Below are 144,179 nucleotides of genomic sequence, written 5' to 3'. Positions count from 1 at the left end.
TCACCAAAATTGATGACTTGCATTTTATAAATGCAAAGCAAATAGGATTATTCTAAAATAGTTTAAAGGCTGGATAGTATTCTATAGTTGCTTATGATTATTTTCTTTTCCCTTTTGTTTATTCTACTTTTGTGCTGTAGACTGAACTGAGTCCCCACCCTCCACCCCAACACACACACACACAGATTCGTATGCTGAAACCCTAACACTCGGTATAATGGTATTGGGAATGGAGTCTTTGGGAATTAGGTTTAGACAGAGTCATAAGGGTGGGGCTCTCACGATGAGATTAGTGCCCCCCTAAGAAGAAGACACATGCATTCTCTCTCTTTCTCTCCCTCTGCCAGCCCCGCATGTGGGGATAAGTTTCAAGGCAGCCATCTACAAACCGGGAAGGGTCCTCACCAGAACTTGACATGCTGGCACTCTAATCTTGTATTTTTGGCCTCCAAAACTGTGATAAAATACATTTCTGTTGTTTAAGTCATCCAGCCTATAGTATTTTGTATGACAGCCTGAACTAAGACATTACATATTTCTATATTGTACTGTTTCAAAACATTCCCCTGTGAGTCTCAGCTCTTTTGTTTCCTGGTTTTAGAACCATGAATAAGTCATTTTAACTTTTTTCAGATTCAATGTTTTTATCTGTTTAAAACTGAGAATGCTTGTTCTGTCTTTCCCATAGACTATTTAGAAGGAAATGAAGTATAAGAAAACCCTTATGAAAATTGAAAAGAATGTCTTCTAAAGCTATTTTCAACTCAGAATCAGTACAAATAGGAATAATGTTAAAATAATTTGACTTTCAAAGTTTCATTACATTTGCAGCATTTATTCTGATGTTAAATTATGTACTTATATATTTTGCAATTGATTTTTTTTTAATTTTTTTTTAGTGCAATTGATATTTTATATGTAATCCAAATAACCTTAGAGCACATCCATTGCAGAGGCTGAGAAGGGTCATTTTCACAGTTTGCCTCGAAGTTGTTGGGTCATTTTTTCTATCTGACACAAAGCAGAACTACAGCTCTTCCTCCTGTGTCTTCCTAGGAGAGCTAAAAGGAGGTATCAACTCTTCCTGCCTCTGCAGTACTATTCATACTGCCATTCTAAACCACTGGCAACATACGGTTGCTGATGACATATCAAGGTCACCATCATGTGCTGAACTGCATCCCTCTCAATTCGTAAGTTGAGGTCCTAACCATGGGTACCTCAGAATGTTGACTGTTTTGAAGACAGGGCCTTTAAAGAGGTAATTAAGCTAAAATGAGGTCATACGAGTGAACCATGACTGGTGTCCTTATAAAAAAGCAGAGATTAGGATACAGACAGTGAATGCATAAAGAGGAAAGACCTCATAAAGACACAAGGAGAAGACAATCATCTGTAAGCCAGGAGACAAGTCAGCTCACACCTTGACCTCGGATGCCCAACCTCCAGAATCATGAGAAATACCGTTCAGTTATTTGTGTCAACCAATCTGTGGGGTTTGTTATGGCAGCCTTGTGGACTAACATAGATACCCTCAGTATGGTCTTAACCCAAGCTTGGTCTCAGGGGTCCCCTCTGCATTTTTCCTCCTCCTTTCTGCTGATCTAAACCCCCACCTTCTGGAACTTCCCTGGCAGTCCAGCAGTTAAGACTCCACACTTCCACTGCAGGGAAGCATGGGTTCAATCCCTAGTAGGGGAACTATGATCTCACATGCCAAAAAACAACAAAACAAAAAAGACCCACCTTCTGCAACATAGAAGGTGATCTCTCTCCAACCATCCCTTCCTAATTTCCAGCTCTTGCACGGTGCCTCTAAGAACACACTTCCCTCTTTGTGTCACCTAGCACATTCCATAGGATACTTAGAGGCCTTCAATAGGAAATCACAGGGGATTGGAGTCAGAGAAACCACAAGAGCAGCTTCACAATTTACCCTGAATTACAGCTGCTTCTTAACCCTCAGAACTTAGAAAGCTTGAGCAGGCTCCTTAGACCCAGGTGTAAAATTTTTCTTTCAGAGTTTCTTTTGCCCTCCCCTGCGATCTGTTTTCTGTTCTCTTAGCCTCTTTCATTGAACATGTCTGTGGATTGCTGGATCTCTTTCTTGACCAGGATCCAAGTGTGTTCATATAAAGCTCCTGAACCCCTATGAAAATCAGGAATGAGACTGGTTGTCTATTTCAAGGTCTTCAAACATCCTCATATTCAAGATTTCTTGTCCAGAAAATCCTGAAAACCTCTGGGATACAATCCTCATAAGGCTCAATGAGAGACTCAGCTTCGTCTCAGCTGATAAATCCTATCACATAAATATTCCATACTAGTGTTTTATTATTTGTCATAAGAATTATATGTATATATGAAAGAAGACAGAAAAATATATCTAGAAAATTACTAGTAAAGCTTGAAATTTCATAGAATTATATTTTATATCTTTTGTGTTTGTATGCATGAAAGTTTGGTTATAGGAAAGATTACCAAAAAAGTGTATTGAAACTTAATGTTACTTGAAGAGAACTAACATTGTGAAAATAAAAAACTTACCTCACAAGTTCTAATTTACAGTTACCTTGCAAACCTTTTAAAATGTATCTAACATCTCCCAGTAAAAATCTCACAGGGAACAAACATACTGTTCAAGGAAACTATATTTTTAAAATAATTCAAAACACTCTTTGTAATGCAAGAGATCATTCCATACTTTCATGGAATCTGAGCACCCACAGGATTCATTTTAAGGGAATAGAAGACTTAAGACTCAACTTTATAGAGAGGCACCCAGAGCAGTGATGGTTCTACACCTCCCATAATGGAAGCCAGTCTTCTGGGGATGTAGGATCCATAGTCACCTGTTAATCAGAAGGGAATCTTGTATGCAGAGGTTAACTTCTTTACCCCAGGCTTTATCAAGTAACGCTACATCAGCATAAAATTCCCTTTTTAATTTCTTCTTTGGCAGCATCACTCCAATGCAGCCCACTCAGGATGGCAGGGGGCTGAGAGACCAGTGGAAGGAAAGAAAATCGAGGCCCCTGGGTCCTTTTTATTCACAAACACAAATTTTCCTCAAAAACAATGATACAGAAGAAAAAGCACCAGTCTGCGCAAGAATGGGAGTTGGAATGGGGGGAGGAAAAGAGGGGCAAAAGAAGAAGAGAGGAGACACCTTAAGAATGTTTGACCCAATGCCTCAGGGAAATTTTAATGCAGTCAGTGCAATACATCCCACAGCTACCACAGGTTATATATATATATAACATGTGCCTTGAGGAATGTTATCAGACCATGCAAATGTCCAAAGTAACCTCTTTCTCGAGCCTTTCCCTTTCAGCTTAACATGGCCCATTTCCAGAAATTAAAGTCATGTACAAAAGTTCACATATTTCCAATAATAAGTTATACACTTCCAGCTTTTTACCCCTGACATGTCAATTAATAATGCCTTTAGAAGATCAGCTAATTGCCATTAGTTGCCAGTGAGAGCACCTACTCTTAGCTGAACTACAAAATAAATCTATAATTATGTTCTAACCAAAACACAGAACTCCAGCGAAAGGGACTTGTTACACAAAAGTCTTGGGTTGTCAAAAGATTACCACTGGTCTGTATGGGTTATAAGTGACAGGTCCCAGAAAGGACCTAAAACAAAGACCAAGGACCAATAAACTGAACAGAAGAAGGGGGAAGGGATAGAGAACCAGGGTGTGTGCACACAAGCATGTCCAAGGCTGACAGAAATGGAGAGACAGAGGGAGAAGATCCATGTTTGCTGCAACAAAGGCAGCAAAAGACAAATGTCTGTTTTACAGAGGGGTAGCCCTGATTCTTAATTTCAGAAATAATTTATTCTGTGCATCTGTCATGAATATTCTGGAGAAAAGCCCTAGGCCATAATTTTTACAGAGTTAAATTCCAGTGGTTGGAGATCTTTGTGAAAACTAAGAGAGCATCACGTTAATTAATGAAAGGAGAGAGGAAATTTAACATAATTTTTTTTTAAAAAAGATGGTTCTTTTTGTTAATTTCTCTGTATTGGAAAATGCAGCATGAATTTGTCCTTGGCGTTAGAATACATTACAGCTCCTCTCTTCCTCAGAGAACTGTATTCCTGTCCACTGTGCTAAGCGAGGGTAAGCTGGGAGCTGCTTATCAGATGACACAGTATTACGAGCTGCATGCTGCTCTCATCTGATTGCTTTTCAATCAGAATCTCACATCTTTGCCAGATATAAATTATCTTACATAAAAGAGCTTTTGAATACAAAGTGAATGAGTTGTTTTTTTTCTGGAGGTCTTAATGCAATCCTTATTTGCTTATGAAACCCAACTTGCTCACTGTAGTCTTCATGGATGCCATGTTTCTGTAATACAAATGACACAAGTGCAAAATATATGACCTTCCCACTAAACTGCAAAATAATCCAATGTACTTTCACTGTAAATTAGAAAAATAAGCAATAGTATACTTTTTTGCATATTCTAAATCATAGTGTAATTACAAATATAGTTTCTATCCCCAAAGAGTGATGAAGAAAATATAATGTTGACATGTGTATGAGTACATGGAGGGAGAATTGTGCTGAGGAGAGAAAAAGAGAGAAAATGGCTAATGGACAACAGAAAATAAAACTTTGCTTCTCTAATCTCTAAGCTGTGGTTGGGAAATATATCTAAGAGTTTTAAAGTTGACTCAATAGTCAACTAGCCTCAGTTCAAAATCATCTCTAGGCCTCTGGAAAAAATAACTTCACATCTTTGAGATACAAGATTCTCAGCTATAAAAAATAATAATACAGTTGAGTTTTGTCATATCTAGGAATTTTATTATTATTTTCAGATAAACTGAATACATTGTGTACAAGGCACAATTGTGGTCTCTACTTGTTTGACATATTTTTAAATACTGGCAAAAATGTAAATTACCATGAAAAGGACAAATTCAATAAAACTAGATGCCTCAAATCATTTTTTAAAAGTTTCTTATTAAACAAATATTCATGGAGTACCTACCATAAGCCAAGCACAGTACAGGTCACTAAATTGTAAATAAATGGAAAAATGGATGGTCGAATGAACAGCAAGAGGGAAAGAAGTGAGGCAGTCAGCTAGTTGCTTGGCTGAATGCTCCAGCCTATAACAAATCACAGAATGCAGAGTGTGTGCACTGCCCCCGTTAGAACAGAACTTTCTCAAACAAGTATTGTTACTGTTGTTTAGTCGCAAAGTCTGTTCCACTCTTTGAGACCCCATGGACTGTAGCCCTACCCCATGGACTGAAGCCCTCCAGGCTTCCCTGTCCAGGGATTCTCCAGGCAAGAGTACTGGAGTGGGTAACCATTTCCTTCTCCAGGGGATCTTCCCGACCCGGGGATTCTCATGATCCAGGGATCAAACCCACGTCTCCTGCACTGGCAGGTGGATTCTCCACTGCTGAGCTAGCAGTTCAGTTCAGTTCAGCCACTCAGTCACGTCTGACTCTTTGCGACCCCTTGTTCTGCTGCATGCCAGGCTTTCCTGTCAACCACCAAAGCCTGAAGTTGCTCAAAATCATGTTCATTGAGTCAGTGACGCCATCCAACCATCTCATCCTCTGTCTCTCCCTTGTCCTCCTGCCTTCAGTCTCCTTCTGAGCTATCAGGGAAGCCCCAAATAAGTATAGTGCTGATCAAATATGCTGCTATGTGATTTTAGTTGATATGCAAAGGAATCATTTAACAATTATAATATATAACAGCTATTAAAATAAAAGTATTTTCTATTATTGACTATATTACTATGGAATTTATAATCAATTATATATACCATCGATTAAGATAAAATGAGATAAAATAAGTGAGATGAATTAAAGCCAATTTGAAAAATTACCACATAATAATATAACTGTTAGGTGGGTATAGAAAGCAAAAGTCATGAACATGGCATTAAAATGACTGATAATGAAAAGAAATAAGATTAAACCTCTGATATTTTGCTGTCATTCTCTTGAATTCATAGTCCATCTTATGATTCTATGATTTTTTTTAAATTCTCAGGCTACAGAAGAGCAGCTCATCTCCAAACCAAGGGGTTAAAAATTATATATACATAAACATATACCTCATAGGCCAGTGTTCTTTCAACAAATGAACTCTCAAAGAGTTATCTAAGTGTGAACAGTAGAGAACCCTAAGAACTTCATGGGAGCAAAATGGTGCTAGAAAAAGGAAAATGATTTAAAAAAAAAAAAAAAAAAAACCCAGAGCATTTATTGAACATCTACTCTGTGTCATGCTTTGTACTTAATATTATTTCTAATCTTGATAGCAACCCTGAGAGCTAGGGTTTGTTGGTTTTTTGTTTGTTTGCTTTCCAACTTTACCTAGAAGAAAATTAAGCGTGCTAGATTTTAATATGTTTTCTTAAGATAGTAGTGAAGACACAGGCATAAATGAATTGACCTCTTATCATATTGTTAATAAAATAACTTAGTTTCTATTACTGGTGTAGTTTTCTACTTTAAGTCAATTGTTTACAAAGGACATTTCTCTCACAACAAAATTGTGTAAAGCAATTATCCTTCAACTAATAAATAAATAAATTTTTAAAATGAAGAATATTAAAAGAAAATAACATTCTCTCTAAAATGTATGCCTCTCTATGAAATAAAGCAAATTTATCAGAGGATACAGAAATATGAGGGCTATTGACACTTACAAATGTGAATGAAAGACTGTATGTTCTATTAAATAGAATATTCTCTACAGAGGTATCTGAGAGGAAAACAGGAGCCTGGAGCAGTGAGGCACTAATTTTAAGAAACTGGGAAAAGTTCAAATTCCTGCTTCAACCCTCAGGATCTCATCCATGAAGGACAATAATTCACTAGGGTACCTCACGTTCAGAAATGACTACTGAGAACTCTGTTTTGGATTTCAGGCTGCTTATCTATTTTACTTATCCTTCTAAAATTACTTGCAGTACATGTTCCTAACCTAATGAAAATGATTCTTTAAGCTATAATACAAATAGAATTATTTATAACCTGGCCTATAATAATAGGTGATCTTAACCTTAGTAATAGTGAGTAGGAGAGAAAACAGGAAAGTGTAAGTGCTTGTATTTTTCTTAAAATTAATTTTAGACTTTGTTAGAAGATCATCAGCTTACGCACTGATTTTATGTGTATGAAAAAATTTTAGGATAACTTCCATAAGAAAACAAATGTAGCAAGTAACTTTCAAATAGCTAGAGGAAACTTTTCTAAAAGGTGTAATTAAAACACAATTAATCCACAAAAGGCAGAGAAATAAAAAGGAAAAAAGAAAATAAAACACAGAAAACGACATTAATAAGTCCTAGAGGAAAGCACTCAATTCCTTAGAAAAGAGAGAGAGAGACCATTTTGGGAGGCCCGCATGGACAGGAACTGACTCTCCAGCAGTCTTTGGTCAACATCAACTGGCGGACATGTGGGTGAAAAAGCCTGCACATGTTTCCAGCATCTAGCCTTTGAGTCTTCCAGACACCATGAGCAGTCACAAGCATGTCCACTGCGCCCTATCCAAATTCTTGATCCAGAGAATCCATTTGTATAATAAATCGTGTTTTTAAGGCCACTAAATTTGATGGGAGTGGATGTATTATGTAGTTATAGTAATATATACAGACACACATAAAAATAAAGTACTAATAATAAAGTAATTGGGTTTAAATATAAATTATTAATGAACTCTTCTAAAGCATATATGGGAGTGATTTTTTTCTGTTTGTGCAACTTTCTAGAAATTTGAATTTATATCAGAATTTAAAGTTATTGACAGAGAAAAAGCAACAAAGAGAAATAAAAGAGACACAGGGAGAAGAAATAGAGGCATAAATAATAGAAAGAAAAGATGTAGCTCAGGTTAGGAATTTTTTTTTTTAATGCAGAAGATACTGATGCAAGAAGGACAATGTAAGCAAGATAAATAGAAAGAAATACACTTGACATATTAGAGGAAAACAGCAGAATACTAATGACAAAAGTCTTAAAAGCAGCCAGAAAGAAAAGCAATTATAGAGAAAGGAATGACAATTAAACTGGCAGAAGGTTACTAAACAATAGCAATCGAAGTCAGAGATAATGAAATAATATCTTCAAAGTGTTGGAGGAAAAAAAATAGCCATGAAACACTTACCTAGACATTTGTACCCGGTTTAAGAATGAGAGAGAAATTGGCATACCTTTACTAAAGAGAATGTTTAAAATTGCCCTTCCAGAAGAAAAATGTTCCCTGAAGAAGGTACGAAAGAAATGGTGAGCCGAGAAAGCGCTGACTGCGTGGAGACTGCGGTGAGCATGGTGAGGAACCACACAGGGTCTCTTTCAGAAAAGGGCTGGCTGCTCCGTTAGCTGGAGAGCTGTCCGCAGATATCCTTCATCTACTGGCCCCTCCAGGGAGGGCCCCAGTTTAAGAGAAGCACCTAGTGAAAGCGAAAGGCGCTCAGTTATGTCCGACTCTTTGCTACACCATGGACCATACAGTCCATGGAATTCTCTGGGCCAGAACACTGGAGTGGGTAACCTATCCCTTCTCCAGGAGATCTTCCCAACCCAGGGATCAAACCAGGGTCTCCTGCATAGCAGGCAGATTCTTTACCAAGTGAGGTATGAGGGAAGCCCAGAAGCACCTTACTCAAGGTCAAAGAGCAGCCCACATCTGATGGTAAGCCAAGGCAGGGATACAGAGGCTTAGCTATCTTGGACAAACCTGGGACAATCCTGGCAGGCCACTGAGCTCCCAGTCCCTCCAGGCCTTCCTGCTTCCTTCCCCTCCCTCTCCTGCAGGGATGAGCTCAAGGGTGCTGGCTGGTGAGCGCTCTTCACTCTAAGGGACGAAGGAGGGAGGGAAGGATGAAAGAAAGGGAGGGAGAGAGGAAGAGAGGGAAAGAAAGGACAGGACAGAGAAAGGGAGGGAGTGAGGAGAGAGGAAGGAAGGAGATAGAAACCATAAATTACTTAGAAATGAAGGAAAATAAGAGCACTGCATGTTGAAGTCTGTGAGATCTAAGGAAATGTAATAATACGAGGAGATAATTAATTATAGTTATTGAAATTCAAGAAAATTAAAACTGTGGATTAAGATTAAAATTCCAATCGCTAATTGGAAGTGGTTAGATAGGAGATGGCGAGAGTAAACATTGATGTTTTAGGAATCAGTGAACTAAAATGGGCCAGAATGAAAAAATTTAATTCAGATGACCATTATGTATACTACTGTCGGTAAGAATCCCTTAGAAGAAATGGACTAGCTTGCATAGTCAATAAAAGGGTCTGAAATGCAGTATTTGGGTACAGCTTAAAAGCAACAGAATGATCTCCATTTATGTCCAAAGCAAAACCATTCAATATCACAATAATCCAAGTCTATGCCCCAACCACTAATGCCAAAGAAACTGATTGAATGGTTCTATGAAGACTTACAAGACCTTCTAGAACTAACACACAACAAATTTTTTTTTCATTATAGGGTACTGAAATGGAAAAGTAGGAAGTCAAGAGATACCTGGAGTAACAAGCAAGTTTGGCCTTGGAGTACAAAATGAAGCAGGGAAAAAGTTAACAGAGTTTTGCCAAGATAACGCACTGGTCATAGCAAACACCCTCCTCCAACAACACTAGAGATGATTCTACACATGGACATCACCAGATGGTCAATATTGAAATCAGATTGATTATATTCTTTGCAGCTGAAGATGAAGGAACTCTATACAGTCAGCAAAAACAAGACTGGGAGCTGATTGTGGCTCAAATATCTAACTCCTTGTTGCAAAATTCAGATTTAAATTGAAGAATGTAGGGGAAACCAATAGGCCATTCAGGTATGACCTAAATCAAATCCCTTACTATTATACAGTGGTAGTGACAAATAGATTCAAAGATCTGATAGAATGCCTGATGAACTATGGACAGAGGTTCATGACATTGTATAGGAGGTGGAGCTCAAAACCGTGTTCAAGAAAAAGAAATGTAGTGTATTACGTTGATCGATTTGCGGATATTAAAGAATCCTTGCATTCCTGGGATAAAGCCCACTTGGTCATGGTGTATGATCTTTTTAATATGTTGTTGGATTCTGTTTGCTAGAATTTTGTTAAGGATTTTTGCATCTATGTTCATTAGTGATATTGGCCTGTAGTTTTCTTTTTTTGTGGCATCTTTGTCTGGTTTTGGAATTAGGGTGATGGTGGCCTCATAGAATGAGTTTGGAAGTTTACCTTCATCTGCAATTTTCTGGAAGAGTTTGAGTAAGATAGGTGTTAGCTCTTCTCTAAATTTTTGGTAGAATTCAGCTGTGAAGCCATCTGGTCCTGGGCTTTTGTTTGCTGGAAGATTTTTGATTACAGTTTCGATTTCCTTGCTTGTGATGGTTCTGTTAAGATCTTCTATTTCTTCCTGGTTCAGTTTTGGAAAGTTATACTTTTCTAAGAATTTGTCCATTTCATCCAAGTTGTCCATTTTATTGGCATAGAGCTGCTGGTAGTAGTCTCTTATGATCCTTTGGATTTCAGTGTTGTCTGTTGTGATCTCACCCTTTTCATTTCTTATTTTGTTAATTTGGTTCTTCTCTCTTTGTTTCTTAATGAGTCTTGCTAATGGTTTGTCAATTTTCTTTATTTTTTCAAAAAACCAGCTTTTAGCTTTGTTGATTTTTGCTATGGTCTCTTTAGTTTCTTTTGCATTTCTTTCTGCCCGAATTTTTAAGATTTCTTTCCTTCTGCTTACCCTGGGGTTCTTCATTTCTTCCTTCTCTAATTGCTTTAGGTGTAGAGTTAGGTTATTTATTTGGCTTTTTTCTTGTTTCTTGATGTAAGCCTGTAATGCTATGAACCTTCCCCTTAGCACTGCTTTTACAGTGTCCCATAGGTTTTGGGTTGTTGTGCTTTCATTTTCATTCATTTCTATACATATTTTGATTTCTTTTTTGATTTCTTCTATGATTTGTAGGTTATTCAGAAGCGTGTTATTTAGCCTCCATATGTTTGAATTTTTAACAATTTTTTTCCTGTAATTGAGATCTAATCTTACTGCACTGTGGTCAGAAAAGATGACTGGAATGATTTCAATTTTTTTGAATTTTCCAAGACCAGATTTATGGCCCAGGATGTGATCTATTCTGGAGAAGGTTCCGTGTGCGCTTGAGAAAAAGGTGAAGTTGATTGTTTTGGGGTGAAATGTCCTATAGATATCAACTAGGTCTAGCTGGTCCATTGTATCATTTAAGGTTTGTGTTTCCTTATTGATTTTCTGTTTAGTTGATCTATCCATAGTTGTGAGTGGGGTATTAAAGTCTCCCACTATTATTGTGTTACTATTAATTTCCTCTTTCATACTTGTTAGCGTTTGCCGTACATATTGCGGTGCTCCTATGTTGGGTGCATATATATTTATAATTGTTATATCTTCTTCTTGGATTGATCCTTTGATCATTATGTAGTGTCCTTCTTTGTCTCTTTTCACATCCTTTATTTGAAAGTCTATTTTATCTGATATGAGTATTGCGACTCCTGCTTTCTTTTGGTCTCCGTTTGCGTGAAATATTTTTTTCCAGCCCTTCACTTTTAGTCTGTATGTGTCTCTGGTTTTGAGGTGGGTCTCTTGTAGACAGCATATATAGGGGTCTTGTTTTTGTATCCATTCAGCCAATCTTTGTCTTTTGGTTGGGGATTCAACCCATTTACATTTAAGGTAATTATTGATAGGTGTGGACCCGTTGCCATTTACTTTGTTGTTTTGGGTTCACGTTTATTCAACCTTTCTGCATTTCCTGTCTAGAGAAGATCCTTTAGCATTTGTTGAAGAGCTGGTTTGGTGGTGCTGAATTCTCTCAGCTTTTGCTTGTCTGTAAAGCTTTTGAATTCTCCTTCATATCTGAATGAGATCCTTGCTGGGTACAGTAATCTAGGTTGTAGGTTATTCTCTTTCATTACTTTTAGTATGTCCTGCCATTCCCTTCTGGCCTGGAGGGTTTCTATTGATAGATCAGCTGTTATCCTTATGGGAATCCCTTTGTGTGTTATTTGTTGCTTCTCCCTTGCTGCTTTTAGTATTTGTTCTTTGTGTTTGATCTTTGTTAATTTGATTAATATGTGTCTTGGGGTGTTTCGCCTTGGGTTTATCCTGTTTGGGACTCTCTGGGTTTCTTGGACTTGGGTGGCTATTTCCTTCCCCATTTTAGGGAAGTTTTCAGCTATTATCTCCTCGAGTATTTTCTCATGGCCTTTCTTTTTGTCTTCTTCTTCTGGGACTCCTATGATTCGAATATTGGGGCATTTCACATTGTCCCAGAGGTCCCTGAGGTTGTCCTCATTTAAGATAAAAACCATATGATTATCTCAATAGATGCAGAGAAAGCCTTTGACAAAATTCAACACTCATTTATGATTAAAACTCTTCATAAAGCAGGAATAGAAGGAACATACCTCAACATAATAAAAGCTATATATGACAAACCCACAGCAAGCATCACCCTCAATGGTGAAAAATTGAAAGCATTTCCTCTGAAATCAGGAACAAGACAAGGATGCCCACTCTCACCACTACTATTCAACATAGTGTTGGAAGTTTTGGCCACAGCAATCAGAGCAGAAAAAGACGTGAAAGGAATCCAGATAGGAAAAGAAGAAGTGAAACTCTCGCTGTTTGCAGATGACATGATCCTCTACATAGAAAATCCTAAAGACTCTTCCAGAAAATTACTAGAGCTAATCAATGAATATAGTAAAGTTGCAGGATATAAAATTAACACACAGAAATCCCTTGCATTCCTATATACTAACAATGAAAAAACAGAAAGAGAAATTATGGAAACAATACCATTCACCATTGCAACAAAAAGAATAAAATACTTAGGAGTATATCTACCTAAAGAAACAAAAGACCTATACACAGAAAACTATAAAACATTGATGAAAGAAATCAAAGAGGACACAAACAGATGGAGAAACATACCGTGTTCATGGATTGGAAGAATCAATATTGTCAAAATGGCTATTCTACCCAAAGCAATCTATAGATTCAATGCAATCCCTATCAAGCTACCAACGGTATTTTTCACAGAACTAGAACAAATAATTTCACAATTTGTATGGAAATACAAAAAACCTCGAATAGCCAAAGTAATCTTGAGAAAGAAGAATGGAACTGGAGGAATCAACCTGCCTGACTTCAGACTCTACTACAAAGCCACAGTCATCAAGACAGTATGGTACTGGCACAAAGACAGAAATATAGATCAATGGAACAGAATAGAAAGCCCAGAGATAAATCCACGAACCTATGGACACCTTATCTTTGACAAAGGAGGCAAGGATATACAATGGAAAAAAGACAATCTCTTTAACAAGTGGTGCTGGGGAAACTGGTCAACCACTTGTAAAAGAATGAAACTAGAACACTTTCTAACACCATACACAAAAATAAACTCAAAATGGATTAAAGATCTAAATGTAAGACCAGAAACTATAAAACTCCTAGAGGAGAACATAGGCAAAACACTCTCTGACATAAATCACAGCAAGATCTTCTATGACCCACCTCCCAGAATATTGGAAATAAAAGCAAAAATAAACAAATGGGACCTAATGAAACTTAAAAGCTTTTGCACAACAAAGGAAACTATAAGTAAGGTGAAAAGACAGCCCTCAGATTGGGAGAAAATAATAGCAAATGAGGAAACAGACAAAGGATTAATCTAAAAAATATACAGGTAGCTCCTGCAGCTCAATTCCAGAAAAATAAACGACCCAATCAAAAAATGGGCCAAAGAACTAAACAGACATTTCTCCAAAGAAGACATACAGATGGCTAACAAACACATGAAAAGATGCTCCATATCACTCATTATCAGAGAAATGCAAATCAAAACCACAATGAGGTACCATTACACGCCAGTCAGAATGGCTGCTATCCAAAAGTCTACAAACAATAAATGCTGGAGAGGGTGTGGAGAAAAGGGAACCCTCTTACACTGTTGGTGGGAATGCAAACTAGTACAGCCACTATGGAAAACAGTGTGGAGATTTCTTAAAAAACTGGAAATAGAACTACCATATGACCCAGCAATACCACTTCTGGGCATACACACTGAGGAATCCAGATCTGAAAGAGACACGTGCACCCCAATGTTCATCGCAGCACTGTTTATAATAGCCAGGACATGGAAGCAACCTAGATGCCCATCAGCAGATGAATGGATAAGGAAGCTGTGGTACATATACACCATGGCATATTACTCAGCCGTTAAAAAGAATTCATTTGAATCAGTTCTAATGAGATGGATGAAACTGGAGTCCATTATACAGAGTGAGGTAAGCCAGAAAGATAAAGAACATTACAGTATACTAACACATATATATGGAATTTAGAAAGATGGTAACGATGGCCCTATATGCAGGGCAGAAGAAGAGACGCAGAAGTACAGAACAGACTTTTGAACTCTGTGGGAGAAGGGGAGGGTGGGATGTTTCGAAAGAACAGCATGTATATTATCTGTGGTGAAACAGACCACCAGCCCAGGTGGGAGGCATGAGTCAAGTGCTCGGGCCTGTTGGGCTGGGAAGATCCAGAGGAATCGGGTGGAGAGGGAGGTGGGATGGGAGACCGGGATAGGGAATTCGTGTAACTCTATGGCTGATTCACATCAATGTATGACAAAACCCACTGAAAAATAAAAAAATAAAAAAATTTAAAAAAAAAGAAATGTAAAAAGGCAAAATGGTTATAAGAGGCCTTACAAATAGCTGAGAAAAGAAGAGCAGTGAAAGGCAAGGAGAAAAGGAAAGATATACCGATATGAATGCAGAGTTCCTGAGAAGAGCAAGGAAAAATAAGAAAGCCTTCCTAAACAACAATGCAAAGAAATAGAGGAAAACAATAGAATGGGAAAGACTAGAGATCTCTTCAAGAAAATTAGAGATACCAAGGGACCACTTCATGCAAAGATGAACTCAATCAGGACAGAAATGGTATGGACCTAACAGAATCAGAAGATACTAAGAGGTGCAAGAATACATAGGACTGTACAAAAAAGGTCTTCATGATCCAGATAATCACGATGGTGTGATCACTCACCTAGAGCCAGACATCCTGGAGTGGGAAGTCAAGTGGGCTTTAGGAGGCATCACTATGAACAAAGCTAGTGGAGGTGAGGGAATTCCAGCTGAGCTATTTCAAATCCTAAAGGATGATGCTGTGAAAGTGCTGCATTCAATATGCCAGCAAATTTGGAAAACTCAGCAGTGCCCACAGGACTGGAAAAGGTCAGTTTTCATTCCAATCCCAAAGAAAGACAATGCCAAAGAATGCTCAAACTACCACACAATTGCACTCATTTCACATGCTAGAAAGATCATGCTCAAAATTCTCCAAGCTAGGCTTCAACAGTATGTGAACAGAGAACTCCCAGATCTTCAAGCTGGATTTCCAAAAGGTAGAGGAACCAGAGATCAAATTGCCAACATATGCTGGATTATAGAAAAAGCAAGAGAATTCCAGAAAAACATCTACTTCTGTTTCATTGACTATAGTAAAGTCTTTGACTGTGTGGATCACAACATACTGTGGAAAATTCTTCAAGAGATGGGAATACCAGACCATGTTACTTGCCTCCTGAGAAACCTGTATGCAGGTCAAGAAACAACAGTTAGAACCAGACATGGAACAATGAACTGGTTCCAAATTGGGTAAGGAGTATGCCAAGACTGTATATTGTCACTCTACTTATTTCACTTATATGCAGAGTACATCATGCAAAATATAAGAATGAATGAAGCACAAGCTGGAATCAAGATTGCCGGGAGAAATATCAATAACCTAAGATATGCAGATGACACCACCCTATGGCAGAAAGCAAAGAGGAAGAAAAGAGCTTCTTTTTTTTTTTTCATTTATTTTTATTAGTTGGAGGCTAATTAGTTTACAATATTGTAGTGGTTTTTGTCATACATTGACATGAATCAGTCATGGATTTACATGTATTCCCCATCCCGAAAAGAGCTTCTTGATGAAAGTGAAAGAGGAGAGTGAAAAAGCTGGCTTAAAACACAACATTAAAAAAAACTAAGATTATGGCATCCGATTCCATCACTTTGTGGCAAATAGATGGGGAAACAATGAAAACAGTGATAGACATTTTTTTCTGTTGGGCTCCGAAATCACTGCGGATGGTGACTGCAGCCATGAAATTAAAAAACACTTGTTCCTTGGAAGAAAAGCTAAGACCAAACTAGACAGCATATTAAAAAGCAGAGACATTACTTTGCTGACAAAGGTCCATCTAGTCAAAGCTATATAGTCTTTCCAGTAGTCACGTATGGATGTGAGAGTTTAAAGAAAGCTGAGCACCAAAGAATTGACGCTTTTGAACTGTGGTGTTGGAGAAGACCCTTGAGAGTCCCTGGGACAACAAGGAGATCCAACCAGTCCATCCTAAAGGAAATCAGTCCTGCATATTCATTGGAAGGACTGATGCTGAAGCTGAAATTCCAACACTTTGGCCACCTGATGTGAAGAACTGACTCATTGGAAAAGACCAAGATGCTGGGAAAGATTGAAGGCAGGAGGAGAAGGGGACAACAGAGGACGAGGTGGTTGGATGGCATCACTGATTCAATGGACATGAGTTTGAACAACTCTGGGAGATTGTGAAGGACAGGGAAGCCTGGCATGCTGCAGTCCATGGGGTTGCAAAGGATCAGTAACAACTGAGAGTAACAACAAAGGAACCATTACTATGATGCTAAGATTGAGCAAGATAGAAAAAGAGAAACTACTTTAATTGACCTCACTGCAAATGTGATAACTTATTAGCAAATTAAATCCAAAAGTATACATTAAAAAAATTTATCTTGCTCATTTTGGTTTTATCCCTTAACGCTAGGGTGATTCAACTTAATAAGTATATTATTTTCATCCTTCATGTTATCATATTATAGGATCCAAACTGTAACCATGAATCTTGCAATCGGCTCAAGGAAAGACCTAAACAAAAGGTCTCAGGAAAACTCTTGCTGTTGCTTAGTCTCTAATTCATGACCACCTGTTTTGAGACCCCATGGACTTAGCCCGCCAGGCTCCTCTGTCCATGGAATTTTCCCAGCAAGAATACTGGAGTGGCTTGCCATTTCCTTTCCCAGGAGATCTTTCTGACCCTGGGATCGAATCTGAGTCTCATGCATTGGCAGGCGGCTTCATTACCACTGGGCAACCAGGGAAGCCTGTAACAACTCTTGGTAAAATATAAACTGAAAGTCCTTAACAAGGTGAAATACATATGGATATACTATATATAACATATATGTATATACATGGAAATGTAATGATAATCCTTAGAAGCATTCTTATCAAAGTCAAGAATAATGCATGAGTGTCATCTAGCAATCATGCTTTACAGACTGTAGTGAAAGTTGTCAGTACAATAGTTTTTTTTTAAAAGACATTGTGAAAAAGAGACAAGCATCATTGTTTATGAAAGAAATAATTGATTCTCAGATCAACTGAGAAATAATTAGCACTAATAAGAGGTCTGTAGGGGGCCAATATAAGATCAAAATACAAACACTAATTGATCTCTGAACACAAAAGTGATCAGTTACAAAATAACATAGAAAAGTAGATTCCACTAATAATAAGACAAAGACAAAAATAAGATACGTAAAAAGATTCTAAGAAGAAACACAAAGACATATTACATCACCTTTATATTTACTTCTCTACTATATCTAAAATTTAATTTTTAGTGTGATATGAGGTTAACACCTAACATTTCTTTATAATTGGATATTCAGTTACATCAGAAACATAAACGGATTGATATATGCAAATTTTTTAATGGAACAACTCATAATGTCTTAAATATGTAATGTCTCCCCAAATTGATATAACAATTGACACAATAGCAGTAAAGTTTCAATAGGGTATTTTATAAAACCAAATAGTCTAAATGCAAGATTCATGTTGAAAGGAAAAAGTAATAAGCTTTTGAAAATATAATAAACTTTTGAAAAAAGAACAGAAAATACAGATGTGGCAGATATAAAAATTTATTTTAAAACTACAATAATTTAGATCTTGAGATAATGGTACCATATTAAAGTCAGTGTGGGAAAGGTAAGCTATTTAGCAAATATTTGGCCCATTAGCCTTTCATTAGAGGTGAGAGGAAGCAAATGAAACCATAAAATATAAAACCACTGGATAATAATTCTACAGCAATGGAATGGGGAGGACTTCTTTGAGGAAGACAGCTTTAATAAAAAGAAAGATTAACATTTTAAAATATTAAAATGTGTAACTTCTGTCTAATAAGGACCACAAAAAATTTTTTAAGTAGACAAAGAAAATATTTACTATATATAAAACACAAAAAAATGAAATCTAAGTATAAAAATAATTCCTACAAATCAAAACTAAAAGACAAAAGAACTCAATATACAAAAGGACAAAGCTATAGGAATAAGCAATTTGTAGAGGAAAAAACGTAAAAGATAAATAGATGTTAAGTTTCTGAACCTCTCCAGTAATCAGGAAAATATAAATTAAACTACAAGGAAATAAAATTTTTCATCCAACAAATTGGCATAAAATAGAATATTAATATGATTTGACTCTGCAGAGAGTATTGGGAATGGACATGCTTTGTCAAAATACAAACATGTAACAGCTTTCAGGAGGTGATGTAAATTGCATCTATCAATGCTATAAATGTGCAAACCTTTTCATACAGTAATCCAAAATTTTAGGCACCTATCCTAGACAAAATTGTCATGAATGTGCTCTAAGAGTTATGTAGAAATAAATCATTCTTGTATCTGTTGTAACAGTGAAAAAGAAGTATACTAAAGGAACACCAATAATGCAAGAATCATAGTATTAAATAATATCACGAATGGCTTTGCAACAACTAAAAAGATGTCAGGAAAATCTATACACACTTGTCTGGAAAGATTTCCAATATACTTTTAAGTGAAGAAAAAGCAGTCAACAGAACACTTACAAATGGATCCTACTCATGGTCTCCAAAAACAACCTATTGGTCCATATGCATACAAATAACTGTAAATGGATAGAAAACAGAATAAAAATGTATATATTATAGTAGCATTTCTTTCAGGTAAATGGTGTGCAAAGACCAAAATAAAAACACAAAGAACTTTTCACTAAAGACAGACTAAAATCTTTCCAAAATGCAACATTTGTGTTGCTCCTTTTAATACTAGATGAAAGAAACAGTAATACTGCCTGTTTTTTTCTGTTAACACTTGTTAATGTGTAAAGAAAAGTATTATATAGAATCTATACTATTTTGTGTTGTCTCTAAATAGGATCTGCTGTTTACAGAGAGTTCAGAGAATTTACAAGATTTTCTTCCTAAAATTACTGTTGTACCACATTACAGCACAAGGGGGCAGTATTTCTTTTAAAAAAAAATCCCTTTGTCAAATGCATAATTCACCGAGGTGATGCAATGGAATATCTTATAATAATATGTCAAGATTAAAACAATTTAGCATCCATGTCAATTGTAACTCATAGCCATTGGAGAAAACATCTAGTATTACATTTCTGGAAATACTTGAATAATTCCTAAATCAAAAAGCTCGTGGGTTAACAGATGTAGAGAGGAAGTGTCTGCCAACCAGAGGAGAAAGAACAGATACTGCGTTCCAATCCCAGCCACTCAGCTGCCTTCATACTAGAAGCAGATCGGGGATCACACTGCTGTTCTGGCAGCAGCAGCAATTAGTAGGTGCAAGAGAAACAAAGTCAAGTGTTACTTTTCCCCTCCAACAGGTCCATTTGGGAAATATCAAATAAATGAAATGGCTGTTTCCCTGGAAACAGACAGCAAGAATCGTCCCAAAGAATTCTCTACTCTGTGCTTAAAGGATTGACTTATATGAACTTCAGCTTAATATATACAAGCTACCAGAGATATACAGTCCAGTGCTTCTTTTTACTGTGGGTCTAATGGCTTTTTACTCACGGGTCAAGTCAAAGGTCAACAGGAATAACCTCCCTAACGGACTGAAAAAGTAAAACATAACACTACAACATGGGCTCAAACTGCTAATAGCTGCAATAATTCTAAATACAGGTCAGGTGGCAGAGGAGACCAGCCTCCTCAAGGCCAGAGGTGTTAATAATATCTGTGGAGTATTCACAAGCCAGGCTATCTTAAACTTCATTTAATTTATTTAGTCTTCTAATCAACACTGTTTGAGATAGGTACTGGTACAGAGGTTAAGTAAATAGCAAGGGCTGGGCTGAAGCCAAGATTAAACCCAGAAGGACTAACTCCAGAGCCTGTGCACTTAATCAACGCATGATACACTGCTTTTCACAAGGCTGAGTTCTGCACTAGCATTCAGGCAGCCTGGACTTCAATCTTCCACTGACACTACACCTGTGATGCTGGGAAAACTGCATCATTTCCGGACCTCACTTCATCCCTGTCCACCAACCACCCACTACCATCACCTCCATAAATAAAGGAACTGGACTAGGTAAAGTACAAGGTTTTTCTTCAACTCATAATTCATGATGATATTATGAAAGCAGCTATTAAGTTGATGCAAAATGTGAGATCTTGTATTTTTAGAAACCTGTATGCAGGTCAAGAAGCAACAGAACTGGACATGTAACAATGAACTGGTTCAAAATTGGAAAAAGGGTACATCAAGGCTGTATATTGTCACCCTGCTTATTTAACTTACATGCAGAGTGTTGTGTGTATGTGTGTGCTCAGTCGTGTCTGACTCTGCAACCCCAAGGACTGTAGGCCACCGGGCTCCTCTGTCCATGGAATTTTCCAGGCAAGAATACTGGACTGGGTTGCCATTTCCTACTCCAGGGGATCTACCCCAGCCAGGAAACAAACCCAGGTTTCTTGCATCTCTTGCATTGCCCTGCCTTCTATGATCTTTGATAGCAGCAAAGACAATTTGTTTTCCTAATTTTTCAGTCAAAAGCATACAGTAAGTCAGTCACCAGTTTACTTGTATAGAAAAACTTATGGCTATCTCTTATCTACTCTTTTTCTATAAACAAGTTTTGACACAAAAGGCTATATATGAACAGTGTAGAATATATGAACATTGTACATCTATAATTAAATGACAATTGAGGGGTACTCACACCAAGAATATAAAAAGAACACTGAATATGGAAGTTCTGGACCATAAATATGAATTTCACCCACTATACTTCAAAACACCGACTATACCTGGCTGTAATCCTTCCATTGGGAATTAAACAATGTGACAGCTTTGAGAAGCTAAGCATAACATGAAAGAAACCATATGAGCTTTAAAGATCCTCTGATTGCAATTGCTAAACTTTTCATTAATATTCTCAGAAATTTAATGCAAGACATCAAGGTCCTATTAGCTAATCTTACAATCATTTTAGAGATCTTCAGATATTCTGATAGAATATCAATTCAGCATTCAATTATACTGTTTAACATTCATCATAAATATTAAAATCATTTCTTAAAAGCATAATTTCAAACTGGCCATTCTTTTTCTTCACTTTAATAATTATTTTTTTCTCTTTTTTTCCATTTATTTTTATTAGTTGGAGGCTAAATACTTTACAATATTGTAGTGATTTTTGCCATACATTGACATGAATCAGCCATGGATTTACATGTGTTCCCCATCCCGATCCCCCCTCCCGCCTCCCTCTCCACCTGATTCCTCTGGGTCTTCCCAGTGCACCAGCCTGGGCTGGTGATCTGTTTCACCCTAGATAATATACATGTTTTGATGCTGTTCTCTCGAAACATCCCACCCTCACCTTCTCCCACAGAGTCCAAAAGTCTGTTCTGTACATCTGTGTCTCTTTTTCTGTTTTGCATATAGGATTATCATTACCATCTTTCTAAATTCCATATATATGTGTTAGTATACTGTATTGGTCTTTATCTTTCTGGCTTACTTCACTCTGTACAATGAGCTCCAGTTTCATTCATCTCATTAGAACTGATTCAAATGAATTCTTTTTAATGGCTGAGTAATATTCCATGGTGTATATGTACCATAGCTTCCTTATCCATTCATCTGCTGATGGGTATCTAGGTTGCTTCCATGTCCTGGCTATTATAAACAGTGCTGCGATGAACATTGGGGTGCACGTGTCTCTTTCAGATCTGGTTTCCTCAGTGTGTATGCCTAGAAGTGGGATTGCTGGGTCATATGGCAGTTCTATTTCCAGTTTTTTAAGAAATCTCCACACTGTTCTCCATAGCGGCTGTACCAGATTGCCTTCCAACCAACAGTGTAAGAGGGTTCCCTTTTCTCCACACCCTCTCCAGCGTTTATTGCTCGTAGACTTTTGGATAGCAGCCATCCTGACTGGCGTGTAATGGTACCTCATTGTGGTTTTGATTTGCATTTCTCTGATAATGAGTGATGTTGAGCATCTTTTCATGTGTTTGTTAGCCATCTGTATGTCTTCTTTGGAGAAATGTCTGTTTAGTTCTTTGGCCCATTTTTTGATTGGGTCATTTATTTTTCCAGAATTGAGCTTCAGGAGTTGCTTGTATATTTTTGAGATTAATCCTTTGTCTGTTGCTTCGTTTGCAATTATTTTCTCCCAATCTGAGGGCTGTCTTTTCACCTTGCTTATAGTCTCCTTTGTTGTGCAAAAGCTTTTAAGTTTAATTAGGTCCCATTTGTTTACTTTTGCTTTTATTTCCAATATTCTGGGAGGTGGGTCATAGAGGATTCTGCTGTGATTTATGTCAGAGAGTGTTTTGCCTATGTTCTCCTCTAGGAGTTTTATAGTTTCTGGTCTCACATTTAGATCTTTAATCCATTTTAAGTTTATTTTTGTGTATGGTGTTAGAAAGTGTTCTAGTTTCATTCCTTTACAAGTGGTTGACCCAAACTGGCCATTCTTATAAACTGAAAGAAATACTTCTTTTAAAGCATTTTGGCTGTGAGTATTTTAAATACTTTGAAATTTTCAGACATGAAGTCAATTTATTTCTGCTGTATTCTCAGGCTGAGTTGCCAGAGACTTATTGGGGGAAAAAAGATATTATTTTTAAATATAAAAAATGTAGAGCTCAACTAAATATCAAAACAGCTAAATTTTCAGATTTGAAAAAAAAAATGCCAGAAGCTAAAAAATTCAGAAAGTAGTTTTCTAATCAAACTTAAAATGTATTGTACTTAGTACTCTATTTATTAAATAGCAATATCATCCTTGGAGATTTTATAATTCTTGATTCATGAATTAATTCTGGCCTTTTCTCCCATAAGTTAAGTGATATGGAGACAACTATAAATTTGAGAATAAGCTTCATTAAAGCTGACTGTGTGGATCACAACAAACTGTGGGAAATTCTCAAAGAGATGGGAATACCAGACCACCTTACCTGCCTCCTGAGAAACCTGTATGCAGGTCAAGAAGTAACAGAACTGAACATGGAACAACAAGCTGGTTCAAAATTGGAAAAAGAGAACGTCAAGGCTGTATATTGTCACCCTGATTATTTAACTTACATGCAGTGTTGTGTGTGTGTGTGTGTGTGTGTGTGCTCAGTCGTGTCCGACTCTTTGCACCCCCATGGACTGTAGCCCACCAGACTCCTCTGTCCATGGAATCTTCCAAGCAATAATACTGGAGTGGGTTGCCATTTCCTATTCCAGGGGATCTACCCCACCCAGGAATCAAATCCATGTCTCTTGCATCTCCTGGATTGACTGACAGATTCTTTACCACTGTGCCACTTGGGAAGACCTATATGCAGAGTACATCATGAAAAATGCTGAACTGGATGAATCACAAGCTGGAATCAAGATTGCTGGGAGAAATATCGACAACCTCAGATATGCAGATGATACCAACCCAATGGTTGAAAGTGAAGAGAAACTAAAGAAGCTCTCGATGACAGTGAAAAAGGAAAGTGAAAGAGCTGGCTTAAAATTCAACATTCAAAAAACTAAGATCATGGCAAATAGATGGGGAAAAGTGGAAGCAGTGACAGATTTTATTTTCTTGGGCTCCAAAATCACTGTGGACAGACTGCAGCCATGAAATTATAAAATGCTTGCTCCTTGGAAGAAAAGCTATGACCAACCTATACAGCATATTAAAAAGCAGAGACATCACTCTGCCAGCAAAGATCTATCTAGTCAAAGTGAGGTTTTTCAATAGTCATGTACAGATGTGAGAGTTGGACCATAAAGACTAAGCTTCAAGGCATTGATACTTTAAAATTGTGGTGCTGGAGAAGACTCTTTTAGAGTCCCTTGGACTGCAAGGAGATCAAGCCAGTCAATGCTGAAAGAAATCAACTCTGAATATTTATTGGAGGGACTGATGCTGAAGCTGAAACTGAAACTCCAATACTTTGGTCACCTGATGTGAAGAGCCACTCACTGGAAAAGACTCCACTGCTGGGAAAGATTGAGGGCAGGAGGAGAAGCAGATGGCCAGAGAATGAGCTATTTGGATGGCATCATTGACTCAATGGACATGACTTTGAGCAGGCTCCGGGAGATGGTGAATGACAGGGAAGCCTGGTGTGCTGCAGTCCATAGGATCGCAAAGAGTTAGACACGACTTAGTCAGTGACTGAACAACAAAAGCTGAAGAACACTTCTTTTCTTAATAATTCATTTCTTGTAATCTAGTACCTACACAAATCAGGAACTCAGTTCCTAATAATTTGAAGGGCTAAAATTATTCTTTCAGAGGCTATGCATTGCTGATAGAAATTCACCATTCACATTAGTTATTATAATTAAAAAATACTTTTTTATAATCAGATAGATGAGAAATGATACCTCACTATCATATTACTTTTACTTCTTGCCTACCATCAACATTTTGCTCATAACATTTGTCATATATAGTTTGCCCATCTTGCTGTTTTCTTTTAATTATTTTTAGAATTTTGCCATAATACTTTACAGTTGTATTAATTAAATCTACTTGATATTTTACACACACACAAAAAAAGTTTTGCCATTCAGCCTATTTTGTATTTTCCTACCTGGAAGTAAGGAAGTTAGCATGGTATCTATAACATAAAAACTGATCATTATATCACATATATCATTACCATTATAATCTTGTGGTAATCCTACAAATGTTAAGGATAGTGAACATAATTCTAATTATCTTAAAGAATTACATATATATCAGTGTATTTTTCAGAGTAATAGAGAACCAAATTTTCATAGAATTCTTCCTTGAAATTCACTCAAATCTAATAATTCTCAAAAGGCACATTAGATGAAACCAAAAAACTTCTTCCAGAGTCATAAACAGACTAAACTAGAAAACAGGAAACCAGACAGTAATAACATAATGAGCAAACCAGCTCTACCTATGCCAAAGTTAATTTTAAAAGTTGTTTGGATTGATTATTAGCTTGATTTAAGCTACATTTAAACAAACAAACAAAAATAACCCACCCAAAACTATCCAGTCAAGAGTACTCAACTCAAATTGCTTTTGAAGTTTATTACCTTATTCTCAATCTGTAGATTATTATTATATTTTTTCTTAAGTTGCCATGTTTGAAAGGAGAAAAGGAAACTACCATTTATTATGTTATAGTAAAATGCCTTTAGAAATGGTAAATTATCTAATTTAACCCTCATAACTTCTCTGGAAGGAATACATTATTTTCCAGAGAATTCAGCTGAGGGCCTTCAGACTTGAAAATAATGATACTATGCTATTTATCAATGTACACAAAACGACTGATTTGGGAGCAACAATCTTTCCATAGCATGCTTCTAGTCTCTTTATGTGGAAAAATACTTGAACTCAGTGATTAATTTGAAGTTTAGAAGACACAGGGTTGGCAGGCAAGAGCTGACCATTCAACAAACGTTTAGTGAGGGCCTTCGGAGGCCATGACTGGGAACTGAGAGCCCCTGCCTTTAAAGGGGGGGGGGGGGCATTTATAGAGTTAACTTAAGAGTCAAACACTTACTTGGGTTTCCATAAAAATCTGGTCCCATTCTCTTTCTAACCCAAACTTTTCCCAAATGCCTTGTAAATATAGGTAACTTGGACAAATCCCTGCCATGCTTCTGGTCTCTGATGACCGTAACTAGATGTCTTACATTCCCACATGAAGCAGCTTCTCTTTGAGTGTGGTGCTATTCTTTAATAGCACATTTTAGACCTCTTCCCCAATTACAGGATGGCAGGATCCAGTTATAAGAAACCTAGACTTTCCAGACTAACTGCAAGAAGGCTTGTGCTGCTGCTGCTACTACACACAATGTGGAGATCACACGTAATTTTGACTCTATGGTACCATTTGAAGGTACCAGAATAGGTTTCTCTCCAGCTCCATAAAGAGCTCCTTTATTGCTTTTAACAGTGCTTGCAGCTGCCGTCACAATCATTCTTTCACCAGATACAGAGCAGATACCCCAAGATGTGTGCCTACTTGTTTCTCCTATGAGATGTGCTGCACTTAGTCACTCAGTCGTGTCCGACTCTTTGTGACCCCATGGACTGTAGCCGGCCAGGCTCCTCTGTCCATGGGGATTCTTCACGCAAGAATACCAGAGTGGGTTGCCATGCCCTCCACCAGGGGACCTTCCTGACCCGGGGATCGAATCCAGGTCTCCTGCATTGCAGGAGGATTGTTTACCATCCAAGCCACCAGCCCTCAACTGTCAATCAGGATCTCTCTCCAGCACCTTTAGGTGTTTCCCCAAAGCAGCGTTACAGCCCACGAACCGAAGGAGACTGGCAGGCACTCCCCTCTTCAAAGACTGTCTCTGGCCACCACCTACTTACTGGTCCTGGCTGAAAAAAAGTTCTCCTAAAATCCAAATATCTAAATTCAAAAGGGAATTGCAGTGGTAGATTCCAGTCAATTCTGTTGCCAATTAAGAGTAAGAGGTCTTTGATGTGAAGACTGGTCCTGGGGCAACTTTGGGTGGGTGGGGGCAAAGGTCAACCTTAGAACAAATTCCATGAGCACACTGGGACCTATTACAAGAAGCAGCGACCCCACTTGTGGAAGGCAAAAAAAATCTCATTTGCCATAAAAAGTAGGTAATGCATTGTAAACAGTTACCACCTACCCCATTTCCACCCTACTTTACAGGCAAGAAAAACTTTAAGCCATCAATAAAAAATGTTAAAAATGTAAAATTTCTTCTTTGGGACTAAAATTTTGATTAGAAAGCCATGAAATTTTTGCAGAACCAATTGTAATTCCCACTAATAGAAATCTCCACATAAGGCTAAGCAACGTGTCCGACTCTTTACGACCCCATGGACTGTAACCCACCAGGTTCCGCTGTCCATGGGATTCTCCAGGCAAGAATACTGGAGTGGGTTGCCATTTCCTTCTCCAGGGGATCTTCCCGACCCAGGGATTGAACCCAGGTCTCCCGAATTGCAGGCAGGCGCTTTAACCTCTGAGCCACGAGGTAAACCCAAACAACAAAATAGCATATGAAAATCTTCAGTAAATGAAAATCCAAGTATTGCCACTTTGATCATCTCTCTTAATCTTTCCTCCATACTGTTTGCTCAAGCAGCATTGTTCTGCTTTTTGTTCTTTGAAAATAATAGAAACCTTCATGCCAGGGGCCTTTGCACTGAGTGTTCCTCTTAAGCCAACTCTCTCCAGCTATTCACATGGCCCACTGCCTCACCTCCTTTCTGCCTTTGCTTAAATATATCACCTTCTTGAAGAAGAAGCTATTTAAAATCGTAATCTATTTGCCAATTGCTTCCCCACCTGGCACCTACAATCCCCCTTGCGCTGCTCTATTTCTTGATGGTATTTATCATGTTACATTAAACTATGAGATTTGTTTACTCTTGTGCAAGAAATTGTTCACATAGAAGGTTTGATGTTGGTCTTTAAAGGGGCCTGCTTAGGGGAGTGGTCCTTGGCTGGGCCTGAGATGTTTAGAATCTTCCCTATTTTACTTACTAATAAGATTGGTTGCCAAGGCTACAGGCAAACCTCAGAGATATTGCCAATTCATTTCCAGACCACAACAACAAGGTATTGCCAAAACAGTGAGTTACAAGAACATTTTGGTTTCTCAGTGAATATAAAAGTTGTGTTTACACTATACTGTGGTCAAATTATGTGTGTAACAGCATTGTCTAAAGAAAAGTACATACTTTAAAAATTTCTTATTGCTAAAAATGCTAACCATTCCCTAAGCCTTCAAGCAAGTTATAATCTTTTTGTGATAAAAGCATCAAAGATTATTGACCACAGGTCACCATAAAAAATATAATAATGAAAAAGTTTGAAATATTGGATAATTGCTAAAATGTGACCCAGAGACATGAACCAAGCAAATCACTATTGGAAAAATGAGGCTAATAGTCTCATTCCACACAAGGTTGCCACAGGTCTTCAATCTGTAAAACACGATATCTGCAAAGAGCAATAAAGTGAAGTGCAATTAAACAAGGTCTGCTGGTATTTGTGAAAAACAGTGTGATTTACAATGAACACGTTCTTTCCTTCTGGGAGTATGGAATTTGGTAAAATGATGCTGGTTTCAAAGGCACAGATTGCCTATATGACTGGCCCCTAGTTATAACGCTGGATGAAGTCTCAAGTGGACTTCCCTGGGCAGAATCAATGGCATTGCACACATGTTGCTTCATTTGATCACTGGAAGAAGCAGCACGTTCTCTGCAATGTGCCAATCCCTGGGATGAGAGAACCTCAAAGGCTGTACTTGGAGCCCTCCAGACTCTGCCTGAGGAGTCTTTTTCCTGCAGATCCTGACATGTGGCCAGACCTGTGAGTACAAACTCCTTTGAGTCTATTGAGTATGCCCAGCAAGTCACCAAACGTGAATGATCATGTGACCTTCAACATATTATGTTTGTTGTTGATCATATTTCCTCCCCCTAGAATGTAAGCTCCCCAAGGGCAGGGATTTAGAAATCCCTTTAGCTCACTGATATATCATTTATCTATATAAAACCTCTTTAGCTCACTAGCATATGCCCACTGCCCAGAACAATGCCTGTTGCATAGTGGGCATTCAGTTAATACTTGTTGAATGAATGAGGGATGAAGCAAATGTCCTAAGAGATAGATTTTTTTAAAATAACTAAAATATCAACCTATATTGTCAAAGATCTTTAAGAGATCATTGTATTTATAAAGAGAGAAAACTGCCTGCTAGCAGGAAATACTGCCTTCATGTGAAAGGAAGGAGATGAATTACAAACATTAAGTTGATAACAAATAGCAGACTGCATACTGTCGATATATCACAAATGTGAATGAGAACAGCTCAAAAAATTCTCCTCAAATTCAGCAGAAAAGGATAAAGAGGTAAACATAGTAAGTGAAAATGAATTGAAATGTCAACAGTCAAAATTATAAACATGCAAGAAGGAAAAATCAAGTTACCTACATTGCATATTGGAGGCTTTCTGTAATTGTTGAATGAATTGAATGAATAGAAATCATATTGGTATCAATATATCCTCTTCAAGTTTTCAGTGAGAGATACAGAGGTGCAACAAGTTCCAGTTTGTCCTCCTTCTCTTTTGCTCCATGTCTAGCACTTTTTCCTGACTGCTAACCATGCTAACCAACATTGGCTCCAGCCCATTACCAGACACCCAGATTCTCCCCTCCCTGGGTGTACATGTTGCCCCTTCCATCAAAAGGTAGAATTTGTTTCTCCTCCCTTGACACTAGCCTAGACTTGTGAATTGACTAACAGAATGCAGCGGAGGTGGCTTCCACCTTTGCAATCTTAGAAGCATGTGTCCATGCTGGAAAGAAGTCCAGGCTCTCTACCTGGAGAGAAAGGCAATGTGGAGAAGACCTGAGGCATCCAGACAACAGTGAGCACTAAGCTTTCAAACATATGAGAGACCCTCTCAGACTTTCTAGCCCAGTTGCCACAGAACTCCTGGTTGCATAGGATGACATAAGCAACCTCAACCAATATTACACGGATCAGAAAAACAGTCCAACTCAACCTAATTGACCTACCGAATTGTGAGAAGTAATTAACTGTTTCTGTTTCAAACACCAGGTTTTATGGAGGCTTGTTGCACAGCAGTGGAATTCCCAGGTGGCTCAGTGGTGAAGAATCCACCAGCCAAGGCAGGAGATGCAGGAGATGTGTGTTTGATCCCTGGGTCAGGAAGATCCTCTGGAGGAGGATATGGCAACCCACTCCAGTATTCTTGCTGGAACAATCCCAGGGATAGGGGAGCCTGGCGGGCTACAGTCCAAGGGGCCCCAAAGAGTCAGACACAGCTGAGTGACTGGGCGCAGATGTTGCACAACAATGCGTAACTGAGACAGAGGGGTGACTTACACTGTAAAGATGATAGTGTTATTCTTTTTTCCTCATCCCCTTTGGGCCTGAACACAAGCATATTAAGGTCATCTCTGTGAATATTCAGGGATAATAGACAATAACTTTTCAAAAACTAAAATGAGGGGATACTTGTCCTACCAAACACTAAAGCATCTCTGGACTTTAATAATCAGAAAAAGAATAGCAGTTATTTATTGAATGCTTACAGTATCTTGCTGCTGCTAAGTCACTTCAGTCGTGTCCAACTCTGTGCAACCCCATCCCTGGGATTCTCCAGGCAAGAACACTGAAGTGGGTTGCCATTTCCTTCTCCAATGCATAAAACAGTATCTTAGGCATCATTTAAAGTATTGCCATGACAAATAAATAATGGTATTATTCTTCACACTTCCAGATGAAAATCTGAAAGTAACTTTCTAAGCTTTTACAGTAATAATTATAGGACATCAATGCTAAATCAGAAAACAGGAAAGATAGCCAACAAAGCTATACATGTATCAGGATAGAGCAGGTCAGACGGTCTGAGGTTATTAAGATTAATTACATATGTAAAAACATTGGACCTACCCATGCATTGTACTCAATAAAAAATCATTGGAATTGAAAAGCCTTCAGCCTTCTGAAAAGTTTCCTAAGGGATCTGAGACAACCATGACTCTCACCTAAGGGAAAGAATGGTCATGAGAAAAGAATGAAAACTCCATGATTTCAATCACTCTGTCATCTTGCTCCGTACAACTGGGTGTAGCAGGGACAGAATTATCAGGAGAGGGTCAAGCAAGATCTCTGCTTGGCACAGAAACTTTGGGGAGGAAAACTCACCCCTTAGGGAAAAGAGCAGATCTCCTTCATTTACAAATTAAAGCTGAAAAAATAAAATAAACCTTTGCAATCAGAGAGCAATACCTTCATTTCACAGGAGAAAATGATGCCCAATGGCTAATGTGGTTTGCTCAGGGTCATGTTTGGCGCCAGAGTTGTTTCCTACTCTCCTCCAGAGTAATTCTTTCCCTATATCCTTTCCACTCCAAACCCACTTGAGAAGCACCCTCTCCAGCCCCAGCCCCTTCACTTTCATGAACTGATAGCAACTTAAAGAAGCAATAGCACCAAGGCAGTGTCTGTATTGTTCACCTCTGTCTCAGCACCCAGCACTAGCCCTCTCCACAGAGCGCACCCCAGGAGCATTGATCTAGGGAAGAATGGGAAACGATGTCAGTCAACAGTTATCTCCACCTCTCCTCAGCAAAGGCAAGCTACAGCATTTATAAAAGTAATTTTGTTGAATATATCAATCATCCATTAACACAAGAATTAATTAATTTCTACCTATGATTTCTTCCTGTAAGCTCTAAGACAAAATATTATCCTTTGAAACCAAAGATTTGTTTTTCTAGCATAATTATGTTTTGCTTTCACAATGAATATAGTCACTAAATAGGAAGAGCTGATTCTTTTCGTTTCTCACCAAGAGGGCAAGATGTTTCCTTATAATTGATGTTCTGAAGTGGGCAGACTGCACTTTGCCTGAAGTGCCATTTCATCTGCAGTAATGAGACTCTCGGTCCATGAAGCCACATAAAAACCTTATGTTTCTTTATTTAAAGACAAGTGCTCACCAAAGGCTATGCCAGGATAATACTGAAATTCAAAGGAGATCAGGATGTATGACTAATGAAAGGATTTTAAGGATCATGAGTTTTTACAACACCTTAACAAAGAAAACTCTCCCTTGAAGCCTTCAGACAGGTTGAAATACATACCATGTCATAATATTTTCTCCTCCAAATAATCCTTAAACTAAAGAATTAATTGAAATAAATAAATAAATATGTAAAAAAAATTGATTGTATGCTGCTCATGTTTTCAGGAATTGTCGTATCATCAGCATTCCAGTGTCCTTCCAGTAGGGAGTCATGGACATTCCCTCACCCATTCTTGGCAGAGATCATCCACCAATATTTCTCCTCATTGCCTCTTGCAAAAATTGACCGGGAAGATTCTTTGTTATTCAGGAATTTCTCATCAACTGATGTCCTTTAGATTTCTACAGCATCCCTGGTCATTTGTTGTTGTTTTGTCACTAAATCATGCCCAACTCTATTGTGACCCCATGGTCTTTAGACCAACAGGTTCCTCTGTCCATGGAATTTTTCAGGCAAGAATACTGGGGTGGGTTGCTATTTCCTTTTTCAAGGGATCTGCCCAACCCAGGGATTGAACCTGCATCTCCTGCATTGCAGGCCGATTCTTTACCACTGAGCCACTAGGGAAGCCAATAGAGACAATAAAAACACCCTCATTTTTCTCGGTTTAGACAGTCCACCAGACTACTCTTGGGTTCCCCCCGCCAGCACACCATGGTCTGGGAGCTCTCTCAATATAGTCAGCTGGGGCCATGGCAGGGCTCATCTCATTTATTCCCTGTGTCTCGAGGATTAGTGTCCTTCATTGTCTGATATTTTGAAAACTACTGTTTCATGTATTTTGTCCAGTTTTTTGTTTGTTTCAGGCAAAGCAAAAGTCAATATTCAAGTTTTTTTTTAAGTTTAGTGTGCAGGTGAGTATGATTCTGATCTTTTTAAAATCAAGATCCAGACTTTGATGGAGATAATAAAGAAAAGTGACCTGAGGGACTATCTGAGGGGAAGAGGGCATTAGGGGTGGAAACCAAGAACAGAAAGGCATCAGACACCAAACCTACTCTACCTTCCAATGTGTCCTAGGGATGACCTGAGAAAAGAGTTCCAGAAACTCTAGATTCCAGTGCTATGTCTAGGCTTATATTTATGATTCAGCATTTACAACAGTAAAGAGGCAATTCTTTACTCTTTAAGGTGACCTAGCCTGTGATACACAAATAAGAAGCTTACATAAAGTCATCTTCCTTACAACCTGTGTTTTATAAACTGTCCTTAAGTCTAAACTTGCTGATGGGCAGCTCATTGCAAAGCATTAGGACTCCAACATGGAGATAAGGGCATCAGCTCCCACAATAGACAGAATCTATAGGAACCCCTGTGTTTTATATCCCAATTCCCCACCACTCCTCCCATCATCCTCCTCAGCCTCATTCAAGTCACAGAGCACCTAATAATTATCTGACTGACCAGAATCAATCCCTTAAAGATGTCTGTCATTCTAACCTACATAATCTTTTACATCTATTGAAGAATGAAGCAGTTATGTGGATGAGTTTGGGAAAACTTAATGATTTTCAAAGAGATTTTTCCAGTGTAGAGAGAAGAGGAGACACTTACTGAAGTTTTTAATTATTATCCCAATAATAAGAAACAGTATAATTTGCATGTCCAGTGATGTTTTCCTTATAAAGGTACCAGGACTTTGGCCTGAACATATGGTAGGTTAGATGGAAAACCTTTGGTAAAATAAGTCACTAATTCATTCCAATGAGATGTGAATCTTCTCTAGTGCCTGCTCATGGTTAAAATTGTTGTTGTTCAGTCACCAAGTCATGTCTGACTTTTTGCAACCCCATGAACTGCAGCACACCAGGCTTCCCTGTCTCTCACTAACTCACTGAGTTTGCTCAAACTCATGTCCACTGAGTCGGTGATGTCATCCAACCATCTCATCGTCTGTCGCTCCCTTCTTCTCTTGCCCTCAATCTTTCCCAGCATCAGAGTCTTTTCCAATGAGTCAGCTCTTCACATCAGGTGGTCAAAGTATTGGAGCTTCAGCATCAGTTCCTTTGAGTGAATATTCAGGGTTGATTTCCTTTAGGGTTGACTGGTTTGATCTCCTTGCTATCTAAGGGACTCTCAAGAGTCTTCTCCATCACCACAATTTGAAAGCATTAATTCTTTGGTGCTCAGCCTCAATAAACCAATCCTATCTCTTTATTTGAATAAGAATTAGAATTCTGTCCTCTGTATGTTAATCCATGCAAATCTCACAGACGTTATTTGAATGAACGGAAACTGGCAGCATGGCTCCATTTAAACAGCATGTTGCTTGGATTTTTACGCATGACAGAGCAGGGCTGAAATGTGGCAGGTGTGAATAGGCCAGACGACACGCTGAGTCAGACTGTGCTCAGGGCGGGGAGTCTGATGATGCAAACTATTTGGAGGGAGGAAGAAACACCAAATAATAAATACGTTCTCCTTAAAGCAGAACCTCAATTACTGATTTAGAAGGGAAAAATTAAAATAATGCTTACGAACTGGGTTGACAGAGAAAGTCCACTAGGAAACAGCATAATATAATGAGATCTAATCTGCCCTCCACTGAAGGAGACGAGCAGTGCCTGAGATATCATTTCTATATGAAGAGGCTTTTGTGTGGTCTTCTGTACAAAGGGTAATTGCTACTGCCATAACTTCCACATACTTCTGTCCAAATTCATGTCCAGAAATAAAATGTACAGGCACAGTAACTCTTCACAATTTTAGCCATACCTAACTACAGCCCCTTCATACACAAGCTTGTGTTCAGAAGTTTCTAAGACAGTTATAGCCAGGGTATTAACTACAAAAAAGAATCTCCTTGATGGTTGTAACTTTAATCTGATGCTAAAGGTATTGTGTTTGGCAAGCATGAACTCTTAGCTCCGGTAGGCCCTCCGAGTAGCATACACTCTCCAAATCCCTACTGGGATAGCTAGCCCAGACTAGAAGGTGTTGTTGTTCAGTTGCTGAGTCTTTGCAGCCCATTAAACTGCAGCACACCAAGCTTCCCTGTCCTTCATTATCTCCTGGAGTTTGCTCAAACTCATGTCCACTGAGTTAATGATGCCATCCAACCATCTCATCCTCTGTCGCCCCCTTCTCCTCCTGACCTCAATCTTTCGCAGCATCCAGATCTTTTCCAATGAGTCAGCTCTTCGCATCGGGTGGACAAAGTATTGGAGCTTCAACTTCGAAGCATCAATCCTTACAATGAATATTCAGGGTAGATTTGCTTTAGAATTGACTAGTTTGATCTCCTTGTTATCCACGGGACTCTCAAGAGTCTTTTCCAGATGTGCCTCAATTTCTTGTTCAGTACTCTAGTCTGAAATTATGGCTGTTTTGTTTAATGAGGATTGTGATCCTTGTTAATTATTTGAAACTGCTCATTTATGGAGAGACAGAGCCCTCTCTCCTGTAGTCTCAGTCGTAGTCTGGAATCTGATTTGGAGTAATGTGATGATCTGGAGAATTTGTTACCCCTAGCTTTGCATGTCAGTCTTGCCTAAATTACCTTACTTCTACCTACCATCTTCCAGACTGGGCCACCATCAGGCCAAAGTTGGTTCTGGGCATTACTGCTAATTAGCCAACTTGAAGGAAAACCTTAAGAGACAAGGCTCTTATCTCTATGTCCACAGAACTCTAGGTAACACATGGATGAGGTTCTGACAGTCTATGAACCCTCAACACTAGTTTTATGTATAGATAGTTTTGGATATATGCAAATGAATTTTCTTCAAAGTTTCAAAGGATGCATTGCTCAGAAGTTTAATATCCACCATCCAGAAGAGAAGCCCATTCTTCCTGTTCTGGTCCCTCATAGTTTTAGTTTCTTTCTGCTCCCTACTGATGAGTGTCACTGAAATCCTGAAAAGTACAATGAATGAGCCAGACAGAATTATAACTACTTCAGAGCAGTTTTATAAGTCAACTACAGCATTACAAAATGTCCTCTTTACTCCAATTTCTTCTTCACATATCCCACTTGTGGTTAAGAAAAAGCAGCAACTTATATTACTTAATGATATAACATTCTAAGGCAACTTCTTAAAGGATATTTAACTGATTTTCATCCAATTAAAACATTTGTTCAAATTGCACAGGATGCCAGTGGAGGGTATCAATTTCCAAGAATATTCTCTGCCACAAGTTTAATGTTTTTTTTTCCTTTGCTTGACTCTTCCTGCTGTTTTGATTAAGCTATCATGGTCTAAAGGGGTAAAATTCAAACATAGTCACAGTTGACATTGAAGAACTTAAACACATACTAATTAGCTTCTTTATTTGAATGTCCTCTCATACTGACTTTATGATCTTCTGAAATTAAAACTCTCTTATCAAATCACAATTCCTGGTTTGTCTCATTTTTTTACTGATTCCTTTGTTTTCTTCCACTATTTTTTTATTGCAGTAAAATACAATAATGTAAAATTTACTATATTGACCATTTTTCAGTTCTTACTGGTGGCTTCTTACAATCCTTACTATGGATTTCCAGGTGGTGCAGTGGTAAAGAATCCATTATAGGACATCACTCACAGGTATTAAAAATTACACTATTTTTCCATTAGATTTCATTTTCACCTCAAATGATAAATCTGTTGATATGTTTTTATCAGACATTTTTCTTCACATTGCATCCAGCTCTTCCCCACTCCTCCCTGGAGATGAAATTAACACAGCTCCCTGCTTGGTTGATTCTGCAGGGAAATTACCAAGAAAGAAGAAAAAGTCTTCTCCTTAAACTTTTCTAAGTTCTTTTTTTTTCTTTCAGTTTTTGATTCTTTATAGCCAGAGTCAAACTACCCACAGAATCTACCAGTAAAAACCAGCAGTAAAAAGAAAATGGATTTCGTTGCCAGTTACAAGAATGAGGTCAAGGTTTGAAACTCCTTACAATAATACTTTTCTATTTCATTATATCAAAAGTGATTGGCTATGCATTAAGATAAGCCATGTGTATCTGATTCCTAAATAATAAATATTATCTTTTCATTTAAATTAAGTTTAAAACAACTTTCAACAAATGAATTTCTTCTCAACTGAGCTATTTTTGCTGGAGAGAAAAGTTACAAAAGACAGGGGTACATGGGTACATGTATCAGAATTTTGCTCTATTTTGTTGTTATTGATTTGTCAAGAGAACAAAGAATATATAAACATACATTTATATTCCTGTAGGGAACTGTTCAGTATTTCAGCATGAACACTGTCAGTAGAGAGCAGAATGGAGGCTTATGTGTCAAAGAAGGTAAACAGTGGTGGGGAAGGCAAGTCTATGGGGCTAGCTTTAAAAGTGAAGTTTAAAAAATTGAAAACAAAACCATTACAGAGCTTCAGAGCAACCCAAGATGTGGCCATAAAAGGCCACAAGAAGGCCATACGTCCTGGGAAGAAGTAAGAACACAACTTTGCATACTCCATTTCCAGCTATGGAATTGTAATCAGAATCATAAATGACTTCAAGATTGAGTAGCCATATAAATAACTGAAACTGTGTGCATTTAGTAACAAGGAGTGGTGGCAACAGTGACAAACTAAAGATTCCACATCCAAAAGCCTCCAAATGTAAAGAAAGAAGGTGAAACACTCAGACACTAAGTCATAAAGATAAAGACAAATAGCATATGATGTCACTCAGATGCAGAGTCTAAAACATGACACAAAAGAACCTATCTACCAAACAGAAACAGACTCACAGGCATAGAGAACAGATTTGTGGTTGCCAAGCTGGGGGTTGGGGGAAGGAATGGATTGAGAGTTTGGGATTACCAGTTGCAAAACATTATATATAGAATGGATGAACAAGGTCCTACTATACTGCACAGGGAACTATATTCAACATCCTGTTATAAACCATAGTAAAAAAGAATATGAAAAAAAAATGTGTGTCTGTGTGTGCATAGCTGTATCACATTGCTGTACAGCAGAAATTAATACAAATTGTAAAGCAACTACACTTCAATAAAATAAATTTTAAAAAGAAAAAATAAAGGTGATATAAGTGATAGAGGCAGATTTACGTAGTAAAATTTGCCTTGTATTCAAAAGAACTCTGAAGCATTTCATAAGAGCATATGGGGCACAGTCTTTTGGTAGGAAGCTGAACAGAAAAGGGGGTATGTTTGGGGAAATGGTGGGAAACATTCAAACAATCTGAGATAAGCCCTGCGGCTGAGAGATGACAAGGGTAGGAAGGAGAAGAGCAGCTGCCTCTGGAGCTATAGCCTCACTCTCTCCACCTCTCTTCAATCTTTACCCTCCTGTCCCCATAGAATCTGTGTTAAAAGATGGTGAAAGAATGAGCTGGATGAGAAGGTTGTGAGGAAGGAAGAGTATAGGAAGCACGCTGGTGAGAAGACCCCAGGCTGGAAGAGACAAAAGGGAGGGTGCAGCCCGAGGCCGGGGAGCTCTGTCTGCAGGATCACCCTGATGGAAGAGACGTCCATTATCTGTCTGCGCCAAGTGTCAGCCAAGCAACGCCAAGGTCTGTCACCTGGATTCACGGAGGTTACTCTGTAAATATCACAGCAGTGATGGGAACTAAGCACTTCCAAAGAAATATCCATAGTTAGCCACTATTTTAATGATGGTTTCAACCTACTTCCTGCCTTTGTAGCATAATTTCAGTGTCATGTAATACTAGACTCAAACTGAGAAAATATTTTAAATACTCACTTGGTTTCAAATACAAGGTTGTGTGTGTCTGTATGTGTGAGATTCCTGGTTAGTTTATGTTACTGAAATCAAGAAGAGAACTTTTCTGTATTCTTTAAAAAACAACAACAAAAAAAAAACCCAACAACAATGATTAACTAAAAGGCAAACTCTGTGAACCAATAAACAAATGAATCCAGGAAAAAAAAGACGAGAAAGGGAAGGTTGGTCTCTAGCATTCATTTTTGTAAAACAACAAAATCATATTAACTGGAACCTGTGACCTTCACTATTTCAACATAGAAAAAAGAAGTCAGCATCACTAATTGACAATTCTGCTTGAAAGTCTCGCTTACGATGTTTAACTTGGTTGGTACAAATGTTTTTTGCCAATTAAAGTTGTGCAATATTCTCAGAGAATAAAATATTCTCAGTTACTACATCTTCTTGGAAAAAAATAGTTGGGTTTTTTATGTTCTTAATTTAAGAATGTTTTAAGAAGGCCTCGCCACTAAATATTCATTTTTTAAATATCATAATTATTTTCTAAATTACTATTTGGGGATGTTGAGAATGAAGACCCAGAAATTTCTCCATTATCAAAGCATGAAACATATTAAATAGTTAGTAATATTTTGCTACATAATACTCTCATAAGCCTGAGAATTTCTGAGTCACTAAATCTATTCCTGTTAATCTACTACAAGTTGGTCTTTTGATCTGCTGCAAGTCCAAGTCAGTAGAAACAATCAAGAAATATCAATCTGATTTAAATTAAATAAAATTGCATCAAGTAGCTATGTAAATAAAAGAAACAAAAAGAAATGTGAAGAAGTGCACATAAGAAGAAGTGCAAATGGACAATAAACATTTGGAAAAAAGACAGCTTATCTCATAGCGCTTAAGAGCATGGGATTCTAGACTAAGGTTACCTACATTTAAGTCTAGACTGTTATTCCTGGCTGTGACCTTGGGCAAGTCACTGATCTATGCCTTAGTTTCATCTGTAAATATAATCAGATAACATACCTTACAGAGATACTGTCAGGAGCGCAGGAGAGAATTCTCTTAAGGGATTTAGCAAATAATTACCATGGTATATATACTTCATAAGTATTGGATATTATTACTATTATCAAGAAATAAACTCACACTGTTAGTAATCAGGAAGCCACGAATTGAAATAAGATTTTATTTTGCCATATTAGAGTGGCAAAATTTTGGAAAGGAATTGATGGTACACAGTGTTGGCATGAGAGTAAAGAAAGTGGTACACACATACCCGATTAGTGGGAATCCTTATTGGTCCTGCTTCTCTGGAAAGCAACTGCAAGTGAAGGCAGAAGTGGGCTGTAGGGGAAAAGAGAGGCAAAATACACAGGTGCAATGTACCAAAACCACTTCACTGGGGACTTTTTAAATCATCACCTTCATTTGTTACACTCTACTCTTTGCAAGGCATTCACTGAAAGTTGTTCATTTAGGCATTAGACTTGACAAACCAAGATAAGATAAAAATAAACTGAATACAAAATTTCACTGCATATTTGTGGGAGTGCTCTTTTCTAATCCAATGATAGCACCTTTCTTTTAGTAAATCCCTATAGATCTTTAAGTTGAACCAATATTTAATAAAAACAACCATATGGCACCTATTGAATACTGTAAATAGTCTTTGATATATAATATTTAATCTACACTTTTTTTTCTTTCTCTTTTCTTTTTTTGTTGAGAAATGTTCCCAAGACTTCATATATTTAACCTGAATCAAGCTAACTTCATAAATTATGGTGGGGAAATTCTCTTAGTCATAACCTTTTGAAAAAATAAATAAGGCATAAAATAATAAACTGCTAAGTAGCAGCCATGGCATAGTGGAAAACGAACTAATCCAGTCAGGAAGCCTGAGCTGTGCCATTTTGAGACCTCAAGCAAGTCTCTTAATCTTGCCAAGACTGCAATTTTCTCATCTATAAAGCATAAGACTACTATGACTTGCTGAAATCATAATTCAGGGAAAATATATCACCCCAAAATTGCTGTTTCAACTTCTGAAACAGTCTTCTCCTCCCAGTTTCTGTGGTAATAGAGATATGGCCTTGCTGATGCTTGTCTTGATGTCTTAGTCTAAGATGGGAAAGACTATCTATGTATCAGAGCCAAAATCAAATCCTCCATAATTCAACCTTGCCATCACTGTGGGGAAGGGCTGGGAGGGGAAAGAGGGTTGAGAGAGGGGAAAAGGTACGATTTTTAAAGGGCACCTAAGTTCTATCCCCTCCATTTGACCTTTACAAGGAGGAGAAACAAAGGATTATAAACCAAGCCAGATGAATCAGGTCTCTCTTTACTGCCCCTGGAGGAACAAAATCAAGCATGACAATGGGAAGTCTGAGGGTGGGAGATGGAGGAAAGCTCAGACTCAGTCCTTCATCTTAATGTAGCACAAAAATAACCCTCTGATCTTGGGTACGGGGAAATAGGAATGAAGCACAATCACGTGCAGTGGTTGAAAATTTGCCAAGACTTGTTCTTGATGTTCTAAGCATGATCCCAAGTGACTCAAAGGGCATGTGAGAAATTTAGGTGGAAGATTTGGCTCTAATTTGCTTTAAAAAAAAAAGAAAAGATTCAAGCTCTAAAGTCATTTTTCTTCCCTCCTTGCTTCTTGCTTCCGAAACACATACACCTATAATACTACATTTCCACATATATTTCCTGTGATAATCTTTAACTCCTTCAGTCTTAATGTAACTTCTGACTTTGGGGGCAATGCTCAGGAACCTGGTCTTTCACTCTTTGGGACCTTCCGATATATGACAACCTGATCCAGTTAGAGTTTGGGGCTCCAGGAACAGAGCTCTAAGGATTATGTTTACCTCCATGATCTATATCACTTCTTTGATGCACTTAGGGCCCCCAAATGATACTGCCTCCTAGAATTATTGTTTCAGTTGGGGCACTGAAATTGTTTTATAAAGATCCTACATTTCTAAAGGCTTATTTCTCAAACCAAGATGTCCTATGAGCAACTTAAAGTGAGGGTTCCTTAGAATATCTCATTCCCAAGCACTTATTCTGAATAACTCTGGGGACCGGTATGGGAGGTACAGGGAGTGCTCATTTGGATCATTAAAAGTGATAAATGCCCACCATTTCTTGCTGTAATGGATTGATGCAATCTGAGAAAGTGTCCCAAAATAATAAATGGTGTTATTTAAAAATTAATTAGCTAATACATAACATTCTGACTTTTATATGTTTTAAGATTCAGAAATTGGTGATGCCCAGTTTGATGTCAACAGGGCAGAGTTAGCTGTAGACAAATTTATGAAAGAGTGAAAGTTTTCTTTGGCACCCTCCAAATATCATTTCTCACTCTGCACTCTGTCTCTTACAAAGGCCCCTCAGCACTCAAATTCCCTCAGTGGCTCCTGGTGGACTGGGTCCTCCCATGCAGCGTCCTTCTCTGACCGGCCCACCCCAAGCAGGGCCTCGTTCATGAGATCCTTACTTTGCACTAGCCTCTAATCAAAACTTAGCTTGCCATATATTCTACTCTTAGTGCATTCTTTTAGCTTTAAAAACTGTTTATTACTAAGAAGTTAAAGTCCATTAGTTATTATTTGTCATTAGATCTGGTTACATTATTATTAATATATTAAAAGTAAATTCATAAAATCCACATTATTTTTTCACAAAATGCTTTGCAAGAATGTGGAGTAGAAAATGGCAACCCATTCCAGGATTCTTGCCTGGAAAATTCCAAGGACAAAGGAGCCTGGCGGGCTACGGTCCATGGGGTCACAAAGAGTCAAACGCGACTGAGCGACTAAGCACACGCCTTTGCAAGAATTAGTGACAAAGCAGTCTGCAGCAGTATCCCTACTTCACTTGCCTCAAAGCTTCTGTCATGTGTCAAGGCATGATGCCATGATAAGAGTAAACAGTAAGGCCACCACAAAATGATCCTCTGAATTCACCTGTTTTTTGTCAGTATAAACAGATAGAACATTTTATGGATGAAATTAAAGGATCATAGAAAAATAATATTACATCCTGCATTGTTTTCTTCTCTTTTGGAAAATTTTTGGTGATCCAGCCTTTTATTTCAGGGTACCCCTATCATTAGCTAAGGGGACCAGGGTTCTACCCCAAAGACAGAGAAGACTAATCAGGATGCCAAGACTCAGTTCTTGTGGTAATTTTAAAGGATTCTCATAAAAGAGATATCTATATCTCTCATCCTGTGAGAAAAGTGGGAGAAGATTTCAGATGGAAGCCCTGGCTAGGAATAAAGGTTGCATTCAACCATAACTGTCTTCATTATTGTATCTCTTGAGAATCTAATTACAGCAATAGGGACTAGAAATTACGTGAGTTTGAAGGAAGCAAATAATGTTTTTCAGTGAATTACCCTGTTTTTTCCCTAACAATAAACTACATCATTCCAACTCTTTCTTGCTCCTTTCTTATTTTGTTGCTTTCACACAGAATACCTAAGCAACAAATCAGCCTCTCTTTGTACCCCCAGTTCACAAATTAAATTTCTCTTTTAGTTTTTTAGATAAGCAAAAAAATCTTTCTACTTCTCTTCTTTTTGCAACCAGAATTCAGCTCTCCCAACAATGTTAGATCATTGGAAATCAGATCACTGGAAATCCAGAGGTTTTAGTCTCAAATAATCTTCACAAAAATAAATTTATAACTGTTGAGACAGTCAGAACTTGCCAGTGAAGATCTTTCAGCTTGTGCCATTTCACACAATGGTAAAAGACTAGATCCTTCCTTCTAAGATCAGGAATTAGACAAAAATGGCCTCTTTCACAACTTCTAGAACATTGAACATTATAGTAGAGGTTTAAGCCCAGATGATTAGGCAAAAAATAAATAAATAAAAGACATCCAGATTGAAAAGGAAATAACTCAGCTCATCTCCCGTCTTTCCCTGAAAGGGATTTACTTACATAACTTAAAAGCAGATGCCTGAGAGTCAGGCTTCTAACTTTAGTACAGATCTTAGGCTTGGCTGCATCATCCTCAGAGACTGAGGAAACTGGTAGACATCTCTAGCCTTCTCCCTCCATTCTGCTCTGACAATAAAACCAAGTTGCTAGTATCTCCCTGGAAAGAGCTTATATACACATAAGAAACCCAAGCTTTTGCATCTGCCACCAGGGAGACAGGCCTTGAGACTGTTTGGCTCTCATAGCCCATGGAGTTTGTATTCACAAGTCCCACAGCAGCAAACAAAGAAATAGCTCTTAATGGGCACAGAACCATTGCTTGTCTTCTTGGTTATATATGCAATTATCTCAATAAATGCAGAAAACTCATTTGATAAAATTCAAATACTTTTCTGATAAAAATTCTCAATAAACTGTATATAGAGGGATCATACTTCAGTATTTTTGCCTGGAGAATCTCAGGGACAGAGGAGCCTGGTGGGCTGCCGTCTATGGGGTCGCACAGAGTTGGAAACAACTGAAGCGACTTGGCAGCAGCAGCATAGGGATCTTATGTCAGTATGATAAAAGCCTATATGACAAGCCCACAGCTAACATATTCAACTGAGAAAGGCTGAAAGCTTTTCCTCTAAGATCAGGAAAAAAATAAGGATGTCCACTTCCACAATTTTTATTCAGCAGTAGTGGAAGTACTAGCCAGAACAATTTAAGCAAGAAAAAGCAAAAGCAAATTGGAAAGGAAGATATAAAATTATCTCTATTTGCAGATGATATCATATTATGTATAGAAAATCCTAAAGACTCCAGAGAAAACTTAAAAACTCAATAAAATTTCAGGCTACAAAATCAATATAAAAATAAGGGATTTTTTTCTGTACACCAATAATGAGCTATCAAAAAGAGAAGAAAATTTTAAGTTCCATTAATAATAGCATCAAAAAGAGTAAAATTTTTAGGAGCAAATTTAACTAAGGAGTCAAAGATCTATACACCAAAAGCTCTAAGATTTTGATGAAAGATATTGAAGAAAGCATACAAAATTGGAAAGATATTTTATGCCTCTGATTAGAAGAATTAAGAGTGTTAAAGTGTTGATACTACCCAAAGCAATCTAGAGGATCAATGCAATCCCTATAAAAATTTTAATGACATTTTTTCATAAAAGTAGAAAAAAACAATCCTAAAATTTGTTTTGGAACCACAAAAATCCCTGAATAGACAAAGTACCTTTGGGGAAAAAAAAATGCCTCCAGCATCACACTTACTGATTTCAAACTATATTACCAAGCTGTAGTAATCAAAATAGGATGGTACTAGCATAAAAACCAACACATAGATCAATGGAACAGAATAGGGAATCTAAAAATAAACCTCACATATATGGTCAATAAATTTAAGAGAAAGCCAAGAATATACAATGGAAAAAAAAGATATTGTCTTCAATAAAAGATGTTTGGTAAACTGGACTGCCACATGCAAATGATAAAGTGGACCTGTCTCTTACATCATACTCCAAAATCAACTCAAAATGGGTAAGACCTAAAATCATAAAGCTTATAGAAGGAAATGTTGAGATAAACTCCTTGACTTTGCACTTGGCAAAGGTTTTTTGGATTTGATATCAAAAGCAAAGGTGACAAAAGGAAAAATAAGCTAATGAGATTACATGAAACTAAAAACCTTCTGCACAGCAAAGGAGACCATTAACCAACTAAAAGGCAATCTATGAAATGGAAGAAAATATCTATAAACCATATATCTGACAAATAATTGATATCTAAGATATACAAGGAAGTCATACAACCTAACAGCAAAATAAAAAAATAAACAAACAAACAATTTTAAAGTGGGCAAATGACCTGAATAGACATATTTGTTTTTCAAAAAACACATACAAATGCCCAACAGGTGCATGAAAATGTGCTGAACATCACTAATCATCAGGAAAATGCAAATCAAAACCACAGTGAGCTATCACTTCATGCCTGTCAGGGTGGCTATTATCAAAAAGATAAGAGATAAAAATGCAAGTGGGGATATGATGAAAAGGGAAACCTTGTACATTGTTGGTGGGAAAATATTGCCACTGTGGGAACAGTGTGGAGTTTCCTCAATAAATTAAAAACAGAATTACCATATGACCTAGTAATTCCATCCCTGGGTATAACATCCAAAGGAAAAAAACCATTATCTCAAAAAGCTTTACTCCAGTGTTCATTACAGCATTATTTACAATAGCCAAGGTATGGCAACAACCAACCTATCCACTGACGGATGAATGGATAAGGAAAACGTGGCATAGGTATACAATGGAATGTTATATAGCCTTAAAAGTAGATCCTGTCACTTGCAATAACATAGATGAACCTGAAGAGCATTATACTAAGTAAAATATTGCAGAGAGAGAAAGATATAGTATCACTTACAAGTGGAAATTTAAAAAAGAAAAAAAAAAGATCATCAAAACAAAGTAGAAAAGTTACTGAAAGATGGAAGAGATAGAGGCTGGCAAAAAGTACAAACTTTCAGTTACAAGGTGAATAAAATCTGAGGTTCTAAAAAAACAAACAAACAAAAATCTGAGGTTCTAAATTAAAAAATGGTGCTTATGTTTAACACTATATTATACAACTGAAATTTTCTATGAGAATATAATTTAAATGATGTCACCAAAAAAAATGAGGTGATGGTTATGTTAATAAAATTGATGGGAGAAATCCTTTGATGAGTGTATATTTATATCAAATTATCAAATAGTATATTCTAGACATCTTATAATTTTGTCAATTATACCTCAATAAAGTTGAAAAAAATTTAGACTAAAAGCAATCCTTCCTTATCAAATATTGAGCAACCCTTCATCCAGTGACAAAAGCAACATAAGAAGCTAATTTTAGTAACAGGCAACCAAGTAAGCATCATCTCTTTTTTTCTCTCAGTTTTTTAATAAAAATTTCTCTACCTGGGTAACTATCTTAATCTCCATTCTATAGTTTAATATACCATCACTATCCCTTACCACTAAAGAATCTCTCTGCTTCTCTTCTCTCTGAGGAAGGATGAGTATGGCTTAGAGCAGGTGGAGAGCCCTAGTTAATTCCTCAAGAAACTGGTCATCACCCATGAGGTTTAGACATGAGGCATGGTGGAACGAGATGGAAGAAGCAGGATGAAGTCGAGCTGAGAAGGAATGAAATGCACTGCTGGACCGGGCTTCCTGGTCTGAGGTAGCTCTCCTGCTGTTCAGTCGCTGATTCATGCCCAACTCCCTGCAACCCCATGGACTGCAGAACACCAGGCTGCCCTGTCCTTCACTATCTCCCAGAGTTTGCTCAAACTCATGTCCTTTGAGTTGGTGATGCCAGCCCTCCTGCTTGAGGCCAAATCCAAGTACTCAGAGGAGTTGACAAGCTCTCAGTAAGTCAAGGATGGCATCATTACTCAAGGGAGCTCTGCTGGTGGTTTGGCATAGCTACAGCAATGTCTTCTGTGAACATTTTTGAGAGACGGGCAAAATGCAGTACTCATGAGAGGCCTGGTCAAAACAGTCCTCCAATTATTGATTTCCTGTTGGTAAGTGGCCTCCAGTTTCTGGGAAGAAGGTATCACCACGTGGGCTTAGGAAGCGCCTAGGATTCCCAGCCAAGGGGACAGAGTTCAAGGCAGAAAGAAGAGAAGCTAGAGTATAAAACCAAAAAACCAAGATAGAAGTCTCCTCATGTGGACTTTGCAGATACAACCAGGAGAGGAAGGAGACATTGAAAAGTAGTTCAGCGGTAAGGCTACTCCAGACATAACAGACTTAGTGCAGAGAATTCTGGGTCAGGTAGCAAGGGTAATATGAAGAACATTTAATGGCTAGGAAGGAATGAGCCCTGACACTCAAGGCAGATGTAGTTATAAACACACTGATCAGAGATACCCATGCATACCCCTTAATAGTACCCCTTCAAGGCAGAATATTTTCAGTTCAAAATAAGTAAACATTTCAATCCAAACCTAAAAAACTAAAAATGTTTCTCAGTTGGAGACATGGCACTGCTATTGGCATTTTGGCTGGGACAATTCCTTATTATTATTATTATCAACTATTCTTTATCTCACAAAATGTTTATCATCCCTGGCTTTAGGAACTAAATGCCAGAGGTCATAGCCTACTGACAATATCATCTCTCACAACCTAATGACATTATCATCTGTTTCTTCCCACAGTGGATGGTACAAATCTTGGTTTGGAACTGCAGCTACACAGCTCAAAAGTAAATGTCAGGTCAGGCTTAATGTAGACATTTATAAAGTCAGTAGTGTATCTGTTCCCTTCAGTTCGTTCCCCTGTTTCCTCCACCAGCCAGTTCTGCTCTCAGATTGACCCCCATAGAACAATGGCTCCAGCAGTTCCAGATTTCACATTCCCAGCACATTTTTCAGAAGGAAACAGAATCCTAACCCTAGTATTCCCATAAAAAGTCCCCAGATCCCACTGCAATTAGACTGTTTTGGTCACATCCCATCCTGAAACAATACCAAATCCAGAGAGATGCAATGCTTTTATTGGCCTAACATTGATCACATGCTCCTCTGGTAGAGGGAGGGGCTGAAGTTGATTTCCCCAGGTTGAGGTGCAACCTTAAAGTGAAGATTAAAGGCTGTTGTGAAGGGGACAAGTTGAGAAATGAACACCAGGAATATAGTCAACAAATGTACACTGTAAGGTTGCTACTGAAAGTGTCAGTGCATGAATTGTTATCAACTAATGACAATATAAAAATATACTTATACCATAATATAAACCAACTGTATCCCTGAGTAGACTGCTGAGTTCAGCTGATATTTATTTCATAAGACTTTCTCAATGAAATTGACATCCTGGGTCTCCTGAAAAGATAGCTTGAAAAAACAGCACATCACCACTTTTGTGGTATTCCTACCAAATATGCACATACGATTTGAATCAAATCAGGACAAAACATCAGACAAACCCAAATTGAAGAGCATTCTACAAAATAACTGACCCATACTCTTCAAAAACGTCAATGTTTTAAAAGACCAAACAACAAAAAAATTGAGGAACTGTTTCAGGGTAAAGGAAATGAAAGAGACATGACAGCTGAAAGCCATGTGTGATCTAGGATTTCATCTTGCCACTGAGGACTGGTAAATTGGCAAAATTTGCATAAGGTCTGTAGATTAGGTCACAGTATTCTGTCAATGATAATTTCCTGATTTTAACTGTGTTGTGGTTAAATAAGAGAATGTCTTTGTTTTTAGAAAATAAGTGCTAAAATGTTTAAAGATAAAGAGACATTTTTACAACTTCCTTACAAACCTGTATGTATGTGCATGTATATGAGAGTGTATGTGGGAGGGGAATGGAGGGAGAGGAAGAGAGACAAAAACAGAAAAAAAATGACAAAGCAGATGTGGTAAAACATTAAATTCAGGAAATCTTGCTTAAAGGTATAAAATTCATTGTGCTATTCTTATAATTTTTCTGTAAGCCTGAAAGTATATTTACTTAAAATTAAACTAAAATAAAATTTCAGAATCCATAAATAGCAGCAAAAATGAGGATGTTTCTATTAAAATATTCACTCAATTTGGTTAAAATACATATGCCATTTTTTGGCTACTGTCTCAAGGTTTAATTCTTATTTTTGAAATGCATGATCATAAATATGTGCATGTAAGAAGAAAATCAACTATTTAAGATATAAATGTTCTTTGTTTTTTTAGGAAGCCAGAAAAACAGATACATAAACACAATCTCACAGTGTGAAAAGTGAAAATTTTGTGCTTATTTCATGAAATCTGAAATTTTTTAAAAACTTCGCCCATTCTTCCAGAAAATCAACTGAAAACTCTTTAGAGATAATGTTGACACTTTTAAGAAACCAATCCAAAAAAACAAAAAACACCCTGCAAATTTGCTAGAACCCTGGGCCCTGCAAAAGTGGAAGAGTCTCACCCAGAGCGTATCTCCAGGAAGGCCCCATCAAATCTTTGGTCCACACTGATCACTGCCAAGATGCCCATTGGTACATGACTTACAATGACCACCACTTCCACGCCAGGCTTCAAGTCAAAGAAATTTCCGCTAAACTTTTTCTGGGGTCCCACCACCTCGGGTGGTCATCTTTGCCATTTTACCGCCCCCCACCCCATGCTAAGGTTCTGTCATTGAATGAGGCCCCAGTTCCCTCTACTTGTAGACTTGCCCAGCTCTGTCAGTCTCTCTCATCAAATGAGTCTTTCTTCCCCTCCGCTACAATATACCCACCTGCAGAGGTGCCTGACTTCAGAAGACAAAAGCCAGCGAAGGCTGGGGGTAAGTTGTTTCTATTTTCAGGTTATCACAAATCTTCCTTGAGGCAAGAGTGATCTCTATCTATCTATTAATAACTGCAGGCTTGAAATGGAGGAAATATCAATAGAAGGTATAGGGGGAAAAAACAAAATGAGACATAATTTTACATTCACAAGAGAAGAATCTCTCCTGAAGAGAAAAAACGAACATTTGTTTAGTAATTTCCTAGTAATTTTCCCTAATTTCATAACTAGTTGGTCATTTTTATTTAGCGCTGGAATGGAATGGTACCAGCTACCGCTTTAGGTGGTTGTAGTGAGCACTGTGGGCTTCCCTGGTAGCTCAGCTGATACAGAATCCACCTGCAATGCAGGAGACCCCAGTTCACTTCCTGGGTTAGGAATTCCCCTGGAGAAGGATAGGCTACCTACTCCAGTATCCTTGGGCTTCCCTGGTAGCTCAGACAGTAAAGAATCTACCTTCGATGTGTGAGACTTGGGTTTGATTCTCCTGCAGCCTCTGCAGAGGTCACCTGCAGCTTCATGGACAGTTGCCCTAGTAGTTCTTCAGCATAGAATTCTTTCCCTGAACACTTTCTCTTGCTGCAAGAGCATGAAAGACCACTGTCCTGTTAGGGGCAATTCTGAGGCATGTTCTCCACGCAGTGCAATATGATTACTAGCAAAGGTTAACTACTGACCCCTTGAAAGTAGCTGTTCCAAACAGATATGCAACTTACATGTAAAATATGCACTGGACTTCAAAAACATAGTATGAAAAAAAGATACACTATCTCATTAATGTATTTATTGATTATAAGTTATAATATTTTGGGCATATTATGCTAAGTAAAATATAACATCAAAATTAATTTTACCTAATTTTTAAAACTTTACCTACTAGAAAATTTAAAATTACATATGTGGTTTGCATTACATTTCTGTTGGACAACATTGTATACAGTTTATTAAAGGTTCTCCAGCAGAAATGAGCTACAATTGCCCACCCTCACAACCTGATCGTTTTGACTCAATATTTTCCCCTTTCCTGAAAACATTAATTTGGGAATTGTGAGATTCTAAACAGGTTTTTTTGGATAGAGTTTGGTGTAGGTGAAATTATATTGAAATTTGTGCCTTTTGTTCTAGGGGTGGCAGAAAATTTGTATTTGGGAAACGGCAGGTCTTTGGTTAAATGCATTTTTATAGACTTTTGGGTTTTACAAAGCAAAGGAGAAAATGAGAAGGGACATACTCAAGACAACGAGAAGGATCGACTCTATTTCTTTTTTGTGGGCATGTGTTCTCTCTGAACAGATTATGATGGCGTGGTTGGTTTTTGTTTTCTTTTGAGACAGCTAAAGTGGAGTGTGGGCCCTGGATCCTGAGAAGAAGGACAGGAGGGAGGGGATATCCACCTGGAGAATATGAGTCAAGCCTCAGATCATGATATCAAGGCAGAGTAAAGGACAGAGTTGACCTGCCAAGGAGCCCGTTTGGAAGAGCATGACTAATGGTTTCCAGGAGAAATGGCACCTAATGTTTTGTCTTAGGTTTTCCTTTAGATGATCCTATTCATGTATGCATCAGTAAAGTTTTACAAAATACCACAGCTGTGCTTTGAGCAATTAAAGATTAGAAGCCATGTCTAATGTCTTTGGGGCATAACTAGAACGGGAAGAAAATAGCAACTAGATGAAGTGCTTGTAAGACGGCAATAGCCAGTGAGCAGAAAAACCTGAAGCAGTTATTTCAAGGAAAAACATAATCAACAATCAGCTATTAATAGTAAGAATATACTCATGTTTACTGAGCCAGACACACTTGAACTAACATGTTCTAAGTATTTTTGTGGATTATCTCATTTTGTTCTCATGATAACCATATGATATGAGTCATATTATCACTGCTTTATGGGTAGGAAACCTGAGATACAGAGATGCGTAAGTAACTTGATCAAGATCAAACAGTTACCAAGTGGCAGAGCCAAGGTACAAATCCCGGCAGTCACTTTTGCTTCAGGGCCAGTCACCTTAACCACCATAACATCCTGTCTCTTGTGACAGGTTTGTGGATCAACGACCTGTTCCCTGGAGATTTTCGAAGGTCAGATGGGAAACCTGATAAAAGACACTGTATGTCAGGCTGTTTGCAGAAACTCTCCATCAGATTTTTAAAAATCAGCTTTGACAAAAGCTCTCAACTAGATAGAAAGTTTGAAAGTAGAGAACATATTTCATAAATTTCATATCCCTTATATACCTCTTATTATGACCTGTGCTTGGTAATATTTCCTATTTGTTGATCAAAACATAAATATGAGAAATGTCCTTCATTTCTTTTTATCCCTAAATGTCTCAATATGTTGAACACTGACTTTTAAGCCATCCAGACAGCAATTTTCTTAGCACAGCTTTGATTGTATGATAGAATACTTACAGTATTCAAAGATAATGTTAACTAATTTGCTGATTTCAGATACACAACTTTTAAAATACTACCAAATGATATTAAATACGAACTAAATCTAAACCTAAACTCTAGGCAGTGAAATCCCCTTTATTGCTTTTTCAAGATACTGTCATTTTACTTAATCCAAGGATTACAGAACACAAGCTGCAGGGTTCAATAAGACTGTAGAACTCTTCCCTCTGCATAACGTAGTCTGGTCATTTTCCTTCACTGAATTGCTTATTCAAATGTCCTTAATTCTCATCAAATTGCTTATTCATAAGAATTAGAAAACAAAGATATTTCTAATATATGGTGCCTGAATGAATAAGGGAAAAGTTCAGCACTGGTTCCACTATTCCTTCCCAGGACCTGCTCTTTCCCTAGTGATTTCCCCACTTATTTGATATCCATTCCTAAATTTTCTGTTCCAAGAGGTTCTAGCCTTTTGGAAACCAAACTGGGAAGACCAGCAGGCCTTCAACTTCCCATTCAGCCATATATCCCTCCTGAAGAAAAAGCAAAGGAAACTTTCTCTTGCATGGGAGAAAAGAAAGGGAAATTCCCTGGGAGGAAAAAAAAATGGTCACTATTTCAAAAGTAGATGTGTAAGGCACCATGTTTGGTATTTTACATAGATTATTTTAGTTCATCCTCAAACAACATGGACCCAAAAAAAAGTCTTTTATTGTTTAATGTTGTAAATGCTATTATTCATCCTCATTTTAAAGAGAAGGAATGTGAAGGCAGATTGGGTTACTTAGTGGGTATGATAAACAAGCTTCTCAGATGACCTTCTGGTCTTCACGCCATCATTCTGTATCCTAGTGACTTGATTCTAACAAAGGGGATAGACAAGATGAGTCAAGATTAGACTGTGCCCTCTCTGACGCTTTCCCAATTGTTCGCTCTGATGGAAGCCAACAGTCATACTGTGAGCTGCCCAATGGAGAGGCCCACATCAGTGGCAAGGAACTAATGTCTCCATAATGGGCAGCAAGGACCTGAGGCTGCCAACTGCCATGTGAGGAATCGTGGAAGTGCATCTTCTCCCAGTTGGCTCTGAGATGACTGCAGCCCCAGCTAGCACCTGACTGCAGCCTTGTGAGGCACCCTGAACCCTGGGACAAGGCTAAGCTGCACTTGAGTCCTGACTCCCAGAAAATGTGAGATAATAAATGTAGTTTTAAGCATTAACCTTAGAGTTATTTGTTATGTGACAAATGACACACATGGTAAATTTAAACTTAGACAGTCTGGCTCTTGGCATCATGGTTCAGCCGGTGTGATCTACTGCTCCCTGGTACTTGGGATCAGTCTCTCAGCCTCTCTCTCAAAGGCCAGCATTTGCAACCAGGCTCAGCGCTCTCCCTCCTGCTTCCCAATGGCCCAGGTAGTGCTGTGATTCCAGAAGAGAGCACAGATCATCTCCTTCTCTTGTATGAAAGAAAGAGTTCCTGTCTGCTCACTTGTACCACGAGGTGATTATCGACCCCTCCTGTTGGATTATGGCTCAGAAATACCTGTTCTTGTCATCATTTCATTTATTCTCTCCGTGTCTCTACTTTCAGGTTTTTTTTTAGTGCTTCTATGCTTCTTTTTTGCTTTTCTTTGCTATTAGACACCATTTTTCTTTTCATCTCCACTTTTTCCTGTAAACGGTTTTCTCCTGCTTCTGCTTTCGTTTACAGAAAAAGCCACTATTTAACTTCTGGAAACTTTAACATTTGTCTGAAAAGGACAGCTTTCTGGAAACATCGTCAGGAAAAAAAACACAGGTGGAGGGGGTGGGCAAACCCTCTTGGGCAAACCCTCTTCTTCAGTGGGTTTCTGTTCCTCCCCACTTCCCATATCAAAACATCCCCTGTGGCAGTTAAAAGCTGTTGGCCACCCCAATTAAAATGTTTTCATAGAAACTGTCAGAAATAGTTCCAAGAGCACTTTTAAGTTATTACATGTGGGTTACATAAGCACAGGCAGCTTTTTAAAATGTTCAAAATATGATATGAATTGAGTCACACAAGAGTCGGTCAAAGCTTTGGCTTTCCAGTGTGACTAACAGGATCATCTGAAAATCAGGCATTCTGGACAAAAACTTATCTTAAAGAAAATCAATTAAAGAATATCTTTTGTTCCTGCCAAGAATCTGTACTCCCAGCTTTTCAAAATATTGCTATAATTACTTTGCATTTAGATTAACTCTGTTTTTAAGGATAGCTGTAACAGGACTAATCACATTACAGACTCACAAGGGGAAGAAAAGTAATTCTTTATTTGATTTAAACTAATCTTACCTTCCTCAGGAGCCCTCCCTTCTGGGTTGTGTGGGGAAAAAAAACAAAACAAAATAAAAAACTATTAAGACACTTCTGTAAACCCAAACAGATGGATTTAAACACCTCCCTCTTTCTGTGTTTCTCATGATAATTCAAGGGGTATGCTGAGGAGACAGTGCTTCCTAGAGCTCTGCAGACATTTAGCACCCTTGCCCGTCCTCACCCCTACCTCCTGTAAAGTGCCAGGAGTAGCTTTCAGTAGCATGATGACAACCTTCACTGCCCTTACATAGTTCTAAACACCCCCGTGAAGATTAGTACTTCCCACTCCCCTAAAAAAAAATAAAAGCAACCTAAGTAGGCTCAGGTATTTAGGTAAACCTTCCCTGGTGACTCCGACAGTAAAGAATCTGCCTGCAATGCAGGAGACCAGAGTTTGATCCCTGGGTCAGGAAGATCTCCTGGAGGAGGGCATGGCAACCCATTTCAGTGTTTTGCCTGGAGAATTTCATAGACAGAGGAACCTGTAGGACTACAACCCATGTAGTCACAAACAGTCAGACATGACTGAGTGACTAAAACTTTTTACTTACTTTTTTAACATGCTAGATCTATCCCTCCCCCACCTCCTCCCCAAGGTGGCATGTGGGCTGTACAGAAAAAGGGATTAGCAAGGATCCTCAGATCAGTACAGTGTTCCCAGGTCCTCTGGTCTCCATGGCAATGGTTATTACTCAGCTGGTTGACCTTCACTGCTTTTAAAGTCAATAGCTAGTGCCATTCATGAGTTGATCTTGACATGTAAAGTTAACCCTGATAAAGTTAACCCTGATACACAATTAAATGAGAATTATTTTCAAATGTAACATTTCAAGTATGACATAGTTGCACAGTTGATTCGCCCAATTATACTCAGGTAAAAAGGAGAAAATACTCTTATTGGAAAAAGAAAAAAAAAAGTAAGGAGCCTCAGTAAAAATATCTCTTTCTCAATGCTTATGTATCAGTGGGAATCAAATCCCAAAGGCAGAGTTTACTATACTGAAGATTTGAAATAGCTACAGAAGAAAAGGAAACAGCTCTTTCATTTATCTACAAAAAATAAAATGTTAAAGTAATGCCAAAATATAGTGAATAAATTACTAAATTAATATTTCCCTCAATAATTTATTAAGTCTTCTGAAATACCTTGTATTTTGTTGGGCCTTGGATCAAGTAGTTAGCTTTGATGAAAAATGTCTGCTTTTGGACAGAAAAGAGTCCTGGGAGTCCTGACTTGGTACACTGGTACAGTCCAGAAGTTTCCTAAGCAATTTTACCTTGGAAGATTGTGCCCAAGACTCTTCTTTGAAATACCTGTAGTTCAGACTACATAGCGCAGTGTTTTTCACTGAGATTACATTTTGTTAATGACATAATCACTATCCTGTTTTCTAAAACAGAGTTTCAGGCAAACTTCAGAGAAAAGCAGAAACCTTGTTTAATAATGAGACTGAATTGCTGTGGAATTTACTATAGTACCAATAACATCAAAACAAAAGAGAGAAAAATTCTCTATTAGGTATTTCATAAGAGTTTAGTCAATGTTTCTCATGAATCTATTATGGATGTGAGGACAATGACAAATTTCCAGGGTTTTCCTTACAATCTCTGAAATTCTTATATGCACTTAACCCAGGGAAGGGTGAGACCTCTTCTGATCTGTCAATTCTCCCCAGTGCAATACTCACAATGCTGCGCTCAGTTGTGTCCAACTCTGCAACCCCTGGACTGTAGCCCACCAGGCTCCTCTGTCCACGGGGTTTTTTAAGCAAGATTACTGGGATATGTTGCCATTTCCTCCTCCAGGGGGTCTTCCCAACCCAGGGATCAAACCTGTGTCTCCTGCATCTCCTGTTTTGGTAGGCAGTTTCTTTACCACCAAGCCACCAGGGAAGCCCGAATTTTTACAATATCAGTGAGCTAATTAAGAAATACAGAACACACCAAACAAACTTAACTATTTGTAGTGTTAGTACTTAATGTAGCAGATATAGGATTGCATCTTTAAGATGTTCAGATCCCTCTTCAAGAAAGGACTCGTGGCCACTAGCTATTAACTCCTTCAGGTTTGGCCTCAGCTTTTGAGCTCAGGTCATGCCCTTCTTTGGGTGGCCTCAGCCAATGACCAAGCAAAATGTGCTATAAAGGCCTAGACTTTCACCCAATGCAACACACTTCTAAGAGCTAATCTTCACTTTGGACCTTACTGTTGGGCTTTCAGAGACTTTGTCAGATCTGTATTGTGATCTGTGGACTCTTCTGTTCAGTCTTTTCTCCTGGCCTTTCTTTTCACAGGTGTTATTCCCCCAACACACTTTCTATTCTCCTTCCCACTTCTTAGAGGACCCAACTGGCACATTAGTAGCAGGAAGGACCCAAAAAAGCAAGTGGTAGGTTGAGATCTTGAAACCAGAACCCTCACTTCTTGATTGGCAAAAAAAAAAAAAGAGTCCATTCCAGGTGGTATATGGGGAACAATTAATACTTGGCACAATATGGTAGCGTGAGAGCTAAAACTTCTCACTGGTAGAGAGCACTGGCATATAATACTGGACGGGGAGAGTTTGTGGACTTTGGGACATCCTCTTGAAATAAAGAACTAAACACTCTCTATTCTGAATGGGTGAAGCAAAAGTGCTGCCAGCATGACTCCCAGACAGCTGGAGAAAGTAATGGCTCCTGGTGAGAAAAGGAAATGCCTGACCTGCCGTAGCTGACTCTGGAGAGAAGACATAAAAAACTCAGGGAAGTGGAAATGCTGGAGTGAATATATTATGTGAGGCCAAAAAACCTACCAGAAAATTATTTTTCACAAGAGGACCCAGAGGACACATCATTCCAAAAGGCCAACAGGACTGTGCTCATAAAAGAGACACCAGCATCACAAAGAGATCCGAAGCTGACTTCTATTTACAGCGCAGGGTTGCCGATAGGAGAGCCTTCCATGGAATTTGGTTTATTAGTAGCAGTGAGGATAATGGGGCCCTGACACAATAGAGGATGAGCAACACTTAACCCTCAGAAGCTAGGAAGTCACAATTATAGTGACAAGAATGTAAAGGCAGCAGCCAAGAGGGAATTGTGAATATGGTTAACAGAATGTGGTGATACTAGGGGCAAAATGTGGGCTTCCCTGGTGACTCAGTGGTAAAGAATCTGGCTGCAATTCAGGATACATGGGTTTGAGATGGCGGATTAAATTTCTGGGTTGGGAAGATCCCCTAGAGAAGGAAATGGCAACCCAGTCCAGTATTCTTGCCTGGGAAATCCCATGGATAGAGAAGCCTGGTGGGCTACAGTCTGGGGGTCAAAACAGTCAGACACAATTTAGCAACAAAACCACCACCATGAGGGGCAAAATATTTAGGCAGCCAATGCAAGTGTTGCTCACATACATGATTAAAAGAAGGAATGGATGAGCAGGAGGCTGAGAGTGGTTGTCCCAATAAACAGTCACACTTTCTAGCCAAGTTCCTGTACCTGTACCAGTTTTCAAGCCACTGGCTGAAGACAGCTGGGTCTCATGAAGAAGCACCCTGCAATACCCTATCAGGTATGTATTGTAGAGACTCTGACCTTTTCTCAAAGGGACTCACTTGCACTTATTTGAATGACTGTACACAGGTAAAGGGAAGTACCCATACATTTTGAGGAGTATTAGATACAGGTGAGAGTTGACACTGATACCTGAAGATCTAAAGCAACATCATGTCTCTGCAACACCAATTATATACTTTGGAGTAATTTTCACATATTGTTCTTGACCTGTGGAGTAAGAGCTATCATATTTGGGGAAAGTCAAGTATAAGTCTTTGAAACTGCCTCTTCTGCCCAAGAGAGTAAATCTAAAACAATAAATCACAATGCTAAGGTATGGTGGCAATAAAAGATGCAGGCATAATAGCTTCCATCACATCTCCATTTCACTTGACAATCTGGCACCTTCAGAAACCAGATGAACTAGCAGAATAAGCGAAGACTACCACAAGTTCAACCAAGTAGCAACCCCAGTTGCAACTGCCACGCCAAGCACAGTAGTCCTGCTAAAGCAGGGCAATTAGGTAGACTTCACATGTTACGTGGGCTTCCCTTGTGACTCAGCTGGTGAAGAATCTGCCTGAAATGCAGGAGACCTGGGTTTGATCTCTGGGTTGAGAAGATCCCCTGGAGAAGGGAAAGGCTACCCACTCCAGTTTTCTGGCCTGGAGAATTCCATGGACTTTATAGTCCATGGGCTCACACAGAGACACAATTGAGAGACTTTCACTTTTACATGGTGTGTGGCCACAGATTTGGAGAAGGCTTTCTTTTCTACCTTGATTAAGAAAGACAACTAGAAATAACTGTCCATGTGAAATTGCTAATTATTAATGTCCACATGAAATAAACTGACAATAGCATGCACTGACAGTCTAGCCCTATTAGCGCTCCTCTTTCATATACAGTCCAAAGAGATCTAGGTCACCTGGAGATTCTGGATAAGGTCCTTAGGATCCATTATAATAATGAAATCATGCTGCTATAACAGACTGAGCGAGAGGTGGCTAGTGTGCTGAAGGTTTGTGCTATAGAGAGTAGGAAATGGACCCTATGAAGAATCAAGGCCCTGTCCTTTCATTAGAGGTTTTAAGAGTGCAGTATTCTGGAAAGTGCTAGAACATCCTTTTCAAAGTAAAACACAAACTAACATCTCTTGCATGCCCTACAATAAAGAAGAAAGCACAAGACCTAGGAGGCTGCTTTGGGTTCTGTAAACAATGTACTCCAGACCTCAGACTACATTCCTGGCCCATAATATCTGGTGCAACTTGGCACAAGAAAGGGCTTTGCAGCAGGTATGAGTTCTAGTGCAAGCAGCCTGAATTGGACTAAAGGAACTGGCAGATCCTATGGCATTAGAATTGTCAGTTTCCGAAAAGATGCAGTATGAAGTTTATAGGAACCTTGGTAGGAAAATCATGGTTCAGGTTTCTGGGGTTCTGGATCAAGGTTGTACAACTTTTGAAAAATAGTTCCTAGGATGCTATGCTAAAGAGGGAGTACTTGACCATGACACTTGCACTGTGCTTAGTCACTCAGTCGTGTTCAGCTTCTCGCAACCCTTGCATCTCCTGTTGTCTCCTGCATTGCAGGCAGATTCTTTACCCACTGGGCCATTGGGGAACCTCACTGAGATACTTTGTGGTACCAAGTGAAATATATCTTGCTGAACATTCTATGTCATAAATTCTGGAGACCCAGTCACAATTCATCATCAGATGAAAGTATTATATTTGGTGTAGGAGGGTGCCTGTAACCATGATTCCACTGGTTGCACCACATGCTGCATGTCCCAGAAGCTGGTGGCCTAATAAAGCATTGGAATGGCCTGCTGAGAGTGAAGTTCAAGCAGTTGCTAAGAGACAATACTCTGGAAAGATGCGATGCTGTCCCCCAGGAAGCAGTAGACCTTGACATGGCTCAGGGTCCCAAAAAGAAACAATACATGGGGCCAGAAAGCAATGGATTAAACCAGGAAGAGCCCCATTTATCATCTTCCCAATTATCCACTAGTGGACATAGTGTTTCCCACTTCTGTAGTTCTAAATTTGTGAAATTAGAAGTCTTGATCACCAAAGGTGGCGTCTTCCTGCTAGGGGACAGAGCAAAGGTCCCACTGAACTAAGCTTCATCTGCTGCCTGGAAACTGTGGCCTTTTTGAGTTCAGGGACAAGTAGGCAGGAATAAGAGTCAACACCCTGCCAGAAGAAGCTAATTCTGATCAACAGGAGTAAGTAGGCTTCAATGGGGGCAAGTAAGAATATGTCTGGTTACTAAGGTGATCCACTTGGGAACCTCTTCTTTACCCAAAAGTGACTATAAATGGACAAGTACAACAACATCTGCCTGAGAAAGGGATTGTTACCTGAGACTCAAGTTTCTCAGCACTTAAGGTTTTCACATTACCAATTTAATTATTGAGACCAGCAGAGGTGGCAGATAAAAGAGAGGAAAATTTAGAATAAATAGTGGAGAAGAGAATTAAGTAGTGAGTTCAGTTGTGGCTCCTGCACAGACCAACTGCAAAGATGGGAACTGCAGTTTGTCCCACAAACTTCTGTCTTTGAAGTTTCTGTTCAGGAAGAAAACAGTTCTGTGAATGTGTAAGGAGAGTGAATCTCATGCAAGGGGTGGACTGTGACAAATGCAGAAATGTGCTGCTCAGATATCTCTGCAATAAAAGACCTTTTGCCTGTTTACAAGAGTGTGGTTAGGCGACAGCCTCAGATTTTGAGTTGAGGTCACAGGCTTCTTGGGGAGACTCCAGCCAAAGACTAAGCAAGACTGTGCTGCAAAGGCCTTGCCATTTTTATTCCAAGGAGGGACTCTTCATCTTGGCTCTGAGTTACCTCTATCCCAACTATTGATAGTTTTCTCCGTTTACCTTTTTTTTTTCTTTTTTACATTCTTAATTCTATCACTGTTTGCTTCCTTGAGGACACAAATAAACCTAATCTTTCCCAATTCCATCCAGCTCCCCTTGGTTCTTTCCTGTTTCGATCAATAATTGTAGGGGTGGTATTGTGCATTTTTCAGACATGGATACAAATGTTTACCAGATTCATCTCCTATGCCACATATAAGTAGAACTGAAATCTATCCACTTAAATAGTTTAAGACATCAAAATGTACCTTAAACTATGCCAAATATCTTAAATATAAAAAAGAATAGATAATACTATTATATAGTAGGAATTATCACAAATGCATCAAAGATATCAATTAATACAATCCTTAAAACTATTCTAGGGGGTGGGGACTATTATCATTCCAATCTAACTGATCAGGAAGTGGGCATACAGTGCGAAGTAACCTGCCTAAGGGCAATTGTCCATGAGTATATCAATTGATTTGTGATTTAAACATAAGCTGCTCTGTTCCCGTGTCTTCATCCATAATCATTTGACTTCTCTACTTCTAGAAAGGCTTGAGGAGTACCAGAACTCTAAAATTATAATACTTCAGTCTTGTAGAAACCAGGCCTGGCTTATACACGGTTGAGGAACTTACAGACACAGTTGTTTTAGGAAAGGTAAGTTTCAAAAAAAATAATGCAAAAAAGCAAAATGGCTGTCTGAGAAGTCCTTACAAATAACTGTGAAAAGAAGCGAAAAGCAAAGGAGAAAAGGAAAGATATTCCCATTTGAATGCAGAGTTCCAAAGAATAGCAAGGAGAGATAAGAAAGCCTTCCTTAGTGCTCAGTGCAAAGAAATAGAGGAAAACAATAGAATGGGAAAGAGTAGAGATCTCTTCAAGAAAATTAGAAATACCAAGGGAAAATTTCATGCAAAGATGGGCTCAGTAAAGGACAGAAATGGTATGGACCTAACAGAAGCAGAAGATATTAGGAAGACGTGACAAGATTACACAGAAGAACTGTACAAAAAAGATCTTCATGACCCAGATAATCACAATAGTGTGATCACTCACCTAGAACCAGATATCTGGTAATATGAAGTTTACTCAAACTCATGTCCATTGAGTAAGTGATGCCATCCAACCATGTTATTCTCTGTTGTTCCCTTCTCCTCCCACCTTCAATCTTTCCCAACATCAGGGTCTTTTCAAATGAGTCAGTTCTTCACATCAGGTAGCCAAAGTATTGGAGTTGGAGATGGACAGGGAGGCCTACCGTTCTGCAGTCCAGGGGTCGAAAAGGGTCTGACACGACTGAGTGACTGAACTGAAGTTTCCAAAATAGTAACAAATAGTTTAATATTTATGTTTTGTAACTTTTTTGAAAAGTAATGATTAAGCAAATGCTGCTACTGATTACCTCAGACTTCTATTTCCAAGTCAGTCAGAAAGTTTTCTCCTGTGTCTCGCCAGCTGGTCGGTACCTTTACCTAAAATCGAGGCATCATCTTATCTACAGAATTAGTTTCTCCTCATTACTTCACTCTGGGGTCCAATATTTTCCTATTCACTTAGGTTTGCAATCTCGGAACCTGGTAGGCACTTAACACTTGTTACAGTTCGTAATATTTTTGTTTTGGTTCTTGGTTTAACGATTGTAAAAAGTCTAAAAAGGTGTCTGGTTTCCTTAAAATTTTCACAGAAAAGTGGCTACACTAAGGTCTCCTTTTTTTGTCAACTGCAGAGAAATAAGTTTACAGTAAATTTTTAAAAATTTTTAAGACAGAACTAGGTTGCCGGCGAGCTTCCAGAGCGAACTCTACGATCCTTATCCAGAAGAACTATCATTCCCGTCGTGCATTGCTGCCGTCTTAGCCTACAACTGAGCGCGTCATTTCCGTCCACATTGGCGGTGGGTTCTGGATCTTGTAGTTTGTGTCTCTTTTGTCGCCGTCTTGGAAAGGGAAAAGTGTAGCCGGATCGACGGCTCTGAATCTGGTCTTATAAAACAATGTTTAAAATAAGTTAATAAAATAACGTATCAGAGTCAGTTTAGCGTCAGGTTTTTATGTATTTCACGTTCCGCCTTCCTCTCACTGCGGGGTCGGGTAAGAGGAAGTGACGTACTTCCGGTGTGATGGCGGCGCGGTGGAGCTCCAGGTAATTACCGAAGTCCGTAGACTCGCTGCAGGCAAAGAGTTGGAGTTGGGGTTGCAGGTTGCCAGGCCGGGTGGGAAATGAAGGGGCCCCAGGAAGAGGTGCGGGCTCGCTGGTATGGCCGTGGGCAGTTTTCGGGTTCGCTTGGGTCTCTCTCCGCGCGGTGGCCCGCGAGGTTGGACTGTGAGCGTCGGTCGGGCCGAAGAGCCCCTGTGAGTGGGATGGGGAGTGTGCGGTGGGATGGAAAATGCCTGCGCGGAGAGAGTAGCTTCCTCGGGAGGTTCCTGGAGCTGGCTCTCTGCGGTGGCTTTTGTTGTGGAATCCAGCACCAGCGAGGGTACCCTTTCCTTTCGTATGAGGTGTGTTTTGGGCGCGGATCACTTGGAGCCTCTCGAGTCCTTGGTTCGGGGCCCAAGGCCCCTTTCTTAGTGCCTGGGCCCCGAACCACAGGTGTGAGATTAATGAACCGTGGTTTATTAAAAAGCTGTGGAAGTTCTCCTCTCATTCCTCTTTCCCGCGAAGTATTTTTGTGACTGCTTCAAAATTTCATGAGTCGTTTCTTTTTCATCATTTACCACGTAGTTCTGAGGACCGTTCGTTTATTATTATGTGTGTTCTTCCTCTGTTATCCTTTGTCTTTACGTAACTTGTGTTTCAGTCGTTCCGTCGTGTCCTACTCTTTGCCCCCGGATGGACTGCAGCACGCCAGGCTTACCTGTCCTTCACCATCTCCCGGAGTTTGTTCATTGTTCAGTCTGGTGTCCATTGAGTCAGTGATGCCATCCAACCATCTCGTCCTCTGTCGTTCCCTTCTCCTCCTGATTTCAATCTTTCCCAGCATTAGGGTCTTTTCCATTGAGTCGTCTCTTCGCATCAGGTGGCCAAAATATTAGTTTCTACTTCAAGGTCAGTCCTTCCAATGAATATTCAGGATTGATTTCCTTTAGGATTGACTGATTGGATCTCTCTGCTGTCCAAGGGACTCTCAGAAGTCTTCTCCAACACCACAGTTCAGAAACATGAATTCTTTGGCGCTCAGCTTTCCTAATGGCCCAGTTCTCATATCCATACATGACTACTGGAAGAACCATAGCTTTGACTAGACTGACCTTTGTCGCCAAAGTAACCTCTCTGCTTTTTAATATGCTGTCTAGGTTTTTCATACCTTTTTTCCCAAAAAGCAAGCGTCTTTTAATTTCATGGCTGCAATCACCAGCTACAGTGATTTTGGAGCCTAAGAAAATAAAGTCTGTCACTGGTTCCTTTGTTCCATCATCTGTTTGTCATGAAGTGATGGGACTGGATGCCATGATCTGTTTTTTGAATGTTTAGTTTTAAGCCAACTTTTTCACTCTCCTCTTTGACTTTCATCAAGAGGCTCTTTAGTTCTTCTTCACTCTCTGCCATAAGGGTGGTGTCATCTGCATATCTGAGGTTATTGATATTTCTCCCAGCAGTCTTGATTTCAGCTTGTGTTTCATCCAGCCCTTCATTTAGCATGATGTACTCTGCGTATAAGTTAAATAAGCCGAGTGACAATATGTAGCGTTGAGATAACTCCTTTCCCTGTTTGGAACCAGTCTGTTGTTCCATGTCCGGTTCTAACTTGCTTCTTGACCTGCCTACACACTACTCAGGAGGCAGGTAACGTGGTCTGGTATTCCCATTTCTTGAAGAATTTTCCAATTTGTTGTGATCCACACTCTCAAAGGCTTTGGCATTGTCAGTAAAGCAGAAGTAGTTGTTTTTCTGGAACGCTCTTGCTTTTTCTATGATCCAGCAATTTGATCTCTGGTTCCTCTACCTTTCCTAAATCCAGCTTGAACATCTTGAAGTTCTCAGTTCATGTACTGTTGAAGCCTGGCTTGAAGAATTTTGAGCATTACTTTGCTATCATGTGAGATGAGTGCAATTGTGTGGTAGTTTGAGCATTCTTTGGCATTGTGTTTCTTTGGGATTGGAATGAAAACTGACCTTTTCCAGTCCTGTGGCCACTGCTGAGTTTTCCAAAGTTGTTGGCATATTGAATGCAGCACTTTAACAGCATCGTATTTTAGGACTTGAATTAGCTCAGCTGGAATTCCCTCACCTCCGCTAGTTTTGTTTGTAGTGATGCTTCCTAAGGCCCACTTGACTTCACATTCCAGGATGTCTGGCTCTAGGTGAGTGATCACACCATCATCAAGTTTGGTGTATCCCTAACTTGAAGTAAGTCACTGCTAGCCTACAGCTAGTTTAAGAAAAAAGTGGATTTTGCTAATATAGCTAATCCCACTAGTGACTTTGAGGGCTTCCTTGTTGCATTTCTCTACTTCTCTGTTTAAATCTGAGAATCCTAGCATGGGAGGGTAATGGAACAAAAAGGCCTCTTGGCCTATTAATTTTAGCAAACCTCCAGACTTTAATAAGCCTAAATATTTTATCTCAGTATATTCATTTCCCAAGTGGATATTGAAAGAGACATTTCAAGGTCTACAAGGAAATTCATACTTTTCAAAGCCTTTTCTTCAAGAATAATATACCAGGGGAGGAAGCAGTGATTAAAGCAAGCCTTTGCTATTTGTAGCTAAGCTAAATCTTTTCCCATTGAACAGATACCAAAAAAAATGGTGTGGGCTGCCTCACCCGGGGGACCTAAGGTTGGCTAATGGGAGGCTGAGACCCAGTGGAGGTTCATCTTTAATTTGACTTTGAGCTTAACTCATAAATGGATCAGACTAGAGTTGGTTTTTTCCCCTTGAAAGCTACCCTGTGAGTCCTTTCCTGAATTAGTTTATCAGGACAGGTTTATTCTAGCCCTGATGACAGGAGTCTCTGGTCTAGAATGTAGTGCTATATTTAGAGGCTACTTTATAAACTTGTCTGTGGAGGTCTCAAATTTTCTTTAAAATTTAGAATATGATTTACTAAGTGGCTCTTTGATTTAATCATCAGCAAGCCTACCTTCAAAGCTGTACTGTGAGAGTTGAGAGAACATATCTGGCACTTACACTTAAGTACGGCAAGCTGATGAACGCATTTTGGGGAGGGGCGAACAAAGTGGTATGAATGAAGGCATGCAACGTTCTCAGCAATTAGGCCTGTTTTCCTAAGTTTAAGTAACTGCACCTTGAGGGTCAGATTTCTTCTTGGATTGGAACTGGTAGGAAAGGAACTGATACTTTTTTCGTCTCATAGGGAAGTATATTAAAGCTACTCTCAGGTTAACCGAGGGAGGGTGGCGCTGAAGACAGGTGCGGTTTTGCTCCTTATGGTTCTGTCTTGATACAGTTGATGGCAGCAGCTTGGCCATTCCTAGAAGCAGGGGTTGATACGTGGGATGAGACTATTGTGGTATTCCATGGTAAAGAAGTTGTCAAATTTCATCATAGGGAGTTCTTCGTAGGAAGAATTAGGAACAGTCATCAAAAGCTCACACGCCTCCTTTTATATTTGATTTTAGAATTGGAACCTATTAAGTAGCAGGCACCGTCCTAAGTTCTGGATATAATATATAGCAGTGACCAAGAACTTCAAGGATCCAGTGTTCTAGAAGGTCTTTCATGCCTCTGAGTCCTTATACATGCTATCTCATTGCCTGAATGACCTACTTGTCCTTCAAAATCCACCTTCTAGACTGATTTCTTTCTGTGTTCCCCAGACCCACTTACTTGCCCTTCCATTTTTCTAATAGTATTGTGTGTATAACACTGCTGTCGCACTTAGATTTCTCTGCTCTGCCTGATAATAGGAACTCTTATCTCAGACCTCAGTGTCTTGTTCACAGCTTAACATACATCTCCCCTCACAAGATACAGACACTGCCTTTGACCCTCTATTCTTAATTTGCTTCCAAAGAATTGGGGGTAAAGTAAAAAGAAAAAGACCATGACCATCCTGCTTTTTCTCAACCTTTAAACCTTTCCCTTAAGTGCTTTTCTGAACCACTTTTTAATATAAATATCAGTTCTTTTCATTCTATTTTCCTGTTTCTCCCATACAAAATTTTTCAGTTATAAAAAATCTCACAAAGGAGACTTTCCTCACAAATGGAAACTTTAAAGACAACACGAAAAAGGGACTGTTCAGTGGGTGGTTAGATGCGCCGGAGCTGTTTCTTTGCCACAAGTGGTGAGGGTTATGTAGGTTTTAAATGTAAGGTTTTTTGTCTCTTCTTTGTTACCATGACAATGTGTATAAATTTAACTTAATCACAGATCAGTAAAACCCATACTGACAATATTTGTTCAGTGAATCATGTGCTGGGATTAATGAGGAAAGTTGAGTTCTGCTGCTGGCCTCTTGAGCTGTGTGAACCAAGTGAAGTGTGCGATAAAGAGAAGGCGAGATGAGGTGGGCTTCAGAGGGTCTGAGTACAGGTGATTAAAGGCATAGCGGCAGTGGAGATGTCCCTTGTGTGTGTGTGCTCAGTCATGTCTGACACTCGGTGACCCCCTGGACTGTATCCCACCAGGCTCTTCTGTCCATGGAATTTTCCAGGTAAGAATACTGGAGTGGGGTTGCCATTTCCTGCTCTAGGAGTATCTTCTTGACCCAGGGATCAAACTCACATCTCTTGCATCACCTGTATTGGCAGGCAGATTCCTTACCACTGCACCACCTGGGAAGCCCCAGAGATATCCCTTAAGATTTATTTTTACTCAGTTAACGAGAACTGCTACCAAAGAACTCTTTTCTATTAAAGAGTAATATAAGGAGACTGATGGTAGATACAGTAGGCATTGAGACAAAATTTTCATTTTAAAAACTTAGAAGGAAATTTTGAAAGTGTGAAATAATACAGTTATATTGTAGTGGAATGTGCTTTGAATTTAAGGCCTGGATTTCTCTCTGGGCAGCATCACAGGTATTTAAAGAATCCTTTTGCTCTGTGTAGGTAGAATGCAGTGGAGCCCTACAGGTTAGTAGTATGTTTTTTAGAGGTAAGTTGGGAAAGTCCTTATATTCTGTAGGTAAAGAAGACCTATGAGAAATCTCATTAGAGAGGTCAAAACTATTTTGCCTTCTTCTAAAATGAAACCAGGGATTATTTTATAGGATCTTCCCTAAATGACGCCTTCCCCCTACTTTTCTCCTGTATACAATGGCAGAGAGAATGGGGGGAAATGGGCAGATTTGCTCTGTCTCCTGTTAACTGAGAAGGTAGGATCAGTTAGATTTGATGACTGACTGGGAATGAGGAAATTGTCACTTGGCTAGTTTTACAGGTAATATTTTAGAGGAAGTGCTGGTTTGAGGAGAGGAGGAAATGAGTTCCAATTTGGACTTCTGTAGTTCAGCGGGCTTTTGGTGCATCCACATGGAGATTTCTATAGGCATTTGGAGATAAAGGTTTGGAACACTATAGAAAAGATTAGATGAAGTAAAATCGTTCTTATGAGTATTAGCCTAGGATGTGGAAGTGGAGATGGTCTTCCAGAGAGAATGTGGAGAAAGAAAAGATAAGGACTATTCATTTGTTCATTTACTGAGTATTGAGAGACTTCTGGGATTATAATAATGAACAAAACAGACAAAACTCCCTGAGCAAAGATTAAACGCTATGGAATGGTAAACTGTTAGAGGGGTGGACAGAGGAAGAGACAGAAGCAAAACCAGATGAACTTGGTGTCTTTGATATAAGTTGAGAAATGAGAACTTCAAGAAGGTGGTTAGCAGTACCAAATACTAGACCCCGTGTCATAAAAGAAGGAAGTGGCCCCTGGATTTAGCAACAAGAAAGTCATTATGTAACCTTGGTTAGTACTGTGGAATCCTAAGAGTGGAAACCAAATTGAGGTAAGAGGGGTTAACAAAGGTCCGTCTAGTCAAGGCTATGGTTTTCCAGTGGTCATGTATGTATGTGCGAGTAGGACTGTGAAGAAAACTGAGCGCCAAAAAATTGATGCTTTTGAACTGTGGTGTTGGAGAAGACTGTTGAGAGTCCCTTGGACTGCAAGGAGATCCACCCAGTCCATCCTAAAGGAGATCAGTCCTGGGTGTTCATTGGAAGGACTGATGCTGAAGCTGAAACTCCAATACTTTGGCCACCTCATGCGAAGAGCCGACTCATTGGAAAAGACACTGATGCTGGGAAAGATTGAAGGCAGGAGGAGAAGGGGACGACAGAAGATGAGATGGTTGGATGGCATCACCGACTCAATGGACACAAGTTTGAGTAAACTCCGGAAGTTGGTGATGGACAGGGAGGCCTGGCATGCTGTGATTCATGGAGTTGCAGAGAGTTGGACGTGACTGAACTGAACTGAAGAGTTAGAGGCACTTCATGTGAACTCATCTACCAGAAAAAGCTTGGTTGTGTAGAGAAAGAGAATGGAATTAGAGAGGGGGCAAGATAAAGGGAATTTGCCCCATAAATATCATAATATATATTTAAATGAATCAGTAAATAAGTTCAACATATAGAATTTTTCTTGAAAACTAACTCATTTGAAATCATTACTGTAAATCCAGAAGTAGCTGATAGCGATTTTGAAACAAAAATCAACAACTTCTGCTCTCATAGAGCCTGCATTCTAGTGAAAAGGCTGGATCTTCCCATGTACCAAAAAAGACTTTTTAAAAAAGTGTAGGTAGCTTATTCATATAATCATTATCATTTTAATTTCTTTGGTAACTTAACACAGACTAATATGGATTGGCTTCATGATGTGGGAAGTGAATGGGGGTTAACACTCTCTCAGTTTATAATGAGTGATTTTTGGTATGAATGTTGGTTTTGGAAAAGGAAATGGCAGTCCACTCCAGTATTTTTGCCTGGAGAATTCCGTGGACAGAGGAGCCTGGGGGGCCACATTCCATGGAGTCGCAGAGTCAGGCACGACTGAAGCGACTTAACACACAGCACACATGGGTGTCATTGAGTTCTTAAAAAATGACAAGAACTTTTAGATTTTGTCTTTTTTTTTTTTTTTTTACTCATCTGAGTCTCACTGTCATAAGAAGTCCCCAAGTTGGTGCTGTCTTCCCTACATAGAGTTAAAGAACAGTCAGAAGTGTTTATGCTGTTTATTCCTCATCGCTTAAAAACACAAACAATGTCTAATACTATCTGCACAGCTTCTAACCCTGTTACTTCTATGTGGTAACCTTTAGTCATTCAAATGGTTATGCATCAAAGCACACACCTGGTATACTGTAGTGTATCAGAAAGCAAACAGGGAGGACAGATCTGCATTTCTGTGTTTGTATTGATAATTCTGATTTGACATTCAGAATTTGTTCAGATTTTACAGAGGGAATACAGTGCAGATATATTTATTAAGTAATCCCCCTTTTGGGGTCCCAGGGCAACATCATCTAGTCCAATACATGTAATATTTCTGTAGTACGTCATGTGAAGAGTCACATAAAGTCTTGAGTTAGTGCATGTCAAATTTTGCTGCCAAATGAGTTTACCAAAAACCTGTATTTTTAAGACATTTCGAATTTCAGAATTGCACGTAAGGGATTGTCACTCTTGTGACTTTTCTTGAAAAGTTTTGGCCCTTTTATTTTCTTGATTTTGTGAACCTGTGCTGAAATCAAATTACAGTATCAAATTTTTTCTTATGTGGCATATCATGGGGCAAATTTCTTGCTAATATGTATGTATTCAAAAAAATAGCAAGAAAAAATAAGGAAGCAGTTTTCTTAAACAATGTTTCTTTTTCCTCTTTCCAAATAGGGAAAGGCCATGGCAATCTTGTCATTAATGCTTAAGAACTGTGGCCAATCTGTTATTCCTATCTGTTCCCTGAAAAGGAAAGTCACTATTTGGAAGGGTCATCTGTTTGTGTCCTATTTGGAAATTTTTCAAAGGATTCCATCAACACCACCTTTCTATTACATTTTTGTGTTAAGAACAGATTTGAACTAGCTTTTAATTTGAATGCTATTTACTATTACATTTTCTTATTTTGTTTTTTGTTTTAAACTCTTATAATGTTTGGAGTTTGCCATGCTTACTGTTACTATGTAGAATGCAGAAGAGCAGACTAAAGGAAATCAACTTCTTTAACTTTCTTTTAAAATTTTTATGATAGTATATTTCCATAAGTTCCTCTAACATGGGTTGAAGATACCTAAGGGACAGTGGTAAATGTTTTATTTTGAAATAATTGAGAGAGTAGTGCATTAATTAATTGAATATTTTCCTGTTTCTTGAAGTTTTGAGATAATTGCAGAGTATATAATTTTATAGTTTCCAGTTACTAGTCTAAAGCAGTCTTCTTAAAAATCTTATTAAGTATTTTGTTTTCTGATGCTTGCTGAAACAACATCATCTTATTATGAAATATTCTTCTTGCTCAGGAGAGCAGGTGTGGTTTTGCTGAGTGACTGACTTGTGACAAGGAGAGAAAAATTTAATAATTCATCATGAAATCCACACAGTGATGCTAAGAAGAGCAGTGAGAGCTATAAACTCTGGATAAATTACTCTCGTTGCAGGAATTTCCAATTAGTCTATGTATCAAGCATGCACATATTGAACTCTCAGAATTTCCCTGTAGGCATATTCTGTATAAATCTGGACGATGATAGTACGTTATACATTTTTTGTTAGAACTGGGATAGCAGTCTACAGTATTATCAATGTCACTCTTGTGTTTTGAGACATAGAAATGTAACAGATTGTACTTGATTGCCAGAAAAGTATTTGGTGATGACGGTTGAAGGGTAGAAAGGTGAAAGATGACACTGATCAGCAAGAAAACTCAGTAAACTTAAATGGATGAGATAATTTGAAATTAAAGGCATTAAAAATTGCCGTGTGAGTGTAGGATGAGAAGAGAAACCAGGTTTTATGTGTGTAGGATGAGAAGAGAAACCAGGTTTTAGACCCAAGAGGGATCATCAAGGAAAATACTAGATATTAGTCAAGTGATTTATCAAAGTACTATCAAGTATCAAAGTATTATCAAGTATCAAAATACTAGATACTAGACAATAGTCAAGTGATTTATTTGCTCATATTGTACCTGGTCACAGTGAATTCTTGGTATGCAAATTAAATAAAGGAATCCTTAACATTATTATTCATGTTTAAAAAAATTAGGGCCTCATTATATTACCATCAAAACCTTTACTATCTGGAACTTTTAATGGACCAGTTTAGGAAAATTTTATGCATAGTATATATAGATTGTATCTTTTTACATTTTACAGTTTACCAGTTTGGCATCAGCTTACTAATGTTGGTATTTTCCTTGGGACGCAGTATCAGATGGTTTGGCATCAGATAAACTCTCTTGAATTTTAGCTCTGTCACGTACTAGCAGTGATTTATTTGTACACATCGCTTCAACTCTCTGTACCTCAATTTTCCCATTGAAAAATAAGGCTTAAAAAAGTCACGAAAGCACGGTAACAATGAAGGTTGAATAAGAATATAGAAATGAAGTGCCTGGTATAGTGTCTTTGTGACTATAACAATTTATTATTTATTTGTTTTTGTTGTTACCTGACGAAATTAGATGTTTGTGACTTCTGACACAGGAAATGTAATTAGTTCATCTCAGATACCTCAGAAACATCATTGTAATGTGCTGTAGAATTGTTAGTGTAGATGGCAAATTAGTGTGTTGTGGAGCTGCTATATACATTGGCATTCTTCCCTTTGGCTGGTTTTGAACGGCATTGGGCAAGCTGTGTTCACCGTTGTATCATTCCTGTCAGCCATGGGTCACTAACCATCACATTATTTTAAAATGACTTACCTCATTGGAAAACATGTTTTACAGTTGAGAAAAGTGCTTTTTGAATGCTTATAAATTATTGGTACTAGAGCTTAGACTATCTCCTTTATTATCAATTTGGGCACACTATATATAAAGCCTATATAGGTATATAGTATACACCATATAGGTATATAGGTAAAGGCTTGTTTTTAAATACATCTTATTTTAGGTACATGCTAAGGTAAGTTCTCTTAGGTTGAAAATATGTTCATCTGTGTGGATTTAAGTATTTCTGAAAGTCCAGATCCCACCCTGATGTGCATATAGTACTTCTCAGCAGGTTCATAGTATTATTGGACTAGAAAGTGTCCTCTTCCATTATTTTGTCCCCCATTAAGAGAAGAGATGTCCAGTCTGTCTCCTTTATTTGGAAGAAAGACTGCAGAGAGGATCTTAGTTAACTGAGTTAGTGCTCATTTCAAGTTAGCATGGATCCTACTATATAAACATACCCCATTATAGAGCAGGGCAAATTGTTCAACTTTGGATCTAAACACAGTCCACATATTACATGTGTTAAGTCTGTTAAGGTTCTTTTAACAGTTGTACCACCCATTTCTTTCTTTTTTTGTCCCCCATGTCATCGAATTGTTGAAGAAAGTGTTTCATTTGTCTTGTATGTTAAAGCCCATCAATAAAAAATCCCCAGTAATGCACTTAGTGTTGCCAGATATCTGGTCTAGGCAGGCATTTGTAGACAAGAGAGAACTTGTAAACTAAAGAGCTGGTGAAACAGTAAGTGGTCGTATCTTAAGAACACATGAGTGCATGCCCACATCATTCTGTGTGGGTCAGATGGGACTGAACTAACTAGAGATAGGAACTTGACCTCATATAATCCATGTTCCATATGATGACTTCAGTTCCTCAGTCGTGTTCCACTCTTTGTGACCCCATGGGCTTACATTGGCATAATTTTTCCCTTTTGCAAATTAGTGAAAATCCATTCTACAAGTTGTGGTTTCTGTGTCGGTGTCAATTTTTGGCTGTCAGCAGGGCTGGTTTTCTTTTTTTTCCCATTTTATCAGTACCCCTTCTAGTTACTCAGTCTAAGCTAAAGGATAGATCATTTATCTCCTGGAGATGTGATCAATCGCTATCTGCACTGTTGTTCAGTGGCCCAGGATTGTATATGAAGTTTGTGATGGTAATAATATCTCTAATGCCAGGCTTTTCTTGTTGTTTATGTAAAATGATTTGTCATCATAGCAGCTGCAGAGCAGCATTTAAGATTGTGGAGATCACACATTGATGATTAAAACATAGACAAACTCTAGGATGAGGATTATTATATTCCTTATTTCTCATAATCTGAATCTGTCATGGAAAATAACCAAATGACTTTTCCTGTTAATTTGGATATGAGTTTCTTTTTTTTTTCTTTTTAACTTTTGTCAGTATCTGAAGAATTAATTAGTATCATATCTTCAGTTCAGTTCAGTTCAGTCGCTCAGTCGTATCCAACTCTTTGCGACCCCATGGACTGCAGCACGCCAGGCCTCCCTGTCCATCACTAACTCCAGGAGTTTACTTAAACTCATGTCCATTGAGTAAGTAATGCCATCCAACCATCTTATTCTCTGTTGTTCCCTTCTCCTCCCACCTTCAATCTTTCCCAACATTAGGGTCTTTTCAAATGAGTCAGTTCTTCACATCAGGTAGCCAAAGTATTGGAGTTGCAGCTTCAACATCAGTTCTTCCAGTGAACACTAAGGACTGGTTGGATCTCCTTGCTGTCCAAGGGACTCTCAAGTCTTCTCCAACACCACAGTTCAAAAGTATCAATTCTTTGGTGCTCAGCTTTCTTACAGTCCAACTCTCACATCCATACATGACTACTGGAAAAACCATAGCCTTGACTAGACGAATCTTTGTTGGCAAAGTAATGTCTCTGCTTTTTAATATGCTGTCTAGGTTGGTCATACCTTTTCTTCCCAGGAGCAAGTGTCTTAATTTCATGGCTGCAATCACCATCTGCAGTGATTTTGGAACCCAGAAAAATAAAGTCAGCCACTGCTTCCATTGTTTCCCCATCTATTTGCCATGAAGTGGTGGGACCCAATGCCATGATCTTAGTTTTCTGAATGTTGAATTTCAAGCCAACTTCTTCACTCTCCTCTTTCACTTTCATCAAGAGGCTCTTTAGTTCTTTTTCACTTTCTGCCATAAGGGTGGTATCATCTGCATATCTGAGGTTATTGATATTTCTCCCAGCAATCTTGATTCCAGCTTGTGCTTCATCCAGTCCAGCATTTCTCATGATGTACTCTGCATATAAGTTAAATAAGCAGGGGGACAATATACAGCCTTGATGGACTCCTTTTCCTATTTGGAACCAGTCTCTTGTTCCATGTCTAGTTCTAACTGTTGCTTCCTGAGCTGCATACAGATTTCTCAAGAGGCAGGTCAGGTGGTCTGGTATTCCCATCGCTTTCAGAATTTTCCAGTGTGTTGTGATCCACACAGTCAAAGACTTTGGCATAATCAATAAAGCAGAAATAGATGTTTCTCTGGAATTCTCTTGCTTTTTCGATGATCTAGCAGACGTTGGCAATTTGACCTCTGGTTCCTCTACCTTTTCTAAAACCAGCTTGAACATCTGGAAGTTCATGGTTCACGTATTATTGAAGCCTGGCTTGGAGAAATTTGAATATCGTATCTGGAGATTGTCAAAACAAAGATTCAGAATGCCCTGACTAAAAGCCTCCAGTGTCTGCTAATCATTTAGAATTGTGTTGTTTAGTGTGGTAACTAGTAGCCACATGTGGTTATTCATGTTTAAATATAAACGTAATTAAAATCATGTAAAATTAATTTTCTCATTTCCACTAGGTATATTTGAAGTTCTCAATAGCCACATGTGGCCAGTGACTATTGTATTGGTATAGTGGCTACTGACAGTTCAGTAAGAACCTGTCCATTAGTGCAGAAAATTCTTTTTGTACAGTGCTGATTTAAAAGTGTCCACTAGCAGAGAGCAGAAAAAAAATGAGGATCAAGGACAAAAATAATGCAAATGAGTCCATGGCAGTCACTGGCGTCTAGCATCTGTTGAAGGAGGGCTTTGTTCCGTCTTCTGTGTTTTCTCCTTCTGGATCAGAGAAGTCCTGAAAATGAGTCACAGGTGATTGATGGCAGCAGTACCCACCAGCATATTCCCTGCAAAACGTAATGAGTACTAGCAGAGTCTTTTACTCAGATTAGATTCTTTTGAGGTTCATTTTGGACAGTTCATTTCTTTAGCCTAGTTCATAGAGGGAGTCTTGGTGAATGTAATTTGTGGTTACAGTTAGTTTGTGGTGGTGGCAGGGTATGTTTGTGCGTGCGTGCTCAGTTGTACCCCGAGGACTGTCGTCCTCCAGGCTCCCCTGTCCATGGAGTTTTCCAGGCAAGAATACTGGAGTGGGTTGCCATTTCCTACTCCAGGGGATCTTCCTGACCTAGCGATCGAACTCACGTCTCTAGTGTCTCCCACATTGGCAGGCAGATTCTTTACCACTGTGCCACCGGGGAAACCCCAATTAATTTGTATAACAACTTTATTAAAATAGAAGAGAATGGAATCCTTTATTGAGGTATCGTATAGATCATCCCGGGAGTAAGGACAAATGATGAATAGTAAGGACATTAACAGTTCTCTAGGCTTTTAATTTTTACATAAAGTATGTTCCATATCTCACAGTTAATAAGCATATTTAAGCCTACGGGCAAGAAAATTTTTACTATTTATTCCAGTGTACATATATGCATTTTTTAACTTGAGAAGTACATAATCATTGAAACAATTACTGTTATCAGATACATATCTAGTTTACATAGGAAGACTGAATTCTGATGCAGGTTTTTTCCTTTTCTTGCCCTCTCTCAATTTCTCATGTTTTATTTTCATTTTAAAGATAATAAAAGTGTTTCATGAACATATTTTGTCATCTGGATGACTCCAGTTCAGTGCTTAAATTTGTGTTTGTGATCATGTTATAGCAGATGCGTGCATGCCAAAGTCGTTTCAGTCGTGTCCGACTCTTTGCGACCCTGTGGACTGCAGCCTGTCAGGCTCCTCTGTCCGTGGGATTCTACAGGCAAGAATACTGGAGTGGGTTGCCATGCCCTTCTCTAATTGATCTTCCTGACCCATGGATCGGACCCCCCAACTCTTATATCTCCTAGATTGGCAGCAAGTTCTTAACCCAAAGCACCACCTGGGAAGCCTGTTATAGTAGATATTGTTACTTTAATTATCATGGCTGATGTCCTAAGCTCCAAAAAGCCTGTGCCCTGGCCACCAGTGCATTATGAGTGAGAATTTTCTCCCTGTGAATTGTGCCCAGATTTCTCAGATTTAAAAAGCACTGATACTGATTTTTGTTTTTTACATACATGTATGTGCTTTTTACCAGTTAGTTAAGGATTAATATTTGAATTTATGTTTCCCTTTTGAAATGATTTATGTCTTAAGTTCTTCACTACAAAGTAGGTAAGCTGTGGAGTCCTGTATTTGACTCAAGATTTAAGACAAATTGATAACTAGTTTCTCGTCCAGAACTGGAAGGGGCTGAGAAATCTTGAGGAAGAGTTGGATATTGGAATTACCTTGGGGATGCCTTCGTAAAATCAGTGTGCCTAGGTATTCCCCCCCACCCCCCGCCACCCCTGTATATGGATCTTCTTCTAAGTAAGTCAGGTGGGCCCTAATGTATGTACAAGTAATTCTCCAGCCGTGCAGGTTTTCATATTCCACTTTTTTTTTTTTGACATAGTGACTTCAGGATCTTGTTTTACAGTATTAAGTAATGATCTGAAATGACATGTGTTAAAAAAAGACCCAGCCAGCCACTTTGCTTTATCAGTAGCTGAGTGCTTTGCTTACCATTATAGATTAACTTTTTGTAAATAAATTAACTTTACTTTTTATAAGTTAATCTATAAATAAATTTATAAGTAAGCCCCATGTGGGCAAGGAATTTTGTTAGGATTGTTCATTGCTGTCTACCCAGTTCTTAGAAGGATGCCTGGCAAAATACAAGTGTAATAAATGTTTGTTGTTATTGAATAAATGTATATATAAATAATACTGGATGATAAGGATATACTAGAATATAATGATGGTGCTAGTAGAGGTTAAAAAAAATACCATTACCTTTGGGCAACAGTTTGTTGAATAAAATTTTTTGAGTTTTATAGCTCTATACATTTATAGCCGTAAAAACAGGATCTTTGAAAAGAATCTTGTGATTTGTGTATGGCAAATACACACTGTGTAAGTCATTTTGAGGAGGCAAGTGGGACCTAAAATCCAGCCAAGACTAGGTTATAATACCTTCAGGGCTGTATCACCTGAAGTGAGGGAGGAGTAGCTTCTGTTTTTTATTTAGAAATGTTTGTTTATTAATACTTGACATAATTCATAGAGTTAATTAAGTTTGCCATCTTATTTTTTTCTTTTTGTCCTCTCTTTTTTATTCTTTCTCTCCTGCCTTTATAAATTATTTTTTTAATTCCATTTTAATTTATCTGTAGACATTTTAGTTATATTTATTTACATTTTTTTGTCATTTCTCTAAAGAACATAAGGTCTATCCTTAACTTTTCACAGGCTTCTTAGAGTTCATATTGTACTGCCTCAGAAAAAAATCAGGAACCTTGCCTCATGTAGGTCCATTTTAGTCCACAAATATCTGCATACATACACTATGCCCTCTCAAGACATTATAGTTCAGTTCAGTCGCTCAGTTGTGTTCAACTCTTTGCAACTCTATGGACAGCAGCACACCAGGCCTCCCTGTCCATCACCAGCTCCCAGAGTTTACTCAAACTCATGTCTGTTGAGTCAGTGATGCCATCCAACCATCTCATCTTCTGTTGTCCCCTTCTCCTCCCACCTTCAGTCTTTCCTAGCATCAGGGTCTTTTCAAATGAATCAGTTCTTCGCATCTGGTGGCCAAATTATTGGAGTTTCAGCTTCAGCATCAGTCCTTCCAGTAAATATTCAGGACTGATTTCCTGAATCAATTAGGATGGACTGGTTGGATCTCCTTGCAGTCCAAGGGACTCTCAAGAGTCTTCTCCAACATAGTTTCTGCTTTAAACAGATCTGTGTATTTTAGATAAAGGAAAAAGTAGTCTTTTATGTTTCTTGAGACTGTTACCATTTCCAGTGTTACTTTTTCCTTTTTGAAAATCCATACTTCTATCTGGTATTATTTCCCTTAGCATTTCTTGCAGTGCAGGTCTGCTGGTGTGCATTCTCTTAATTTCTCTTAGTTGTTTTTGTTTGCTTTGTTCAGTCCGAAAAATGTCTTTATTTCATCTTCATTCTTAAAATTATTTTTGCTGAAGGTTAACAGTTTCTTAATCTTTCAGCACTTTAAAGATTATTCTACTATCTTTTGGTCTCCTTAGTTTCTAAAGAAAAGTCAGAAATAATTTGAATTATTCCCTTATATAATGTGTTGTTTTTCCTTCTTGCTGCTCTCAGGATTTTCTCTTTAGCTTTAGTTTTCAGCAGTTTGATTACTGACTACTCTTTATAACTATTTGTGTAAGTGTGGTTTTCTTTATATGTATCCTTTTGGGGAGTGTTCAAGCTTCTTGAGTCTGTAAATTTGTGTCTTTCATCCAATCTGGGGATATCTTGGCTGTTATTTCTTGAAATATTTCTTCTATCCCATTCTTTCTGTCTTTCCTTCTTGTACTTTAATTACACAATGCCCATTGATATTGTCTTACATATCCCTGATACAGTTCATTAAAATTTCTCTCTCTGTTCTTTAGATTGGATAGTTTTTAATGATTTTACATCAAACTTATTGGCTTTCCTTTATCTCCATTTTGCTTTTAAATCTGTCCAGTGAATTTTTTGCTTCATGTATTTTTCAGTCCTTGAATTTCAATTTGGTTCATTTTTTGTTTTGGATTTTTTCCCCTGAAATTTTCTATATTTTTATTCCTTACAAGCATGTCTCCCTTTTCACTTTTGACTATGCTTTGAAAACCCCTTTTGCTAATTTCGTCACCTGGGTTGGTGTCTCAGTATTGGTTTTCTTTGATTGTCTTTTCTCAAGATTGGGCCACAGTTATCTGATAAGTTATTTTTTAGTTGTATCATGGACATTTTACTATTCTGTTAAGACTTTGGATTCTGGTGTATTCCTCTGAGGAATGTTGACCCTTTAGGCGATTATTTGGTAAGGCTTAAGTTGCAAATTCTGTCTCTTGAACCCATCTGTCTCTTGAGTTGTTTACATCTGTGTTCAGTTCCGTGGTCCTGAGCAGGACTCTCTTTAGTATGTGTATGGGTTCAGGTGTAGTCAGAAATTTAGGAGAGTGTATTGAGCGCATGGGACTTCCCTTCTCTGGCTCTCTCTGCTCTGGGAGTCCCTGGGAGTCCCTAATGATGTGCTTTAGATTGCAGTTAGATTGACACGTTTGTGAAGAATCAGCTATATTTTGTTTTTACTAATCTAGATAGCATGATAACCATGGTAAGGGAAACTTTTCTTTACTTAGTGATTTATATACCTCCCCAACTGCATTAAGTGGTGGCAACTGTGTATCACTGTACTTTATAGTACCTAGACTATTTGTGTGTGTGGTCCAGTGAAAAGAATACCTAATCAGGTGTCCTTAAGCTAGGTTTCTAGTCTGCCGCTAGCTTGTTTTATAGCTTAGAACATTGTTATAACTTGGAACATTGAAATGACTTATCTGGCAGTGTTCTTATCCTTAAAATAAAGGATTGGACGAGATAATCTGTATCATCCTTTCTCCAATTCAAATTAGATTTTTTTTTAATTGTTTTCAGTTAGTTACTTTGGTGCTGAGCACAGTTTTTACTGTATATTCTCTACCTCTTTTAATTTTTTTTTCTATTTCACTTTTGTGATTTCCTTACCTTATACCATACCGTAAATTATAAACTACTGATATGCTATTCTTATAAAATACTTGAATGGCAGTTGTGTATGAACATAACTGTCAGTTCAGCATTTTTCAACAGTTACCAAAATAATGACATGGTCATTATTTTACACACTTCTTATTAGTGTTAACAAAGATTTATTTTGGTATATTTTATAGGTGACATTTGCAGACAGAAAAGGTGAACTGTCAAGGAATTCATCCTGTTTGGTATTTGTTACTTGGGCCAGCTTAAGGAGTCTTTGACATATCAGATCAACAGGCAAAAGAAAATGAAAAGTAGTGTGGCACAAATAAAGGTAAGTGTTTGAAACTTAAAATAAAGAACATAAACTCATAGTCGTTTATCTACCCTTTAAACAAAAATGCGTTTATATAACTAGGGCAGCAGAACCAGACAGTAGAGTTGTATCATATACACATTGAACTTAATGCTATTTCAACTCTAGATATTTGGCCAGATGGTAAAGTGGTAAGTTGAGAGAACATACAGGGGTGGAGGAGGGGGTGTGTGTGTGTGTATGAGTGTGTGCATGTGTGTGTAAATCAAGAAAGTATATGTGAGTGGGCATGTATATATAGAAGAAAAATAACAGCAGGAAATTCCACCATTCTTAAAGAGCATTATTTCCTGCATGAGTGTAAATGGAAGATGATTATCTTCTTTCTCAGTTGGTCACAGTTTTTGCGTGTCTGTCTACAAGTGAACCTCTTCTTGCATATTACAGGTGCATAAATGGGCTACTTATTTGTGCTGTAGTTTAGACTTTATACATTTGTTTATTCACCAAATATTCGCTGAATTCTTACGATGTCCCAGTGATTGTTTTGAGCACTTTGGGTAAAACGGTGAATAAAAGAGGATTCCTTGGTCTTGTAGAGTTTGCATTCTAGTGGTGGAGAAAGCAAATAGATCATAAACGTAATATGTAAGTGGATTATGTAGTATTTTCACATTGTTAAATGCTAGACTGTGCTATGGAGAAAAGAAATAGGATAAGGTTGATCAGTAGCAATTGGATGATGCAGTTTTTAATAGAGAGGGGCCAGTGAAAAGGAGCTTTTTTGAGCACACACTTGAAGGAAATGATGGAGTTAGCCCACTAGATGTCTGGGAGAGGAGTGTGCTCGGCAACGGGAACAACAGAGGCAAAACTGAAGAGCTGGAGCAGGTGCTGAGAAAAGTAGAATAGCAGAGGTAGTCAGCGTGCTCACAAGAACTGTAACTCCATCTGCTTCAGACCCGTTCCTCTGCCTCTGAGTGGACCTTGCAGAAGAGCAAGCCATTCTACCTCTTTCCGTTTCGGCCGCACAGATCTACTTGCCAGTGTGTGTAGTCCATAGATCTACAAGCAGGCACATTACTTCCTGTATCTTGGAGTGTAAAGGGGAAGGTGGATTTTTACTTGATTATAAAGACAGACACTTCTTTCCCCTCCTGCACCACCTCTGCACCCCTAAACCTACTTTAGTGTGAGATAGGAGCTCCTCGACAGCAGGCCCCAGGTAGCAGGCTTAAGGTGTGGTGAATGCTTGATAAAGTGAATTGATATGCGTACAGGCTGAGACAGGCTCTGTTGCCATCTCTTCAAACCTCTTTTGAGTATGAAAAGACACTCTCTAGGCCTCCCTCCTAGGTAGACATCCAGTCTGTGCTTACATATTTCCTTTGGCACGGTGTTCGCTGTCCCAGAAGCTGGCTCCATCTGTCAGTAGATACTTTCATATAGTGTTCTGAAATCTGCCTCTTTGGAACTTGAATTCATTGGTCCACTGACAGCTAAACAATTAATTGTGGGCCTAGTAGATGGCAGACCGTGATAGGAGTTGGGACCTAAGGAGAAAGGAGCCCGTGTGCAGAACTGGCTCTTGACTGAGCCATGTTAGACAGGAGCACTCAGTTTAGTCTCTACCTTTTACACAGAGGGAGAAGTGTTCGGTCTTTCTCAGAGTCCTCTTCCTGTTTCTCTTAGACTGTGCCTCTCCACGTGTTCCTTTTGTCGTCCACATGGGTCTTCTGGGGCATCACCCTAGCGTGGGAAATGTCCCCAGCAAGCTGTTCACAGTGGCTCAACCCCCTTCAGCCGATTCCCAGTTTCATTTGCCTTCCTCTCTCCATCTTGTTGGCCACTAGCTGGGTTGGGCCTGTTCTTACCTCAAATCCTCTCTTAATATTTTGAGGCCTCATCTGTAAGGTTCAGGAGGCTTCAGCTGAGGATCCCTTATTTTTCCATTGACTTTACGTAGCTTCCTTAGCCAGTTAGAGGCAAGCTCCATAACTCTTCCAGCCCCTCCTCTCTTTGTGCTCTAAAGACTTGCCCCCTGAGCCTAAGGATGTTCAGGGCCTCTGGACACAGGCTCCCCGCTCCTGTCACTGCCTTGCACTGCTGTCCGCATTGCCAGAGACTCAGTGTACCGAGTTTGCTTTGCTTGAGGAAGAAGTTAGAGGATTTGTAAAGGTTGTTTCAACAATACATTACCATCAACTACTGCTCTGACTTCGAATCTAACCTCTCTGATAAGGGAAAGAGGGACATTCAGGTTACTATTACTTGGGTCAAACTTTGAAGTTATTTTTCACTGAGTAAAATGTACTGAAACCCAGTTCAGGTTCCCCTTACTCACTGTCTCCCTTGGCACTGTGTGCCCCAGAGCTGGCTCCTTCCTGAGATCCCCTTGCTCACGGTCACCCTTGGCACTGTGTGCCCCGGAGCTGGCTCCTTCCTGAGATCCCCTTGCTCACGGTCACCCTTGGCACTGTGTGCCCCGGAGCTGGCTCCTTCCTGAGATCCCCTTGCTCACGGTCACCCTTGCACTGTGTGCCCCGGAGCTGGCTCCTTCTTGGATCCCCTGTTGGCACTGACTGTGTGTGGCAGCCATTGGTTAACCTGATCACATTTATGAAATCCTGAGTCACGACTTCAGTATTTTTGATTTCTCTCTCTTGCTCACAGCAGATGTTTTGGAGATGTGTTAAAAATCATTAGCACAGAATTGAGGCCTTCTCCCTAATGTAGTCAAAATAATTGTCATGTCTTGTAAAAGAAAAAGTAGAGAGTGCAGTTTTATTGTTTTCTCTCCCTCCCTGCTCCTTCCCCTTCTCCTCATTCTCTATCTGTCTCACATATAATCTGATGTTTTTAACTGTAGAAATCTTTATAATCATCTCTCTTCTAAGATCCTAATCTCCTTGAAGGTTTTTCCTATCTTTTGTATCCCCCAGAGTGTCTAGGCTGGAGGAAGGGGTGTGTCTTAAAAACAATAAGTAAATGCTGTGTTTGACGTTACCATGAACTGCATGAATCTTGTGCTCCGTATTTGGTTTAGGATCTTGATGTCAAGTTTTATGGAAGCCTATGTCATATATATTGAACAATTGTACTTAATTATGCTGCCCAGTGAAAGAATTTTTAAAAGTTATTTTAAGATGTTTGCACTTAGTATAAAATATAGCCAGACTGACTACCTTGAATTATAAATTTTGATCACATGTTTATTCACCAGCACACATTAGTCTAATTAGTGTATATTATTCAAAAAATTCAGTACTTAAGGAGATTGTATTAGCAATTAATTTACTTGTGATAATAGACTCAAACTGCTGCTAATTAGTCATAACATAAGAACAAGGCTGCCCTGGTGACTCAGATGGTAAAGAATTCACCTGCAATGCAGGAGACCCAGGTTCAGTCTCTGGGTCAGGAAGATCCGCTGGAGAAGAGAATGGCAACCTGTATCCTTGACTGGACAGAGAAGCTTGGCTACAGTCAGTGGGGTCAAAAAGAGTTGGACATGACTGAGCCACTGACAGCAGTAACATAAGAGGACGTTGGACCTTGTTTACATTTCTTTGCAGTATAATTTTCAATTTTTGAATGTACTTTTTCTCATTAAGGAGGCAAGCATGTCAGTATGTAGAACAAATTACTCATTATTCATTTTTTTCTTAGATTTCAAGATTAAGATTCTTTGAAAACATACTGTATTTCCTTTCAGTTAATTAAAATCATTTAATTCTTAAAAATAAGCTTGTCAATATGAACATTTTTATAGGTGGTTTAAAAATTTACCTGTTTATAAATATTTTGGCATCTTAAATGTATTTGAATTTTTAAATTAGGATATGTTCTTAAACTGGATCATTCATCTCTCTCTCTCTCATTGTGACATGTAGCTTCAGTCTCATATTACATTGAAGTTCCTTTTTTGTATGTTATTTGGCTTAGGAGCTATATTTTACAAGTCATATTTTTTAAATCTTTACAGCCTACCATAGTGTCATACATGCCATATCAGACACTTAAATGATGTTTGCTGAAAACAAAAATGAATTTTTGTAAATGTTAGTCAGTTTCCTCTGTTTTGTCCAAATTTGGTAACCTGGACTAATGTTGTGGTTTTCTTAAGCCAAAGGAGATAAGAACATAAGTGCAATGTTATAAAGAACTTGGGCATAACCACAAAAGTGAGTTCTTGAAAGAAAACCTCTGGCCTTTGGTCGTGGTTTTCACCAGGAAAGGCCTTTATAAAAATGGTGTTCTATAAATTTAAATCTTATTGAAAGTGAAAGTATTCGTAGCTCAGTGGTGTCTGACTCTTTGCGACCTGTGGAGCCAGGCTCCTCTGTCCATGAAATTCTCCAGACAAGAATATTGAAGTGGGTAGCCATTCCCTTCTTTAGGGGATTTTCCCAGCCCAGGGATTGAACCTGGGTCTCCTGCATTGTAGGCAGCTTCTTTATTATCTGAATTTTATCACATAGGAGTAAAATATTAACTAAGTGGCATCGAAAGTTTGAGAATTATTTTCTTCTGTTATACCTTGAGTTTTTTTTTGTTGTTGTTTAAAGACAGTATTTGATCTATAGTAAACAGATAACTGCAACAGACATTTACCTGGGATGGCCTGAAAATTTATTTAGGTAGTATAAATTATTTTTATGTTTAAAAGCATATTTTGAAATAATTTTTAAAGCACTTCCAGTTTTCCAAGATACATATGTCACATATGTCATTGTCTGTATGTTTTTTTAACAGAATTTTAAAATTTCCCTTCCCTCTCTTTTTTTCCATTGAAAGCATTCTTCTGGTCATGACAGAAGGGAAAATTATAATTCATATCAAAGAACCTCCTCTCCAGAAGACAGGTAAACAATTTTATGTGTTCTAAATACCTAATGATGAGTTTAAGAAATTATTTAGGTCTTAGATTTCTAATTTTAAGTTTACTAACTTTTTTTGATGGTTTTACAGGCAATATTACTTGAGTGGGGTTGAGAACAAATCATCCTTGAATGACTATTCTAGGAATTTCTAGTAAATAATTCTAGATTTTTATGAAATTTTTTAAGTGAAGAATAATTTTATATGTCAAATACTGCATAGAAGTTTATAAAATGGAAAATTTAGTTGAAATCACATTATTTTGAAGTGCTTTTACTGTTAATACTAATCCTTTATATTTACATGACTCTGTATAGTTTTCAAAATGTTTTTATATGTATCTTACCATAATTGTGTTAAGTTCAAATGCCCAGAAATGTTACCATTAATGTTCATCATGCCTTCATAGTATGACTTCAGTTATTTCACTTAGTAAGCTATAACCTTGAAAAAGAATTTATGAAAGGAGAAGCAGCCTCTAAATTTTTTTTCAGTTGTCTGATCTCTTAATTCTCTGTGTATTTTGTTCATATTCCATTCTGCTGTCTCAAAAAACCTTTGCTTTATACGCAACAAGTTAATTACTATGTTCTGCGTCTACTTATTGTCTTTCACAGATCACCTCCTCCCTGTATATATTTTTTAGAAAATCTCTCTATAGACATATACACACATATGTGTGTATGCAAATAAATTGTAGATATGCATATGAAACATAGATTATGTTACTGTGTATATTTATCATGTGTTTATGTATTAACTTCTCTTAAGGTTCTCTGATTTTATTGACTTTTGAGATTCAAAAGGCAGATCTTATACTAACTATCCCTGTTTGCTTATCATTCAGTCCATTCTCCCATATCTAATAATATGATTTTAAGAATAGGAGCTGATAAAAATAGCCTTTTGGAGTAGAATAACTGGATTTTATGGAGGCCAACCAGTGATACTAGTGGTTGACAACCAATGGCAGACAACCAATGACACTATTCAGTACTTTGATAAAATGAGCCAGCTAGACAGCAGGAGGATAGCTTTGTCCCTGCTAAACTGTATATGATATGCAAATAAGTATCTTCTACTAAGGACAGGATGTCAAGCTTGGTTAAGTGAATTCTAGGAGTTGTTTTGTTGCATACCAGCAGAAAGCTTTTATAATCATGATTAAATGAATAGATGTCACCAAATAAACTGCTTGTTAAGATTCACTTGATAGGACTTTGTACAGTCTTAGAATTACATCACCATTGCCAATATATGACTTTTCTAAGTATAACATCATTGTTTTCAACTTGTAACTTTGGTTTTCTTATTTTATGTGTCAGATACATAGAACAAGAAAGATCTCCTCGGGATAGAGGTTACTTTGATTCCAACAGGTCAGACTATGAGCGTTCAAGGAGAGAACGTTCTTACGATAGTAGCATGGAGTCACGGTTAGTATTGGACATTTTAACTATAGAAACATACTTGTTTAAATTTTCTTTATGCATAATAATAATGACAGCTAGCATTAAGTGGATGTTTTTAGGTGCCAGACTTTCTAATAAGGACTTAATTTAACTTCTTATTGCAATAAATATATGACTTTTATAGATGAAGAAAATGAAGCTTAGAGAAGTTAAGTCATCTGTTCATGTTTAAAAGTGTGTCAGTGACAACTCCTCATCTGTCTGACTCTAGGTCTCAAGCTTTTATTCATTATACTGTGCTATATGAGGAATTGGCTTATATGAGTTTCTGAGATTGTTTACTGAATGAAAGTCATTTATGATATTGAGTGATCTTAATTTACATAATGGCAGAGGGACATTGAGAGTGAAGTTACCATTTTCTAAGTATAAATTATTCTTACTTGAGTCTTAGAGAACTTGACTGCCCACTTTGTTAGTCATTTGGTTTCCAAAACTTGCCTGCCATGTTCTGCTGTTCACATAGTTCTATATCCCTTTTGATGTCTCTCTCATATCATCTATTCCATGACTACCCAGACTGTACCACACTAGAATTTTAATCAAATTTCTCCATAGTTTGGAACCAAGCACATTATTTGCTATCTGTAGCCACAATTTCCTTTTCACTGCTTACTTTCTAATATGTAACCTGTCCTTATAAGTGTCAGATTAAATTAACCTCCAAAAGACAGGCTTATCTGCCGTCACCCTAGTGACACTTTAATAAGAGCAACTGCTACCACCATAATTGGTGAGCTAGGCATTCTCAGACCTTCTCAAATGCCGTCAGAACTCTTACATACTGTATACTATATCTCACAATTTACATGTCAGGAAGTGGCTTAGAACTGATTGTTACCTCTGGTTGCTGTTACCTGTCTAGTAGATAATGAAACTGAGATTTGAGCTCAATTCTGACTCCAGAGCCCATGTTTATATCCGTACCCCTGACTGTATTACTTCGCTATAATTCTTTGTCTAGTCCAGTGTATGTATACAAAGTTTGGTTTGATCCACGCACACTGTGAAGCAAGCACATTGTTTATTATGTAGACTATTAAGGCTAACAATACAGAAACACTGGAAGAGAAATATTTCTGTTTAGACTCAGAAAACTATTACTTCTGCACTCTGAAGGAGAAACACTATAATTGTATGAGGACACAATTTTACCAGCCAACAAAGCAGTCTTACCTGGTGTTTCTCAGAAGAATCATGACCAGTGTCAGTAAATCCCTTCTGTAGCTGTTCTCTACAGAGAACAGATATAAAATGAGTTGCTTTTTCCTGTAAATGTTAAATGTTCGACTCAATTACAAAGCAGTGGCTAGATTTCAGAGCACCGGCCTTTGACTAATTGGGGTTTCCCTTTGGAACCGCTTTCCCTGCTACCATTGTTCACGTTGTGTTGGTAGGTACAGACTGTCTTCATGGGGCAGTCACTCAGGTCTCTGTGCTTCAGCTGCAGAACAGTTTCTCCACAGGTGCTTGGGTATGGGTAGGTGACTAGAAGCACACTTTTCCATGTGTTAGGACATATTATTTCAAATACACCTTCTAGATTTAGGTAAAATCTATTAAGTGCTTTCCTGGCAGTACAGTGATAGTTATTTGTATAACTCATGGTTGCACAAAGCATGAACAGAATAATCTGAGTTTCTAGGCAGGTGTATGTAGAAAACAGCCAAGTGGACAAACGCTCAATGGGGAAAGAGAGCAGAAAGCAAAGATTCATTCTTTCTTGCTATTTCTTGATAGTTTGAAAACATTAAATAATCATTTTACAAAGGATATCCTTTGTAAAAGGATATCCCTTTGTAAAAGGATATCCTTTTACAAAGGATAACTCTTCCCTGCGTTAGTAGGGAAGAGTTTTTGTGACTAGAAAATGGTTTGTTTTTTCACATTGTCTAAAATAATCAGAAGCTTCTAATATTTTGAGATTTATAATAAATTGCCAGTTCTATCAGGAAACAGTTTCAAATTACAGTTTATGATAATAGTCTCACTCCTAAATTGCTATTATTGGAGGTTAACTCTGGTTTCTCCTTTATACAGCTTATCACGTACATCACAGGCCAATTTATCTTTAGAAAACACTATTTTCATGTTACTATCCCACTCAGAAATTATTAATGATTTCTAATCACCTGCTGCTTGTCTTTTGAGATTTCATAGTCTGACTAACTCATCTTTCCAATTGCTGTTATACATTATTCTTTATTGTTTTGACTTATTCTGGCCTAAATAACCTTGCTCAGTTTTTTAGTAGTTATTCTGTCTTCTACTAGTTGCAGAATGCCATCCTCCCTCCCCCCTGTCCCCTCACCACCTTGCCCCCAGTGTAAATCCTCTCAACCCTTGATGACCTAGTTTAAGTTACATTTTCTCTGTGAGGCACTACCAAACCTTATCTGAATCTGTGGCCCCCAAATGGGCTCACTCATTTGGTATGCAGTTCATTTAATAATGTATTTTGTATTATCTTTTCTCCATCAAAAAAATGTATTACAGAAGTAGAGACCGAGAGAAACGCAGAGAAAGAGATGTGGATCGGAAAAGGTCCCGAAAATCACCATCTCCTGGGAGAAGAAGTCCAGAACCATCGGTAACCCAGAGTTCCTCTGCTCAGGATGAACCTACTGCAAAGAAGAAGAAAGAGGAGCTGGATCCTCTTCTTACTCGCACTGGTGGAGCATATATTCCTCCTGCAAAACTCAGAATGATGCAGGAACAGATTACAGATAAAAACAGGCATGTCAATATCACTAAGTGTATAAGGCAATGACACTCTCACTGAAAAAAGTCATCTATGTTCTAATTAACCTTGACTGTTGAGAATTTACATGTAGAGTCCATAATGATAGAGACCTCAGATTATACTTCTTTCCTTCCTGCCTTCAGAAGCTCCAATGGAGCTCTGCTTAATATTTTCCCTGACATTAGCTCTTTACCTCTTTACTTTTTACATGAATGAGTGGAAAAGTCTGAGGAAAGGTCACTTATCTTTTTTTTTTCTTTTACTGTTTTCAAACCATTCCCTTTGCAGTTGTATGCTTATTCAGTTCAGTTCAGTCGTTCACTCGCGTCCAACTCTTTGCGACCCCATGAATCGCAGCACGCTAGGCCTCCCTGTCCATCACCAACTCCCGGAGTTTACTCAAACTCATGCCCATCGAGTCGGTGATGCCATCCAGCCATCTCATCCTCTGTCGTCCCCTTCTCCTCCTGCCCCCAATCCCTCCCAGCATCAGAGTCTTTTCCAGTGAGTCAACTGTTCGCATGAGGTGGCCAAAGTATTGGAGTTTCAGCTTCAGCATCAGTCCTTCCAATGAACACCCAGGACTGATCTCCTTCAGGATGGACTGGTTGGATCTCCTTGCAGTCCAAGGGACTCTCAAGAGTCTTCTCCAATACCACAGTTCAAAAGCATCAATTTTTCGATGCTCAGGTTTCTTCACAGTCCAACTCTCACACCCATACATGACCACTGGAGAAACCATAGCCTTGACCAGGTGGACCTTTGTTGGCAAAGTAATGTCTCTGCTTTTTAATATGCTATCTAGGTTGGTCATAACTTTCCTTCCAAGGAGTAAGCGTCTTTTAATTTCATGGCTGCAATCACCATCTGCAGTGATTTTGGAGCCCAAAAAATTAAAGTCTGACACTATTTCCACTGTCTCCCTATCTATTTCCCATGAGGTGATGGGACCAGATGCCATGATCTTAGTTTTCTGAATGTTAAGCTTTAAGCCAACTATTTCACTCCCCTCTTTCACTTTCATCAAGAGGCTTTTTAGTTCCTCTTCACTTTCTGCCATAAGGGTGGTGTCATCTGCATATCTGAGGTTATTGATATTTCTCCCAGCAATCCTGATTCCAGCTTGTGCTTCTTCCAGACCAGCGTTTCTTATGATGTACTCTGCATATAAGTTAAATAAGCAGGATGACAATATACAGCCTTGACGGACTCCTTTTCCTATTTGGAACCAGTCTCTTGTTCCATGTCCGGTTCTGACTGTTGCTTCCTGACCTGCATACAGGTTTCTCAAGAGGCAGGTCAGGTGGTCTGGTATTCCCATCGCTTTCAGAATTTTCCACAGTTTATTGTGATCCACACAGTCAAAGACTTTGGCATAATCAATAAAGCAGAAATAGATGTTTTTCTGGAGCTCTTTTTTGATGAGCTAGCAGATATTGGCAATTTGATCTCTGGTTCCTCTGCCTTTTCTAAAACCAGCTTCAACATCTGGAAGTTCTCAGTTCACATATTGCTGAAGCCTGGCTTGGAGAATTTTGAGCATTACTTTACTAGTGTGTGAGATGAGTACAATTGTGGGGTAGTTTGAGCGTTCTTTGGCATTACCTTTCTTAGGGATTGGAATGAAAACGGACCTTTTCCAGTCCTGTGGCCACTGCTGAGTTTTCCAAATTTGCTGGCATATTAAGTGCAGCACTTTCACAGCATCATTTTTGAGGATTTGAAATAGCTCAACTGGAATTCCATCACCTCCGCTAGCTTTGTTTGTAGTGATGCTTTCTAAGGCCCACTTGACTTCACATTCCAGGATGTCTGGCTCTAGGTGAGTGATCACACCATCATGATTATCTGGGTCGTGAAGATCTTTTTTGTACAATTCTTCTGTGTATTCTTGCCACCTCTTCTTAATATCTTCTGCTTATGTTAGGTCCATACCATTTCTGTCCTTTATTGTGCCCATCTTTGCATGAAATGTTCCCCTGGTATCTCTAATTTTCTTGAAGAAATCTCTAGTGTTTCACATTCTGTTGTTTTTCTCTATTTCTTTGCATTGATCTCTGAGGAAGCCTTTCTTATCTCTCCTGGCTATTCTTTGGAACTCTGCATTCAAATGGGAATATCTTTCCTTTTCTCCTTTGCTTTTTGCTTCTTTTCTTTTCACAGCTATTTGTAAGGCCTCCTCAGACAACCATTTTGCCTTTTTGCATTTCTTTTCCGTGGGGATGGTCTTGATCCCTGTCTCCTGTACAATGTCACGAACCTCCATCCATAGTTCATCAGGCTCTCTGTCTATCAGATCTAGCCCCTTAAATCTATTTCTCACTTCCACTGTATATTCATAAGGGATTTGATTTAGTTCATACCTGAATGGTCTAGTGGTTATCCCTACCTTCTTCAGTTTAAATCTGAATTTGGCAATAAGGAGTTCATGATCTGAGCACAGTCCGTTCCCGATCTTGTTTTTGCTGACTGTATAGAGCTTCTCCATCTTTGGCTGCAAAGAGTATGCTTATTAGGGGTGTCCATTTTTCATTGATAATCAAGAGTACTATTGATATTTTAGAACTAAAATGGATCTTTCTAGTTATACCAAACCAGGAGTCAGCAAACTTTTTCTATAAAAGTACAGTTAGTACATATTTTGGGCTCTTTGCATTATCCTGTCTGTTGTAGCTACTCCCCTTTACCATTATAGGGCTTCCCAGGTAGCAGAGTGGTAAGGAATCCACCTGCCAATGCAGGAGATGTAAGAGATGTGGGTTCAGTCCCTGGGTCAGGAAGATTTCCTGGAGGAGGAAAAGGCAACCCACTCTAGTATTCTTGTCTGGGAGATGCTAAGGACAGAGGAGCCTGGTGGGCTACAGTTTGTGGGATATCAAAGAGCTGGGCATAACTTGAGGATGCATGCTTCACTATTATATTGAATATAACCATGGGTAAAACCTGTACACAAATGAGAATGGCTGTGTTCCAGTAAAGCTTTATTTGCAAAAAACAGGCTATCGGCTAAATTTGGCTCTTGGGTGTAGTTTGTCAACCCTTGTACTAACCTGTGAAACAGCTGACAGTTTTCTCTTTTCCCTACTGTTTTTAGACCATAACATCTTACAGTTTTTTGCCATACTGAGGCAAATAATCAAAAGTCATATATTACCATTCTCTCTTTAAGTACCTTTCCTTCCCTTTCAAAATAATTGAAATGATGAGAAACTATGTAGGAAAGTGCAGCTGTTTTCAAGGCCTTTTTCTCTAGTGAAATGAGATAATAACTGGGAAAACTCTAGCCCAAGATTGAAATGATCACTCAATTGCCAGGTAGTCAAGAAAAAAAATTGGGATAGAAGGTGGGTATGCTTATAAGAAAAACAGATTCCGGGTGAGTCAAGAAAGTCTTCTATATCTTTCTTGTGTATTTTCATGGCAACTTGAGAGTACTTGAGAACCTTATATAAATGAAATATAAATTTGTTGTAAGAATTAGCTTGAGGTAGAAATGTCATTTTTATAAAATAAGTTAAAATATTTGAAATAAAGTGAAAATTTTTATGAGCTAGAAGGGGACATTTAAATGACAGTCAAACAATAAGTTTTTCTTTATGTTTCGTAGACCAGCACTTGGTAGTGATGCCTGCAGTGTTATGTAGAGAAGGGATTTGGAAGTTGCTTCTGTGGTTTTTAGGAGCTTCATGATCATGCAGGCGTGCTGCTCTTATAGGAGACAGTAGTGGAAGTGTTAGTGAAAAATATTTACTGTCTCTGACCCCATTCAAAGCAATCCTAACTATAAAAGATTGAAAGCATTGTCATTAATCTCCAAGTCTTCTGTATAATGTGGGCAGAATCCATAATGTATGCAATTTTAAGCAGATTCTTAGATAATTTTATTTACAATTGAACTCTGCCTATAGGCTGTAAAGGAGACAGGAGTAGAAGTGTAGTCTTTCCTCAGTAGATACTAAGTCAGGTTAATTGTAGTTTTCCTAGTTAAGAAGTACAGTTGTACGTGATTATTGTCTGTTGACCAAAGTTTAATGGAAGAGTTTGTGATTATGTATCAGCAGTATCTTATTGATCAGGCTAGTTGTTAATCCATAAATCTTACTACTCTATATTGTGGCATACTAAAGGGTTAGGTTGAGGGCAGGAGCAGTTTTCCATCTCAGATGCAGGCAGGAAGGGAATATGCAATCTATAGAGAATTTAGAAACAGTAATGAAATTAACTGCAGCCTGCTGTTGTTTATCTTCAGTGTTTGCTGAGGACAGTGTAGTGATAAGACGCGGTTTCTCACCCATGTAGACAACACTTACACCGCCTCCTTGACGTGCCTGGCATAGCGCTCTGAAACAGGAGTTCTTATTTTTTAAATTTCATTGAAGTATTTTGGGACTTCCTTGCAGCTCAGGTGGTAAAGAGTCTGCCTGCAATACAGGAGATCCAGGTTTGTTCGCTGGGTCGAGAAGATCCCCTGGAAAAGAAAATGGCAACCCACTCCAGTATTCTCGCCTGGAGAACCCCATGGACAGAGGAGCCTGGCGGGCTACAGTCCATGGAGTCACAAGAGTCAGACACAACTTAGCGACTAAACCACCACCACCATAGTTAATTTATAATATTGTGTTAGTTTCAGGTATATAGCAAAGTGACCCAGTTGCATGTTCTTTTTCAGATTCTTTTCTTTCATGTCTTAGAAGATATTGAATATCTTCTACCTGTGCTACAAAGTAAATTCTTGTTGCTTATTTTATGTGTATCAGTTAATCCCATAATCCTAGTTTATCCCTCCCTTGCCTTCCACTTGGTAACCATTTGTTTTCTGTATCTGAATCTGTGTCTCTTTTGTAGATTAGTTTATTTGTATTATTTTTTACATTTCACATGTAAGTGATAGAATATTTGTCTTTCTCTGACTTACTTCACTTAGTATAGTAATCTCTTGGTTCGTGCATGTTGCTGCAAATGGTAATATTTCATTCTTTTTTATGAATGAGTAATATTCCATGGTGTAGACATACTACATCTTTTTTATATGTTCATCTGTTGATACTTAGGTTGCTTCCATGTCTTAACTATTGTATTAATAAATAGTGCCACTGTGAACGTTGGGGTGCACATATCTTTTCAAATTAGAATTTTTGTCTTTTCTGAATGTATGTCCAGAAGTAGGCTTGCTGGATTGTATGGTAATTCTACTTTTAGTTTTTTAAGGAACCTCCATACTGTTCTCTGTAGTGGCTGCTCCAGTTTACATTCCCGTCAACAGTGTAGGAGGGTTCAAAACAGGGAATCTTAACCTATAGACTTTCAAGAGGTCCATGGATAAAATTCAGGCAGTCCATGAATGTGAATTGGAAAAAATTGCATCTTTTTCAATTGATGTAGTTTAATATTTCTTTCAGGAATGTAGGCAGCAGACCATAGTATTAACAGATTATTTGTTACAAATACCTCAAAATACCTTTTATGCTACTTGTGAATTAAAGAAGCTACTATGCCTACTACTACTTTTTGCTATATAATGTGTTAAGAAGCACATAGGATACTATATCAAACTTTTGTTCTTTTCATGCTTTGAAAGCTCTATCAATATGATTGGTATCCTTTGTTATCCTATATATTTACACACATTATTCTAAGAAGTTCATCACCTTTACCAGACTGCCAGAGAAAACTAAGGAAAAGTTGGGACTTTTTGCACCTGAAATCATATTCCACAGAGAAATAATGATAAAACCCATAGAATTTGAGCTTTAAAAGACCTTAGATATTACCTAGTTCAACCTAAAGAAACCCATCTAGACTAAATAATTTACCTGTGCCCTAGTTAAAAAAAAAAACAGTGCAGCCATCTAGCATTCAGCTAATAAGCCTATGGGACTACTGCTTAAATGTTCTTTAATATAGTTAGTACAGTCTTTCATTCCCATGATTTTGTATGACTTTCTCTTTTTCTATAATTAATATTATTTCTTTCTGGTTTAAAACAATTTTTTTCTTCTGTCATGCTTTTATGAGAAGGAACATAATACCAGATTTCCTTTTCACAGCTTATATTTAGGTATTATATATTGTAATTTAAATTAAAAATAGTTGCTTTTACTTTAAAACATTTCCTTTAACGGCAAGTTTAGTAAATTAAGTGTTATAAAATAAGCATGTACTGAATCTAACTAATACATGTTATAAATTGCAATATAGGGAAGGAAATGGCAACCCACTCCAGTACTCTTGGAAAATTCCATGGATGGAGGAGTCTGGCAGGCTGCAGTCCATGGGGTTGCAAAGAGTCGGACATGACTGAGCGACTTCACTTTCTTTCTTTCTATAGTTCCTTTTGGAGAAGGAAATGGCAACCCACTCCAGTGTTCTTGCCTGGAGAATCCCATGGACGAAGAGGCCTGATGGGCTACAGTCTATGGGGTTACAAAGAGTTGGACATGACTAAGCAACTAACACACACACACATGGACATAAGAACAATGTTATTCTTACATATCCTTGTATTATTTTATTATGTCATTAAAAGGAATTTGTATATTAGTATCACATGTATGGAGAATCAGATATGGTTTAGGTATAATCTATATATCCACATGGTCATATATTTTATTGTTCTTTTGGATAATTTTGTGAAAATTATTTTGAAAATAAAGGAACACTAAGTATTTTTTGTGTTCTTATAACCTCTTGTTATTGTAATTGTTGACTGAGTTTTCATCTTTATTAAAATCAATTCTTTTTAGCTTAGCATACCAGAGGATGAGCTGGGAAGCCCTGAAGAAATCTATCAATGGCCTGATCAACAAAGTCAACATTTCCAATATCGGTATTATTATTCAAGAACTTCTTCAAGAAAATATAGTTAGAGGAAGGTAAGCATTGGCTGTTTTATTTGTAGTATCTCATAGCACTTTTTCAATGGAAAATAATGTCTACATGAAGAATAATCGTTTATTTCATTTCAAAGAAAATTTCAAGGAGTATTTAAAATGCAGTTGTTATAAATATGTAAGCTACTAACAAATAACTTATACTCAACTGTTAGAGCTTGTGTTGAGTTTTTACTGTCTGAGAAGCTTTGATGTCACATAATGATTTTGGCACACTTATTTACTGACTGAATACTTCCAATAATTTAAGCTCATAAAGAAAAATAAATAATTTCTTTATATATACACAAAGTGATTCTCACACCAGTTTAACTTCTAATGAAAGCAAAGTGGGAATGTGAAAGAAATGAGAAAGGTAAGTAGTAAATTTTAGAAAAGCAGAAGGGAATAACAACCATTTTCTGTGTGATTTTTAAGTACTTGTGTTATTTTAACTCATCAGGAAACAGAAATATTCTATATTCTATTTATTTTAAAATCTAAGGACTATTTTCCCATATGACCTTGATCATCAGCACAGAACTTTGGGGATATATATATATAAAGTAAAGTGTAGCACGTTGTGGGGGTTAGTAAGGTGACTGGGCGGCAACCACAGGAAAGCACTCTCATTTTATTCAGAAAGAAGCAGACTCAGAAGTTACAAGGGTAATTTAAGATGTTATAGTTTATAAGCTGAGTTCTCTTTTTTCAGTTTCTACACTAGTGATTCAGATGTCATACCTAAACCTGATAACTATGAGGACATAGTTTTCTGCCTTTTGACAACTGAATAATTATTTGTTATTAAATTGCTAAAAATAACTCTTCAGTTAGCCCATTTTGTATCTCTCTTCTTATCAAATATATAAGTTGATAGAAACATGTCCATTTCAAAATGAGTTAGAAGGTAGGACCTTTTATATTCCTGTCTTTGTTTGAGCATTATTTTTGCAGTGCTTACATTATCTCTTTATCTGTCTTAGGAATATTGTTTTCACTTTTATTTTCATGAACAGTAGACTTAAGCCTGTCTTTTAGATGGAAGCCACCCAGATTTGTCTTTAATCCTGAATTAATTTATATGAATGATGGGCTCATAGTGGAAATTTTACTTAAAGTCAAAGTTCAATACTTTGGAAGTAGGTCTTTTCTCCCTTTTCTTTTGATAATGTTAAGTGAATTAATATAAGAAGTTAAGAACTTAAATTCATGATTAGATGTAATGAACAGCAACTGGAAAAGAAGATTTCTATTTAGAGAGAAAAATTTTTGAAAAAATTATATTAAATCTATTTTATATAAGTACAGATTGACATTTTATTTCCTCAAAATCAGTTTTAATTTATTAGTAAGACAATTTCTTCCTCTAGATATGGGTAGTGAAAATTTAGTCCTGATTTAGCTTTTATGATGATTTACAGAGAAGTAATATAGCTGGATTTTAGTTGAATTTTTTTCCTTCTAATGAAATCAGTGAGTATTGTTGATGCCTTTTCTTTTCCCATTTAACCAGAGGCCTGCTATCCAGATCTGTTTTGCAAGCACAGAGTGCTTCTCCAATCTTCACCCATGTTTATGCAGCATTGGTGGCAATTATCAACTCAAAATTTCCACAAATTGGAGAGTTAATCCTCAAAAGATTAATTCTTAATTTTCGAAAAGGCTATCGGAGAAATGATAAGGTATATGTAATGGACTTGTAAGTAGACTGCTATAGATAACATACTAATAAAACCTTATCAACTGTAAGTCTCAACCTTAGTAAATGATATTGATTTCTATTGATCCAGAAATGGCATGTTTTCACATATACTAATTTTTATTTTATAACACGTTAAAAACACCTTGCATGTTAACATATTTTAAGTAGAGTGTAAGTAAACTGTAGACTCTGTAGATAAATGAAAATTGGTTTTCGTTTATAGATTGACTTTGTCTCTAATTTCCCTTTTCAGCCACTTTGTCTGACAGCTTCAAAATTTGTGGCACATCTTATTAATCAAAATGTGGTAAGTAATTATTTTCACAATTTTGTGCCATTCAGTGGCATTAGACTACAGGCTTGATGTCACTTCAGTGACATCTTTGCTTTGACTTACAACCCTTCAGAAAAGTATCCTGAATGATATTTTAATTTTAGAACTATAATAATCAAACTCTTAATAGTCTACATGGTTACTTAACTGAATATTTTTCCTTCAAAGACTATAATGTGTTTTTATTTAAAAAGTTACTATTTCTTCTCTTTTCCCTGTACCCAGTGTTCAAGAAAACCTAACAGCTGATACTCTTTAAAAAACGCTATTCCCCACAACTGCATATATATGTGTATATTCATATATATGTATAACTACATGGTATATGTATATACTCATATATTCTTAGAATCATTTTATAAAATATTGTGTACTAAATAATTTTAATCTGTTTTTAAAAATTTGTCATTTTATTATTTAGTTTTTGTGTTTATTTTTTTATTTATCCTCTGTTGGAGAGTTTTGATTTATGTTATATTATGCGTCAGTCACTCACTCCTGTCCAACTCTTTGCGATCCCTTGGACTGTAGCCCGCCAGGCTCCTCTGTCCCTGGGATTCTCCAGGCAAGAATATTGGAGTGGGCTGCCATTCCCTTCTCCAGGGGGAAGTGAAAGTGAAAGTTGCTCAGTCGTGTCTGACTCTTTGCGATCCAGAATTTGCAAGAATATTGGAGTGGGTAGCCTTTCCCTTCTCCAGGGGATCTTCGCAACCCAGGGATTGAACCCAGGTCTCCCACATTGCAGGCGGATTCTTCACCTGCTGAACCACATTTTAAAAATGAAAACAGTAAAATTGCTCTTGTCCATACTCACAGTTTTCCTTCAGATGTGTATTATTTTTAAAAATTATCTTTAAGGGGAAGAATGTTGAAGTCACACTTAATCTTATTTCTCTAACATTTAATAATATTTTAATTCTTTGCTGCATGAAATTCTGGTACTCTAAGAAACCTTTTAGATTTTAACCTAGTCATATTATTAAAATGATCATTTTCTACTTAAGATCACAGAAACTTAATTTTACATGTCTGTAAACCTAATTTCACAGACTACAACAGCACAGATATGTTTCAGTTTTTGAATATATATTACACTTGGAGATATTTTTGACATTGACATAAACCAGTTAAAATGATAAGTATTTTGCATCTTCCAAACTGTGGTACAGGGCAGTGTTTTCTTGTCCCTAATGTAAGACTGTTCAACCTTGCCTATCTTCCCAAAATAAAAGCAGTGTTATTTTTTATATTGTGCTAGATGTGAAGAAGATATTTTCCTAAGTTGTCTCTCCATCTCAAGTAAGAGTCTAGTTTTTAAAAGGCATATGTATGGTCTTTTAAACACGCTTCCTAAGTCCATTTTTTTTAACAGCAAAGCTTCTCAATATAATTTTATTCCCTCTCTACTTGGCATTGTTTATAAAATTCTAAACTTTGACCATGACCAGTATAGAGTTTAATTTAAATAAAAATAGAAGTATTCAAAACTGTCATTGTATGCTATAAACTATAGAAAGAAATTTTCTGAGAAAATTAGTATTCATGTAATTTAAGAACTACTTGCTAACAGAATTGCTGAGAGAATGAATTGGGAAATGTATATAGAGTTGTGATCATGGAGAAGGATATTATAAAAAGAATCATGTTGCTTTTCTTCATATAGTAGTTATGAAAATATCTCAGATTAAAAATTAGTAAATGACTTAACTTCTATCTTGAGGTTAATTATGACATTTCCTAAAGATAATATATCTTGCCTATATAGAGAGTATAAGGGGAATATTTCTGCTGGAGATAAATCATCTGGTTGTTTCCAGTGTAGTAAATTAAGATTTTTGGAAAAATCATCAGGGAATTCTTTGCAGATACATAATGGAAGTAAAAGAAAAATTGTATCCCATATTTAGAGTATTTTTATGTATATTATGAAACTTTGCTCATCATATGTATAATATCATCACTGTAAAAACTAGATTTACTAATTTTTAAAATTACCATCTGTAGTAGATTAATACATGTGAAAGCATTTTGTGTGTCTTCTTTCTATTCAAGGCTCATGAAGTTTTATGCTTAGAAATGCTCACTTTGCTTCTGGAAAGACCAACAGATGATAGTGTTGAAGTAGCTATTGGTTTTCTTAAGGAATGTGGTCTCAAATTAACACAAGTGTCACCACGAGGGATCAATGGTAAATATATATCCTTGGTTTGAGATTGAGCTTTTGTTTGAGCCTTATTATATGTAGTGCTTGTTTTATTTTCTTTGTGTTTAACTTTAGCTATATTTGAACGCCTTCGAAACATTCTCCATGAGTCTGAAATTGACAAAAGGGTTCAGTATATGATTGAAGTGATGTTTGCTGTAAGGAAGGATGGATTCAAGGACCACCCTGTTATCCTAGGAGGACTTGATTTAGTGGAAGAAGATGATCAGTTCACCCACATGCTTCCTCTGGAAGATGACTATAATCCAGAAGATGTTCTTAGTAAGTCAGGAGTGGGCATTGGGAAGTGGCATACAAACAAATGTCAATATTGAAAATAACAACTTAACTTGTGTTATTTATTTTTGAGATGTTTTCAAGATGGATCCTAATTTTATGGAGAATGAAGAGAAGTACAGAGCTATTAAGAAGGGTATGTAAAACTTTAAAAAATAATTTCCTTTTAAAAGAAGAAGTTTATTTAATTGTATGATACTGATATAATGGTATAGACCACTGACCCCTGCCTATTGAAATCTTTGCTCCACGAAGCTGTTCTCTTTGCACTGTTTGCCCATGCATTATTTTCCTGTCTAGTGCTTATTTATCCACAGTATGGTTGTTGCTGCTGTTTAGTCTCTAAGTCATGTCAGATTCTTTTGCAACCCTATGGACTATAGCCCACCAGGGAAGTCCTATCCATGGTATTACTTCATTTTAAATTATTTAACTCATTTTCCTTCTCCTCTTTCTCTTTTTAATTATGCAGCTCTTCAGCTTCATCCCTCTTAAGAAATATTCATGTATTACAATGGCCGTTATTTAACTTCACTTCCACTTAAGAGTTGCTGCTTAAATTGCCACCAATTTAATAGTTGATTAAGTGCATACTGTATTATAAAGTTCTATACTTCATTATTTCTTGACGGCAGGTTTATGTCTTTCTGATAAAATCAATCACGGTAGCTTAATATACTTAATGGATAAATTGATTATTATATATCATAAGCACTATTTGTATAGGTATTGGTTTGTATTTTGTTTCTGCCATTACTAGCTAAGTCACCTATAGTAAGTTATTTGTTTGATATAAGAGTAAATGTTTGTGTAAGGATAAATAAAATACAGTACTTTATATTACCACAGAGCATGTATTTAGACACTGGTACTGTTTTTTTTTAATATGTGTGTCATTATTTTCTTCTAAAGCTAATATTCAGAGCTGCTTACATCATTCTAATATATAATTATTTATATTATTTTACATATTATAATTCTATAATTTACAAGTTTATTTCCCTTGAGTTGTGATTTTACCTAACAAATACTTACAGCTCTGAAAGCTCCTCGGAAGAGAGAGCTGAGATGTAGAACTCTGTCATTTCCGCGTTCTGTGCTTTAATCATGCTTAGAAGTAGAATGTTGAAGGGGAAGTAAAAGTGTATGAAGCTTCCCATTTTATACATTATCCTAAAATCTGGTACAATAGGGACATTTCGCTACAATAGCCAGATTCCTTATTCTGTAATAAATTTAGTTTCCAAACGTAGAGAAACCCCTAGAATCTATTTTCTTCTTTCCGTATGGATTTCTTTTTCTGTAGTCTCCCTGCTATGCATGCATGCTAAGTTGCTTCAGTTGTGTCCGACTCTGTGCGACCTATGGACAGCAGCCCACCAGGCTTTTCTGCCCACAGGATTCTCCAGGCAAGAATACTGGAGTGGGTTGCCATTTCCTTCTCCACAGTCTCCCTAAAAGATACCAATAATTTTGTGAAGTTCTTATTTTACCTAGTATAGAGGTTTTTGGGTTTTTTTTCTTTTCCTTTTTTTATACTTAGGAATTCCTCATCCATTTCTTTATTAGGTTCTTGGCAGTTGGCCAAGAGAGTAGTACTTTTCTTTACTATAGCATTCCTTAAACTCTGTGATCTCAAGATCCCTTTATACTCTTAAAAATTATTGAGAATTCCAAAGACCTTTTGTTTATGTGGGTTGTATCTATTGACATTTACTTACTAGAAATTTAAATGGAGAGTATAAAAAATATTAGGTCATTTCAAAATAACAATAATAAACCTAGTACGTATTTGCAAAAGTTACATGTTATTATAAAAATAACTACGAACAAAGAAATTTAAGAAAAAGAACGGTATGTTGTAAATATTTTGTGCAATTTAGTGTCTGGCTTAATGGGAAACATTTGAATTCTCATATTGCTTCTGATTTCAGTCTGTTGCAGTAGGTTGTTTTGATTGAAATATATGAAGGAAATTTAACCTCACCATAGATATGTAGTTGGAAAGGGAAGAGTATTTTAATAGCCTTTTCAGAATTATAATTGTGTATATTTCTGTTTAACACTATTCCAATTAAATATTTAATAGCTATTAGTTTCTTAATGATTTAATTGCACTGTGAAATCTGAAATTATGTCCATTAATTTTCCTATTTTGTTAACTTTAAAATATGTTGGCCTGTCAGTTTGAATGGATCTTTTACCCAAGCATGATTTTGTAACATGTTTCATCAGTCATTTGGAAAATACTGATGCACTAAGTTTTTCACATCTTCCAAGTATTAACATGTTAACGTTATCAAAGTTAAATTGACACATTAATATATTCTCAAGAAATCACATTTATTCATATTACCACCCGTCTTTATCAGAAAACTCTAACATTTTGGGAAGCTGTCAAGCTCATAGGAATAGATATGTGTTTTCTAGGATTCTGATTTTCTCTTTAAAACTCATTTGATCATTGTGGCAAATATCTGAAAACAACTGTTGGTTATTTTCCTTGAAATAAGAGTATTACTTTATATTTTGGAAAATATCTGGTAAATACCTAATGACTCTAGTTTGTTTGCCATTGTTTCAAGTAAAAATGAAAAATATAAGTAATTCATCTTGCACCTCCGTCACACAAGTGTTTTTCCTTGAGATAACCATCACCATTGTGCATTTGTCTTTTAACAGAAGTGCTATCTATAAACTTTGTATTTTCTTACTCAAACTACCATAAATGCTGATACTCAAGGACTCGGACTTAACAAAATTAATAATTTTATATTTTTTCTTCGAAGGCGTTCTTAAATGAAGCTTTTTTCCTGCTACATTAGTGTGGCAGTAAAAAGTACAGTGAGTACTTGTGCAGCTTGATACCTTGATTGTGCTCAGGATGCAGCAGGGTTTAACTCCTGTTGCTTTTGCGTCTTTTTTTCAGATGTCAGCACAGTGAAAAGGCAGATATCTTGGTATTACTATGAAAATAGTTTGACCTACAGACCACCTGGCAGGTGTCAGTGATTTCCTCCAGGATTCACAGACCATACTTGGAAACCACTGCTTTATTTAGTACTAAAATCCAGTTGTCATTGCCTGAATGATTTTAGTAAGTAGATCCTAAAGTTAAGGGATAGGAGAGGATGATGTAAACAGTTAGACAATCCATTTGACCTTCATTCTTTCGTAAAATGTTCGTCTAGAGTTGGCATTAAAAAAAATGACCGCAGCAGGAAGTGGGCACAGCTTTAGTAATTAGCACCTTAGAGTGACCCAGGTGTACTTGTGTTTTAGGTCTTAGAGCATTTGGGAAAACAGCAGGAGTGCCGTTCTTCCTCCTGTTGAATACTAAATAGTTTCCCCTTTTAAAGGTCTGTCTGAGCCGCATTATAAACTAGACACTGCAGATCATTTCTTGAAGTCACATTGGTTAGAAATATTCTTGAAGAGATTTGTATGTCAGCTAAGGGCTGAATAACAACTCTCCATTTTTGTAAAATGACTTGCTTCTCTAATATGTGGATCTCTGGTAACATTATTACGTGTGGCTCCTGATTTATACTGTTTAGTTAAATATAAGGAAATTAGAATTTTTCTAAAAATTAGTTGGTCCCAAAACTGTATTAAAATCTGTCTGATTATAATAAAAATGCAAAGGGGGATTGTTGGCCAGGTTTGTAAAATCTTTTGTCAGACTGATGGAATACATACCGTTGGACAAAATATGATTCTAGTTTTTGTCATTTGTTTATTACCGTTAACATGATGATAGACCTCATGTAGTCTTTTGCATCACAATTTTGAATAGTTCTGAATGTGAGTTGTATTTTAAGAAATGATACTCCAATGAAGTGGAGTTACCGGTTTTTTTTAAAGGCCTTTAGACTTCCATTTCTATTGCACATATGAAAATTCTATCGCTTAGTTATAATGTTCTACTTAATAGGTATACATTTTAATAAAAATCTCACTGCTATTTAAATTTCATTCACTACCTAAATGTGTTAGTCACTCAATCGTGTCCTACTCTTTATGATCGTATGGACTGTAGCCCTCCAGGCTCCTCTGTCCATGAGATTCTCCAGGCAAGAATACTAGAGTGGGTTGCCATTCATTACCTTCTTCAGGGAATCTTCCCATCCCAGGGATTGAACCTAGGTCTCTCTCATTCAGGCAGATTCTTTACCATCTTAGCCATCAGAGAGTGAACACTAAATTATGCATTTTTTTCCTTCTGTCTTTCTTGTCTTTCAGAAAACTTTCTCAGGCTAAATTCTTGTTTGCTCTTGCTCGTCTTTGCTTTTTATAATAGACTTATCTTCTTGCTGGGGATGAACTAGTAATATTTTGACTCCATTCTCCATGATGCTAATCTCTCTCCCTAATTGATTGTGCCAGTGCTCCTGCTCTTTTGGAGAACCTTCATCTACTTTTTCTTTGTTCTTCTCATCCCTTGCTTATTCCATGGCTGCTTTCTATCTAGCAGAAGAATTACACATACGGTTTTCTCTGGTCTGATCAGTTAGAGTGCTCTCTGAATGCCTAGGAGTGTGTGTTCATCTTTGTTGGTTGATAAACTCTTACACCACTCTGGGTCGTAGTGAACTGAGAATTATCTTCCCAGAATGAGATACATTTATATCCCTTGCTCATTCATGTTTTCCTAAACTTAACTTTGTTCTTTTAGAAATTCTTGATGAAGGAGATAGTGACTCAAACACAGACCAAGATGCTGGAAGTAGTGAAGAGGAGGAGGAAGAAGAGGAGGAAGAGGGAGAAGAAGATGAAGAAGGTAAAAGTGTAGCTGCAAATAACATTGTAACATATACTCCCAGAATAATCTAATGTAATCCTCTGAACGGTGATCCTTAACCTGTGGAGTATTGGGAGAGATGCTATGTTCTCTAGTGGGTGAAAGCAAGGGATGTATTAAACATCCTATGAGTCACAAGATTGCCCCTCACAGCAAAGTATTATCCAGCCCAAAATATCAGCATTGGCAAGGTTGAAAGAGCCTGCTTTAAAAGTATGAAACAAGGAAATTCATTTTTTAATACCACCATAATTTAAATTTGATGTTTTATGACTTTGAATATGAACTATGAAAAAGGTGCATTCATGTTGAGTACATGTGATTTATGTTGCTGTGACGTGAATGTGACAGATGCGAGTGACTAGATATTTGCTCTTCATTTTGGAAAAATAGATTGGGGAAGCCAAAAGCTATATTTATACAAAAGCAGGCATGATGTCCTTCCTCTTCAGCTTTGATTATACTATTTCATAGGAAAATAAGCTCAGAACTTTACTTTGGTTAAGTCTCCATTAAAACATCAGAATATATATATACACTGGTCACTATTTGCTTATGTTACATATTTGAAAATATTAAAAGTATAACTTTCCCTTCTAGGGCATAATATATTTTAGTTCTGTCTTAGAGTATAGTAGCTCTTCTACAACATAATTTATAAAAATATGTTTAAGTTTTTCCAGTGTCTTTTTCATTTAAAATGTCTCCTAACCAAGTTAACATTTAACTTTAGAATTTGTCTTATGTGAAAATACAGTTCAAATAAAAACTATTAAATGTTTATAAAGTTTTCATGCATCAGATAAGATAAAACTTCAACAAATATTCATATTTGTATTGGACCCATCCAACCTGTCATGATGACCCCGTGTTCTCTGAACCTGAATTTTTACCCATAATTTATAGTTCTTCCAAATTATAAAGATAACTGTTTATAAACATAGAAATAGTGTTTTCCCTAACAACAGATTAAGTGCAGCCTTTTATAATGTCTAAATGAGCAGGTGACCCAGAAACAAAAGTAGTTTTCTTGGTTTGGCTCTGGACTTCTTTGAGCTGGCAAAACTTATTAAAATACTCAAAGATACGGCAAAAGACTAGAAATAGTTATGTTGAATTCTATAAATATCAATACTAACTTACTCTGTGGAAGAGAATATTATATTAAACTCATAGATTCTAAAATGATTATGAAAACATTACTATAAAGGGATACATTTTCAGTTCTTCATTTATTTTTATAGTTTTATAATTTTGTTATGTTTAATTTCAGGACAAAAGGTGACTATTCATGACAAGACAGAAATTAATCTAGTCTCATTTCGTCGTACCATTTATCTTGCTATTCAGTCAAGGTAAGATACGGTAGCTCAGTTGATCCTAATTTTTGACAGGGGATGGGCAAGGAGATGGGATTGTTAGAATCTGGTGACAGAAAACTGGACACTGTTGCAGGGATTCTCCAACTGCTTGTCTCTCCGCCACCATCCCAAGTCCCAGATTGTAGATTCCTACTGTTGTTAGGAATCTACGGGAGCAATTTGTCTTTACTTTTAACTGTTAGCTAGTTAAAATTTTGTTAAGTTATGTCATTTCTTATAATTAAATATCACTAACAATCTGAAAACATTTCTATATTACAGAATTAGCACCGTATTGTGTAGTGGAAGTTTAATATTTTATTTTTTTCTGATTTGCTTTCTAACTCTGGCTCTAAGGAGAGAAACTCTGTTGTGATATTTGGACACTGATTTGTTGTGCAGATGGAAATGAATGTGAATGGAAGTAGGAAATAGACTTAGGAAGGTTTTAAGGACTCTTTGAAATAATATTAAGCAAGAACTGCTATGATGTCATGAAAACAACCTTTTCCCTTTGAAGGCTGTGAGGTTAGTTTTAAAGAGAAATAAATGAAAATATTAAATGCTGAGTACATCTGTTTTCAATGGGAATCAATCTATTGATTTAGTGGGCACCATGTTTATATTTTACAGTGGAGAAGGAATATTTTCCCTGTGTTGTTTTGTTACTAGGTTTTGTATATTTCCATTTAGTATGATGTAATAGCAAAAATGATTCATAAGTAGGAGTCATCTTGTTTTCAGTCTGTCTGAAAAGTTTTTGGCTTAGATTCATCTTCAAAAAGAGAAATGTTAAACAGCAAAACGTTAGTTAGAAATTTTTTTTGCTTTACCCTTACATGTTTCTTTGCCTTTCATATGAAAGGAAAAAACTAATATTTTCTTATACAGATTTAAAAGTGGATAATGAGAAATTTTTGTTATAAGTAGCTATTCTTAGAGTTTTAGAGTTTGACCTTTTGTTTGTTCTTTTTTAAGAAATTCAATGGTAATCAGTTGTAAAGAGCAGATTCATTGTTTTAATATTGCTGTTAATATTAACTTTGAAGAGTCACAGTGGAGCTCTTTGCATGATTATTTTAAAGAAACTTTATTTTTTAGGTGATCTAACGTTGATAATAATAACCTCTGAATCACACAAAAATGTTTGAAAAACTAAAACATTAGACAAGTGATCGACACTTGATATATAGTGCTACCACTTCTAGTAATAGTACAATAAATACTCTCTTATATGTTATTTGTTAAATGTTCTCAGCCCCTAAATGCTTAGAAAAAATAATTTTAGGAAGTAAACACAACTTTGATAAAAAGGTATTTAAAGGACATGGTTGGGAGACTCAGGTAATGGGATTATAAAACATAAAAATGTTATCAGACAAATATTCTAGATAAATAAGTAACATTGTTGGTCCTTAAAACAGCTAAAGTGGTTTGTTTGTTTTTTTTAAGCAACAGTACTCAATGATGATTTCAATTAGATACACAGAAAGATTTTTGGTGGAAATTTAAATTAGTGCATTCCTTTTGGAAAGCCTTTTAGTAGCATGAATCAATGGCTTAGTTTGATTGCCATTTGACCCTTCTTTTTCATTATATTTCATAAAGAAATACACATTAACAGAGAATTATACAGAGAATTGTTTAGTGCAAAAAAGAGAAAAATCTTATTGTTCAATATGAATAATCAAAGTGTTTTCATGTTTAATGCCACTATTAAAAATTAGGTTAATGGAGAATTAGTATTGATGTAGGCAAGTGATCTGATGTAATGTTAGTTGGGGATAAAAAAACTAATAATGTAGAATATATGGCACCATGCTGATAGCATTATCTTAATTGTATAAGTAGGTACACAGGTTCTAGAAACAATACACAATCAACAGTGATTATTTTGAGAAGAGGTTGGATTATCTGTATCAACTGTTCACTTTTGGAAATCTTGTGAACAAAACCAAGTTCTGGTGACTGAACTATTTGGGGATTTTACTTTTTTAATTTTCTTTCCTTTTATACTTGTTGACTGACCTTACCAATACTCTGATCGTTCTACTGTTCTGGCTCCTTAAACAGTCTTCTTTTATTTATGCAAACATTGAACTACACAGTTAACTTTGCTATTAAAAGTTGGACATTCCGGGTTGTTCTTGGTTATAAGTGATGTTCCAGTCTGATGTTGTATTAGTGGAGTAATGTCCTTAGCAATTTGAAGTTTCTTAGATTGGAGACATCAACAAACCATTGAAAACTGGCATTATGTAAAATCTATTTTCTTTACCCTTCCCTCAGTCACTGTTAATTCTGGAATATGTTTGGTTTAAAATAGCAAGCAAAGTTAATAATTTCTTTAATATTTACATTTAGTGCAACTTCAAAACAATCATGGTAGGGACTCACCAAATACTTTTTAAGTCAAACAAGAATACAGAAGATACTGTCATACCTTCTCTTTGATTCTTCACTTATTAGACAAAAGAAAAGTTGTAAGAATTTTCCATCAATTACTTGACTTGTTTTTCAGGAATTATAGGATTTTTTCCCCTAAATACTAATTCTATTTAAAAAAAAAAAGAAAATATCACATTTTAAAAAATACTTTTTGGTATTGCTGCATTATTAAAGTTTATCAACTACAGTTAGCTATTTTAATCTTGGTGCTAGTTATTATTTAATATTACATGTTATGAATGCTCTTTCTTGATAGATTTTTTCATTTTTAGTTTTTTTTATTCCATTCTACCATCCTGAATTATTACCCTTTTGTGCTTGTGAAACCCAATAAGTAATAGAAGCTGAGGAGTACTGATGAACTATAAAACTAAATTCAGTGGGTGATTATTTTATATTGCTGTTATCAAAAGATACTGGCATTATTCCTGAATCAGGTTCACACTGAGTTTGATAATTATCTAAGCAAAGCATATTGAAAATATTTTTCATGCAATTTATGTGAATGTTGTACAAAAATAAATTCTTTGTAAGTGATTTTAGTTATTTACTGTTTTTATACTAACTTTTTACATAGTGTGAAAGCTCTATGTTTGGGTATGAATCAAGATAACTTGAAAGTGTAGTAATTAAGCTCTGGATGTCATGCTGGGCTCTTGAAACATCTTTTACCTCTTCCTAACTTGGATCAGGGAGAAGTGGAAATACTTAGCATAATAAAGATTTGTCTACTTTCTATGTCTATGAATTTGTACATTCTGGACTTTTTATATAAATGGAAGTATGCTATATGTGGTCTTTATGTCTGACTTCTTTCACTTAGCATCAGTCAAGTTCCCCCCATGTCATAGTATGTATCAGTACTTCATTGTTTGTAGAGTTAAAAACCTTATCTTTTTTATGCATACACTACAATAATATGAAATTATAGAAGAAAATTTTTAGACAATTATTAAGATAAGATTCTTATATATGAAAGAGTGCTGCAACTTAAACATGCTGCTATTTTTAACCTAACTATTGTGACCATTTTATCTCTACAGTTTAGATTTTGAAGAATGTGCTCACAAGTTGCTAAAAATGGAGTTTCCTGAGAGTCAAACAGTAAGTTAGTACTTTTTTTCTGTTAGGAAGTATATATATGTGTTATAAAATGTGTATGTATATGTTATAAAAATGTTTAAGATAGTTAATAGGTTTCATGAAATGAATCAGTAACTCTGCTTCATATATGCTGCTCATTCCAGTGATTTGAATCAGCTGCTTGTTTGAGGTGTGAGAAAAGGTGGAAGTCTCTGAACCACCATACTTTACATAGGTTTCTGAGTGGTTGCCTATAAATCAAATGGTGCCTTAAATATAATAGGAAGTTTGTTCCTTAATGAAGTACCTGGTCCATCTACTTTATGCACTAAAGCGTTCTTTTGTCATAGAAGCTGTAAAGATCACCATACTTCTTGTTCCATTACTTGAAGTGGATATAGAAGAACCTGTTCCATTTTTTTTTCATTCATTCATTCATTTAACAAAATGTATTCAGCATATATGGAGAAGGAGATGGCAACCCACTCTGTATTCTTGCCTAGGAAATCCCATTGCCAGAGTCTGAGCCTGGTGGGCCACAATCCACGGGGTCGCAGAGTCGGACATGACTTAGCAATTGAGCACATTCAGCATATACTATATGTCAGGCATTCTGTAAGGTGTCAGGGATTCAGCTTTCCATAAAGTACCTTTTAGCCCCCTCTTAGCCCACGGGACTCATAGTCTTATAACTCAGTACATACACTTAACTGTTCAAAATATGGAACCCTAATACCAGGGATAATAAAGGTTAGACTGAAAAGATTATCTTAAGTGTTTTTTTTTTTCTAATTCTTTCCTTATGTATATTGCTCCCTGCCCATCTAAATTTTGGATGCTTGAAATTTGAAGCAAAGGCTTTCAGAGTTTGGGTTTTCACATCTTGATTTACATGTAGTAGACTCAGCACAGGTCCAGAGTGAATGTGTCAGCTCTAATAGGCTGTTTGATTTCTGGTTCTTCTAAAAGATCTTGACTGACCTGTTAGCATTACATGGAAGTCCTTTGACTTAAGGCCTTAAATATGTTCTATTACAGGGATTGGCATATGTGGCCCAGGCCCACTGCCCATTTTTGTTAATGAAGTTTTATTGGAATGCAGCCTTACCCATTGGTTGATGTATTGTGTGTGGTTGATTTTGCCCTATAGCAGCAGGATTGACTAGTTGCAGCAGAGAACATATGGCCACTAACAGCCTGAAATACTTGCTGTCCGGTCTTTTCCAGAAAAGGCGTCCCAATCTTTGTTTAAGAATGTAGGTTAGTTCTTGAAATGTCATGGTATGGAATTTTGAGAAGAGATTATTCTTTACAAATTAAAAAAAAAAATTTTTTCCCTCTTAAAATTTTTTTATTGATATATTAATAATAGTGTCCTTATATGTATTATGGGTATAATTGATGTATTATCATTGGAAGGGAATAAATTAGTGAATTAACCTTTAAAATTATAAGTGAAACTAAAGTTATAGTATGATCTTGTCACATTATTTGCTGAATATAATTTTTATTAAAAATTTTATTAATGCAGAGGATAGTTGTTCTAGAACTTAACTTCACCATTTTTTTCCCTTGAAACCACAAGCCAGAATATTTATTTTTCCCTCATATCTGAAGGATTATTTGCTAGGTAGATCATTCTTGCTAGAAATTTTTTTTTTTTACTTCATGTTGAATATGACTTTTCAGTCTCTTCTGGCCTGTAGCATTTGTGAACTTCAACATATTTTGATAACATTTGGGGAAGTGTCTTAGTGAGTCTGTTTTCATGCACTCAAAAGAATCTCCTAAAATCACTATGATATTTAATTAAAATGTTAAATATTTAATTATTTTATGCCACAGGGAATAACTCTTATAATTGCATTTAGTCTCAGAAAGAAAGTAATTTGTTTTGCAGGCCGTGCTGACTTTATTAGCAGTGCTATCAGCGTATTACTATGTTACATTGTTTAAAACCTGATTAAGTGTTACTTTACTGTAAGATACAGAGTTAGTAGAAGTTGAAAATGCATTTTAATATATTGAATTAACGTTGTGTGGCAGAATTCAGAAAAGGTTATTTAGGTTTTTTAATACTATATTAAATTTTGACAAAGTGCATCTCTTCAGAACTTAGACATTTATAAACATTTTAATTGAGGCAACTTGTGACTAACCTTTAAAAAAAATAGTAATCGAGCAGTATAATTACATCTAAAAATAACCTTATATTGTGAAGAGAGTCCTTTCATTAGATAGTTTTATAAGTAGATTATCAGCTTCTCAAATAACACTGTCCAATAGATCGTTTTGCAGTGATGAAAATATTCGTATTCTTTCTTTTTTAGTACAGTGGCCACTATACTGGTCACGTGGTTTCTGAGTACTTAAACTGTGACGTATGACTAAAACTAAAATCTGAGTTTCACATAATGTTGAGTAATTTAAAGTTAAATAGCTGTGTATTGCTGGGAGCCGTCACACTGGAAGCACAGTTGTCAAGTGTTCTGTGCTGCTTCAGGCTCCCCTTCCTCCCTTCACATGGATCAGTCAGTTCACTTCAATTCAGTCTCTCAGTCGTATCCAACTCTTTGTGACACCATGAATTGCAGCACACCAGGTTTTCTGGTCCATCACCAACTCCTGGAGCTTTCTCAAACTCATGTCCATCAAGTCGGTGATGCCATTCAGCCATCTCATCCTCTGTTGTCCCCTTCTCCTCCTGCCTTCAATCTTTCCCAGCATCAGGGTCTTTTCCAATGAGTCAGTTCTTTGCATCAGGTGGCCAAAGTATTGGAGTTTCACCATCAGTCCTTGCATTGAATATTCAGGACTGATTTCCTTCAGGACTGACTGGTTGGATCTCCTTGCCGTCCAAGGGACTCTGAATCAGAGTCTTCTCCAACACCACAGTTTAAAAGCATCAATTCTTTGGCACTCAGCTTTCTTTATAGTCCAACTCTCACATCCATACATGACTACTGGAAAAACCATAGCTTTAACTAGATGGACCTTTGTTGGCAAAGTAATGTCTCTGCTTTTTAATATGCTGTCTATGTTAGACATAGCTTTTCTTCCAAGTAGCAAGCGTCTTTTTAAATTCATGGCTACAGTCATCATCTGCATTGATTTTGAAGCCCAAGAAAATAAAGTCTGTCACTGTTTCCATTGTTTCCCCATCTGTTTGCCACAAAGTGATGGGATCTGATGCCATGATCTTAGTTTTCTGAATGTTGAGTTTTAAGCCAACTTTTTCACTCTTGTCGTTCATTTTCATCAAGAGGCTCTTTAGTTCATCGATTTCACCATAAGGGTGGTGCCATCTGGATGTCATCTGGATGGTGTCATCTGGTGGTGCACATGGATATTTCCAATAAATGCGTATTGACCTCATTTTTTAAAATATGTATAATAATTGCATATTAATAGATTGTATCTCATGTTATCAAAGGACAAAAATGTCAGAATTCCTAATTGAAAATATAAAGGTGAAATAAAAGTGAACTGAAAGAGTATATAGTATATTTTATAGGCTTGCTTTCTGTTTATAGAAAGCAAATACATTACAGTTAATATATTTATAAAAAATTACTTTTAAACTTTCTGATAAGTTTTGTAGAAAAAGATCTTTAGTCAACTTAGTAGTACTCAGAATTAGAGTTAGGGTTATTCTCTTTTTCATTTTGTCTCCATTGATTTGTCCATATTTCCTGAGTTTCATCATCTATGAAATTGCTATAATTGATACATATTTCATTAGGGTTATTTCAGGAATTAAATAATATTTATTCATTATAAGTAATTTGTGATGTTGGTATTTTCCGATCTTGGGTTAACTCTTGCATTTCATAGTTCAACAGAATTTTCACAAAGGAGTTTTCAAGACACAAAAATAACTGATTGAACAGTGTGTGGAAAGAGCAGTTATGGAATGATTCCATCTATTTGTTTAGATTCATCTGTGGAAAGATCTATATGAGTAACATTTATTTTGAGGCTAAAAATCCTAGCCACAAAGGTCTTTTTTGTTGTTGTTCTTTTAAGTGTATTTTCTTATCAACAAGGCAGTCATTATGTTAGCATTGAAGTTGTGCCCATTTATGCTCTGTAAACCCACTCCAGTATTCTTGCCTGGAAAATCCCATGGACAGAGGAACCTGGTAGGCTACAGTCCATGGGGTCGCAAAGAGTCGGACACGACTGAGCTACTTCAGTCACTCACTCATGCTCTGTAAAGACCCACCACATTTTGCCTTTTCCATACTAACAAAATATATTCTTGATGATTCGGTTTAAATGTTGTATTGGTGGTCTGTATTTAAAGGATTTCTGTATAGAATCTTTTTAGAATGTGATATATTTAGTTTCTTTTTGTTGATATATCTGTTTCCTCTACTAGGTTTTCTTGAAGTGGCTCATGCTTATATGAGTTTAGAATTTTATAAGCAGTCTAATTAGCATAAATGACATGGAATTTCTGTTAGCCAAACAGAAGACTTTAAAAAAACTATAGTCTTGACATAGATTGGATTTTTTGTTTTGTCTTCATAACTCAACTTCACCAAGTTTTATGTTTTTAAAACCTTATTTAAAAATTCAGGCTATCTTTGTCATATTGATAAATTATCACACAGCATGGATTTGTTGTGTTTTGAATCATTAATGTAATTTTTTTCCAAACAGAAAGAACTCTGCAACATGATACTTGATTGCTGTGCCCAACAAAGGACATATGAGAAATTTTTTGGCTTATTAGCGGGGGTGAGTTCCGACCTCATTTTTCATGTTTGATTTTGATGAAATCACAAGGGTAATTCTGAATATGAGTATTGTGAATTAATGTGTCTGCTTTGTTGCCTGGTCTAATATACTAACATATCTTTGCTGAAAGTAAATAGTTCTTCCCTTCCACGGTTTTCCCAATCTCTGTAGCTTCCTCCCTTCCCACTTCCTATTTGTAGTTCTTTAACATTATGTATCATTCTTCCAGAATTTTGAGGCTTTCCAATATATGCTTTGTAACAGCTTCCCAAAGAGAACAATTAAATGCTGTCTTTTCAGAATTTCACAGCGGTTTTTGGTCAACTACATGTTCAGACAACATAAAAAAAACATGAGCTAAAATAATTTTTTTGAATCCAAACTTAACCCATAGAGAAGTATATTTCTCATATATAAATGTGTGTATCTGTGGTCAGCCATGTGTATAACTTTGTTTTAGCATATAAATCCCAGGTAGATAGTGGTGGTATAAATTAACTTCTTTTTTAAGCATCCCATTATATAGCAAAGAAGATTGATATGATATACAAATATTTATTAACTTTTGATTGAATACAGTTAGGATTTAATATGCTCATAATGGTGTTGACATTTTTATTTTTAACTTATTAGCGATTTTGCATGCTAAAAAAAGAATACATGGAATCCTTTGAAAGTATATTCAAAGAACAATATGATACCATCCATCGCTTGGAAACAAACAAATTGAGAAATGTTGCTAAGATGTTTGCTCACCTTTTATACACTGATTCACTTCCATGGAGCGTAAGTAGATGAGTCAATATTTGTTCTTCTTTCCTAATCCTCTGTTATTCCGAAATAAATATTAATAAGTATAACATAGCCATACTTTTCCAATGTAGGCAGTGTACTTTAAAATGACATGTGGAGCAAATGTCTACTATAATGGCACTCTTTGAGATTATATTCATATAACGTGGGATCAAAAAGCTAACTTAGTGTATGAATGTAAGAAGTAACATTTTGAATGATATTAATAGTCTAAACGTTACAATGCTTTTTGAAAGCGATACCTAGGAATGTTTTCAGAACAAACATAGTTTTTTTATCTTCTCCGTGTGCATTCATGTGTGTGCACACTCTTATCCATGTATAGCAAAGTTTGGTGGCACATGATCCTCTGAGTTACTGCCTGTTTCCTGATGGAGTAACTGTCAGAAGTTCCTCTGGTAAGGACATGAGAAAAATGACTGTTCTGACAGGATGTATTTTTCTTAGCCAGCACAGAAGTTGTATCAGTGTTTGGGAGGAGTTCCTGTAGTCATAGTTAGAACAAGGAAAGATACTCTGGATGGGGAAATGTACTCTGGGTTGGAATTTGAACTGCATTCAGTAAGCTGCCGCTTAATTGCACAACCACTGTTCATTCAACAACCATTTGTTTAGTCACCAACTCTGTGCCCAGAAGGAGACATTGGGCTTCCAAAATGAATTATATGTGGTCCCTGCTTTCAAGGAGTTTAATACCATATAGCAGAAGAGGTAAGATGCCCATGGTAATAATGCAAAATAAAAGTGTTAGATTAGGCTGAAGGAATTGAAAAATTCGAAAGAAATTATATCCAAGAAGAAAGAGATCATATTGTAGAATACCACAACCCAATGGTAGAATGAAATAGCCTTGTTGAGCTAATGAACATTGGATAGATTTTTGTAATACTTTTAAGTACTAAGTGTGTCCCACTACTTTAATAGGCATTTATAAGCTAACCCAGCAGGCTATTAAACTTTTTTACTTTGTTTTTTTCTTCCTTCTCTGGGAAAATGAAACCAAAGTTTTAAACAATTGAAATAGTAAACTCCAGGAATGCATGATCCATTAAAAACTGAAGGTTGCTTTTACTTTTTTTCACCCTAAAATATCTGTCTATGAGCTTTAGTTTTTAATCCCTAGTCTTACTATGCAGAACAAGCCATCATTCTTGGTCTTTACCCTTCTCATGAACAGGTATGCACTGGACATACAGTGTGATAACATCTGTTTTGATGACTAGGTTTTAGGAGCTAGTAATCTTAGCATTATATGCTAAAGACAGTATTCCTCCCTGCTATAAAAAGCACATTGCTCAGGAAAGAGAATGAACTTTACTTCTGTAGCATTTTAACATTTTGAAAATTTGTATAGAAAAGCAGTCTTAAACTTTCCCAGGTAATAATATGTATCAGCATAATGGAAGATATTTACATTTACATTACAATAAGATAATTCTTATTGAAGATAACAAATCATAGTTTCAGGGGACACTGAAAGTTAGAGATACTGGTCACTTTGTCTTACCTTTTGAATACCAAAATAATAATGTCTTTTTTTAATTCTAATTTTCAGGTTCTTGAATGTATAAAACTGAGTGAAGAAACCACTACGTCATCCAGTAGAATTTTTGTGAAAATATTTTTCCAAGAGCTGTGTGAATACATGGGTCTTCCTAAACTTAATGCAAGATTAAAGGATGAGTAAGTGTATTGTTAAAATTTTTAATTAAGCACTTTTTATTCTTACTTTTATTCTCCTACTTTAGCAACCGTAAGTCCACTCTTAGTTGTAAACATATGTGTTAAATCCTTAGGACATTCTTCATCCATTAGTCACTGCCCTGACTCTCATGTTCTGTGTGACGGGACAACATGAAACTTTAATGGTCATTTAGTTCAAGTAGAGAAAACGCAGATTTCATGCCTCTTTTAATTTAGTTAGAATATGCAAAATTATTTTTCCATGCTGACTGGAATTTTCCAGTAATGAGTATTTGTAGTTTTGTTTCATTTTTACCCTAAGGTTGAGGCTTAGAATGATAATGTTTTGTTATCAGTGGATAATTGTAAACATATACTGGTGACAGTCAGCCCTATAAGTCACATAACTGTTTAGATTATTATGCTGAACTCGGGCTTTGTTTCAGTACTATTATGTAATCCCTATCCCAGCTTTCGTACTTTCCAGGTATTCAGGTTGTATATTTCCACTTATATTGACTTCTACTCCATTCATACTCCTGAAATCCTTTGAGAGTTTTCTCAGTGATCACCTGCCAAATCCCCCAGTCTTTCACAGTCCTCATGCCTCTTGACCTCTTGGTCTCACTCACACTATTGACCACTTGCTCACTGACTCCTCACTTTATTCTCACTCTGCCTTGCTCCTCCCAGTCTCTCTTCTTTGGCCTGCCTTGCTTATGTTCGCCAGAGGCCTGTCCTGAGTTCTACATGCTCCGGGCCAATCCGTTTCCTTCTCTTAGCTTCATACACTTACTCATTGGTCCCTGTCTACTTGCCAGGCTCTGGGACGCCTTCTCCGGCAAGATGCACTCTGACTGCTCAAACATTGCCCGGCTTATTAAACAACAACAATAAGCTGATTCCTGCCCCCTTCCTCTATTTCCAGAGCTGGGAATTCCTTCTCTTGTTCTGTCCACCAAACTCTTAATCATTCTTCTTATATTCTTACCTTTTTCTATGAAAGATGGTTTTTCCTAACTCTGCTGCTTAGTCCACTGAGTGCGTCACTCAAAGCCACGTGATGTTGCTGTTTTTCTATTTGTTCCCCTCCCGAGAAACAGCAGTTCCATACAGTCTTCACCCTTGATTTCTCTTGACTGCTTTTCCCCTTCTGCCAGTGCCTTCCACAGTACTGTGTAGACATGAGTGTGTGTATGTACACCAGAGGAGGGCTTTTTTTTTTTTTTTTTTTTTTACTTTTCTGTACATACACTCAAATATAAATACACATATGTATCCATAGATTTTATGTGTTATATACGTATAGCTATTCTGACTGTATATGAAAGTTTTTTGTAAAAAAAACTTCCTCTCATATAATTATAGAAATCAATTTAATCTCTTTATTTTGGGCCACACCTCGTGACTTGCGTGATCTTAGTTCCCCTATCAGGAATTGAACCGGAGCCCATGGCAGTGAAAGTGCCGGGTCCTAACCAGTGGACCGTCAGGGAAATTACTGGAAGTCAATTTTAGTAAACTGTGACTTGACCCTACTCATGTCGTTTAGATAGCATCCAGCCTGACCTAATTGATGATTTTTAAATCACTTGCTTATATTTCATTTACTAATTTAATATATAGAAATTCTGAAAAATGACTGTATGAGGATTTTGCCTGTTTATCTCTAGGCAATCTGTTCTCTTTTGTTCATTTTCTTTTTCAGAACTCTGCAACCATTCTTTGAAGGATTATTACCCCGAGATAACCCAAGAAACACTCGATTTGCCATCAACTTCTTTACTTCTATTGGTCTTGGAGGTTTAACGTAAGAATTATCATCAGAGTTTTATTCAACTTACTTATCTCAAACTTATCTCACAGTTCCTTCGAGGCAGAATCTAACAGTGGTTATGTTTTTAATTAGGGATGAATTGCGTGAGCATCTCAAAAATATACCAAAGGTCATTGTGGCACAAAAACCAGATGTTGAGCCAAATAAATCCTCCTCCTCTTCCTCTTCCGAGTCCTCCTCCTCAGAGTCTGACTCCTCTGCCTCTGATTCAGACAGCAGTGACAGCAGTTCAGAGTCTTCTAGTGAAGAAAGCGATTCTTCATCCACCAGTAGTCAGAGCTCAGCCTCAGGTACTAAAACTCATTTATAATTGATCGTGCTCTTTTCTAACAAGTATGTTGCTGGTGGTGTTTACAAGGGAAGAGAAAATTTGATTGCTTATTTATTTTAGAGTTCACTTGTTTAAAAGCCACAATTAATAATATAAATGATCGTCTATCACTGTTGCAGTCTATACTGAATTCAATATTTATACTGTTAGGATTATCTTTTGGAATCCTCTTCATCAAAATGAAGATACTCCACTGGCAAATATTCATTTGAGTGCTGACTGAAATGCCTTTTATAATGTCTGTCATCTGCTTTGCAGGAGCTTTCCTGATGGTTGTATTTTAAAGAAATTTTAATTTTTTAGTATTAACAGTGAAGCCTTATGTTAGTAATTGACACATACCACATATTCAGTGCATGTCTTATAAATGAACAGCTGTGTAAATTTTCATAGACAAACCATATCCATGTAGCCAGGACCCCAGAAGCCTTCCCTTGTTCTCTCCCCTGCTTACTACCTCTCCTCCCTTCCACTGGCTCATGGCAGCTCCTGTTCTGATTTGTAATTCTCTAAATTAGTTTTGCCTGTTTTTAACTTTGGAATTATGTATTATGAACTCCTTTATGTCTGGTTTATCTTTCAACTTTATGTTTGTGAGATGCAGCCATACTGTTGCCTTTAGTTATTTTTCATTCATTCTCATTGCTGTATAGTTTTTTCAGTATGTATAAGTATTTCATAGTATATTTAATGTTTATCATTTTTACTCAGTGGAAATTTAAATTTATAAGTAGTGTTTCCATGAATGCTATGATGCATGTCTTTTGGTGACGTGTATGTGTATGCGTATGCACATTTCTGTTGGATATGTTCCTAGAAGTGGAATCCCTGGTTGTAGGGTGTGGATACTGCTGAACAGCTTTCCAAGTGGTTATTCCAGTTTACACTCCCACCAGCCGTGTATGGGGCTTCCCCAGTGGCTCAGCAGTAAAGAGTTTGCATGCAGTGTAGGAGCTGCAGAAGAGGTGGGTTCCATCCCTGGTTCCAGAAGATCCCCGGAGGAGGACATGGCAACCCACTCCAGTATTCTTGCCTGGAGAATGTCATGGACAGAGGAGCCTGGCGGTCTACAGTCTATAGGGTCACAAAGAGTCGGACACAATTGAAGCAACTTAACATGCAGGCAGCCACGTATGAGAGTTACAGTAGCTCCCATCGTCACTAACGTTTTAATCATCATTTTCATTTTAGCCGTTTTGGTGGGTATGCAGTGGTATTGCATTGTCATTTTAATTTGCATTTCCTTGATCATTGTGAGGCTGAGCATCATTTTGTGTATTATTGGCCATTTGAATATTTTCTTTTTGTTAAGTGGCTGTTCCAAACTTTTTGCCTCCCCCCACCCTTTTTTAATTACTTGTCTTTTCTGTTTATTTATAAGTGCCTTTATGTATTTTGGGTATGTCTCTTTTGTCACATGTATACATTGCACATAACTAGCCCTGTTCTTGTCTCTTAAGCCCTGTGAGGCTACCAGAGCTCTGCTGGTTTCTTCCCTCAGCAGCAGCCCTGAATCAGCAGATGCTTGCAGGAAGAAGGTGACATCAGCTCACTTCTCTGTGGTTCTGCCTTCTCTTGAATCTTGGCCCTTCTGTCCTCCTTTTGTTTTTGCCAGCCCACTGGTGTCTTCTTTACTTTTTATTTTAAAATGATTTTTGACTTATAAGAAGGTTACAAAAATAGTACAGAGTATTTCCATATAGCTTCCACCCAACTTTCCCTAATGTTAATCTTCCATAACTATAGTTCAATTATCAAAATCAGGAAATTAACATTGGGAAAATACTGAATTTCACCAGTCTTTCCACTGATGTCCCTTTTCTTGTTCCAGGATCCTTCTTGCCTTTAATTGTATTTCTCTTTAGCCTTCTATATAACCCATGATAGTTTCTCTCGGGCTTTTGTTGGTTTGAATGGCTTTGACCCTTTTAAGTCCTTTGGTCACTTACTGTGCAGTGTCACTCAGTGTGAATATCTGTCTAATGTTTTCTCATGATTTGAATGAGATTATTCATTTTAGGCCAGGGTGCCATAGAGATGATGTGTTGTTCTTACTGTGCCTTATTGAGGAGTTGATAATATTGATATGTCTTATAGGTGATATTAACTTTAGTCACTTGGTTATGGTGGTATCTGCTGGATTTTTTCATGGAAACCGTTTTTCTCTATAAATTAATGTTACAGGGAGATAATTTAGTACAATGCAGGTCTCTTTTTTTTCTCCTCTTTCAGTCTTCTGTTTTTGCACCCATCCTTTGGATCTTATCTGCAACACTTGTTACTGTAATGTTTGCCAAATGGTGGTTTTTCTATTTGTCTCTTTTTTTTCTACATTTAATAATGAAATTTCTCTTGTAAGAAAGAGTTGTGCCCCCTGCATTTATTTATTAATAGTGTTATATATATCAGTGTAGACTTTTGGATATTTATCTTATTCTCTGGGTTAAAGTCCAGTGCTGTCATTTATTTTCTTGTTCAGATCATTTCAGCTTTGGCAATTAGAAGTTCGTTTAAGTTGACTCCTGTGTTCTTTTGACACACTCCCATCCTTTTTTTCTTGAGCACTTCCTTCCTTATAGCATCTTCCTTATAGCATCTCAAGTTGTTTCAGATTTTTAGTGCCTTTAAATAGCAGATGCTAAGCTTTTTATCAGGCATTTCTAGTTGTTTTCAGCAACATTACTGGTGTTTGACAATCTTCTTCATTTTCTTTGGAAGAGGAAGTGCTGTAGTAAAGTATTTTTTCAAATATGCCATTTTCTAGAAAGGTCTATGTTGTTTTCCCCAGGACCAACTCTGCTTTCTTTCACCATAATATCTTAATTTGAATAAGAGATAGTCTGACTGCCCAAAATGCATGTCATTTCTTGGTTTTTTAGTGTGTGTTTCAGAGAGGCAGCACTTCTCCTCACAGCCTTTTTAGTAGGTTGGTCAGGCTAGTCTTTCCACACTTGTTTCTCTTCAGTGTTTTACATACTATGTGGCATCCAGAATTAGGGGACTCTCCGTGATTTATTGGAGAAGGCAATGGCGCCCCACTCCAGTACTCTTGCCTGAAAAATCCCATGGACGGAGGAGCTTGGTAGGCTGCAGTCCATGGGGTCGCGAAGAGTCGGACACGATTGAGCGACTTCACTTTCATTTTTCACTTTCATGCGCTGGAGAAGGAAATGGCAACCCACTCCAGTGTTCTTGCCTGGAGAATCCCAGGGACAGGGGAGCCTGGTGGGCTGCCGTCTATGGGGTCGCGCAGAGTCGGACACGACTGAAGTGTTGGCTCCCGCTCCAGTGATTTATATTGTTAGAGCTAGACTCCATTTACTCACAGGAAGTTTTATTCTTAAGTTGAAATATACTAACATTGTTCATTTACCATTCACCTCTAAAGAATTTGTTATTTCATGGTATCTGTTTTGAGAACAGATGATAACACAGCATGAACTGCTGCAATAAAGAAGCTTGCTAATTCAAAATTAATTTGCCTCATCATACAATTTTAGTAGAGCTTTCAGTTTTATTAATAACATATTAAATAGCATAAAAGCAATATGAATTTGTACCAAATTAGAAAATTGTAAAGCAAACACCAGAGAGGAAAGTGCGTATTATTGTAGGGCTCAGGTTTTGGTGTCAAGAAGCACAAGTGTGGGATGCAGAAGGGTCAGAGAGAGGCATTGATTCTGCACAGAGCCAGATGGTTTCTGCTTGGGTTGCTGTAGTTCAGCTGAACTGCTTGATAAGAACCAGAGAAATTGGTCCTTTGTGGCAAACCAGGACCCGTGGTTTGCCACGGATAGACATTTGGCAGGAGAAATAGACGCTGCTACATTTGAGTGGAGGTAGGACAAGGATAGGCAACTTTCCACCATATTTTCTTTTTCCATATGAATTTGACAGAAATTGTGATCATCTCAGTACTTTTGATAATATATCCAAAGCAGATAACACAAAGTGGTTAAGTGTGTTTTATAGCTTAAACTTGGTAAGATATTTCATTCTAATTGATATTTATATTTGTGGACAAACTGATAAAAGTTTCGAGGCCTTAGAAGAGTTTTCTTAACAGTCAAGTTTTTGTGGCTCTCATAAAGCCTATGATTAGATTTCAACATAGCTTCTCTTTGCGTAGTTACTACTTCTCTGGTAGTAGGACTATTATTCTTGTAGGCAGAGGTTTGTATTTGAAAAATATGTATTCCTATTTTTACACAAACCCAGTCATCCCACTCAACCCACCTTTTAGGAAGTGATGTTGCTGGGATGTAGGATCATTGTATTTTAATTATGTGTCATATCTGACATTATATTTCATACAACATAATGCATATGGGCTGAAATTTCTGTTTTGGATAAAATTTGTAAGTGGAACTGTACCACTTTAGTCATTTCATTAAAACTTTTACATTTGCTATACCTTATTTAAAACATTTGTTTATTGTTTTAAGGATCAAAGCAGTTACTTCAGTAACTAATGTATTATATTGTATATTCTTAAAAATTATCTTTTTTGTATACTGTTCTGTCATCAGATTTTGCAGTCAATTTGACTCTTCATCCAGTTTGAATTAGTAAACAAACCTATAATGTATAAATAAATGTGATTTTTTTTTTCAATTGTGAAATTAAGTTTAAAATATAAGCTAACTATATTTCATTTTACACATGCAGCTAAAAATGTAAGAAAGAAGGGGCATGGGAACCACAGAAGTAAAGAAGTAGATAAATTGATCAGGAAACAAGAAATGAATGATAGAAAACAAGAAGAAAGGAGGCCAGAGCTTCGGCACCAGGAGACAAGGACTGAGAGAGAAAGGAGGTCAGAAAAACCCAGAGAAAGAGATTCAAGAGGCTCTGGAACAAAATATGCTTCAGACAGAGGGATTCCTTCTGAGAGAAATAGCTACAGCAGAGCCATGCGTGACAGAGACCAAGAAGCACTCATGGATTTGGAACATAATCATGGGGATCCCAAAAAGAAAAGAGAGAGAAGAAATTCTTTCTCTGACAATGAGCACAGACATCGAAATAGGGACAGTAAGAATTTTAGAAGGAAAGATAGATCCAAGTCAAGAGAAAAAAGTAAAAAACATTCAGGTTCTAGAAGTGATGAAGATAGGCATCAGAACGGTGCTGAGAGGCGCTGGGAAAAATCTGGCCGATACTCTGAACAGTCCGGAGAATCAAAGAAAAATCAGGACCGGCGAAGAGAAAAGTCTCCAACAAAGCAAAAAAAATAATTCTGCAAAATCACAGAAATTGAACATGCCTTATATTCAGTTGAAACAAATTATTTTTTACATCCATTGACAAACTTTGTAGAGAATTATTGTATAAAGTACTGGTTTGTATTTGTACATTTAAAAAATGTTTTCATTTTAATATGTTGTATAATTGATATATCTCAAGGCCTTCTACATAAAATTATTTGAGAAGTTTCACCAGAGAAGGTTATAATTCTTGCCTATATTTTGTTAATAAAACAATCAAATGCTCATTGAATTGATGATTTTTTTATCAACAATTTTTTTTCTGATAATGTTTCTGTTTTTAGAATTATTATAATGAATTGTTAGTGGTTTTTTATTTGTAACTGAAGACCAAAATAGATAAACCTTTTTAAGGTTTTTGCTTTGTTAATGAGATACTATAAACTTTTCTTAGAAGTCATGCTTTTTTTAAAGTAGAGGAATTATTTTAAGTTTTATTTTATATCTTTAGCAAAATATGTATGTATAATTTTTTTTCAGAAGTGTTTCAGTGAAGCTAGGTGTATGTTAGGCTTTAAACAGATACACAGCTATCTTATTTAGTAATTAGGACTTCTCTCATTGATAACATTTCTTTCTGGACTGTTAGGTTAACTTTTAATTGAAATTCTTTGTGATTAGTGCTTTTTCTCAGCCTTGAAGTTCTATCACTGTTGGTAAGTTAATATGTATTTAAGTTTTAATGTGGATTAATAGGTTATTGGAAAACATGCAGTCATAAGAAATGTAGGCAAGACCAACTGTGAAATAATTTTAGTTTTTTTATAAGAATTTGAAGGGTTGCTATCCTTGTAACTCTCACCAGTTACTATGTGACCATATTATTTATTACTTTTGAAATAAAATATTGCCTCTGAAATTTTAGATTTGCTGATATTAAACCTCATTTACTAAATAAACTATTTGTACTTGCTCACCTAAAGAGTATATAAAATCCATTTTAGCCAGTGTCCAGATTCAAGAATAATCTTAAGCCATTTTAAAAAATCAAACCATTTTAAAGTTTGGCTTTGGGGCATACTCTGATTTATTTAAGAACTTGAGTCCAGGGGCTTCCCTGGTGGCTCAGTGGTAAAGAATCCACCTGCCAATGCAGGAGATACGGGTTTGGTCCCTGGTCCAGGAGGATCTGACAAGCCACTGAGCAATTAAGCCCGTGTGCTACAACTGTTGAGCCTGTGATCGGGAGCCAGAGATTGGCCACGACTGAGCCCATGTGCTGCAGTTACTGAAGCCTGTGTGCCTAGAGCCTGTGCTCCATAGTACTAGAAACCACTGCAATTCGTAGCCCACACACCACGATAGAGAATAGCCCCTGCTTGCCACAGCTAGAGAAAAGCCTGTGCAGCATCCAAGACCCAGCACAGCCAAAATAATAAAATTATGTATTTAAAAAAAACTTGGCGAGTGTGGGCAAAGTTTCAGACAGAAGTCCTCTCTCTCCAAAAAAAATAAAAAAAAAAAAAATAAAAAAAAAAAAAAAAAAAAAAAAACTTGGGCATAAGTACAATAAAGTCCATGTCGATAGAGACATACTATGTTCTCTTCCTCTTCTCCCCCTGTCCCCTGAGTATTAATTGAATATGGCAGTTTGGAGAAATTAACTCTGGTGGTTAGAATCACACCGTAAGTTGTGATTAGAATGGACCATCACAGATGTACATTTCACGGAACTGTGAAGCTCAGCAAATAGGATTTAAGGAGCATACAGGCTGTAAGTCCTAAGGGAAATAAATGAGTTAATTTTTTTAACTTTATTATCTAATTATTAGTTAATTAACATTAATCTTTAGAGGTGTTAACAAGGAAAATGGACTAGAAGTTTTATTTTCTCATCATTATTTCATAATTTCTAAATGTAAAAATGGGAAACCATTCTTTTTATTGAGTACTTAAGACCGTAAAGAGTTTTTAAAGTAGATTTTTTTTTGTAATGTAACTTTTATTGAACTGTGTTGCCAAGTCTATTCTAGGAATTAGAGATAAAACCATGAAGAAAACAAAGTCTCAACTCTTAGATAGTATTGTTGGGAAAGAGACCTGCGAAAGACAATGAACAAAGAAATGTAAGTGTACCCAGTGGTAATAAATGCTATGAAGACGAAAGGAAAGGAGAGAGTGTGATAATGGAGGGGGACAGAGAATGATGATTCTACCTAGGAAGGTCGGAGAAGATCTCTCATAAGGTGGCATTTAACTGAGGCAGAAGGAACTGCTGAGGCATAGATGTTTATTTATAGTAAATATTGCCTGGAAATTTTTGTTAACATTTTCTGTTCTACTTAGTTCAGCTTTTTTTGCTCCTCAGTATTTTATTAATATTTACTCTTACAAAAGCAATTAATGGAACACCTAACTGCCTTCAAGCAGAGGTTTTTAAGAGTAAGGGAGTCATATCAGGGCATAATAAATAAGAGCCTAGGTAAAGAATACACTGTCTGCCTTCTGAATGCATTTCTGCAGCATCAGATATTTGTTCCCATCCACTGCTTGCCACTCAGGCAGATTTCTCACTTTCATCCTTTTTAATATGCAGATAAGAAATCTGTTATTCCTAATTTTTTATTTCTTAGGATTAATATTTTGTAAGGGCCAGCTGAGTTACAGATACTTTGCATGCATTGCTCATTGTTTTTCAGTTTCTCAGCTTCCTTGCTTCTCCTCATCCGTCCCTACCTTTCACATCCCCAGCCACCCACTCCCATGGTCGTCTCCTTCATGTTGACTTCAAAATCCATACAACCTCTGAAATCTCTCCTTCAAGCATCACACTTTGACCACTGCCCATCCAGCTCCTCTGCTTTAATGTTGCTATCCTAGAATCTTTTTACTTTATCACGTTAGAGTTATTGACTTTGGTATCATGTTATCCCACTCCCTCATTTCTTCACTTTCTTGTTCTGTAGTCCATCATTTGATGGGTGAAGTAATGAATAAACCGATTTTAGCAAAATAACCCTGTGAGAATTGATTTTGTCTTCCCATATTTTAGAAGAGAAGAGTGAAGTCCAGAGAGGTTAATTAGGTTCAGGCCAGAAAGCTAGGAAGTGGCAGACCAGATTTTAACCCAGATCAGCTTCATTCTGGTTTGAAAGAAGTATTCGAGTACCAGCTCTGCCACCTAACAGCCGTGTGGACTTGAGCAAGTTATTTTATCTCTCTAACCTTCACATTCATCTTTAAAATGTTTATTGTGTCCACGTTAGACAGTTGTAGTCATGATTAAATGAAATAAGCAGTCAAAGTTATATAGTAACATATAGTGCAAAGTGGGCATTCAACAAACACTGGTTTTCTTTTTCCCCAGCATCTAGCAGACTTAGGAGAAGATTAAGGCTCATTGGCTGACTCGTGATTGCTCTATTATATCACTGTAATCTCTATGCTTAGTCGCTCAGTGGTGTCTGACTCTTTGCCACTCTGTGGACTGTCGTCCACCAGGCTCCTCTGTCCTTGGGGATTCTCGGTCAAGAATACTGGAGTGGGTTGAATGCTCTCCAGGGGAATCTTCCCAACCCAGGGATCAAACCCAGGTTTCCCACTTTGCAGGCGAATTCTTAACCACCTGAGCCTCTGGGGAAGCTGTAAAAAAAAAGAGGAGGGGTTGTGTTAGAATAACCACACAGAAAATGAATGGATTTTTCTAGAGTCAAAGTGTGGCAAAGAGTAATTCTCTGTCACTTTCCTCCTACTGTGGTACTTCTTTCCCAGATGTCTATATTCTTTTCATGTAAGCAACCAGCTGCTAATACCCCTGGTTTCACATTTCCCAAATGTGTTGTCAGAAAGAGGGGGGAAAGTTTTGGTTATCTCTGGTTAGTTATAAGTGATTTTTTTTTTTTAACGAGTGAATTTTTTGTTCTTGGTTTGAATACTTTGTTTATGCCATTGTCCCTTTGTCACATTTACTCAACTGATGTATTTTTTTCCCTAATTCATGTCTACCTTATAATTGTATGCTTTCATGCACCAAGACCTTTTAGAATCCTGATTCATTTTCCTAATCCTTTTCTCACTTTTTCCTGTGTAATCATCAGATGTCCTTTCTCATCTTTCAGATTCTTTCATTCTGTCCCGTTTATTCCACTGAATGTTTCTTAAGTCAGGCAAACTTTAATGTCGGCTGATATTTTAGGAGAGAACCCAGAGTGCCTGTATGACCTTTAGGAAATCACTGTCGATTCACTGAAATACTTCCAAATGGTTATCATGGCTCTCCTTATTCTCCTGTCTTCAGTCCCCTATCCCAGCCTTTTGTCCCTGAATATGCTCTACAACTTCCATATATACCCACCCTCATGTTTCTGTTTAAATGTCCTTTGAAACTTTTGAGTACATTGCATATCTCCATTTAGAACACGATTTCTTGAAGGTAGTCGTACCTGTGCATTGTGTGTTTTCTAGAGATAAATGTGAGGACATCTCTCTACCGCTGTGACTTGCCCTCTTTACCATGCTTTGTGGTGTGAGGTGAAGCTTAGTTCACCTTTGGCCAGCGTTACACAGCTGAAAGAAGAAAGGAGATAGCTGCCCAAGGTTTCACAGGGTGTGCATGTCTGTGGTGTGTGTACAGAGGAGCACGGGCTTGCTTTAGAAAAAGATTCCAGTTCATAAAGAGTAATGTATTACCACTTACATTAAGTACTCTTTGGCAGATTTAAATCTGACTTATACTTCACTTCTGCCACTTGCTGGTTGTTGACTTTCAGACAGATCCTTTAACCTCTGTATCTCAGTTTTCTCATCTGTAAAATGGATTCATAATAGTAACGCCCTCAAATAGTGAATGCTCTCTGTGGCATACTTAGAATAGGACCTGGAACTAAGTGCTCACTGTTACTGTTTGTACTGTTATTGTCACTAAAGCTGACATAGTAGCAGTTGACCAGGAACTGCAAAATCAGGTACCTCCAGGGGTGCAGGTGGGTCACAATCAAACGTGGGAAACGAGTCATTTAAAGGCAGCAGCAGGTGCCAAAGGAAAAGAAGACCGAAGATCGACACATCTGCCTGGTTTTGAAGAGAATAAGAATTTTGTATGTAGCTTTTGATTGTTAAATGTTGATGATGACCTCATGTAAATTTAAAATAGCCCAGATTATTGAAAGTCCAAACAAAGCTTTTGAGTATCTGGTTTGTGATTCTACTGCAGTCCCTCAATAATCTGTTACTTAATTTTGGAAAGACACTACTAAATGTACAAAAAAGATCATTGTTTCAGTTTTGCTCTCAATAATGTTGGAAGAATAGGCCCTTCATCTTTCTTGAGAAGCCTCGTCTACTTTGCTAGTCTCAGCAATCCCCTCTAGATAGATTTCCTCTAAAATTTTTGTCAAGTTTGAGTTCAGCACATCACTGGCCTACTGCCCATAATGTCATGGATCCAAAATAAAATTCATTTTTCCTCAGATCTATATCTTTTCTAACTTAACCGCAAATGATTCCACACATCTCCCCTCACCTTTACATTTTCAAACCTGTTCCCCTATCCTCAAATCACCAAAATTTTATCAATTTCACTTTTGGAAATCTTTGCCAACATCCCACCCAAACTGCCGCCACTGTAGTCCTGGCCCTTTTAACTTTGTGGCTAGACTTGGATAATAGTTACTGATCATCTGCTGTGTGCCAGGTACTATTCTGAGGATATTTGTTTTTATGTGGTCTCTAGGTCATATCCAACTCTTTACCACCCCATGGATGGCAACTCCTCTGTCCTGGGGATACAGTGAAGAGCAAACAAACAGGGGACCTGTTTTCCATTGAGGCTAAATTCTTGCAACAGAAACCAAAGATAAAGTTTAAAAGTAAAGACTTGTGCTTAGAAAACTGTTAGCTATTCAGAAAAGTCAAAAGAATAGTACAGTGACCACCTATATACCACCTACCTAGGTTCAGATTAATCTAAAGCATTATTTTTGTCCTGTCCTCCCCTTAGACACTGAAGTCCAATGACTCTTCTAGTATTTCTTTAAAGTTCTGTCTTCCTCAATGTTTGCTTTAGGAGCTGACCATCCTTTGATCCCTGCCATGTGACAGGCCTGATTTTTACAGCCGTAAGGTAAGAGCTATGACAGTTTTATAGTTCACACACTCAGCCAAGACATCACAAAGCCAGGACTCCATCCACCACGTGATCACACACACCAGGTGAAGTAACTGTTTCCTTAAGGTTACCCTGCCACAAAAACCCTGCTGTAGCCAAACCGGCTATTTAAAAATATCACCCTTTCTCCTCTCTAGACTTCTACCTCCCTCCTACCCTCCACCTAAATTATCCCTGTTAGCCCATTCAAATTTTTCAAGATTCAACGTACATCCACCTTGCTACTAACACAAAGGTTGCTCTGATAGAGAACCCAACAGTGGCTTTTCCTTCTGTACTGTCTGATGCGATTCAAGGCACACATAGTAAAGGTCTTATAATTAACATTTATGTATTATAGAATGAGATCATTTTTATTTTTTGTCTTATCCCACCTAAGTAGATTGTACATTTGTCAGTGACAGAAATTTTGTCTTAAGCATTGCCTTTTTGCCTGAACCTTGCCATAGACCAGTGTTTCTTTACCTCAGTACTATTTGCATTTTGGGTTAGTTAATTCTTTGTTGTGGGAGCCTGTCCTGTACCTTGTAAAGCATTCAGCTCCATCCTGGCCTTATCTGTTAGATTCCAGAAGCACAAACTCCCAGTTCTGACAATGAAAACTATTTTCAGACATTGCCAAATAGGCCCTTGGAGGCAAGATCATCTCTAGCTGACCACCACTGCCATAGACATAACACTTAAGGAAATACTCTTCAGTGGATCACAATGATAGTCCTTATTCTGGAAACCTCGCTATCTACCTCTTATATAAAGCTGTGTGTACTTACGCTGCCCTCTTATTTTTATGAGGACAAGATTTGTTTTAAATGGGGAACTCAGCACTTTAATAAAGTTGTAGGCAGCAATATTCTGTTTTTGTTTGGCAAAATATTCTGATATCTCATTCTAGAGAACACATTCTGGTTGACATTTTGAAAGGTAGATTTTCTACAAATGGAAGCATGATTAGCCTGTTAATATAATTATCTCATATAGATTCTTATATCTCACTGTAGCTGTTTATTATTAACCAACACATTTTAGAAATGGAAAGCAATCAGCTGTTAACTATTGTTTTATTTTTAACCCCATATTAGAGACTTGTGCATGCTAAGTTGCTTCCATTGTGTCTGACTCTTTGTGACCCTTTGGACAGTAGCCCACCAAGCTCTCAAGTCCTTGGGATTCTCTAGGCAATACTGGAGTTGATTGCCGTGACTTCCTCCAGGGGATCTTCCTGACCCAGGGATCAAACCTGAGACTCGTGCCTCCTGCCTTGGCAGGCGGGTTCTTTACCACTAGCGCAACCTCGAAAGCTTATTCAATATCCAAACACCTTAATTTTTGATCAGACATTTCAGTGACAGTCCAATATTTGTTTAAAGTGAATTAACTAGTTATTTAATCAGTCATTTCATGCACTATAAGACCTAAAAGAGTGGGCAAATTGGGGCTGAATGTCCTGTGAATTAGCTTCCCTCCTAGAAAAAACCCTGAAACGAGAAAACTTGCTATGAATTAGTCCTCTTGAGTTCCATAATTTATATAGCACCCTGTTTGCTCAGTCAGAGATGTGCCCTTCTCTAACACTATTTTTATGGCCAATATATGAGAAGCCCCTTCGAGGGCTCTCCTGAACATTTGCTGTTGTATAAGGGTTATTCCTTCTCTCTGATCAGATGATTCTGGTAAACCTGCCAATGAAAGAACTCCCCGGCCTGGTCATACAGAATACCTGAACCCTGGGCAACACCATTGGTTCACAAGTGAACCTGTGACCTGAACTGGGCCACTCAGCCTTCTCCAATGGCTTTTCAGCTTGGAGCCTGAAACACACGGCCATGTCTAAGGGCACACAAAGCAAGGAAGGTGTTTATGGAAGCTGGAGCATCCGCTGCCCTAAGGAGAAAGCCACCCTGCAATAGAGGATGAGTACAGCTCAAAAGAAAGCAGTGCAGACAGAAGAGGAGTCCTAACAAATTTGAGTCCTTAAATAAATTTAATTGTGGCCAACACAAGGTCTCCCGGTTACATGAGCCAAAAAATTCCCTTTTCTACTTTAGCTACTTTGATTTAGGTTTGTACCACTTGCACTAAAAGGGTACCAAGTCGCTTCAGTTGTGTCCGACTCTCTGCGACCCTATGAACCATAGCCTGCTAGGTTTCTCTGGCCAAGGGATTCTCCAGGCAAGAATGCTGGAGTGGGTTGCTGTGCCCTCCTCCAGGGCATCTTCCCGAACCAGGGGTCGAACCTTTGTCTCTAACGTCTCCTGCACTGCGGGTGGGTTCTTTACTACTAGCGCCACCTGCACTAAAAGCATCTGTATTAATTCAGGGTGACTGCTGTTGATGGGCAGGCTTAATAAGGACAGCTCTTCCCACTATACTTTTGCTTACATACTTCTACTTCATAGCCTCTCCTTCTGAGTATAGATGGAAATAAATATATACTCAATAAAGATGACCTGTGAAAAAAACAACAAAGGACCTTTACGGAAATATCTAAATGAGTGATTTTAAATGAGGTTAATTTTTAATGACATTAATTTTATTACTGGTGCTCTAGTTTTATAACAGAACCTCAGTTTTCCTATAGCACTCATCTTGGGCTTTGAAATGTATTGCACAGATGTAACAACTCACTTCATAACCGAAAATTGGCTCCGTATTGCTAGTGAAAAGGACTAACTGCAGCTATTTGGGGAGCTGTAATGTCTCCTTTAAACCACAAAGATACTTGAGCATATCACCTTTACAACTAATGTATTCTCCCGATCATTTTACAAAATGAAATACTGAACAGTATTCAGACTTCGAAGGTTTGCAGTCTTCTCACACAATATAAATGCAGCCTGAGAATCCCATTATACACAATACATGCAGATACACTTCCTCGAAATACAGGGGGAAAATGTAGAAAAGATTTCCATTCCTCAAGTTTGAGAACAATTTTGCTTATGTCCTTAATATTATTTTCTGTCCAAAAATGAGGAAGTGAAGTTCTTAAGGATAGTTGTCCAAAGAGGAGAAAGAGAGGAGGGGAATTTGTTTGTGGTTAATGAAAGGTGCTGTATTGCTCACCTGGGCTGGAGACAAGTATTGGAGAGTCTGTAGGAGAGGTGGGAGGCGCTGGAGAAGAACAGGAGCTAATGAATAAGATTCTTCTACTAGTGCAGACATTTCTTGGAGGTCAGAAGTTCAATTTTACATTCCTTTGTAACCCCAGGTCTCTCTCTCATATGTATTATAACTATATTATAGTTATATATATCAAATCTATCTCTTACAGTTACTCAATAGGCATTTGATGAGTGAATGGATAAACATTATTTTGACTTATTGCTAGGCAGAATGATTAGATATACTTTGGGATTCTCAGGTTTTTATGAAGTTTTAAATGCAAGATTAGCTACTGTTAATATAATTGGAGTCCAAATGTAAGTATTTCATTTGGTAGAGCAAGAGAAAGTAGAAGGTAAGAATGCATTAGTTAAAACCCTAAAATGTATATATAAAAGTAGTGGGAGTGTAAATGAGTAAAATCAGTTTAGAAAATTGTTTGATAGGATCAGCTAAATTTGAGCATACATGTTCTCTGTAAGCCAGCAATTTTACTCTTAGGTACTTAATAGGACAGTGGAACACTGCATGTTGAATCGGGGGTAGTTGGTAAAAGGGTACAGACTTTCAGTTATAAGATAAATAAAGTCTGAGGATATAATGTATAACATGGTGACTATAGCTGATAACACTATTGTATAAATAAAATCTGCTAAGAGTTTAGAACTTAAGTGTTCTCATCAAAAATCAAATCAAAACAACAACAACAACAAAAGATTGTGTGTGACTTGAGAGTTGTGTTAATTAACTCATCTGGGGGGGAGTGGTATTCTTTCATAGTGTACACTTTGTACACTTTAAATATCTTACAATTTTATTTATCAATTATATATCAAAACTGCGGGGGAATTACAAAAGAAAACACTCCCTGCTAGGTACTTAGGTACTTGAACAGTAAGAACACTGCAAACATTTCAGTCTCCTTTCTTAGCAGAAATGTGTGTACACCAAAAGACATGCACAAGAATATTCAGAATATCCACATTCATAATAGCCAAAAATTGGAAACAATCCGAACATTCGTCAACAGTAGAATGGATAAACAAATGTGTGGTTTTTCATACAGTGGAATGCTATACAGAAATGAAAATTATAAAACTGCAGCTATATCCAATAACAGAATAGTGGCTACCTTTGGGGAGGTGAGTAGGACGATGGTGGGAGAAGAGATAAATGGAACTGTTGGGATACTGGTATAGTTTTATTTCCAGACATCGGTGTTACAAAAGTGTCTTCATTTGTGCTGATGCATTGACTTGTTCAGTTCAGTTCAGTTCAGTTGTTCAGTCGTGTCTGACTCTTTGCGACCCCATGAATCGCAGCACGCCAGGCCTCCCTGTTCATCACCAACTTCTGGAGTTTACTCTTAACTCATGTCCATTGAGTTGGTAATGCCATCCAGCCATCTCATCCTCTGCCGTCCCCTTCTCCTCCTGCCCCCAATCCCGCCCAGCATCAGGGTCTTTTCCAATGAGTCAACTCTTTGCATGAGGTGGCCAAAGTATTGGAGTCTCAGCTTCAGCATCAGTCCTTCCAATGAACACCCAGGACTGATCTCCTTTAGGATGGACTGGTTGGATCTCCTTGCAGTTCAAGGGACTCTCAAGAGTCTTCTCCAACACCACATTTCAAAAGCATCAATTTTTCGGCACTCAGCTTTCTTCACAATCCAACTCTCATATCCATACATGACCACTGGATAAACCATAGACTTGACCAGACAGACCTTTGTTGGCAAAGTAATGTCTCTGCTTTTTAATATGCTATCTGGGTTGGTCATAACTTTCTTTCCAAGGAGTAAGCGTCCTAATTTTATGGCTCCAATCACCATCTGCAGTGATTTTGGAGCCCCAAAAAATAAAGTCTGACACTGTTTCCACTGTCACTGTTTCCCCATCTATTTCCCATGAAGTGATGGGGCCAGATGCCATGATCTTAGTTTTCTGAATGTTGAGCTTTAAGCCAACTTCTTCACTCTCCTCTTTCACTTTCATCAAGAGGCTTTTTAGTTCCTCTTCACTTTCTGCCATAAGGGTGCTGTCATCTGCACATCTGAGGTTATTGATATTTTTCCCAGAAATCTTGATTCCAGCTTGTGCTTCATCCAGCCCAGCATTTCTCATGATGTACTCTGCATATAAGTTAAATAAGCAGGGTGACAATATACAGCCTTGATGCACTCCTTTTCCTATTTGGAACCAGTCTGTTGTTCCATGTCCAGTTCTAACTGTTGCTTCCTGACCTGCATATAGGTTTCTCAAGAGGCAGGTCAGGTGGTCTGGTATTCCTATCTCTTTCAGAATTTTCCACAGTTTATTGTGATCCATACAGTCAAAGGCTTTGGCATAATCAATAAAGCAGAAATAGATGTTTTTCTGGAACTCTCTTGCTTTTTTGATGATCCAGAGGATGTTGGCAATTTGATCTCCAGTTCCTCTGCCTTTTCTAAAACCAGCTTGAACATCTGGAAGTTCACGGTTCACGTATCGCTGAAGCCTGGCTTGGAGAATTTTGAACTTTACTTACTTGTACAGGGTTAGTATTTTTATACTTTCTGTTCAGTAGCAAAAGCAAAAAGAAAATATATACAGATGTGTAAAATCTCCTACAGGTGCTTTTGACCTTCCTTCCAACTCAAATACAACTCGAATTATTGCCTCATATTTACTATAAGCAAAGATGCATGAGGTAGGAGATTGCATCATGGCCACAAATTTGTCTGATCTCTCTTTACACCCTTTATCATCGTGTTATACTCTATTACTCCATTGTTGGGTCCAAAGAGATACCCAATACCAAACCTGGTATTTATCTGAACCCTAGTTAGAATTTCAGCCTCTTTACAACAAGAATATATAATTTACCCCTCTGCAAGAGGTTTGAATCTAGGGATGTGATTTGCTTTGGCTAACGGATTATTAGCAAACATGTGCTGGGAGGCTTAAAAAGTCTTATCATTGGGGCTTAGAGTCTCATCATGCTGGAAATCGTTTTTCCACCAAGTACATGAGTCCAGGCTAGTTTGTTGGGTAACGAGAGGCCATGACCACAGACTCCAGTGAGTCCTGTCCTGACTGTCACAGAGAAGAACCACCTAGCAACCTCTCAGAACTTTAAGAACTAATAACTTTTTGTTCTTTTAAACACTGGTTTAAGAGTATTTTGCTTCACAACAAAAGCAAACAGATACATACAATGATCTGAATTTTTTGCTCAGCAACTAGTATAATAAATACATTTCATATACTATTACACACTTAACAAATGTTCTAATAATGAGGACAATTTCCTCTTGTTCTTCTAACCTTTCTTCTAAGTGGTCAGTTTTACAACATAAACCCCCCAATATTTAGCTTTAGAAATGTTAAAATATTTTAAATGTCTATTGCATTGTTTTTATCATTATGTTGTTTTGTTTTACTAGACCAGCCTTCTTGAAAGCTACAGGAATGATCTTCATATATGGTAAGGTTTTACCCCCAAACCATGCTAATCACTGTTTCCTATCTGTTTAGAAAATAATGATCAAAGCTGTTTTTCAGCAACTGGATGATTTTTTTTTTTTTTAAAGGAATATGTTTCCTGTCAGAGAAATGTTGAACGAATTTTCTACAGAGGGTTGTGGGATCTACTGTAAATTTTTGAAGGAAAGACTTCTCTCCTTTTGGGACATATCTAAAGGTAATCTTTTGATCCTTTCCAACCTCCTGATTTTAGTTTATGCCACACATGCAACATAAAGAAGCAAGCCCAGGAAAGTTGGCATGTATCTCTGTGCAGTGTAGTGGGACTGCCGATAATTTCTATAATGGTCCTAACTCAGACTTGTTGCTTATAATTTGAGTATTTAGGAGACTTCTATATAATAAATGGTTTCTCTTAGCTGTGCGTGGTAGTCCCTATCTCTTAGCTGCTATCTTTCTGATGTGTATTGCTAATCAGAGGTGCAGGATGAGGGGGACTCTGGTGAATAATTAACACAATTGTATGGCTACATTAAAAAAACTCACCCAAGTATATGTTCTACTGAGAGAGGCTCAATAGCACTGTCATTAAACAGCTATTAGGGAGTATTGCAGAGAATTTCATCTCTATTCTTGATGTTTCTGCTGGTCCCAACTACTTTAAATTTAAAAAGAGGTAATAACAAGTTTATGTGGCGGATGTTTTGAAATATTAACTGATATGTTTTCACTTTCATCTCCTTCCCATCTCTTTCTGTTACCCAGTTTACCCTTTTCAGCTTTTAAATCATTAGGCAGGTGACCTGTTGTCCTCAATGGGAGTTGCCACAGTAGAATCAGAGAACAAAGGTGTCAAGTCTTGGCTTTTGAGTTTCAAAAGAGTAAGCCTGAGATATTTGGAAGAATTTGTGATGAGGAAGACTTAATTTTTTATCACTCCCTTCTAAGATAAAGATTCTCTGAATTTGAAGGGAGATTAGACAACACCATGTAAATTTGAAAGTCTGAGTTAGAATCCTGTAACCTGCTGCCCTTTTGGGTTTCCTGGGAAGGTCACAAACCCTGAAGAATTCTTTGTATCATCATAGCACTGGAAAATACATTAGAAATGTCTAAATACAATAAGTAGACCAAAGAATCTTAGGAAGCCTTACAGATTCCTCATGAAACTCAACCTGAAGAGGGAAGGGAAAGTGAAGTGTTAGTCGCTCAGTCGTGTCTGACTCTGAGACTCCGTGGAATGGACTGTACCCCTCCAGGCGCCTCTGTTCATGGAGTTCTCCAGTCACGAATACTGGAGTGTGTAGCCATTTCCGTTTCCGGGGATCTTCCTGACCCATGAATCGATCCCGGGTCTCCTGCATTGCAGACGTATTCTTTAAGCGTATTTTTCTGTGAATATGACACTGAGAACCTGTGGACGTGTAGTTTGGGGCCTCATAAGAGGCAGAAGGCAGAGCAGCGTATTTAGTGTGAAATTTGCAGTAGAAGGTAGATGAGCACTGAGACATCACAGGATTTGCCAGTGTAGAAGAGTGGTGATCACTACAGTTCCAAGATGGATCCATAAGAATGAGAGACTCGGTCCAGGGGAGAAAAGGCGGAGCAGGAAAACCATGACTTCGCTGGATTTACCCTAAATTGGCCAGGTTAATATTTCTGTCACTAAATAAAATAGAGTTCAAAACTGATGGTTGTTAGATGAGAACAAAACTGCGCATCTTGTAACGTGAAATGAGGCTGTAGGTATCATGCAGCTCCAGATCATAAGGAACATTGTCATCTGTGCTGTGGGAGCCATTGAAGGGCTTCAAAGTTGGCTACAGAATCAGCTCTGTGTTTTAGGAATTATCTCTCAGCAGCATACACAGTGCACTGGAGAACAAGCAAGATTAGAGGAAGGAGATTTGGTGACAAACTAGGATGGTGGAGAGGCACCAGAAGAGGAGACTCCGTTGTTGAGACTTGATTAGGGAGAGGTCCACTTGTATTAGATATAATCTCCATGATGGTCCATGAAACTTCAATTATATTGAAAGTAACATCATACAAGAAAAGATTCAGGACCTCTGGGTTAAACTCTAAGTTAATGTGACCAGAATTGAAAGAGACACATGTACCCCAATGTTCATTGCAGTACTATTTACAATAGCTAGAACATGAAAGCAACCTAGATGTTCATTGGCAGATGAATGGATAAGGGAGTTGTGGTATGCACACAAAGAAATATTACTCAGTTTTAGAAAGGAACACATTTGAATCAGTTCTAATGAGGTGAATGAACCTGGAGCCTGTTATACACAGTGAAGTAAGTCAGAAAGAGAAAGACAACTACCATATATTAACACATATATATGGAATTTAGAAAGACGGTACCAATGATCCAACATGCAGGTCAGCAAAGGAGACACATTTAAAGAACAGACTTTGGACTCATCAGGAGAAGGCAAGTGTGGGATGGTTTGAGAACACCTCTGAAGCAAGTACATTACTATATGTAAAGTAAATGACCAATGCAAGTTCAATGCATGAAGCAAGGCACCCAAATCTGGTGGTCTGGGACAACCCAGAGGGATGGGGTGGAGAGGGAGGTGAGAGGGGCGTTCAGCATGAGGGGATACATGTACACCTGTGGCTGATTCATGTTGACATATGGCAAAAACCATCACAATATTGTAAAGTAATTGCTGTAAAGTTATGACCAACCTAGACAGCATATTAAAAAGCAGAGACATTATTTTGTCAACAAAGGTCTGTCTAGTCAAAGCTATGGTTTTTCCATAGTCAGGTATGGAGGTGGAAGTTGGACTATAAAGGAAGTTGAGTGCCAAAGAACTGATGCTTTTGAACTGTGGTGTTGGAGAAGACTTGAGAGTCCCTTGGACTGCAAAGAGATCCAACTAGTCCATCCTAAAGGAAATCAGTCCTGAATATTCATTGGATGGACTGATGCTGAAGCTGAAACTCCAATACTTTGGCCACCTGATGCAAAGAACTGACTCACTGGAAAAGACCCTGATGCTGGGAAAGATTGAAGGCAGGAGAAGGGAACGACAGAGGATGAGATGGTTGGATGGCATTACCGAGTCTATGGACATAAGTTTGAGTAAGCTAATGGGAGTTGGTAGTGGACAGGGAAGCCTGGATTGCTGCAGTCCATGGGGTTGCAAAGAGTCAGACCTGACTGAGCAACTGAACTGAATTATTCTCCAATTAAAATAAGTTAAAATTACCAAACCCACCCTCAGTACAGGGGAGAGGGCTGGAGATTGAGTTCAGTCATGTGGCCAGTGACTTCATGAATCATATCTAGGTAATGAAACCCCAGTAAAAACTCTGGACATGAGGCTTGGTGTTGGTGAGTACCAACTGTGTACTAGTTTGCATGTACTAGTTTGGTGTTGGTGAGTACATTGACATCCCAGAAAGGTAAAGCTCACTGACACCATGGGGAAAGTGTGTGGGAGCTCTACCTCCCCCCTATCCTCAGTCCTCACCTATGTGTGTCCTTTATAATAAACTCTTAATTGCAAATCTAAAACAATTAATACTTGAGTGGGTTGCCATGCCCTTCTCCAGGGAATCTTCCCAACCCAGGGATTCAACCTGAGTCTCTTATGTCTCCTGCATTGGCAGGCAGGGTCTTTACCACTGGTGCTACCTGGGAATCCCAGGATTTAAGAGTCTTATTTAAAGACTGGTGCTGACCTTTCACATCTAGTTATGATGTAGGCTATAGAAAGTCCTACATAACAAGAACAATCTGGATAATGTACAGATTCATAGTTTTTTTTTTGTTTGTTTGTTTGGAGGACACAGAAGAGAGCTGAGGATGCAAAGAACCTAAGAAACTACAATGAGAGAAGAGCTCCCCAGATGCCCCGTTCTTGGTGGAATAGCTGGAGCAGAAGGAAGCTGGTACAAAAGTATGTAAAAAGAATAGGGTTGAGTTTTTTAACACATTTTAAAAGTCTGAGAAAAGGCCAGTGTGGTGATTCAAAAACCCTGAGATCTCCATACACAAAGACAATTTGCTCTCACCCATCAGAGTGAGACTGTTTAAAATATCCAACTCTTCAAGATAAAGAGTATTTATAGATGGAAGAAGGACATTTCATAATAATAAAGCAGAAAACAATATGTAGACACCTAATTAAGCTCTTAAGTGCTTGCAGTTATTATTGTATTACAGTAGACAAATTTAGTGAGGGATTTTAGCACCTCAGTAAATGATAGAGCAAGTAGAAAAAAAATCAGTAAAGATATAGAAGATTGGAAAAACAGTATCAACTAACTGGATTTACACATCCCTTTCAAAACAGTACCACCAAAAACAAGAGAATGCAAATTTTTTTCAATTGCATATGGGAAATTTGTTAAGATAGACTGTATATGGTACTATAAAGTAAGTCTCAATAATTCCAAAGATTGATATCTTTGGAGTATATTTTCTGACCACAATAGTATTTTTTGTTGTTGTTGTATAATTGATTTACAATATTGTATTAGTTTCAGGTGTAGAATATAGTGATTTAATATTTTCATAGATTATATTCCATTTAAAATTATTACAAAATAATAGCTATATTTCCCTGTGCTGTGTAATATACTCTTTTGCTTATTTATTTTATACATAGTAGTTTGTATCTCTTAATCTCCTATCTTGCCCCTCTCCGTTTTCCCCACTGGTAGCCACTAGTTTGTCCTCTCTATGTCTGTGAGTCAGTTTATCTTTTGTTATGTATGTTTTATTTTATTTATATTCCACATAGGAGTGATAACAGAGTATTTGACTTTCTCTGTCTGACTTAGTTCACTTAATATAATACCCTTTATGTGCATCCGTGTTGTTGCAAACGGCAGAATGTCATTTTTCATGGCTGAGTAGTATTCCATTGTGTATACACCACATATTCTATTTTTTTTTTTTCATTTATTTTTATTAGTTGGAGGCTAATTACTTTACAATATTGTAGTGATTTTTGCCACACATTGACATGAACCAGCCGTGGATTTACATGTGTTCCCCATCCCAATCCCCCCTCCTGCCTCCCTCCCCATTCCATCCCTCTGGGTCTTCCCAGTGCACCAGCCCTAAGCACTTGTCTCATGCATCCAACCTGGGCTGGCGATCTGTTTCACCCTAAATAATATACATGTTTCGATGCTCTTCTCTCGAAACATCCCACCCTCACCTTCTCCCACAGAGTCCAAAAGTCTGTTCTGTACATCTGTGTCTCCTTTTCTGTTTTGCATATTGGGTTATCGTTACCATCTTTTTAAATTCCATATATATGTGTTAGTATACTGTATTGGTCTTTATCTTTCTGGCTCACTTCACTCTGTATAATGGGCTCCAGTTTCATCCATCTCATTAGAACTGATTCAAATGAATTCTTTTTAACAGCTGAGTAATATTCCATGGTGTATATGTACCAC

The 144,179-nt window shown here is 37.5% G+C and overlaps 1 protein-coding gene across 1 annotated transcript; it reads left to right on the top strand.

The window, feature by feature from the left end:
• The first annotated feature begins 63,152 nt into the window (after positions 1-63,152).
• CWC22 (CWC22 spliceosome associated protein homolog) lies at positions 63,153-126,295 on the top strand. Its single transcript, XM_065931868.1, has 20 exons — positions 63,153-63,283; positions 81,076-81,215; positions 85,995-86,062; positions 87,404-87,514; positions 90,047-90,286; positions 97,037-97,165; positions 98,679-98,847; positions 99,121-99,174; positions 101,254-101,389; positions 101,480-101,686; positions 101,775-101,837; positions 106,377-106,481; positions 107,776-107,857; positions 111,355-111,415; positions 116,060-116,137; positions 116,771-116,923; positions 118,506-118,633; positions 120,342-120,443; positions 120,543-120,760; positions 125,470-126,295. The coding sequence occupies exons 2-20, from the start codon at positions 81,189-81,191 to the stop codon at positions 126,036-126,038; spliced, it is 2,700 nt and encodes an 899-aa protein (XP_065787940.1). The 5' UTR covers positions 63,153-63,283; positions 81,076-81,188; the 3' UTR covers positions 126,039-126,295.
• Positions 126,296-144,179: the final 17,884 nt, after the last annotated feature.

Source organism: Muntiacus reevesi, chromosome 3, assembly GCF_963930625.1.
Source record: "Muntiacus reevesi chromosome 3, mMunRee1.1, whole genome shotgun sequence".
NCBI lineage: Eukaryota > Metazoa > Chordata > Mammalia > Artiodactyla > Cervidae > Muntiacus > Muntiacus reevesi.
Note: the sequence above shows the minus strand (reverse complement) of the source record. Positions and strands in the feature narration are given on the sequence as shown.

Bases quoted from the DNA above. Each gene is read 5' to 3' on its own strand.
- CWC22 (XM_065931868.1), top strand. From the start codon at position 81,189: ATGAAAAGTAGTGTGGCACAAATAAAG. The intron at 81,216-85,994 runs GTAAGTGTTTGA...TTCCATTGAAAG, and splicing joins GTAGTGTGGCACAAATAAAG to CATTCTTCTGGTCATGACAG. The intron at 116,924-118,505 runs GTAAGTAGATGA...TCTAATTTTCAG, and splicing joins CTGATTCACTTCCATGGAGC to GTTCTTGAATGTATAAAACT.